At 37.7% G+C, this 144,179-nt stretch overlaps 3 protein-coding genes and 1 long non-coding RNA gene across 7 annotated transcripts; 3 read left to right on the plus strand and 1 right to left on the minus strand.

The window, feature by feature from the left end:
* Positions 1-634: 634 nt before the first annotated feature.
* On the plus strand, positions 635-78,667 carry LOC124188034 (sodium-coupled monocarboxylate transporter 1). Of its 3 annotated transcripts, none has more exons than XM_046580297.1 (6): positions 635-1,157; positions 72,003-72,374; positions 73,639-73,813; positions 75,384-75,538; positions 76,287-76,427; positions 76,618-78,667. In XM_046580297.1, the coding sequence occupies exons 2-6, from the start codon at positions 72,019-72,021 to the stop codon at positions 77,744-77,746; spliced, it is 1,956 nt and encodes a 651-aa protein (XP_046436253.1). In that variant the 5' UTR covers positions 635-1,157; positions 72,003-72,018; the 3' UTR covers positions 77,747-78,667. The 3 variants fall into 3 exon arrangements, with proteins under 3 accessions (XP_046436253.1, XP_046436256.1, XP_046436255.1); XM_046580300.1 differs by lacking the exon at positions 635-1,157 and adding an exon at positions 5,128-5,229; XM_046580299.1 differs by lacking the exon at positions 635-1,157 and adding an exon at positions 70,802-70,932.
* Positions 78,668-82,464: 3,797 nt separating this feature from the next.
* LOC124188040 lies at positions 82,465-84,577 on the minus strand. The gene is made up of 3 exons (XR_006872230.1): positions 83,882-84,577; positions 83,038-83,149; positions 82,465-82,662 (listed from the first exon to the last, which is right to left on the minus strand). It is a non-coding gene; the product is annotated as an uncharacterized LOC124188040 (long non-coding RNA).
* Positions 84,577-133,447, plus strand: LOC124188035 (putative aminopeptidase W07G4.4). Of its 2 annotated transcripts, XM_046580301.1 has the most exons (9): positions 84,577-84,751; positions 84,930-85,038; positions 106,065-106,346; positions 110,867-110,975; positions 124,521-124,668; positions 129,433-129,785; positions 131,062-131,340; positions 131,845-132,084; positions 132,178-133,447. In XM_046580301.1, the coding sequence occupies exons 2-9, from the start codon at positions 85,022-85,024 to the stop codon at positions 132,355-132,357; spliced, it is 1,608 nt and encodes a 535-aa protein (XP_046436257.1). In that variant the 5' UTR covers positions 84,577-84,751; positions 84,930-85,021; the 3' UTR covers positions 132,358-133,447. The 2 variants fall into 2 exon arrangements, with proteins under 2 accessions (XP_046436257.1, XP_046436258.1); XM_046580302.1 differs by lacking the exons at positions 84,577-84,751; positions 84,930-85,038 and adding an exon at positions 88,202-88,226.
* A 408-nt stretch (positions 133,448-133,855) lies between these two features.
* On the plus strand, positions 133,856-135,690 carry LOC124188038 (small proline-rich protein 2H-like). Its single transcript, XM_046580306.1, has 2 exons — positions 133,856-134,479; positions 134,564-135,690. The coding sequence occupies exons 1-2, from the start codon at positions 134,432-134,434 to the stop codon at positions 135,050-135,052; spliced, it is 537 nt and encodes a 178-aa protein (XP_046436262.1). The 5' UTR covers positions 133,856-134,431; the 3' UTR covers positions 135,053-135,690.
* The last annotated feature ends 8,489 nt before the right edge of the window (positions 135,691-144,179 follow it).

Here is a 144,179-nt window from a genome sequence, read left to right on the forward strand (position 1 = left end):
AAATGTATACAGAGAAGGGCACAAAATGTGCCAAAAAAAGAGAAAAATCGTTGCATAATGGTGCCAATCTAGAAATATTCGAAGTCGAAAATAGAAGTTTTGAGAATTTTTTGGGCATTTTCAGACCATATAAACAATCTTTTAGTTAATAATAAAAAAAAAAAAAAAAAAAAATGAGAAGTGTTGAATAAAAACAGTAAAAAATCAGTTCATCGTGGGTCCGATCTTGAAGTATTTGGAAAAGAAATAAAATTTCCGAGAATTTTGAAAAAAGGTTCTTTTTAAAATCATTCTCAGTACTTATAAATAATTGAACAGTTGAATAAGAAATCTGAAAAAATTGAGGATACAGTTTCAAAGTTGGGCCAATTATTGCGGATATATTTTCAAAGAAAATGAAAAATGGCGAGGGTGAGACTTTGGTTTGGTTCGCGTAGAATTCTGCATGTGCGAAGACCCGGTCAAGTATAGAATCGTGTTTGTACACAATAGCGATTGTGATTAGAGCGGGGAAGCCGCGCATGTGACCGCGTGTAAATGTGGAAGAAGGATGCCCGATGGTCACGTGTAAGTTTCGCGTGCGGCGTCGGTTTTTAAACGAATCGGCGTCACCGCGCAACGTCCAGTGTCTGATTCAAGATCGTCCGGTAGAGACGAGGAACGCGTGACTCTCGTGCTCGACTCCGAGTCGATGTCGTGGATTGGTTTATATCAGTGTTGAGGTCCCGCGCGAAGAGAAACGTCAAGAATCCGTTGCTCGGGATTCGAGGTTTTTTCAAACGTGCTTCGCGAGTGCAACGACGAGTGAAGTTAGGACCGTCTGCGATTGTCCGCGGCCCGTTGATCAACATTCAAATCTAATTATAAAACTTTGACGCACCGCGATCTTTGACCCCCTCAGTCTCACTCTCGTGTTGACGTTTAATCATTGCTCGAACAAACGTAAATTCAAACTCAACTCGGAGACGCTATCTGTAGACGGCACACCAACTTTGTACTCTCCTGCACCAACCGTCCGTCGGCCACAAGCGTTCTTATCTACTTAACAAACTTCAACATCGACTTTTGACTGCCTGCGTTTCCACGCTGCCGATTACGCCGCTCACGTTTTCAGAATCAGTGATCACTCGGGCCAACTCAACGTCGTACGCTTCTTGGTGAGTCTCGAAGCTTGTTCTCTAATCACTTAATAAATGGTTTTGTCAAGCAAACTTGGTGCGCGTACGAATCACATGCCCGCATACCGGTCTTACGGTGAAGTAAAGACTATCGAAACTGATTAGAATTAAATTGGACACGATTGGTTTAATTGGTGAGTAGAGAATTTAGTGGTGGATTATCGCGTTCAAGCTCGCCGTAACGACGAACGATCTTCGTTCGGAACTTCAAACTTTAAATATTTTTATGAAATATTTGTGCACGAAAGGCGATGGAAACTGACAGAAATTGACCGATTCAATCGGTGGATCCCGTCGTAATAACCAACGGAAAATATTCCCGAGTTTAAATTTCTTTCTTTCTGGTATGGAATTTGTCAATAGCACGCTATCATTCTGGACCAAGATAATTGTCAAATGCCAATCCGTGTTTATACTCCATAGACCCCAATGTCAGACGGTACGGGTACCCAATTATCCCACGAATGTTTCAAAGATATTTAAAGAACAGACTACGACAGAAAATTTAAACTATATACTCTGAAAATTATCGACGTTTCTTCAAACGTGATTTTCTGATTTCACAGAATTACGGTGCTGCACGTTGCAACGAATGCAATGACCTTTCATTCAAGGTAGTTCCCGGTCGAACATCTTGAGAAAACCGGATTGAATAACAAAAAAAAGACATACATAGTATCAGAACTGAAGAAAATGTCTGAACGATTTGCCTTGAACCTGCAAGCATACTTTGAAAATGAAGTAACAACTTTTGGTTAGTTTCTTCTAGGAGTATTCTGTACAAAAAAAGCGTCAACTTTTTAACAAGAATTTCGGATCACCTTGAAAACCTCCGTTCATAGGAATATGGTATTATCGTAATACCGAGACTGTCTCATCGAATATCAACATAATCGGTTCTGCATTTTCTATCGGGGATAATTAATGAAATTGATACACGAAATTTCTCGGTACGATCACACTAGTTCATTATATACACTCATTTGTACTCAATGCCTACGAATATTTGTACAGAATCCTGTGTGAATACACCTGGGTAACATATCTAACAAAAATCACACGCATAAGCAATGTTACAATTAGTTAACCATCGATACAACTGTTGACCGCAACGTCCGCATCAAAACAATTATACTATCCAACGCAACATTTTTTCCAAGTTTTAACTTTGGCCGACTTTGTAAGTCGAAGACAATTTGCACAGCGTATAAAGAAATTATTGCATCTGACGAAGCAACGACGACTCATAGTGCATTATTGTAAAAAAAAAAGCCGTTCCGCAACACCTTGAAAATTCTTAAACTCGAGCAACTGCAGCAGCAGCAGCAGCAATGCGTGGAGTCGAGAAATACCTAATGAGATAATTTCACAGACAGTCCATTTATTGTACGTAGGTGTGTCTCACCTTGTGCATAAATCTTGGAACAGTCACGGCTTCCCGATAAGCTTACAATTAGAGTATCAGGTAAACATCGGATAAATCTGAAGCGAAAAAAAAAAGGAGAGGATCGTATGGAAACTTTTGTAGATTAGCAACCCATCAGGACGAAGGTGAGTCGGCTGAGTGGTAGATAAGAAATTCCGAGTACAGCGCCTATCTCAATCCCGGAAATCTGAAGAGCGATGCCCTTTCCAGAACTGCAAGCTGTGTGCGAACGATCGAGAAACGTTGCGGTGTCGTGTGACGGTGTTCCTTGCACAAGTCGACGTCTTTCTCAAGGTCACGCAGTGCAACGAACCCTTCTCGCTTCCACGAACGACCGTTTCTTGGAGTCTGGTGAAAAGATGCGACGATCAAGTTGACGAAAATTGTCCAACGCCTATTTTTCCTTTCCGCATGACGTATGTTGTGTGCGTGGCACTAGGAGTCCCGTTATACTCACGTGTTCGACGTCAGCCATGACCGCAGGGCATGCTGTTGTGAACCAAGGATTTGAAGTTGGCTGAAGGCTTGAAAGAAATTTAATATTATTATACCTTTCACCTTACGTTTGCTTCAGTGCCGTTCAATTCACAGAACTGTGCGAGTTGACTTTACGTGACGAATTATAGTTGCCCCGGGGACACGTATTCGCGATGAGTGATCAGAGGTTTTAATTCATGGAAATCCAAACCATTCGATCGATATCTTAGCTAATTCAGAAGCTAACGTTATTTCAGCCGGGTTCGTAGGTTCAGATCGAGAATCAGGAGTGTAGTTACAATATTTCGAGTACTGGTCATTTGAAAGCCAATAAATTCGATATTCTTCGCATTGTCATTTTCTACCTGGATTGGAAACGAAAAACGTTGAAGGCTGAAAATATTGTGAAACCTGTTATACAAAGACTTAATTTCTCGAATCTGGTAAAGACGGGGAATTCCTCAGACGTAAATCGTGTACGGTGTGTAAAAAATTCATTCGGTTTATTCAGACGGCATAAATTATGACTCATTTATGCAATAACGAAGCAATACTATTTACAAAACGAAAAACTTAATAGCACCGATTCGCTTCCGACCACAGATAAAGGTATGAGAAGGTCTTTCGTCTCCGTCACATGGTTTTATATAGACAACGAAATTGCGTCAATGCTCAAAGTTTGAGCTGAGACTCGCAAAGCTTTGCCAAAAACGTTTCGTTGCATATCTTGAGACCAGGAAACGGTATCGCGACGTCGTACTTTGTTGTCCAAGAAAAGATAAACGGATGAAACTAAAAGGGTAATATTTCTCTAAAAACGTTACTACTGCTGAGGACCGGACGCATCGATTCTACAGTCAGCCAAAAAGGGTTCAGACGAAAGCCGATGAAACGGGTAACAGATTAGAATCGAATATCTGTCTATCAGGTTGAACTTTTATAAAATTCAACGACAGAAGTAACGCGAGCTTGAAATTTATCGAAACATATCAAGTACCCAGTCGACGACGTAGATTCTTCGAAAGGATGTCGTTCCACTGAAATTCGACCCGGTCAACTGCAGTTGCAATTTACAAGTTACAAAGGACCGCGTGACCGATGGATGCATCGGTAATCGAGCTTCGTCGACTTCGTCGAAGTCCGTATAACTCGGCACTAGGAGCCAGGTAGTTTGCAAGGCAAAGTAGAGCAGAGGCACGAAGTTGCACAGGCTGCAGCATGGTGTGAAGTGGAAGGCGTTAGGCGCGAACCGCTGCAATCGAGTCGTTTGACCACGCACGGGCAAGAAGCTCATTATACTGGCAAATTAATTCTATCGGCGAACTTTCCGCGTCGGTGTGACGGCACTGTAGCGTATTATTAGAATGTAGATCAGTATTATAACTGAAGTTGGTAGATCGGCGGTCCGACGAGAGCCTCGATAAGTCGGACATCAATTAGACGAGCTCTGAGAGTCACAGAGACCCGCTTTACTCACTTGCACGCATTCGTTGCGTGCTTCGATACTTGTACCAGGGAGGCTTCGGTCTCCTCGACGGATGACTAATAAAAAAAAAATAAAACGAAAAAAAAAAAACAACTACGGAGAAGAAATAAATACCCGATGATTACCGACACTCGGCGACTACGGTCCCTAAACTCGTGGAATGTTTGGCTTCGCTCTTGCTCTTCGGTGAGCTACGCCGTTATCTAGGCTATTTTAGTCCCGGCCAGCAACTACTGTTCACCCAGGTCAGTTGCAGCCTCACACTTGTTAGGCGTGTACACCATTTCCGTCGGGAAAAATGATATCCTCGTTTTCGTCGACAAGTGTATGTGGCTTTTCACTCGCGGTTTGTACCGTTCTAGATCCGTTCTGAGATGCTTTAAGATCAGGTTAATTTCAACGACGACTCGGTATTTGTCCGTTATGCACTCGAATGCTTGATACCTGCTAGGAAACTATTGGTCCCCGTCCAGTTGGCACATCGCTCATTTCTTTCGCGGTATAAAGCTCTCGACCTCGAGCACAAAAACTGCACCGCACAAGCTGTACGCATTTCGCAAGCTTGCTAAAACTGTCCCCCGCTCAAGTTTAAGGTCTAGTTAGTAAAATTCGTTTGAGATAGACATCTTTCATCTCGAAGAATATCGTCTGGAATGCGTTGAGTAAGTTTATTTGAGAAATTAACGATAGCAATTGTAATTTATCCATGACTGTGCAATTACCCAGAGGCGGTGGGAATATGAAGCTGAAGCTAGCGGTCAGATTAGCGGCTGAACGTGTTAAATTTTTTGGATGTAGAAAAATGCAGTTCAGTTTCATCCTCATAATTTTACGAAAGTATCGAGGGTTCGAGATATTTCACAAGATTTTAATTTTAAGACTTCACTACCTTATTCGAACGAACATTGAAACGTTTGGATGCTAATTCTGACTGCCAGCTTCAACGTCGTGGCGTAAACTAATTATTAATCAATAAATACCAACGGAACTAAACGAACGCATGCATCTTCTGTATCCATCAGTTTTTCATCCTTCCTTTCAGTCTGGGTTCGTTTAACGTATTTTCTTACTAGTTCTGCAAATTTTTCATGTACTCTTGAACTTGTGACGCAACTCTACGTGTGTGTGTGCTTTATTCGTGACGTACGAATATACATAATAAGTGTTTCTCTAATTTAATGTATTCGCGTAGCTGATGCAGTTATTAGGAATTACACGTGCTGTAAGTTTACATCACCGGATTCGTAATAACCCAATTCAGGAAGTAAGTAGTAAAAATTTAATTCGAAAGATTTTATGTTTCCTCAAAGCTGGTCGTCAAAGTTTTCCGTCGGAAAACAAAGCAATTATATGTGAATCGTGAAGGTCTAATCAGATCCTGTTTCATTCGGAAATCAAATACGAATTGCCGAAATTCCGGGAAATGATATCAAATGTGATAGTCGTTCTGAAACGACGAGAAACGTATCTTTGGAATGAAAACAACTTACGTTTAACTTAACGAGTATCACGATCACATGAAAATTCCATATTTTTGTGCCATCTTATCTGAGATTACTTTACAGGAAAATAATTTTCTCGTCATTCAGGAATACAACGAACTGCAATTATGGAAAATATCAAATACATGCGACATCTATTACAGCATTCACTGAGAGAAAAATTTGCACATATAGTTGAAAATCTGTATAGTTGAAATATTATAGTCGTGCCGATAATTTTCACGGTGAAATATACTCAAATTATCGTGTGGCGCACTATAAACGCAATATCAATTTTACCATAAACTTATAGTTGATGCAAGGACGTCAAAGGTACTATAATAATACTACAATGAACTATATTTTTGTTCTTAATGTTCACCATGTATGGACATTGATCAGAATTATTTTGGTATTGTGCCGTGAGCTTGGTTCTTTAGTCTTTGACAGTACAGAATATAGCGCAATCAACTAACTTATAATAAACTATTTACGGATAAGAATTTGGACCACCCGAGATGATTCATACAATTTTTGGCAGAGTTGAATGCACCATACATAGTTTGACTCGACTTAAATAGGGCTAACGCTAATACAGTAATTATTCAGACAAGATCATACGAACATAGTTTCAACAACTATACATACACTGTTGAAAATATTTGAAAATCCACGACACATTTACAGCACAAAAGTGTCGTTGAATTACAAATTTCGTGTTATAAAGTGAATTGCTAAGAATTCTCAATAAATGTGCATTCAAATTTTGTCATTTTGCTTAACTTAGTTGGAAATACGCAAAAGGGTGTTTGAATTTACGTCATTGTGCAGTAAATGCATTAGGTATATTTGTGAATTTCATTTACGATACTTGGAATTTACTAAACATTCTGCTGAATTCACTTGATAAATGGAATAATCTTATTAATCAGTTTTCAGTGACTGTACCAGTCATGCTTGAATGGACCGTACATTGTATTATGAATCAAAGTCTTAGATTCCCGTAAAGTAGTTTAGCGTAGTAGGTAGGGTGCCCGTCTTATAATCCGAACATTGCGAGTGAGAAAAGGGGTTCGAGGCCCCGGTTAGGAAAAAATAATGCGCCAGGTTTTAATCGATCCAAAATGCGTTTTCGACGGTTGTAGCTACTGATAAGTTGTGAAAATGGTGTCTGTGCTCACGAAAAATCATTGACATGAATTATCTACGATTTCCTGGTCTATTTTTTTCCATTCCACAGTTTTACTGTACATTTACGATGAAGCTACTCAACTCGCATAGTAAAGTTAACAAACTGCAATCTAAAATTTCTGTATTGAATTTCCAAATTATAAACCGAGTAACGATAAGTTTATCGCGTTTATCGCACTAGTGTTTAAATATGGTCACGTCTTCGTTGTTGTACCGTTAACCATACAACTTTTGTCATATGTAACGACAAGTTCATAGTTCGGAACAACATAACGCAATAAGTTCCATTAACTATAAATTCGTATTGTCCCCTGAGCACGCTATTTGTTACAGTAAAGTCAATCACATTTTTCTCTGAGTGTTGAATTTGTTGTAACACACGTGAAATTATACCACACGTTATATCAGCCGTAATTGACTGTACAGTGAGAAAAAATTTCAGTTGAGGTTACCGCTAAGTAATGGTCAACTATTTTCATTTTTTACCACAATCGAAAAATATTGTTCTAGGTACAAAATAAAAATTAGTTTTGTACCTGTTACCAAAAAGTCTGGTATTCGTTACTATTCTTTCTCGTTATGATCTGTTACTACATTTTCTTGTAACTGTTGCGAAAATTTAATGCTTGTGCAACAATAAATTGATATTAAATTCTTATTTAATTAAAAAAGTAGAGTAAACCGAAGAAACTGATTTTTCTTTGCAATAACCAAAAAAGGATCGACAATATCGCAAAACGGTTACGCGTACCTCGTTTTCCGTAATTTCAACAATACTCAAACAGTTTTTTCAACGATACCTGTTTTACTGAATTTTTCTAGTTACTATAACAAATGAAATTTTTCTCAGTGTACAATAATTTGAATCAAATGAAGAACTAGAATTCGCGGAACCGTATCAACTTCCTTTCCTTTTTCCTAACTTCTATAATTCTGGCTATCTCCATCGTTTCAATATCTCTCCACTCTCCTACTTCATTTTCGCCAATTTCGTTGTTCGCGTCTCTGCAAGTCAGCAAAGATTTTCTTTTTGTCCTTTATGCTGTAATTATTATCATTTGCTATTCACACCAAATAGCGAAGGTCGGAACAGGCGCAGTCACATACGAATTGTACACACACACACACACACACGGCTAGTTTCATAAATAGCGGACTGATATTCAAATGTGATTCAAATTTCCCGCCTAATGGCCTCGTTCGCGTTTCCGTTTCCGTTTCGCGCGTACAAAAGAACCACCGCGTGTCCGCCCGTCCTAGAAGGAGTTAATCTTTGCCGTTGCCGAACGCGGGTTATTTATGTCGTTGGACGCAAGATGTTCATACACTGCCAACGCGTCCCACTCTGCACGAAATCATTCTGGGCGCTGTTTTGGTACCGAGGAGGCAGGAACCGAGCCAAGTCGCCGAGAGAATATCAAAGTACAATCAATTGGTTCATATTCATCGTCGCTGGATTGTATTCGAGAGAGAATAATACCGGAAACGGAACCAAAAAGAGATGAAAATGGGGGGGAAAGAAAATGAACGAGCGAATCTCGATTTCAATTTCAAATGCTCAGTTATTCTGCTGCTCCCTATATTCCTTGCAGTGCTGTGAGATTAATCGATTAGTCAGCAGCTTCGATTAGTCGATTACTCGACGGTTTTTATTCACATGCCGATTGACGTGAAGAATTATTGTGAGGCAACTTCCATAAATCGATTGATCGAAACCGTCCATTGATTGATTACGCGAAAAAACTATTCACCGAAATCCTTGATTAATCGATCAATTCGAAAAACGATTATTCGAAAAACTCGATTAATGGTTTGAACGATTAATCGCACAGCACTAATTCCTTGACTCTAATATTTCGCAGAGGCGATATTTGCAATTGCGTGAATCGAACTATAGTAATATCGTTACAGTTCGTTTATCGTTTCCGACGATGGATTTTGTATATTACTCGTGAAATGTGATCTCGTAGGTATAACTTGAATCTGCGAGGCTAGTGATTCGCGTTTTCTTATTCTTACGGTCTCGAATTCTCTTAGGAAAATAATTGCAGTACGAAATTTTCGAGATTTTCTGATAAAGTTCAGCGCATTAATTGGCTACAATTGTAGAACCGCGTGGAATAGATTTCTGGAAAAGATCGTTCTTGTATACGAAGATAATATCAAACTGGTCACGTCTCAAGAAGTCGCTAAGTTCATGCTAAAAGTTTTTCGTAAGTAATATATATCCTCGCAAAATATTTCCTATAGAAATATTAAAAAACTTTAGGATAATAAATACTAAACTACTGGAAAGTAGTTTCCAACTACAAATTTTCACCTTACATATGATGGCAATATTTATTCTCTATAGTCGGGTGTTGTTCTGTCCCTGAAATCTTTTTCTCAAGAACAGATGGTTGAGAAAAGTTACATTGTGCAAATTTTTATTGAACATATGTCAAAACATTCGTCCGAAAGAATTTTCTTTTCCTCCGTAACAGCTGATGAGTAGTCATTTTCACGATATTTGTAATTTTTTCTAGCATCGAAGTAGATATGTAAGGGGGGTTCTGGCTCAATCTGCCTTACCGACCGAGTATATTCGAGTACTCGGTCGGTAAAGCAGATTGAGCCAGAACCCCCCTTACATATCTACTTATCGAGATGAACAGGATGAGAATATTTAACTTACCAACTTAGAATATCTCTACTTGAACGTCATCCTTGGGAAATTGTCTTTAGTTTTTCAGCTCTGCGTAATTTTGCGCGAACAATCTTGAAATATTCTCACACTATTTTATGAATAAAATAATCATATCCAAGTTCAGAGCCATTGAGCACGAACTAGCCGTGATATTACGCCCAGATTACTCAGATTTGAAACCAGTCGTGAACTTGAAATTAGAATACAAATTGCAGAGAGCAAAGATGTTAATAACTAAGTATCATGTAATTCACCGGCCATAACCGTGCTGTTTGAATAGGAGGGATATGAATGAATTTTTTGAGGCAAGATCGCGTGCTCTTGATTAGGGAAAAGCACCGTCATCTATAAGAATGCCACAATGCATTTTATAATAATCGCAACAAAGCACCTCGGTTCTCCTTTTGTTACCTTTTTTAATGCAAGATTTTCCACGATACCCATAACCCTTTTTCTCAGACGCTGCACAACGTCCTGTAGAATTTGTCTGCATCCTCGATTTTCGGTCTGACGACGTTTTCAACACTTCGCTTTTGCCAAACTTGAGTAACAATCGATACCGCAGTTTTTTACTTTACGCAAACCGAATCCAGTTGCCTGAAACACAAAGTGACGATGGAATGGATCAGCGAGTTGCAGGCCGATAAAAGCCATTTGTGATACAGTTTTAGACTCGTAGAAAGTGGACCATGCGCTGGAATTGCATATCGTGCAATTTTAGTAATAACTAGAAGCCAAGCTAACGAGTAATCAGATCATGCTAAAAGTTGTCCTGCAGATTTCGAAACCATAACTTGACCCGCGTAAATCGAACGTGGTGAATTTTAAAAGATAATTTTCACAATCGCAGCCGACTGATAATTTCAACGTTCGTTCGGACATTAAGTGGTGGTTCTACCTATAATTGCCAAGAATCAAAAGGTTACGTGGATAATTATACCGCAATAATGATAACCAGGAGACATCGTTCTTTAACCAATCATCACGTCACGAAGATTTGCATTTTTATTCCTTGGCTCGGGTGGTACAGAAAAGTCAAGGCTTGCTTTTGTGATAATTGAGAGTTCATTGAGCCGACGAATCGTTTAATTTCGTAGTCCGAAAATTTCAGATTTAAATTGAGTAGAAGTTTATATGCACAAGTCGATCGTGTATCCGACGCTATGTAATTGCTCCGTAAGATGATGTTGAAATTCGTGATTTTGAAATTTCCTTTCTCTCAGAGAGATGAATCGTCTTGTTTGAATCTAATTGAAGCGACCTTAATCGCGGTATTCACAAATTAGTTTGATCGTTTCACATTTTTACTCTTCCATTTTTCTTTCTCTTATTTTTTTCACTTCACGCCAAAATGATATAGATGCTTGAAACGCAGTTAACGTTTATAGGAGCAAATAAAATGTCAGATTTTCGGGCTTATACAACAGCATATATCTAGGGACGGTAAAAATAAATGGTGAAAAAGCCTATCTTTCAACGATTCGGGATGTACAAGGATTTCTATCAATAAGAATACTGACGCGTATCGCAAGGCAAGGATATGCGCTCATCCGCTCGCGTCTATCAGCCTTGAGCCTCTCCGCAAGGCGGTTGCAACTTGTGGGACGAGAAAAAAGAAAGTTTCGGGTCAGAATGATGCGGAGAAGATTTTTTGCGGTGAAAAATGTCGCAGGATAAACGCCGCATTAAATAACAAAGACGTGGGCAGGAAGGGGGGAATAAAAACAAACTCGGGACCTCTTGAGCTGCTTTTAACCCTTTTTAAAGTGTACGCAGATATAACGACAACGTGTAAATGGGGTATTTCCTGCTAATTCGACAAATTGTGACCCTACTTATTTCTTGTTTCGCTGGAACGTTTTCAATTGATAATGTAGGAATTCTCAAACGCTGTTATTTCTTTCTTTTGTTTGCGTGAAAATATCTTTGAGTTACGAACGTTCAAACCTTTTTATATGCGAACCTTTTTTATATTCTAAAAAAAATTTGCTGACATTTTGTTCTTTATTAGAATCGTCTAGCATCAGTTCCACGACGCAATGATGTTTTTCATATTTTTTCTCTGGTTTGAAAATAATGGATTATCAAAAATTAACGTTCAACGTTTTTAAATATTAGGTAGCATTTTTATACATTTTCAACTTCATAACGAGGCGGTTGAAATCTTTTTTTTTTTTTTTAACGCTTGCAAATCTTGAAGACGTACAAGTTAAAGTGTATCATATTATGATCGATGAAAATCGTGAAAGTGCCTGAAAAATTAATTTAATAAGTAATCAAATATATCACAAGGCTTCCAGCAAATATCCACGAGATAGCGAATGAGATTTTTGTGAATTCAATCAAAATCTTGATAACATGTTGACGTTACTTTTGAGTGATGAAATTCTTTGGAAATGTAATAAGAAATGATAAAGAGAATAATTCCACCTTGTGCACAATTTCAATGTGCCTTTCGTGGAGTGCAAAATGGTTGTGAATTTTTTTCAGAAATCATTGAATCGTTATACTTTGGTTTTCAACAATCCCTAAAAAATTTCATAAAAAAAAAAAGAAAAAAACATTTCATTATGGAACTCATCCTCAAATGATGAAAACAAAAACTTACCTTCGTAAGAGTTGTTCGAAAATTCAAAAAATGGTGGAACTCTGAGAAGGACTGAATGTACGTTTAACTCAAGAGTATTTACGTGAAAATAATTTTTTTTCAATAAATAACGGGTGTCAGAGACGTTTTGAAAAGTTTTAAGAATAATAAAAATGGCGGGGATCAAAATCGGACGATTTGGCAATGAATGCACCATATGTAGATGACATACACGTATCACGAGCGGAAAGGAATGGCATGGTTTGTCTTGAGAAACGGTTGTCGATTTATTTGTAAGAATTGCAAGAAAAATACGAACATTTTCTTTCTTTTTCTTTCTTTACTTCTCGAACTTTTTTTCTTACGATTTTCTTCTTCTCTTATTTTGCTTGTCTTTACAAGGTATTGTGAAACTATGCGACAAGAATCAACCATGATGAACAACTATTTTTACAACAGCGAAGCTATTTTTATTCACAGAATATCCGAATCTTTATGAATAATGTATCAATAACAATATTCGTAACTGTTCAGAATCATCTCCCACTGTAAATGTTGCTATAAACAATTGTGAAAATAGTGTCATTTCGGGGTGACAACTATAGGCTTTTTCTTATCAAACTTTTCCTTCTTTATTTCTATGCCTATTGAAAATCTGTTTAGTTCAAAACATGCAATATTCCGTCTTCTGCGAAACAAATTTTGAAAAATAAGTTATTGCCAAAAGGTTTATAATCGTTCAGGTAATTACTTTCGAAAGTAGAATTTCGACATGCACAAATAAAAAATCGCAATTAATTTTGATACGCTTTAAAGTCACCAATAAAAATGATTAACTTTCGAAAATACTATACAAATGTGACGTGACTACAAGTATAATCAAGGGGGTAGTCTTCTATCCCAATGATGGTTTTAGATGATTTTTTTTCATAGTAATAATTATTTAATAATTTCAAGTTTTTCACACATGAAAGAGAAGATTGTAAAGTAATACGGGATACTTTTTTTTCGTTTTTGATGGTACATCTTGCCGGTATGGCCGCCAAAAGTTACCCCTATTTGAATTTGGCTGACATTTTACAAAAAAAAGAAAAAACTGTTGCACCTATCAAGCTGAAATATTTATGACTTATTCTGCATATATGTATATATAGTTTTAGCCTGAAGTACCATCGAAATCATTTATTAATATTTAATCCATTATTTCACCAATTTAAGTTGACAAAAACAAATAGTAAATTTTAAAAGTCCATCATTTAAAATTTTTTTTTAAACGAACTTACATAATTCTGCTTCAGCCGATAGCAACAAGTGTATTTTTTAATAATCTCTGTTTTTTTCAAATACTTGAAAATTAAGATATCGTTTTAGCCAGATTTGAATAGGGATTTTTTTTCACCATCAAAAACTATCAAAAAAATATTCTCCGACACTTTTTAATTTCCTCTTCCATGTGTAAGAAATTTCAAATTATTAAATAAGTTTTACTATTGTAAAAAAATTATCGAAAAAAGTCATTGAGATTGGAGACTACCCCCTCAATTTCTAGCTCGATTATTTCATAACTTTTGGTAAAATATCAGGGTACAGTTCCTCTTTACAACGAACAGTCTGAAAATCTCGAGAAGCACAATTTACACATTAATATTTTTCTGAATAGCGGACAATATCTTTAGTCCCGAAGATGTCCGCTATTGGGAAGTTTTACTGTACTGCATTTCCTTTTCACTGGTCACGTCAACCTTTGTTTGCAAAATTTTTCTTCAATTCTCTTAGCGATTGAAAAAAATAATCCCGAAAATACAAATCGAGTAATATTTTTCTAAATCTTCCGCATCACGATAAGCTTGCAAAAACCGATGATCAGTTACGAAACAGGTCAGTTTAACATAAGTAAAATACTTTTCGGACGGATGTCTACCACACGAAAGGTTGGTCCGTGTGTATAATTCAGGAATCATTCCCAAATCGACATGCGTAACAAGACGTCAAATCGGTCTCGGACGCCAAGAACTTGGGCTGACAATATTGGAACACGTGTTATTTTGCCAGACTGCAACGTGTTCGGAGAATAAAATAATGACTCAATTCAATCGGCGCGGGGAGAAAGGAAGAGAGATGCATCTGGCCGTCTACTTTGCGATACGCATATAACGATGATGTGTCGAGTCGCAGGGCGTTTCGTCTGACGCAAGCTTGGATGGAGGGAAAGGAATTTCGGTCCATTCTGCTTGGGTCTGATCGATTGTTTCCACTTGATATTTAAGTAGAAATTTAATTTACCGCCGATCAATGGACGTCCTTCTCAAAATACAAGGCATCTCTGCGACGACGAGTAAATATTTTAATTAGAAAATGTGGGAAACTTGGTTTCACGGTGTTTCGAGAAACAGTCGTTGTAATATCATTCTTATGTAGTTAGCTGACTCACTGAATAAAATATTACTGTTTATTTGCACATCTGAAGTTCACCGGGGAACCTGCGTCTCACCTTGCAATGCATCCAGACCACGTTCGCCAATATTCGACGAAGAGACACTCACGATGCAATGCGACGTGATCAGCCACACGGCGGCACTAGTTTAAATACGCTTACACTAAGTAACGTGAGATAGGAACAGGTTGCACTTTTCGAAACGTCTCCTTTCACGAACAAATATAACGGTGGTTGATGAAGTTTGAGGCTTTGACGTAGAATGTATTGTTGCACCAGCATCAGATTGTAACAATAATTACTAGAAAATATAGTGCCGGAAACCATATTCAAAAAGAATATTAGATTTTTTAGTTACAGCTATAAAGCACACTTTCATTTTATACCTAAAACTGTATTTTTCGGATATGGTTGGATCTAATAGTATATTTTTTGAGCAGATAGCAAACTCGGTCTTGTCAGGCTGAGCGTAAGTTTGCAATACGAGTCGTAGGTGAGCCGAAGACGAATATTGCGAATACGCGAGGCGAAAAGATCGTTGACTCCTTGATGAACGCGATTCTTTGTACAGCAAAACTGTACAAGGCGTTTTTTCACGAAGCACGAAATTGAGGCTTTGGTCGCGTAATGTCGGATTTTTTCGCGACAGCGCATGCGCGTAGTGCGGAAAACACCACTTTTAACTCCTGGGGCTTAATAAAGTGGTATTTTCATTAGTTCGCGCATGCGTATTCGCAGACTCACTCAACCGTCATAAAAACGGATACTTTTGTGTACGGAAAACACGCATGAAAAGATGGGTAAAACATGCTCGCGTTATATAAAAATAGTTTAGCGCATAAAAATAGGTGTATAATAACTACAACTAGACATTTTTGAAAAATCAATTATCATTCCAACCTGCGATTCATTCGTTGTTGATTATCTGGGATTAAAAACTTCCCGGTACTCTGTTTTCAGAGAAGAAATGAAGTTATTGTAATCACACCGAAAACAGAAAGTTAAGTTTTTGCGAGATCTCGGCGTTTCAAGATCTACAGAATCATTTCCAACTATTTCAGGATGGATGTTTGTGTGCGTGTGTGCGTGTACGAGCAATTTTTGTGTGCGACGCTATCTCGAGAACGAATTACCAGATTTCAATAAATTTGCTCTCAATCGACGTGGCTTTCGATCGGTTCAGCAATTTTCGAATTATTTAAATGACAAAAGTCCGAAAAATAAAATGAAAATGATGATATCTTGAGAATGGATGAATGGATTTTATTGAAAATTGCAACGTTGGGTTTTTTGGGTAACTGATAACGAATACAAGGTCAGACTTCGAAAATTTGCAATGGTGAATCCGATATAGTGATTCAAAGTCAAAAAAATTGTTTTATTTTCATGTGATATGTTATCTGAGGGCTTTTAAATCCTTGATCATGAATCTGAATTTATACGAAATTCGAATTGGATGATAATATTTTTTTTCCGTGAACTTGGAACCTGCAGTGTAAAAACTGCGAGTTCAAGGACTGGCTAAAGAACCTAAAGCCGCTTGTTTTCAAACTGATTTGGATGCATTTTTTATCAAATCAACGAAGGATTCATTTTCGAAAATCTGGACTCATTCCCAACATTACGATAATTTGTAAGCCATTTCGAATTTCAACGGATGATAATCTGTCCGAAATAATCAGCTTTGGAAATTATGAGCTATACGATGCACATCAATTCGCTAAGCGATGTATAATGTACCTGTCATTTTTCCAATTGTACAAATAGAAAACCGGTACACAAATATGATGAATTATTAAATTGCAGTAACTGTAGTGTTTCGGAATAGAATTCATCTACTTGATTACGTTTTTCAGAATTCCCGAACCTCCACGATCTCATCTCAATTCTCAAATTTTGCCCCAAAGCCTTCAAACTTCTTCATATTAATAATTTTGAACACTTTAAAATCATTTTTTCTTCATTTTTATGTATCGATGTGAGGCATAAAAAAGTCTAAGACTTGGCAAATATTACTTGGTGCCTTAATAAACATTTAAGAGATTTTAGGGGAAAAAATTTAATCGTAATATACCAATTAAGAATTGTTCATAATTCGAATGAGAAAATTCAAGAGTTCTAACATTATTCATTCAATGCAAAAATGTATAAAATTTATACATACAAGTTCGTCTGAAAATTGTTTCAGGAGAATCTCGACATCTCGAAACGTGAAAATCCGAAAATGAAAATCGATACTTGACTTCTTATTTTCCGAGTGATATTATATTAACTATTTCGCAATACCGATGAATATCGATGTAACAAATAAGTTTTTCGGGCATTCAGATCTCCTCATTTCCACATGTGCTTATAAAATTGATCACCTTAGTGTAAATTACAGTATACATTTTTTATCATAGACTCGATTGACCTCTTCTTATTATAAGTAAGCCGATATTCTCTTTTGTTTTCTCAGGCATTCCACTAGTACGTAATATACTACAGCTATTCATTATGATATTTAATCCGAACGTCAGGTTAAGCGCAAAGTCTAATTTTGGCTTCTGGACCTGCAGTCTGAAAAAACTTAGATAAAAAAACGAAACACTTGACGCATCTGTATTTCTGTGTTCAGTTTTCTCAGGCTGTGACGGTATGGAGCACATTTACATGCAGTCCGACCTCTCAATAAGAACGCCCAGCCTACAAGAAAAGGAAGAGAGAGACAGAGTAGCCAGAGCGGGGGGGGGGGGGGGGGGGGTGCTGCTCGATTTCCCGAAAAAACTTGCTTTTGCGGACTTATCGAGAGAACGGACTGTGCTCTCAACTGACAATAAAAATGTGATACACGTTATACAAGGTACAACAAAGTATTAACGAGAGCCTTCTGCAAGAACACGAACCACATGCAGCGTTCTTGCAACGTCTCTACAGACTAGTTTTTCTTGTATTTTAATCAACTTGTCTATTAAGCGCAAAAACAAGTGATTACATCGATGTTTATCAGCATTTCAGGTAATTTTTTTTATTAAAATGTTTTCTGGTTTTATTTTCAATTCAGTTGCGTCATTGAAAAGACTCGTACAAGTACGAAGCATCTAGCAATTGTAGTTGTCTTTGGAAAAAAGAACATACGAATCGGTCTCTTCTGGTTTCTAACCTTTTGATCGACTTGACTGATATTGGATTCGCGACGAATTTCAAATATGTAATATTGGATTCGATCGTTTGTTTTTTCAATTCACTTATGTCATTGAAAAAACTCGTCCTAAGTACGAAGCATTCAGCAATTATAGTTATCTTCGGAAAAAAGATCGTTACAAATCTGTCTCTCCTGGCTTCTGACTTTTCGATTAACTCCACTAATATTGGATTCAATAATTGGGCCCTCGTAACGCGTATTGAACCGAAGTGGCCAACCTTAGCTTTATCACCATCAGTTCTACCCAGGATCTATAACTTAAGCCGAGTCAGCGACGATTGGCTTATCGAATGAAGATATGCGTTATCATAAATTGGTCCGAATCATATTCCGTACGATATCAATTGCCGATAGTTTTCCCGATTTATCGTTAGTACGTCGAGAGTCGTCGTCTCGACTCGATCGAGTCTCGTCACGTTAATCCACGAACTGTCCGTTTGCTCGTCCTTTTCGTCATCATGCCTGCAGCATTGTGAGTAGACAGATCGGTTCGGGCACGTGTTTTTATTGATGTTTAAAGACGAATGGGCGAAAACTGTTAAAAAATCTCGAACACTGTTGCTTGTACGAATAAAGGTGAACGTGTGGATGATTTCGGTTGAATGCAGATAACAAGAATCCGAGACAACGTTTCACGATCAGGACGTTCGACATGATTTAACTCTGCTGTTTGTCATCCGATTCTAATTTTTTTGGGTTCATTTTGTTCACCATAGAAACCTCGATAAATTGGGAAAAAAAAATTTTACAAGGAAGTTTTTATCAAGTGGATGAATGTATATTTAAGTAAGTGCGGTGGGACAGGTGTTCGCCAAAAATTCCGTTTGTACGTTATAACTCTGCTGTAATCCGAGATTTTTTGTAACATACATTTTATATTTTTTATGGGACCCTAAAACATTAGAATCTGATTAAAAATCGCATATACAAAATTTTTTTTTTTTTTTTTTTTTTTTATAGACGCTTCTTTTTTAAAGTTAGTTCGAAACTTTGCCAGAAAAAAACGATCATTGTATTAGAAGGTGATCCGGAAAAAATTTAACTTGGAGTATGTCGATAATTATTAGAATTTCGTGTATTTATTTTTAATTAATTTAAATTAAGAACATTTTATTCAAGTAGATATGAATTACGTTGGTAAACAACTTTTACAACACTGATACAATTGTTCGACTTGATTGAATAAGTTCAATATTTATTCGTAAGTAATCGATCATTTTCCATTCCATTATCAACCAAATTTTCCACCTCCAAAGGAACGACTTTGAATTAATGTACCTCTCCACTTTCAAACTGAACGTGCAATTCAATCAATGGTTGAAAAGGATGTTGATACTTCTCATACCACGTATAGTAATGAAATTCCAAAAATTCGTCAAATTTCATCTCATACAATTATAATTTGATTTTCTTCATCTATTTTTGTTATCTTACCAGTTATTGCTCTTTCACTCATGAACTGAAGATGCTTTTTTTTTATCAAATTTAGGTTGATCATTCAATTTTTCCAATTCTAATTATTCTTTGAATTTTGAAGGACATTGACTTTGAAATACGTTGTTACTCGGGCACTTTCAGAAACTTATACGTAACTCCTCATTCAGATTAGTACGTATTTGGTGGAGCTGTGTCGTTTGTAATGCGAAGAAAAGCACAATAATTCAAAATTTTTATCAAAATTTGGGTGGTTACAAAGAAATCGACTTTTTTTCGAATTTACACGTTTATTAGTTGTAGGAAGAGGGAATAAGACGGCTGTTATAATTTGAGCCCTCAATGTTAATATTTAGTGGTTCCTGAACGCAATTTTCCATTTTCCATTTAATTAACACGTGACAATAATTTTAATTACTTCTGAATTTTGTAGCTCAGTAACAAAGCAATGTACATAAATGTCCGAATAACGTTTTTGTAGGGAATTCAATGTTCTACAAAAAAAGGTGTTCATAATTTTTTGATAACTCAACTTTTTTCAAGTTATTCAACGTTAAAGTTGAAATCATGTAAAAATTTGCTCTTTTCAAGATCAGGAGTCGAAATACTAGACTTATAACAAGATGTTGTGGGTTTTTTTCTGTAAAGCATTTCAATCGCTATATAAAGTCATTCCACCAATTTTCAACCTAAGAAAATTTATTTTGTAACTCTTACAAGTAATAATACGTAAGAAATGTAGTTCCACTTTGAAAGCATCTATTTTTTCAGCTAAAGATGAATTTGTTTTATCGTTAGTTGAAAATTAATCAAATGACATGACTTTATAGCGACTGAGATGCTTTACAGAAAAAATTTCAAAATATTTTGTGATAATTCTGGTATATTCGCTGTTAATTTTACAAAAAGTACATTTTTACATAATTTCAACTTTGACTTTGAAGAACTTTCGAAAAGTTGAGAAATCAAAACATTGTAACAGACTTTTTGAGTAGAGCATTGACTTCCTACAAAAATATGTATCGGAAATTTATGTATGAACATACATTGCCCGGTTACCGCTTTACAAAATTCAGAAATAACTAAAATTATTGTCGCGTGTTGATTAAATAAAAAATGAAAAATTACGTTCAAAAACCACTAAATATTAACATTAAGGGCTAAAATTATAACAGGCGTTTTATTTCCTCTTCCTACAACTATTAAATGTGTGAATTTGAAAAGAAAAGGATCGATATTTTCAGACCACCATAATCAACATCCGTCAGTAATGAAATAATACATCGTGTCTGTACAAGTGCGGAAAGTAGGCGATTTCCGATGAGTGTAAAGTTTGCGGCATGAAAGCAGCAGGTGAGCGCTGTAATAACACAAGTCAGATATCGTCCATCCAAATGTGTGACACACACTATTTTTTACAATACCCATAAAGGAAAGTTCGATTTGAGAAGCATCGAAGGTCTCACTGACAGCGCATAAAATTAAGGTTGAGTAATTTAGGTTCAATGACACAGTGCGTAAAATGAGTTATTCGATAACGCGCATGTCCCAAAGAAGGCCCTCTAGTGTAAAATATAGCATTTCAATTGAGCGCATGCGCCAACGTTGTTTTCCCGCATTGTCCTGCAATGAAGCACTTTAAGCACGCATCGCATACTTTGAAAATCGAACTTCCCTAGCAGGTGTTGGAAAATAAATATTTCACAACTATGATAGTTTTGTCTGAGTTCAATGGCCGACGTCGCAGTAAACGTCGGCTCACGTTGAAACTACCTTTCGCGCACGAATTCAGGTCAAGAACACGAAGGTGCGTTCCATGTTTCGAAATAACGAAAGGTGAATGCTCATCAGTTCAATATAAAGTATCTCGTTTATCATACGTGGATTTCATTTAGAACTTGTAGCGATGGCTGCAATATATTTCTTCTCTGTTCAGTGAAAGATGTCATTATTGTTTTTCTTTTTTCATCCGAAAGTTTCTTCTTTTCAAATTAACTGTGACGTTGCCATTATTTATAAATCTTCTCACACAACAGATAGTATTTCACAAATATCGGGTGATTTCAAAGAATTTCAAATTCTTCATGTACGTTCCGAAGATTCGACCGGACGTGAGAAGATTTAACGCGTCTTCAATAACATGCGTATATGTCAAGTATTACATATTTTGAGATTGGAAAACTTGAGCCAAACGTTTTCAGAAACGTCAAATTTCAAAGAAATTTCATGTCATAATTCTTAACGGTCTCATTGAATTTCGAATATATCATGAGATTTCAAAAAATTTCATAATATTCCAGACCATTTCGGAAGAATTGACAAAATGTTAAATAATTACAAATATTCTTTTGACTGATGTATATCAGGAAGTTTCGAATGAAACAATTGACCTCTCCATTTTAGAGTACGTTATGTGTATAATACAATACATTTTTACTTATATTTTAATTTCCATTTGCGTGTGTATCAGCAAACAGACGACGCGTATCGACTCAACTTGGACAAGCCCCAAGGGGACAGTATAATTAATGTAAATTTTTCAACACGACGTGTATGAAACATTCCGACTGTGCCATAACCCGGTACACCGGTCGCTAATTTTACCGAAACATTAATGTGAATATTAATAAACAGATTTGTTTGGGTACATATGGTACACGCCTCATTGCCTCTAGCTATTTGAGAAATATCAAGTACCCTTCGTTTGAACACTCAAAAGTATGCGAAGATACATGGTTTATTCAGAGAGGATTTATGATCGTGTATTCATCGTGAAACGAAATTGACGAACACGCCATCTGTTCAGAGTCGATCCGAATCATAGTCACCTCAGACACTGACAACGGCTCGCTTCTCTCCTTTGGATTCCATAATAATATAACTACTCTTTTTGGACTTACAAATCCCACGAGAAATGTGCGACCAAGAGTGCCAATAAGGTTTATACTGACTCGAATTTTGTAAGTGTCCTCAAAAATTCGAAGAACCTACTTTTGTACAGGGTCAAGAAATAATTTCGGTTTTGGTGTTTATAGATGTGGCATGGCTTTACAATGACCCTTTTTTATTATTAATTTTATATTGGACCTATACTACTTTCAAGGATAGCCCACTGATTACAAAGGTCACCAAAAAAAAAAAAAATAATGACAAATAAGTCTTGAAGTTTTTGGTTGATAGTATAAGCAGCAGGTAGCAGCACCTTCAAATTAACAAAAAACTTTATCAGATAAAATTGTTCTTTCTTTTATTAATTGGAAAAAATCAAAATTCGACATTTAGAATCCAGACTCAAAATTCGTGTCGACCGGTGTTATTGGCTCATTTTAACATAAGTTTTGTATTCGCTTGGTCCGAAATTTTTACTCTGTTGAGAGGATATTGTGAATTGATGTCGAGTTGAAATTCTACGAGAAATTTCAACAGATACAAAAGAGTCGAAATGTAATTGAATAATATTGGTTTTGATGATTTTTCAGGGGAATCGCAAGGAAAAGTTGCAAAAATTGATCTAAATCCGTATTTCCATTTTAAAACATTTATCTTTTAAAAATATGTCCAAGAGTCAACAACTTCTCAATTTTTCCTAAATTTAGATGTTTTTTTTTCAATTCTCTGCAAGCCTCTCATATATTATGAAATTCATACATTGAATATTATATTTCGTCAGGAGTCTTTCAATATTATCCTCGTCAACACATTACTTCAGTTTTTCGGAGGATCTCTGAGTTTCTTGGTGATTTTACCGAACATTAAAATGACTCACAATTATTATACATAGATGCCTGCCTGCAAGATTCTTCAGTTTGAAAAATTTTAATTCACAAACAAACAATTTGCGTCGAGTTGCAAGAAGTAGTATGTCTGGAAAAAAGTTGTCTTAGAGTAAAAAAAAAAAAAAAAAAACAAGTTGAAGTATTTCAAACCGTGTACGAAATTATATTAAAAATTCTACCCACGTATCCCTACACATGGTTTTATTACGTCGGAACGAGGAAAGATGTATCCGAAAATTAATACGTTCCGCGTCAAAAAATATTGCACGTAATACAAGGTAGAGAAAAGACGTCTTTCAAATTTTGAAATATTTCATGTTTAATATTATCGAGGTGAAATGTGTCGGTAATCTATTTTAAAGGGTCGGAAAAGTATCGTGATTCATGAGCCTTATTTGATAACCTTATACACGATATCAAATAACCAGAATTGATCGTCTGGATGAAGGAAATATCGGTGAAACCACGGTAGGGTTCTACGTGGAATATATATTCACAGTTTGATGCAAGCGTCTGACATCCACCTCGCATATTATATTATGTCCAGAAAAAAAGCATTCGTTGGCTCAGAAAAAAGCGTGGAGAAACGTTTTCAACTCTATGTTGAGAATAGTTTATCAAGCTTAGACCGCAATCTTTACTCTTCCCTCAAGCAAAATAATCTGCGAACTCACGGTGTGAGAAACTATTTTTAAGAATGTTCTATCGTACCCAGTGTAGGAATTAATTCGAATGACGTCATTAAAGTTGTTCAACAGTTTTCAGACTTGATACGCATCGGACTTAGGATGAAACTATAAATGCAGCGATACGATTGAATATTGGAGCTGCTGCGAGAACGAGGATCGAAAGGTTGAACTCTTGTCTTTTGCAAATACATTCATACGATAGGACATATTAGACATTCAAGGAGATTCGAAACTATCACGTTGCATGTGTTCTGTCAATAACTCACTTAACTCGTCCACCTGAAAACGAAAATATTGACTCAAAATGCCTTTATTTATAAATGTAGCGACACGATTGAATATTGGAGCTGCTGCGAGAACGAGGATCGAAAGGTTGAACGCTTGTCTTTTGCAAATACATTCATACGATAGGATATATAAGATATTCAAGGAGATTCGAAACTATCACGTTGCATGTGTTCTGTCAATAACTCACTTAACTCGTCCACCTGAAAATGAAAATATTGACTCAAAATGCCTTTATTTGAGTAAAGAAAGAGTCTGTGGACGATTTTGACATATTTTGGACACGTTTCAAAGATTGACTTTCTTTCAAAATTTTCGTTTTTCTCCCAACTGAAAATGATTCTACAAAATGATTAGCGGAAATCAATTTGCCAATAAATTTTACCTCTATACAATATACTTGACAATTATTTAATATTCAGTACATCTCGAGAATATCGTAGAAAACGAAAATCAAGATTGTGCATTATGGTGTACGAAAAAGCGAATCGGTTAATTATTTGCATTTTTTGACACAACGCCTGTCTTTGTTAGCCAACTGACGGGTACGATCCGATATTCATTAACGATACACGTGTACATATTAGATACATATTTGTTCCTTTTCGTCATCAGTCCAAGTACATACGGAATATTTAGCGCAATAGTTGACTAAGTGATGTGTTAATCGTAAATAAACTTCCTTGACCTTTAGAACGAGGGATAATATTTGCGTTGCATTTTGCGTATGCTATTCTTGTCGTTAAACGTTCCGTGTGACTAAAAAAACTTGAAAAAAATAAAAGAAACGAAATCAACTATTTCAAGATGGAAGAGAGGGGAGGAAAACTACGTGTGGTCGAACGGTCACGTAAATTCGCCTTGTAATCGATCTTTCGACTCTTCTTTTTTCTACCAGTATCGTTTTCTGACGTCGTGTAATTTTTACAAATTCAATTTATATACCTAGAATCTATGTAGCAATCTGCCTGTGCGATGCGCTTTATCCGGTTTGCAGATAATTCTGTTCTACTTCCATATCTCCCCAAAAAGCACTTCCGGTCCGAAAACCTTTCAACAAGTACGTTAGAAGTGTGTTTATTACCTTGAAAAATATCTTCTCTGATCAGAAATGTATGCATATAATCACCCTATACAAATAAGAATCAAATCACATACTACTGAAAAGTACATGTCTTTTTTGTGTTTTATTCAAACTTAATTCTCATTCGAAGTTGGATAAGTTTAAAGTCAATCTGACCCCAGTGTGGTAGCAGTGTGGTTCCAGAGAGATGTGGACGCTGAGGGTCAAGTCTCCATCATGCTTTTATTGTGAATTATCAGACATGTACTTTGCAATATTATGCTATTTGAATATTTTGTTTTTTACGAGATTATTGTAGACATACATTTTTGAGAGTAATGGCCATATTTTTAATGTATTTGACGAAAGGTTTTTGCACAAGAGGTTCTTTTTGGGGGAATATCACTCTTTCTTGTACAAATTTATTTCTTGCTCGTTCTCATGTATAAACTACCTTTGGTAGAAATTTATAACTTCAAAATGCAGAGAATTATTTTGGAACAAAATCATGGCTATTTTCAGACAGTTTCATCGCAGCATCTAGTTGGTTCAAAGGTGCTATAAATCGTCAAACCAAGTTTACCCGATTGCATGGGCATAAACTTAAGCTTCGCAAGACTACTAGCTCTGCATCTAGCCTTATCCAGAGCTTCACTGTTCATGAAATAAATTTGAAGTAGTCTAATAATTATTCTTAATTTGCATATTTTTACTTACTTCTGAACTTATGAATATGAAACACATGAACGTAATTTCATTTCATCAACATCGAATTAAATTTTTTATTGAAGTTTATCGATCGAAACTCCAGGTAAATCTTGTTTGTGAATCATGCACTATGAAATAACATATCAATCTGACGAACTTTCACTTCGAAGCGACCAACATTTAATTACATGGAAATCAGCAGACATGAAACTTTGCTATTAAATTGGTATCACTATAATTTTGCCGAAAGACGCGTCTTCAAATTCTGAATAGGTAAAAGTTTTGAGTCTTCCTAAAGCGATATTATAAAACTACTTTTTATGCACCATAAAGTTGTAGGAAGAAATCTGTGGAGAAATTCTACGATGATGATTGAAGAGGCCACTCGCTTTCAAATCATCAACGATATTCACGAGTGATATCCCGGTGATTTCCAATATTGAAAAATAGTTTGAATTCCACTAGTCTTCGAGTGGTATTCACATGTAAAAAACTAGCTATCTGTGCGCACATCACAGCAATGCTACTGGAGTCGAAGCTTTCAGAGTCTAAATTATGGAAACAATGTTTTAATGTTCAGATCAGACAGGAAAAAGAGATTACGTAGGACAGAATACTATACATTTTTTACGCGCTTTCACTCGTAGTTATGACTCGAAGAATATATCAAACCATGAGTAGTGTTTAAGTAATAATCTGCCGATCTTATATCTTACATTGTGTCGCAAAAAAATTTCCAACCCCTATGATGATAAATGAATGAACAGAAACCGTACAAGAACAGACCTGAGACTAGCTTGCACAAAATATAATACAATCAACCTTGGAGACACCAAGACCAGCAAATACTTTCAGCTCCGGCGGAATCTTCGTTTGTATTAAAAAACTTTGCCACCATGTACGCATCAATTTTTGGCACGTTGTTTGAGGTCGCCTATTGGAAACCAATGCCGGTCATAATTTCGCGAAAACACTACTTATGCGAAGATACAAACAAGAATTACAGATAGATTGGGATCGCGTGTAAACACCACGGGCCAAACTACCATCGTGCCTCTGGGACGAGCTGGGAGAATTTATAAAAAATTCTAAATGCGACCGATCAGCTTCTCCTCAGGGCTATCGAGATTTCCGCCACGAAATAGAGTTCAAGACCTTCTACTTCATAGAAATCCCAGAGAATCCTTATACCACGGATCAAAAAGCGGGATCTTCTAAGGTTGACAACCGTATTTGCCACTAATTGCATATCTTTGGACACCAAAAAGTGTGTGTCACGTATGTAGTCTTGAGAATTGAAAGTCGATAAAAACGACCCGACAATTTTAGCAATGTTGGAAATCTTATAAGTGGTATATTTCGGTTCACCGTGCATCGATCGTATCGATTTAGAGCCCAACTTAAAGCTCTAAAGATCTGTAAGCGTGTGACACTTGTCAAGTGTCGAATTTCATCGTGAGAGGGAAGCGATGTCTGATAATATTTTTGTCGGGCAGGCCAAAAGCTTTTCATCGCGGTGAAAGATAGTGCGTCGGCTCCACTCGCGTTCATGTTTTTTTCAATGAACATGACGCGATTTATTAAGTAATCCCTCGTAATCACTCTATAAAATCCGAGTAATCACGAAACACTTGATCATTGGTTCAATTTTTACTCCGGTAAAACACTTTTCGGAGTTGACGCGTTTTGCTTGTTCAAATCTTGATCTTTGATCTCGTGACGTTGCCTGTCCGTTTCAGTGTGATTCTGGCACTTTTTACCAACCGTTTTACATATCGTCACATCTTTTTTTGCAATTTGCAAAACGCAGGTTCTGAGGGTGTTACGGAGGGTGTGCCGTGGAGGAAGATAGGGAGGGGGAAAAATGAAAATGGCCGGGGTTAGCAGGGGCTACTCTCCGTGATGAAAAGGAACGATTTCAACACAAAGAGAACAGCTTACCAAAAATGTACTCGTATTTATAGGGAGAAAAAAATGCATACATCTGGTTACTTTGTCGCCTCGAAATAAGGAAATTTCTTTTTCTTCGCCGCAGAGTAAATAATTGCATACATTATCCCTACGCGTCAAGGAAAATTGCCTGCACCATTACCAGCTGAAGGAAACAGGTGGTGCTTCTTTCACGGTTGGCCGTTGAATGGCATAAGCCGCAGTGCAACTAATGGTATAAAATGTAAATACAAGTAAACAGTTGCTTCTATGTGTGCCTTACGTAACTTCCGTCGTTTTGCGTATAATGTACGTAATAGCGTATCCGTCCTATAGATATACATACGTGTAAGGCGATTCTACTCCCAAAGTACATCAGCGGCAGGACTGATGGGTCAAATTTGTCAGCGACATTCTCAAATTATGTACGTAGGCAAACTAGAGACAAGAATTATTGTTAGAGTTGGTAGTGTTTTGTTTGGCAGCAACACTTTCCTTTTCTTTCAGACTTGAAAACTTCTTGTAAATAGAAAGAAAAACAAAAAGTATCCAGCTGGAAGGGTATCCCTTAAATTCACTTTTGAAAGGTCGCTCTTGGAACTCAAAGTCTTCCCATTTGAATATAATGAGCAAAATGTCATTTCTTTTTTTTTATTATTTTACTTGTTACGACTTGGCCGCCGCATTTAATGATACAGACTTGATCTCGAAAACGGTTTCTAGAAAATTTGATTTTCTACTGAAATGCCATGTGAATTTTTGCTGTACCGTCAATAGTTCAGTCATTAAAAACGGCTTAAAATGAATTTTTACTGTACAAAAAACTTTCGAGTCGAGTCTTATAACTTCCGAACCGTTTGGACCACGGCTTTTGGTCATTGAACACGTTCGCAGAAAATTAAATTCTCTACAAAATGCTTCCAGGATTAATTTCGTATAATTAAAGCCGGCTGAATGTTAACAAGTTAAAAAAAATTCCATCTTATTCGTACTATTTAATTTGAAAAACCACAAGTTCAGAGCGTGACCTATTCAAATTATATTTTTTCCAAACGAGAGGGAGGGATTACTGAAAAAACATTTTAATAATTTGATAACTATTTTTGTTCCCAACTCAACTATAATGTTCACTTTTTTGACTTGAAAATCGGGACGAAAATGGAATCTTATTCCCTCTTCACCTTTTACCGGGTGGGGGTCAAAATCCGAAATTTTCGAGATACCAATTTTAAAATATAAAGAATCAGTGTACTGAAATTGAAATTTCCGATAAATCACCTAGTAGAATAAATATTTTCCCGATAGTTGATATAATCGAACGATCTTTTATCCGTAAAAGTACTTTCAGAACAGTCGACATTCCGAAATAAAAGTACTGAAATTAAAAATTGCGAGAGGATAATAGCTGAAAAAAGAAAAAAATTATCTGTCGAAAGTCAAAGTTCAGAAGAAATAGAATCTCGATTTGCAAAATGCAGAAGGAACAGAATCCCGAACGGACGGGAATTCGGAATTTGTGAAACTCGTCTACAGATTATCTCATTGTATTAGACAATCGTCTGTGCCATCGGAGAACAAAAGGAAAAAAAGGAATAGGTGACATATTTTTAATAACATTTAAACAGCACATCTCCTTCCCCATATATTCAATATTTTTGCGTTCTCAATTTTTATTTTTCTACAAGACAATTTTTCGTATTTACGCTCTTCCTACGTTTTTAACCGTCGGTAACTTTACTTTCGGAATTTCGTCCGGTCGACTTTTTGATCTTTTGCACTTTTGTACGCCACCTCTCTTTCCCCTCATCCGTGGGAAAAAAATAGCACTTTTCTACCGCATTTGCGGAAAATATGACCTTACATTTCACGCAAAATATGTTTCCAGTTTTTTTGGTTTCCACCCCTTCTTTTCCATTTTGACGCACACCTGTCTGTGTTATTATACAATTTCAATTATATTATAGTTGTCTGACTGATAGATCGCACTTACAAATACATGGGAAACACTTCTAAGTCAATAATGTGACATTATGACCAGAGTTGAGTTGGAAATAAAGTTCTGTACGTAACGTAGGAATAAAAGTCGATTATTTCCTTGCTACGTAAGGTACTATTATACCTTCCTTAGAAGTAGATGAGTAGTTAATTCCTACAACTATGATATACTTCAGTTGTGAGAAAATTTTCATCATTCTTTAACTGGATTGTATTTTTTCCTCCACTTTGTGAATTGAAAAAATGAAATTGTTCCTTCGTATTGTATTTTCATGTATAAAATAACCAATCTAAAGGACGATTGGACCAGGGTGAAGAAAACCAAAAAAAAAATTTATTCCAGCGTGAAATTGCTTGTAACGTTACACTGCAGTAACGAGAAATTAATACGAAGCTATTTGAATCACTGCTACCTGTTCCCGACAGTCTGCAATTGTCTTTGATCACCGAACTGGTACATCAAATGAGTGCATGGTGGTTAATTTAAATTAAATTCATTTAACTGTATTGCTCAAGTTGCAATACCGTGCAGAGTGCGTATTTTCAATCAATATACCACCGGTAGGCTTTACTACGTTATGGTGTCGGTCGTTTCAGCCCAGTGTAGAAAATTACTTATCAGCGAATAACGAACGGTGGGATAAACGAAAACTGCTCTCCACCAAGGGCTTGACTTTAATTATGATCGTGAGCACTTTGAGATGCTCGACACTTCCGATTCTACTGTACAATTATTCAGGAAAGGCTTCACCGGCAGATACAAATGCCGTGTAAACGCCGAGGAGCAGGAAAGCCTTACGGAAATTGTACGTCATATCATCGTTCTCCGTTTCTCTACCAACCATTTAAATTCATTGCTGCAATTGTTCTCTCGTCTTGTCTGTGAACGGCAATTTAACGCGGGGCTATATTATAACGAGTTGCTGCTCTTTACAGAAATATTTCGCACGAATTTCGAGTTGTTCAGTCTGTCGGAGCTTGAATTTTGTTGAAAAAAAATGTCATTTTCTCCAAATTGTCTGAATTATTAGTTGAATAGAAATTTCAATCTTGGACAAATATTTCATGATTCTGTTACTCCTTTAAAAAAAAAAAAAAAAAAAATTAGTGAAACTACCAAATATAGCGACCGAAATGTTTCGTTGATTCAAATAAATGTGGTTTCACTGAATAACCTCAAATATTGTCCTCAACACTTTCGTTGAATCAAATTACATTTACTCTCATCAACTTTGGTGAAGTCAACAAATCCTTCGTTTGATCGAATAACTCAAAACATGAGAAGATGCGTCATCACTCCTCCAAGTAGTAAGTTATTAACTTCAAAGATCGCTCTTACTGGACTTTGCAATGTCAAATTTTCATATTTTCAAATCTAGAACTTTAACCACCGCCACTTTTGCAATTAAAATTTTCCGAGTAAGAATAATAAGATTTTTCCTTTCAAGCACAAATAACGGTCTTCGGTATTGAAGCTTATTCTTCGTAACCAGTTCCGGTGTTGTTAGTATTTGTCATTCGTCAATTCGTAAGTGACGAATCTTTCCAGCATGCGATATATTTCAAGAACTTTGATAAAATTTGATTGGTTTCTAGATTTGCAAACTCGTTTCAAGTTTCCATCGAATACGAGACCCGGTATGTTGTTATTGATTCTCACGCCCATCTGTTAACCGCCATTCGACTCTGCGTTTATGCGAAACTGAAACCAACCGGTAACATATAACTGATTTATTTCGAATGTAACCTCGGAAGTCCGCCTGTAATTTATACCTAAATCCTCTCATTCATATGCAGTTTCAAAGTACCTACTTTATTATACCTAATTTCAAGGCTTTCATTAGACTTTTTGAAATCTGGGCTTACGCAGACCAATTTCAATGGCTCCGTTGCAAACAGCCATTTACAACCTTTGGGCGAGGGTCGCAACAATAAATCAGTCCTCCTCAATCGCCTCCCGACCTCTGTTAACGGTACTTCAAACTTCGACAGAAGGATGATGGATGGTGAAACCAGACCTAATTCAATGTCCGTTCGGATAGTCGTAAACGCCGATGATAAAGTCCGGGTAGATGGGATTAATGTGGGAACTACGCTGCGTAAACTGCATCTTCGATTCAATTTGGTACATGACTCATCGTCAGTTTACAAATAACAATAATTTCAGATTCGTAAAGGTAAATTTTTCCTGTCTACATTTTGCGCAAATCACGAACACTAGTTTCAAATAAATACCTAGTTTCGGTTCACAATCAGTTATGTTGTACCATGTTAGACATTTTGATTTATGTAATATTTAACATGATTGACGTTTGAAAAATTTCACCGCATACTTCAGAGCTCCATTGGCTGATTTCTCGACATTGAACTTGAACTCAAATTACGTCATTTTTTCGATCGTTCGTCACATCCCACGGAATGGTTGTTCGGAATTACACGTCTCTGTGCTCTTACGTATCTTTGCGTCAAATTGAATGATTTTTACCTTCATTTGATTTTGTTTTTCTCAATCTCTCATCAGTGAGCACGTCCAAATATATCGTTTGTGTGATGTAAAACTCTGGCACAGTCTAACAAATTTATTTTTTACGTAGCAGACACACGTGTGAGTTACGCTTTGGTCGAGCAGGTTACACTTTTTATGCTCAAGATGTGAGAGGCGTCGAAATGACTTTGAAACACCACAATCAAGGCCGTACATATTGCGAATAAATACCGTATTCACATTTATGAGAAAACAGATGGACGGATGATTTTATAAAGTAATATGCAAAATTGTGTGACAGTGTTATTCAAGCTGTCGATCTTTTTTGTTCAAATGATATATAGACTTTTTTCGTGAAGATTGAGAAAATCAAATAATTGCAATCGAGCCGAGGATCGAATTGACATCTCAACTACAGATTATTTTAGTATGACTGTAATAAGACCGGTAACCAACGACTATTTAATTTAATTAGAACAAGTCTCAGAAAGCTTGAGTTTAATTCAATGTTGCAGATGATTTTAAAAACTTTATATAGTTGGACTCGGCAAAAGTTGAATTTATTTTCTTGTCGGCCTGTCAAGAGCTTAAAAAAGTAGAATTGAAACATTTTAAGCAAAACGTGATTAAACCAGTGTCCTATCTTATTGTCGCAAAAATTTGGTAACCGAAATTCAATGCCGAAAGCCCTACTTCGAACAATATTCGACAGATCATATTATACCAGGTTTTTTTTAATAATCTAAAAGCATACCGTTTATTCAAATTTGACGAATTGTAACTGATTTTAGTCTTGAAACGAATTCTCGATGAATCGCCTCGCATAGATTTTATATGATAACATAGAATCCTTACAAGTGGTAAACTCGTGATTCATTAAAAACTAACCAAACAACAAAATAAACTTTAAATCACTGGAATCAGAAGAACGTCAAGACTTTTTTGGATGAATAACATAATATATGTATAAAGTTATTGACAATTAAGTTTATTTTCGACTCAAATTAACAGTTTTTCAATTTTTCAACTCCAGCTGCATATCAAATTCATTTCGAACTGTTGAAGCTAATTGTAAGCGACTCAACCATTTACCGATTTAATTTCTGATATCATATCGACTTTTCGTACAAGAATTATGCATCAATCATCCGTCGCACAGGGACGCTCTTTATATTCTTTATCTATAAATATCGGAACGTACTTATACAGAATCGTTACTCGATTGCGGATAATGTAATGACCAACCCTCATTCGATAGATTGGTTATGCCAACCTACTCTGAGAATGCTTATACAAGTAACTGATCAGCAAAGTTACGTTCAATATCAATCGACTGCCAATCAGGAACGATGATTGTTCTAATTCGCCTTGATATCCAACGTCAGCACTTGCAATTCGAGTCTGAAGGTTTGATACTGATTCAAAAATCACAAGTATACCGATCGATCAACTGGTACTATCGAGGGATTTAACAACGGTCGATTATTCCATGTTATACAGCCACGATTTTTGTTATCCACCCTGAACAACACCATGGATTTTTATTACAACTTCTGGCCAGCCTGCAGCAGCATCAGAAAGTCGATGCTTGATCAGGTTACTTCGATATATTTGTAGCTCAGAAATTTCAATTCGTCTTTTGAAAAAACTGGCCGAACCTGGACAAACAGGATTTCAAGGTTGTACTACTTTTTTCATCGTCAATATAAGCAACAGATCTAGCATTGTTATTATCTTTTGATGAAAAATATATTTATCCTGAATATTATCGTTCTCCGAATATTTTTTGTCAAATTTTAATTCGTGTATCTACGTGTACTGGAGGATGATAGCAGGAAAGTTTAATAGGAAATAAATTTCTGCTCTTCGTATGTTCATAAAGCGTAAGAGTATGACGAAGTAATTAATTGTATATTTTCATTTTCAATGAAAACGGTAATTCCGATAATTATATGCAATTTAACTTTGCTATCTTTATTACTTATTATATATTTCAGCATATCTCGCATGCTTGAATTTTATTGCCAACGGGAAAAGAATTAAACGCATGACCAAATTATTTTTATCGGAATGGCTGAAATATGTATAAGAAAAAACAAAAAAAAAAACAATAAATAAATAAGAAAAAAAAAAAAACGGAAACGATGTCAAAATATTTCTTGTAATAAAAATCAGATGAAATGAGATTTCGTGTGTACGAGATTCCTTGAAGTTGCTATGAAATATGATCGAGTAATCGTCGCTACTTCCTACCGCATAAAGTACACATTTTTACTGATCGCAGCTATGCAAATGGAACTTAAATTTTTTGCCTATAAAATTCTGTAATTTATCGCAAAATGATCTCACTTACCAATCGTTTCATTTAATATTAATCACGTACCTGATAACGACCACAGCGCATATCCGAATATAAATTTGTAAATATTATAACTTGTTAGACTTGTCGGGTACTGATAATAATTGACGTCATGCTTTCATGCGTTTTGAGCCGCCACTTTCTTGTTTCTCATTTTTTATGTTGATCACTCGTTCCCGCCTTCCGCACGACAAATGGTCGGTCCTGCTTTGTTACGATTTCAAGTATTAGAGACAATTAGTATTTTAGTTAATAAATAAATAAAAAACGCCTCTTACGAAAAGTATCACGATTCAGATTTCTTCCGGAAAACTAGCATGTTATGGTTTACACCGCAAAATTTCGCGATAGTTTTTGCGGCAATAATTTAAACGCGCTAGTTCTCGTGGTGAAAGCCGAACATGATAGTTCTTGTAAAAAGCCGAAGCGTGCTGGCTTTCGTAAGAGATCTGAAACATGCTACTTTTCGTAAGAGACGTCGTTACGTCACTCAAGAAGCCAGACAGAGCATAAATATGCCTTTATGGTTTTTTCGCAAGCGCTTGTCGGATTTCTTCCTCCTTTGCGGTGTTGATTTCTTTTGACAGTGACAGCTGGCTGAATCCATCTCAAATCATGCAGGCTAATGGAGGTCATATTCCATAATTGATCGTAACTTAAGTATCTTCTTTCTTGCCCAAGATAAGCGGACACGTATATTTTATTATTACCCGGATAAATTTCTCTCGCCCGATAACGATTTTTTAAGATTTGAAGGTGAATGTGGGGCTTTCTGATATTCAACGTGTAATTTCCGCAAAATAACCGCCAATTTCGCAATGCTGGAGTTTTTCTGAAAATTTTTGTTTCGCACAAGTAGAATCTCATATTTCGTCGAATCAGATATCAAAATCCAAAAAATTTACAAAATCGCAAAAAATATAACAATTTGAAGATGAGAAAAAAAAATGTATTTTTTTCTGACATAGCCCAGTTTCGTGATCGCCGAAGATTCGGTATATTTTGGTAAAGAGAAGGTCTCCTCCGTTGAATATAACTCAATTCTTCATTTCCCTGTAGATGAGAATTACTGCAAAAATAATATAATATCAGTTTTTGGATTTCGTAAAGGAATGTTTTTGAGCAAACACGAGAAGCTTACATTGATTATCAAATTACAGAGAAAAGAATAACAACCAATGTTTCATTTTGCAGAATCGGAAAGAATAGTAGAATAAAATAATCTTATCGATCAGATTAGGCTTCTCGTGTTTGCTCAAAAATATTCCTTTGCAAAATTCAAAAACTGATATTATATTATTTTCGCAGGAATTCGCATCTGCAAGGAAATGCAGAAACGAGTTACATTCTATGCGAGAGGTCTTCTCGTTCCTTGTACTGTTCAAGAGCGTACCTAACCATGTAAGCACGGCTTCCAAATGAAAATAATTAAAGAACTCTGTATCTCGAAAAATAATAATAAATCAATATTGCCCTTCATAATTCACTATATAGTGTATGCTCCCTACCAACATATACTAAATTTTTAGAAAAATCGAAATTCTGCTTTTTCAGAAAAACGAAATTTATTTTTTTCATTCAAATCACTATACTTTTTGCAATTTTCTAAAGTTTTCCGATTTTGATACTTGATTCGACGGATCGTAAGACGCATTCCGAAACGAGGATTTTTTAAAAAAAGCTCAGAAATTGCAAGATTGGCGATTATTTTCCGGAAATGTCGACATTTATCTTAAAATCTTAAAAAAATCGTCATCGGCCGTGAAAAATTTATTTGGGTAATAATAAAATATACGTGTCCGCTTATTTTGGGCAAGGATAAACATACTTCAGTTACGAGCAATTATGGAATATGACCTCCGCTGGCCTGCATGGTTTGAGATGGATTCAGCCAGCTCACAACCTCGTATCCGTTACAGATTAACGGCCTTCTGTTATTCTTGTGGCTTGACTGTTCGTAACGGTTTTTCAACTTTCCTGATGTATTTACAATTACAGAAATTCACACGATTTTTCGAGATAATTCATGTATGTGATGTAAGTATCACGGTTTGCAAAAAAACTTGCTTTTTCTTTTTTTTGCTTCTCCTGATTATGTATGATTTTTTCTCGTTTCAATTACATTGTTAGCTTCTGACGAGTCAAGTAAGTGACAATTTTTTCATTTCGACGTAAAACACCGAGACTCTACATTCACGGATATTGTAAAATAAAAAATACGTTTATTAATTAATTTGTAAATTTCGCTTTGACGAACAGTTTGACATTATTCCTCACTGATGATATACTTTTAAAAATTATGAAAGAGAGGCGAAATATCGGAAAATAGAGTGCAGTTATCACCAGCAAAAATTCCCATCCTATTATTCTCTCTCTCTCTCTCTCTCTCTTTCTCTTTTTCACACTCTTTCTCTCTGTCTCTCTCTCTCTCTCTCTCTCGTCCTCCCTTCCGTCACACGCGACGAGACTTTAATTGGTCTGAATGGAATTACGGGCGTAACACAGTTCGGCACGTTTGCCTCCGAGGGATTGATTTGTTCGTCATTGACGTTTCGCGTCTTGCCTCGGCGGCGCATTTGACACCCCGTTAATTGCCATATCGCTAAAATCAACGCCAATTTCATCGGACCTAACCTTTTCTCGGTTAACCTGCATGCACGCCCATCCCTCTCATTGCCAAGGCTCTTCAGACCACGTGCTATTCGCGGTAATTCAATATCCCTTGATCATTTTCCGCTCCCGGTACACGAACGCGAAACGTTTCGTGGTTGAAAACTATGTACAGAAACGTGGCGACTGGAATTGCCTGCGAATGTGAAGTTGAATCGAAAATCTGCAGGGTGGAAATTTCGTTTGTTTTATTTATTCGTTACGCTCTAGCTACCAAACTCATTTTCATTTTCTACTCGGACCTTTATTTTACGCTTATGGTGATAAACGAAAATAGTCGAGGGGAAGTTTGAAGTCAAAATTTCTCTCGGTGTATAACAATGTAAAATTTACTGCCGTAGCGACGCGATGACTTGACTAAGACCAGAATTGCTTCATGTTTTAGTCGCTGTCAGTCATCTGTGCTAGATTATATTCATACCACGCCTGATTAGAAAATCGTTCATTGTAACCATCGTTACGAAACTGAAAGTCATTACATACATTCTTGTTCCTGGATATACGTATCGCGTTAAATAGAAACACTTTTCTCCAACCTCAATATACGATTACGGAAAAGTTAAATTCAGCTCATCAATCAAGCATTCAATGTTGATGTGCCTGTATTATACGATTTTTCAGTCTATCACATATCAGTCACGCAAACTTTTCCAAAATACATATGAACGAAGACAAATCCATAAATTCTTCACACAGCTGATCGCAAAATTTGAAATAATCGAAAGATTCGAAAATAAAATCGAAATTTGTAAGAATAATTGTGAAATTGCTAAGAAAATTTGAAAGTAATGCACATCTTAAATAAATCAGCACTTCGATTTCATTCCAGAGAAAAGTGCTGCGGTCATGTTTATTCAATGGTGTTCGAATTTTGTGTAATTTTTGGTATTTACTGATATTCTCGAGAGTTTTATGGGGCGCTTCGCTGCGCAAGTCGCGTGAATTTCCTTCTCGTTTATCTGTATTCCATAACGTCAGTGTTGCCGTAAAGTAACATAAATAATTGTACAGCCCTCAAAAAAAACCTTCGGGTCGTATGGTATGTGTTATTTCGGAAAACATACGTCCTTGTACGTTTTGAAATTCATGTCGCAAAAAAATTGCCTCAGGATATTTGATGCTAAATATTCACCGTTATTCAGCCATGGTATGAATTTTGAAGTGAAAAATTAAAAACTAATGCCTCGTGATAAATTTGCAACACACATGTATATAAGTTTATACCGACATGAATTATACAAAAAGAAATGCGATATTCCAAGCCAAATCGCAGGATTGCGATACTTTACCTTTATGCATACAGCAAGAACATGTTTATCAATACGCATATTTTTCTTAGAGGATTCTTTTTTGTTTTGTTTTAATTTAACCTCTGCCAGTCACATTTAATTTGAAAAATAATATTTAACTCTGGGATCTTAAAAAGTACGCTCCTTATACCAAATCACCTTACAATGTCACTCAATACATTAAGTAATAGCATCGTTTTGACGCAATTGTCATCAATGATTTGAAAAGTCTTGAATCGCAAGTTGTCGGGATATTTCGATATTGGGAGACAAAAAAAGATCCGGCTTAATTATAAGACTAAGCATGATTTAGAGAATGATATGGCGAAACGATTAAGTTTTAGAAATCGATTTATTATACGTACATGGATCCAGTATTGAATTCAGTAACGACGAGACGAACGTCTAGTAACAATGAAAGAAAATGTGGTCATTCGTATTTATTAAAAGTAATGTTACTATAAATTTTTTATCTCACCACAGAAATGTTTTAACCCATGCAAAAACAATTAACTGAATTCGATCATTTGATTTACAAATGAAGAATTGAATTCAATCAACCTTTGTCGATCAATTTTTGATCTTTGAATAGTAAAACTAAAAATGAAAATGAAAATTGTTAATTATATCTCGTGAAGCTTCGCCTGTATTTGCTCCTGAACTTGGTTGGCACTGTATTTTTATTTATTTTTTGAGTAAATAAGTAACTCTCAAACCCGATGGAGCACCACTTCCTGTCATGTTTCATTTAAAAAATACCAATGTGTAAAACGTACGGCAAAAAAAAAAAAAAAATTAGCACATCTGAAGAAATAGTCGACATAAACATTTTATACGTATCGAATTTTTTAACAGTTTTCTTAATTCTATGATTCAAGGTGAAGAAAAAAACATCCCTTCAATATTTTCAATATTTTCTTCCGTTTTCGAGTCAACTTTATTTGCAAAGTGATGAAAATTAATTGGCAAAAATTTTACATCATCGATCGAGGAAGAGCTGCAAGTAATCGCGACGAGCGTCTCATCTTTCAAACGCGAAGGCGTCGCGACGTCGTTCGAAGCCGGTCGACGACCTGAACGTGTCGCATTTGCCGTTCGCAATCGTTACTCGTGGAAAATCTTCGTCTCTTCTTCTGACGTGACCTAGGCTAATCTAGCCTAGTACAAGGATTGCACCAAGGAACGCATAAACTAGGGAAATAGTTGCTTAAAGATTAACCAAGAGGCGGATGAAGTGCGGCAAATATTTATTTGCAAACAACACGATTGTCACTCAATTGTTTTATCTATCCACTTCACCGCGTATTTCGTGCAAACAAGGAATAGAAATTACATCCACGGCTCATGTCTCGCAGAAGTAATTCATGAGCCTCCCTCTGGAAATTTCCGAAACCTACAACCAGCTGCGTAAGACTTACGATTCCATTTTCTTTTGCATGAATCTTTTCTCTCCCACTTCTTTTCGGGGAATAAAGACTTCGGTAATATATTTCCAACTATTATCAAGCAGAGAAAAGACTATTTGTCAAACTTGCGTAAAACTGAATCTGAATTTAAGACCTAGCGTAAGACAGATTTGCAAGTCACATAACTTGGTGTTCAAATATCATCTTTTTGTACATGTACATAAAAAGGTGTAAATCTTAACGTCCGTCTAAGAGAGAGACAAAAAACTACAAGAATTTAAAAATTAATATTTTTCATGCAAAATGCGAATGGCTTAGCAAATATCAACGTAGTATAGGTATTTCACAAGTAATATAAATACACGCGATGAAGAACGACTTGTGAATACAAATTTACATGTCAGATTTACTACTGCCGGTTGATTTGCAAATTGAATTTTTACGCAGTCATAGTCATAAAGAGGCTCGAATGGATGAAAATTTAAGAAATGATTACGGTCGATTTTTAAGCGTCTTTTTTTAATATACCACGTATCTTTACAACATCAACCACAACTCTAGTGAGATTTTTTGTCAATATTGTTATTGCCGGGTTCGTTGTATGACGAGGTGATGATACTTTTTGTTTCTTTGTTTTTTTGTTCTTTAATATAATTTTTGCAGAGCAGACATGTGAGGAAGAGGAAAATAAGCCGTTGAATTGACGTGTCAATAACTCGGGAATTCATTCTAATTCACCTGAGTTATTAAGAATTGAATGAATTAATGAAAAGCAACCGAGTAATAACTAAAATAATTTACATTGAGCGGAAAATAACTGCATTGATGAGAAATAACGAAGAAATAACTGATGTGATGTGATTATCGTGAGACAAAATTAATTTGCATTGGATGAATTAATTTGAATAACAGGAAATATTATAATTGAGTTGAAACGATTGAATATGAACTTGAATTCTAATAAACTGTGATAATTAGTGGGTACAAATTATTTGAATTGGATAAGTTGAGTTGAATTGAAAAAAATTGATTTGAATTGAATAAATTGAATTCGAAAAAACAGCGCATATGAAAATTGAATTGAAATAATCGAATCTGAACTTAAATTCGAACGAATGCTGTAGAAATCAATTTAAATTGTATTAAATGAAAATGAATTTAATTCAAAAAGTCAAGTTAAGTTGAGAAAAATTAATTTGTATAGGATGGATTAACTTGAAATAATCGGAAATATGAAAAGTGAATTGAAATAATGGAATATGAACTTAAATTGTATTGAATTGGTGTAAAAATTAATTTAAATTGTATGAATTCAAAAAACGAGCTGACAGTGAATTGAAAAAAAAAATTAATTTGAATTGGATAGATTAATTTGAAATAACAAGGAATGTGAAAATTGAATTGAAATAATCGAATATGAACTTAAATATGAATTAATCACTGCGAAAAATAATTTGAACTGAACGCATTGGCAAAATTAATTCTTATTAAAGGCATTAATTCAATTTAATTGAACCGAAACAAAAAATTATTGCGTCACTCGAATGTTGGGTATTATTCAGATTTATTATTATTGAAATTCACGATTTGTTCCAATTGCCATGCAATCGTACATGCTAAGTATGAGATGCAACCGAATGCGCGGAATTTTTTGCTGCAGATGCACACGTGCGTATATCGTGAAATATGGCGGAAAGAAAATAACGAGACGATGATGATAATAATAGGGTATAAATCGTTTCTCGCCACAATCAGCGAGGCACGTTAATGCGGTGCAATATTACACAGAAAATGAAAAGTGTGCAGCATCGTAATGCAGCCCAAGCAGCCTGACCCATTAAATCCATTAGACCAAGTGACGACTCGAGCATCCGTCAAGACGAATCCATGACATTTAACGACGCCATCGCAGTACTGCAAGGATATAAAATACTTACGACATCGTTCACTTTTTACTGGGCCATCAAACCATGCAATAATTGTTCGATTTCAATGGCTGAACGTTCCGCGCACTAAGTCTAAGTCCCTTAGACACTAACCAATACCATAGTGCGACACGAAGTACGAAACAATCTGTTCCGTCGTTGGAAAGCTCGTAACTCAATTAATCATTAAGGGGACCCGGTGGTCTAGCGCACGAAAATGACACCTATTTTCACGATTTTTTTTCTGCTATTAAAAATAAAAAAACGATGTTCTAACTTTTCGAGCTTATTACTACGTTTATTAATCATACAAAAAAATTTTTTTTTCCTTTTAAAAACAATATTCATTATTATAAAAATGCCGCTAAAGATGACCCTCTCGAAAAATCGGATCCGGACTGCGGAGGTGATTTCGAGACTTCTACTCATCAGAAACAAAAAATTCAAAGACATTCTTAATCAGAAAGAGTGCAGTTATGGTCGGAACTAGAACAAATCGAAAAAATTGAAAAATGACAAAATGGCGGGCGTTGAAAAAAAAAGTTCGTAAAATCGGGTTTTTTTCACTAGTTTTTTAGTGTAAACAATACGAAATTATTTAAATAAAATTATGATTCCAGTTCCGACGATAGCCATATATGTTGTGAACAACATATCCAAATTTCAAGTCATTCGGTTGAATAGTTTTTTTATGTCTATGCCGATGTCTCTTCAATTCATTATCTTATTATAAAAAACATATTTTTTCTAAGGTTTCACTTGTTTGACAGGTCTTATAATAGGTGTCATGTATCTTGAAATAAAAGAATAACAAATTGTACCTAGAGTGACTTCATCTGCGAATATGTCTAATTGTACAGATCTGCAACGAAATCCTCCTTCAAGTAAAATAGTATAGATACGAAGGTTTTAATGCGCCGAATCTATATCTGATTTCCATTTTTTTTTTTTTTTTTTTGTTACGTATATATTTCATGATACGATTTTTTCTTTTATTGTTCAAAATTCAGAGTTTGTTGTGTTTTGTTTTTGTGTTTACACTACTTTAATCTATTCAAATAGTATCTGTACAGACGAAACCAGTTCGAACTGATAAAAAAAGAAAGAAAGATATCGCCTAACGTTCTTTTTACACCAATCAACGCCCCTGCACAGTTTTTGTTTCGACTTCATATGACGCAGTACGAAAAGAAAGAAAACTACAAAATAACTAGAATTATACTAGTAGATATAATAATAGATTTTATGACAATTTAAATGTTCAAGCTTTTTGACTGTATAACTTTTTTATAAAGATTTTTGGTATCTTTAGTGTTTGGTTATAATTTGTTAGCAAAAATAGCGTTTTATTGATAAAAAAACATTCATGAAAAGTATACGTGGTACATCCTTTTCATCACTATATTTCGAGTCAAGAGCGTCAAATCTATTATAGTTGCACATAATAATAAATAGGTGAATAGAATCTTTTTTTGCAATCCAGTATTATTCGTTTAAACAAATTCTATAATGAAAATTCTATACCCAATATACATATATATATAACTAGGTTTTTGTTTCTTAAGGAACCTTGTTCTCTTAATTTTGTCAAAATTTCAATCAATCGGTCCAGGAAAACCGCTGAACCGATCGATCTACCGATTTAGAGTGACCTTTGGGGTACATTAGGCTGTAAAATTTTCTTCTAACCTGAGCTTTCCCCCCAATATTGACGAAGATACAGTCGATTATCCAAAAAAAGGCAAAATGGCATTTTTTTGCTCTTTTTTCACGTCAACGCTACAGGTGGAAAAAAATTTTTATTGACATCAACCTTGACAGATTTTTGTAGGAAATTTTCTGCAGAAAAAGAAACTGCCCTTCGGCTCGCTGTGCGACCAGTAGTTCCAGAGATATCGGCAGTTGAGTGAAAAAGGATCCTTTGGCATTCAAAATTCGATATCTCGAAGACAAATGGTCGTATCGAGGTTTAAAAAAAAGCATCTTAAAGCTGAATAAACAGGCTATGCGACCTATGTATTGGTTTAGCTCGGAAAAATTTTTCCATGCCCGTAGAGCGAAAAAAAAAATGTAAAAAATTTTGAAAATTTTTTCTTCGTGCTTTATCCAAGGATTGCATAGCTAATAGTGCTTCGAAAAATTTTTAACCAAAAAATTCAAAAACTAGAGTCTTCAAGCTTCAAAAGCTTTGTTTTTTTATTTCTTGCACGACCATTTTTCACTGAAATACAGCCTGTTGAAAATCACCAAAAAGTTGCGAAAATTTTGCTGTTCCCTTAATTTTTGCGAGAAGTATATATATATATTGTTTATTGAGATTGAGTTTGTTTCGCGCTCGGCCGATTGTGGCGCTGTAAGTTTCTCTGTGTTGCCAACATAACTGTCTAGTGTAAAAAATTAGCCGTCTCAGATTTATTGTCCCCAAGTATACGTAAATGAAACACAAAGGTACGAAAGTTGCACTTTTTTGTGCGGTACTATTAATAAGTTCGAGGACTAATTCTCGACAATGAGCGTTTGTAGTCAGAATTGGGAAATCGAGGTTCTGAGAAATGCCCGTGAAAGGCTCCATTGAGAGGTTGCACTGGATCGATATTCTGTCACTGTAAGTAAATTCACGTGATGTCACGAATCTGTATGGTTTCGTAAAAGGTTGCAACTGATCCTAACTGTTTTCGCATAACTTCAAATGATCTCAGCAATTAGCGCGTCTTTGTTACATTGTTTATTGTATTTTACAATCAGAATATCAGTATAGTTTCTTTTGCCACATTTCATCAGTGACTTGATCTAAAATTTTGCAAGTGAAAAAATACAATCGTTGGTTTTAATACCATCAAATTTAACTGCGTACATATTTCACTTTAAATTCCTCAATAATCGTACGCAAAAGTAAACAAGCCTTCCACAAATCAGACCGAAAGATTGCATATCTTGCCATACCACGAAGAAAAGTACTTTACAGAACGCGAGGATGTTTCACACGGTTTTTCATGCATGTTTTCCGTACACAAAGTACCCGTTTCTAACGACAGTCACGTCAGTCTGCGAATGCGCATGCGCGGAGTACTGAAAACGCACTTTTCAGTCCTAGGAGTTGCAAGTGGTTTCATTTGTACCGCGCGCATGCGCTGTCGCGAAGAAGTCTGATACTCCGTAACCTTAACCTCAATTTGGCAGTCCGTTAAAACACGCCAAACATACTCTTGCTGTACGAAGAATCGTGTGTAATTAGGTGGCAACGGTCTTTTCGCCTTGCGTATTTGTCTCGAGTTTTCCTCCTTGATACACAATATGCCATTCCAAACGGCGTTTCTTTGATTGTCCAAGTGCGTCTTAGAATCTCTTCTTTCTTTTTTCCCCAATCCCGTGTCAGCTGTACCTACTTCTCCTCACAGCAGCGAGTCGACACAGCCTGGTACGACCTCCAATGGAAGTGCCTGTACACACGCGCAGTATAATTTTCGCAAAAGAGATGAACGAGGCGCGTGTTCCAAAGAGATATGAGTCGATTATTATTAAATCGAACGATCCACTGTCAGATTGCCGGCGCACGTCTGTCGTTTCTCGATTCAATTCAATCCTTTTCCTGATCCTCCCCCGTCGTCGGGGTGGTTCGTACGTGCCGAATCGTTGAAACGCCGCGTTAAAACGTCAAGTAAATAAATCTTCGCTGCATTTCCGAGTATTTGTTATTTAATGTAAATAAAACAAGGATGTAGGTACCCTCGGATTGTTACAACTCCCGGTGAACGAGGCGTGCAATGCTAACGGACGTGTGAAACCTTCGCTTCCGGAGCGTGTCTAAAGGGCCTCCTGTTTATTATAGTATTCGCAGGAAAACCCTTGTTAATTCAAAATTTCGATGAATAATTGAATAACCAACCGGGAAATCAACACATGGTTCAAAAGTTTGCGCAGTGTGTTATATTTTATACCAACCACCCGGTTTGTATTTGCGCTTCTCGGGGAAAAAAAGCCACGGCTTGTAGTTCAGCCTGCTTCGCAGTTCAATGATTCGAGTAGGTAGAGGAGATTAATTTTACGATCGCTGTGCGCACCGGCAATGTCGATATAATACTAGATTATAAAATGAAGGTTGAAAATAAAAAAAATAAAACCAAATAAATAAATAGAAATTTTTAAAAAGTCGAGATTTTATAGCCTACGTAAAAACACTCCCAGCCAATATTGGAAACCAATTTATTCAACCTAGATCCAGACAATGATCCGTGACTGAATATAATTGACAGCAAAAGTCACGATTTAGAGTTGAAATCGATTCGAAACTCCGATTATACATTTACGGGGTAAAACCTGCACGAATATAATTTTTTCGTATATTTACTTACAATGGCAAATTATTTTGGAACTATTCTCGATCGTGCAAAAGAATCAATTACAATTATTCAAATTCGAACTCAAGAGAGAATTTATACCAAAAAGCTCTTTTGTCAAAATTTCTTACAACTAATTGTGTCAAAGTTACAGCTTGTCAATAGTTAAGTTACTTATAATTTGACCTTTTTTGAATATTACAGCGTAACTGCCGGTCTTATAAAAAAGTGTACATGAGTTTTTTTTGTAAAGCATACACTCGACTTTAAATAGATGATAACTGATAATTCAGTTTTGCAACAACGCAACACACACACACACACACACACGCACACACACGCACGCGTAACAAGACAGCTAGTTATTCTCGCATGTAATTCGCAGTGTAATTTATTCTTTGTCGGAAATTTACTTTTCATAAACATGAATCATTCGATGCATTATCACGGAGTAGTTGAATTACTTAAGCCGTGCATTCTTCCCAATTTCAGGATTCTCACAGTTAAATATTGACGATAAAACAAGGATCGAGTTCCATATGCAACATCGTTCGAATGCATGCCAAACAGCTGACACTCGGCAGCATCATTCTGTCGAGACTAAAATTGGAAAACACAATTAGAATCTGAGATTCGGTATATGAGGAAAAAAAAAAATTCTCAAACGGCAGTCTAATCTGATTATCGATGCCTGATCCAAGCGAGCGGTAAAGACTTGAATTTTTTTCGTGCCACACAAATTGACGATAAAAAATAGTCGGGATACTAGAAAATAAGAGAAGAAAAATCTGCGTGAGGATTGAAGCTGTTGGTTGATTTTTCAAACCCTTCGCAAAAAGCCCATTTTTACAAAATAACATTCATGAAATATCACTGCAATGTTTTTTTATGATCCCGGTTTTATCGAAAATGGAAAAAAAATAAGAAATGTGCATGCGTCCAATGCTTTTGAACCAGAACATTGAATGCGGAGTTAATTTATGCTGTCAATTTGCAGCATTGTTTCTACGCTGGTGGCTTAGGATATCATTGTTTCAGGAAACAATTATTTCAACAATAATATTAGCGCGTTTATGATGTATTATAATGTGTACCTGTATTATTGTATAAACTTCAGTACAGAGACTGATTGCCGGTTACGCAGCACGAAACGTTAGCCATAAAATGTATCGAACAATTTTCCGAGCTAGATATTGTAATTATTCACCTAATAATAATAAAAACTACAGTGATGCCAATTTGTTTTCAAGCAACTAATTGGCTGCTCTTCAGTTATTGAAAGCGTAAAAAAATTAACGAACCGTTTACAAAATTATAACCGCGCTAAAATCATCTCAAAATGGCTGTACCTTCATGTTCTAGGCTGTTATACAGAATTCATCTCACGCACGCTGCAGGGCGAAGATAATTGCGATCGCTACCAGGGAATCCCCGGTTAAATTAATTACTCTCGCGGCAATAAATTTCACGTTTCGATTGACGACCACCGGTTGCGTGCAGCCAAACGCCGGAGGGAGTCTTCTCACTGAATCCGGAATAACCCTTACAGGAAATCCAGACGACGCGATGTGTCTATATTGGGTTAACCACCCAATTCTTTCGCGAGTTCTGAAACAACTATTTGAAATAATAACATGCACAACAAGCAATCCGATGCAATTTGATTTATTTTTACGCCGAAAATATTTGACACGTTTCCTCCTTTGAAGACAGACCAATGCACATCATTTCTTTAAAATATCACTATTTCAGGTAAATATAATAGTTGATTGACGTTTCGTGGTTGAAAAAAAAAAAATAAATAAAAAAATTGCGCCTGACAAACAAACGAAAAACGCAATCACGTGTCAGAAAAATAATTTGCTTTAGCTACTTCTCAGTTTTATTGAACAATCGTGTCAATTTACATTGCCAATCAGGTAAAGTTGTTTCGAATTTCGAACAGGTGTTTCACCGTATTCATTTAACATATTCGATTCGTTGTCAGTTGACTAAACATCAGCTGCGTGGAAAATTTTTTTCTCTCCGTAACTTCATACGAAATACTAAATGGAACGTACCTGTGTATATTAATATTTCGTAATGATATACAGGCGCTGAAATGAGCCCTGCGTAAGCATATTTTCAAGCGAGATCCATGTCCGGCAAACAAAGTACATACTAAGCGAATTCGTAACAGAAAGAAAAAAAAAAAAAAAATTGAATTTAAAGAAAAAAAAGTTAATCAACAACGTATTCGTTATACAAGTATAATTATAGATGTGTGTATAGCTGTAGTAAGGTATTTATAATTTCTATAAGTGTAATTAATCAAAGCAGCCGCTGTCACATTTTGAGCCTTGACTTGTATGGATCACGACCCGTTAGTTATTAATTTTTAGAAAGCGATCTTCGGATAGGAAGTTACACAACGTAATCACTAAACCTGATTGTATGCATAGAGAACTGAACGAACTTAATGTATTCATACATGACTAATCGGATCCTGTTTTCATCACCATAGTGATTTCCATCGTCTCTATTTTACGTAACAAGTTAATTCCTGTCGGATGAGGTCGAATGAGTTGATAATATTTGCGTAAACTCAAACGATTATTCACGTGGCACTCTATCCAAAATTCACATGTTTTATTCCTCGACATTTACAACTACACTAGTTGTTTCTCATATCGTTTTATCAGCGCCAATGAAATCGTACATATCTCTTCGTTTTGCGTTTTGATGGCTATCTTTGATTTTTACTTTGTTTTGAAGCAGGTTGAAATCCTCGTGATAAGTAGTTTATGTTTCTCGACATTGTTGTGGAAGCCAAATGTTTTTTCGCTTTTCACGTAGTTGGGTTTGTTAAATAGTTTTGGTGGTTATACGGTAAAAAATGTCTAATCAGGAAGTTGGATAGTTTTTGTTGATTCGAAAAATTTATTGAGACTGCAGACCTTCCGGCAGTTGATTTAAGGAGGGTTATAGAGTTTTTTGAAAATGTGAAAGGTGAAGGTGATTTAGGTGCGCTGATTGGTTATGAAAAATATCTACCGAACGGCCTGGACCTCTGTCGATTCCGAATCGGATAAGCTTTGCCACAAAAATTTGCAGTTTTCACTTCAGTTTCCGTAATTTTACGTATGCCAATTGAGAAACTTAGCATTACTCGTGATTGTTATTCAACGAATTATTCAAGCTGTTTAAAGCTCGCTGAGGATTGTACAATGATAACGAAATCGATTTTAAATGAGTCTATTTCTTGGGAACCAATAACGAGGAAAATTGGGAAGATTTGCTCACCACTCTTAATTCGTCATTACACTAAATTAGAAAATATTTTATCAACTACATAGTAGATATGGCTATCAATAACCTATATACAACATTCACGAACTACACAGAACTTCTAATCGGTTTAATGCAATACAAGTTTGTATCTGTACGTAAAAAATATTTATCTCACGCGTGAGTTTTTGAATTACTTATCACGTGATTAAATATTGTTACATCTGATCGTTATGCGTCATAAACACCTGGATATTGTAACAATAATAATAAAGTTTCAATGATCATTCACAAAAAAAATTACAATATCATTTTTAAATTCTCAATAATTTCTGTGACGAAACGGAATAATTTTTTTCCTCGGTCGAAGAAACGCGATATTTTAATTTAACAGCAATTTTTCCAAGAATCGAAACAACGATGCAATGATGAAATATGTACATCAACGATCACGCATGTCTTATCGATTCAACGAATTCTTTCTCTCAGTGTAAAAAAACCCAGAATGTAATTAGACGTGTGGATTTTGCATTCACCTCGGGGCCTTCGATGACGAGGTCTAGAAACAGCGTGATGGTTTTATCACACGAATGAGACCGCGCACTTTGAAGCGAAGTGATTTTCTGAGAAGTGAAAGCCTTGATGTAAAGTTAGACACATGCACGCCCATTACTCGATTCGTTAGTAACGAGCTACAAAAGAATTATGTGCCGATATGAGTGTTGGGCACCACTAATTGCATTTTGTATTCATTTAGAAATAGTTACTGATATCAACTGTAATTTGTGTGTCATTCAAATTTATATTTGTTTTTTTATCTTTCTATTTCACTAAAAAATACAATATGACAGTTACAAATTTTTCCAATTATGGTGGATATGCTTCAATTAATTTTAAATGCATTTGTACGCATCTAGATATCGTACGAGTGAATCAATTCATCGAGAAAACGTCAAATAAGAATATTGCAATCCTATCGTTTATTACCGATGGGTGGAAAGTTTGAACAGTTTACCCTCTGCGAACACCGGCTGCCTACTGTTCGCAAGAGAACAACTTGAGAATGCACATTCTCAGGACTTGCTGGTTACTGATCAACTGTCAAAATGTTCCGAAACATTTGCAGCTGATCGTTAGGACGATAGCTGTCATAGAGCGAAGACACCCGAGGCGACGACGTCCCCTGAAGCGATATACCGTAAATGGAATGTGTCTGTTCCAAACTGGAAGTTACACATAAGTTTGTTGCGCTTCGGTTGAACATGAGATAGAAGTATGGTTAGCTTCAAACAATTGGATAAGCCTTCTCTCTAGGTCAGTTTGTACGCGTTGAGCCCTTGTTAGCTTCTGAATAAAAAGTAGGAGGCCCGAGTCCGGTTTCTTATCGCGAACGAACGAAAAATCCCCAACGTGTTTGAGACTGGCTTTTGGCGTGTAGAATGGCGCGCGTTTGCCTTTTTCTGTGTGTCTGGTTAACCGGTGGAAGGCTCCCCAGGCTTTGTCCAATCAACCCGAATAAATTTGTCCCTAACTCATACGTGCTCAGACGTAATCTGTTTTCAACTTTAATTCCGAATAATTAGGAACAGTCTACGGTGTTCTATCGGTCACGTAACTCTCCCCTCGCTTCTTTTCTGCTTTTTATGAGGTTTAACCGGTTTTAATAACCGCAGAGAAGAAGCGATCGTTTTCAAGATTGGTGTAACGTATGTCAATCAATAAAGCAACAGAATTTTTGTTGCGCTTGCCTTAGAGGGCTAAAAGTCACAGTATTTACTCATCAACTTCGTTTCTACGTCGTAAAATTTACTCATTTATTTAGAGGGTGCATTTATCAACTTCATTGACCCTAAGAGCTCACGAGCTATACGATGGTTACTTCGATGGCTGTATTTGTCATATGAATTTCGACTTATGGAATATAAATGTCGTTACTATTGATATAGTTAGGGTAAAACGATTGTTTCACGATGGCGTGTTGATCAGCTTCTCAAATAAAGATAACGTTTTACGAAATCTGGTGGCTATATACTCGACCAAAAATCAGTTACACATAACTTACCGAATTCCGAAGTACAAGAAATTTCAACGAGCCAGCACAAACAATCTCGAAGCCATATCAGAAAGGACGAAAGTCTGGAGTTGGGTGGAGCTTGAATAGTCGATAAATTACAATGAAAATGTAGCCCTTGGATACCGGATCAGCTCCTCAGCTCAAGTGCTGGTGAAAGGTTTCAATTTTGAACACTTAAGATCGATGATAGTGCTCAGCTGATCCTTCAAGTACGCCTCATGGCGGCATCGGGAGAAAAGCCTGATCTCAGCCAACTTTGAACAGTTACCACAACGGAACTGTCGAAGTTTTCAGGCGAAATCAAAATTAGGGAAATTGTTTCAATCCTTAAAAATAAAATAAGGTAGTAAAGTACGTGTATTCACAAAAATTTGAAACAAACAGAGTTGAAGAACTGAAAAAAATATGACTCTGTATCACTGAACAGATGGTGACACAAATCGCAATCTCTTATTTTAAATTCAAAGATTTCAATCCAAAATCTTACCTGAGTCATCTAGGCCCGCAGTGTGGTTTCAGGCTCGAGGTATTTAATATAGTTGTGGGAAGGCCTTATTATTTGAGATGAAAATGACCGTTACAGGTACTTTGATGTCCAGCTTCTTTTCATGTTCAATAAGTTTGCTCAAATTCTTTTAAATTGAATATAAGGATGTTGGTATCAAAAACGCGATGAGTTATTTCTACCTCAACGTTGAGTTTACGGTTCTATTGTTTTTTTTTGTCCGCAGGTTATGTAACTCGGATTTCCGGGCGCGTTGTTCCTTTGTTAGTTCCAACAAGACTGTGGCCTGTAACAGTACTCCTTTACTGTTTTATGCTTTCACTATTTTGTTCTCGTCTGTGAAAAATGACACTGCCAGTGATCCATTCGCCTGCAGTGATCTTACGGCAGAGAACGCGAATTGGCGGGAAAAGGCATCGAACGTGAGGGCGCAACGAAAGACGCCAACAATCAAAAATATTCGCAGTACCCTGAGCTGCTCTTTCCCTGCTTTGGATCTACCCTCTCCCCAAGATCATCGCTCTACTATGTTCACGCTGGTTCTCAACTTTAATTAAAAGTTAAATTTATTCCCCTTCCTCGTACAATCGCCATTATCACATCAGCCTCACTTCAACTCCAAGGTTAATGTTACTCCCTACTCTTGGTTCAATTTGTCCTCAACTTTTTCAATACTTTCAATCAACTCTCCATCAAAATGATCGTCTACGATATGTACCGCACATACATCTACAATTCGTTTTGAACGTTATTCTAGGACTGGAAAAACACTTCATTTTATTTCGATTTCCCAATGACGTTAACCACGAATGGTAGGCCGTTTTCAGCTCAGCCTTAACAAAATACGAAATCGAATAACGATGCGACTTGGATAATTCTTCAGCGTGTAGCAAAAATAGTAAAGAAAAAGTCAAATGACTTGCGGTCCACATTTGGTACACGACTACTATGCCAACTATAATACGAACCGTACAATGTCGATGATATAAACCTAATATTTTAAATCATTATTTTATTGTTTGTCATGCAGGTCATTTTCAGAAACCAATAATGCTTACCTGGAAAATTGTTCCTAGATTGGTTCACGTTAAGGGGATGACCTGGTCGATTTCAACGTTGACGTATATATCTTAAAATATCAAACTCTACGTATTTCAAACGTGAAAAAGGGCTCAACAACCCCATTCTATACACAATTCTCAACAAAACATGTGGTATGAATTCTACGGAATTTGTTATTGCGATTTCTTATAATCCATGCCATTTCTTTATTTCGCCGTTAAATCAAAATGCATCGGAGTGTTTTTGTTCAGAATTGTGTATAGAATGAGATTGTAAAGCCCTTTTTCACGTTCGAGATACGTGGAATTCGATATTTGGGTATACATACGACAAAATCGAATTCGACCGGGGCACCCCCTTAACCGGAGTTTTGTTTCGACTATAAATAATTTACCCTACCTTGCAAGGAATCGTTCGACATATTCAGTAAAAATAGTATAATCCTAAGTAATGCTTTTGGAATCGATGTATGAGAGGTTCCTTATATCACGATACTTATAAGAAAAAGCAAGCGAGGCCGAAAAGAGTCGACTCTCAGATTTTGAGACTAATATGAAACTTGATAAACAATGTAGATGTGTGATTGTACGTGACAAAGATAATGGCACAAATGCATGTCGGTTTTTAAGGAAGGAACATGGCTGAAGAGTGGTTACGAATTAATTCATCCTTGAACAACCGGATGGTCTTCTTACGTGTTGCACGTGTTAATTAAACCAAACGGGTGAAACCACTGATGAGAAATGATAAAAAACAGACGGAAAAAAAATATTTATGTGCTCAAACTGAACACACATTTCACTTGCCATGTTTGGTGGAGTCAATAGATTTTTTCCTTTATTTGAACTAACGATGAGTGTTAGTCAGTTTAGCCTTCTCTTTCAATTTACGTCTGTAAATTTTCCACTCAAATCGAACTCTTCTCAGAAATCGATTGAATTTCAATAATTGGATAGAGAAATTTGCTAAGCTTGGATGAATTTTCGTAGTCCTAAATGCAAACATGCCGCCTTCGCGAGTGTGAATAATCAGGCCATGACGCAAGTCATTCTCACATACTGTTTAGACTGGAGTATCGTTATTTTTCGATAATTATGATAACAACCGCATCATGTTTTGCACGCAATATATTCAATGTGAGATCAGAAGTCACGCGGCACGATAACTTAGCCGTGTGCACTTTATCAAACGTTGCCGTGGTTCAAACTTAAACAATAATTAGGGTGAAGAAGCGTCGATACCAAGATTTGATAACGGATGTTTTTTCATTTTCTTCAAACCATTGAGCCTTTTAGCAAAGTTTAGTATGACCTATTAAGAAATTAAACACACTTTGAACCTGATTATATACAATTTTACGCCAGTCGTACAAAGAACTAACTTGAGAGTGAATATGAAACAAGAAATTTGAACAATGCTGCTATAACCATGCGAATAAGTAATTTCTATTCGATGAAACTCTTCAAGAGTCATTTTAAGATGTTCGCATCTACCATAATTTGATTTTGCATGCACGTAGCGACGTGCGTAGGTCAGAGGAAGCTCCGTATGAATTCATTTTACAATAAAAGTTTTTCCCTCGACTTTCGATGCGTAATGTAAAAGCCGAGTTCTAAACCAGATTTCAGTCCGACTTAGCCTAACTCAACTTCCGTAAACTTTTCGCCCATCAAACTTGGGCGCTTTGAACTTATCTAGCCATAGTCGGTGACCTAAGGCACCTTGACATTTCACCACCGTGACCCTCGTTCCAGATGAGGATTATGCCTCCGGGTGTGAGACTCGCATAATTTCTTATTTACTCTTGTTGCTTATGTATACAAAGTCTAACCATTTTAGATATTAATTTTTCCATCCGGAATCGTCTGTCCGGCTCTGATAAACCAAAAGCCTTGACTTTTGGAACACTGTCCTAATTTCCGTTGAGGATTAAACATTTGAACTGGAAATTTATTATTTATCACGAGAGGTAGACGACTTCGGGGATTTCTTAGTACAAAGATACCGACGTTCTTACGGGCTTTATAATTGCAGCACAATCAATCGTTACTTTGGATTGACTGTAAAAAATACTTGTTGTTGTGCGGACTAACGATAAAAATTATCCTTGAAAGAATTACACTTGTATTAAATTATAAGTTTCGTACTTTTTCGAACAATCATCTACTTCTTCTTTTCTTGTACTTTTTTGTTTTACGGCGACAATTTGGAAATGAAATGTGCTACGGAATTCAATCGAAGCTCTAACAATAAATGTAATTCAATTAAAGTTCCGACTGCATGTCGACGATATTATCTTTGGAATTACTATTTAATGTCAGTTTTGTGCTCAAGCCGTCTATTTGTCAAGGTGAAGTGTTTTTTTTTTTTTTGGTTTTTTATCGAATTTTGATTGTTCTCGCTGATTTTCTTCAAACGAAAACAGTTTTGTAGAATGTATTGTAGAATTTTTTTATAGGCCAAATCCAAACTCTGATCTACAACAGTCTGTGTTATCTTAATACTTTTGAATATCGATGACCGAGCGATTTAAAAAACTGTACTTTTCCTTAAGTAGTAAGGGACCATGTTTACAATGAAACACAAACTTTAATCGACGTCAGTGCAGCACATATTTACATGACATCACGTTTTGCACAGTGTACCTTTCAAGCTCAGCTGCCCCCACCAAAAAAGTACACCATGCTGCTGGCAATGTGGCAAAACAGAGTAATTAAAATAATAATACTTGTATTTCTAACATAAGATACTGTTTATTCAGTGGGAACTACCTTATGTGCAAAGCATATTACAGTTTACATTATGAGAAAACCAGCTGGATTCGAATGCTTTGCCGTTTGTTTGCATTCAACAAGGTCAGGCCGAACAAGAAACCTGAGTTTTCGTCGGTCACGACCACCTGTTCTGTTTGTTGACTCGCTTTTGTCCATAACACATGTTTTATCAAGAATCGGTATTCTGGTTCAGAGGAGTCACATATCAGGATTAAAATCAGCTCGACGTCTTTTGAATTCCAATTCTTACTCGGAAGAATCTTTTTATGCTCTTGCTAAACATTTTCGATCTGACAATCATTAGAGACTCTGTAAGTAATAATGATCTTCAATTAAGTGTTACTCAAATTCTGGTGAAGATTGATTGTAACATTAACTGACGATATAATACTTGATTCACAAGTAATACTTCGAATATTTGAAATGTTGTCATTTGAAAATTGTTCGTCAGTGATTGAGAATACAAGAATTAAATTATCCAAAACTCATCCGCGGTTACTAACAGGAAAAAGGTCGAAAATACGCTACAGTACAAAAATAATTTTGCAACGAATCCTTTCAATAGTCAAAAGTTCTTCTCAGAAGCGCAAGGCCAGTAAAAAAAAAAAAAATAAAAATGACGGCTCAAATCTGAGATAGTGGGGTTAAAATGGTACGATTCCACATAGAATGCTCGAGATACATACGAGAGCACGTGATAAAAGGTTCTGACAAGTTGAAACAAACAATTTTTTCTCCGATCGTGACGTTGTTTTTACCAAAAAATACCGAGTAGAAATCAGCAATAATATAACCATTCGTAATAACATCTTTGGCCAAGCGAGGAGGCATAAAGCATGCGATTTCCATATATTGGGATGTATTTTATCAACCGATTAATGTCGTTGTTATTATTTACTATTCATAAACACGTGATATCAGCTGTAACTCATGTGAGACATATTCAAAGTGCTAGACAGCCTCTTGAGATAACAATACACGCGTGTGAGGATGTTTGTTAGTGGATTTTTATGCTTGCTATACTCGCAGCCAGAGCGCCAGATGCTTTCTGAATAAACGAGAACCGTTCTCTGTGTTACTGTAATTAATTGATGGATCGTCGGCGTCATCTCTGAATCATTCGAAATACGTAACAGTAATTTTCTCATTTCATTTGCCGATTACTTTTGAGTTGCTTGGATTTTACGATTCCTTTTTTTTTTTTCTTTTTTAAACAATCGTGGGTAAACATGAATTCATGCAACAATGTGTGTTCCCTGCGACGTTGAATGCGGTAATTATGCCTTCCACAATCGTTCTCTCTGAAACTACTATTAGGTTGAAATTAGTAGCGTTACTGTAACAACGCATGTTTAGGAAAAACCGTTGCTTTGCACTTTTAGAATTGTAAATCATGATAAAGAAAATATAGGCATATTTTAAAAAGCCTAGTCCTTGAAAGTCATTCTCAAATTGCACAGTAATGATTTTTCCTTGATGTTTCGCGACGTTAACGTTACAAACTTCGGCCTGGTTTGATTCGACGAATTGTCAATTCCAGGCGATTATTTTTATTACAAAAGACAACTGATTCGTTTGAACTTTAATTAGAAAAAAGGTGAAAAAGAGAAATGAAAACAAATTTATTCCGGGTTTCGAAAACATAGCCTTCGGATGCATTTCATAATTTTCACACACAATCGAAATATTTCTGTGATTGATCTATCATTATACAAGTATTACGAAGCATTTTGTAAATGGTTCAAAATGGTTAATGGAAGTTTTTTATTCCAAGGCAATGAATACAGCTTCGTACTGTTTCTTGGAATAACATGTACAATTATTCGTTGTTGTGGAAAAATTTGCTGCTGTAACTACTCTAATAACAAGAATGGAGATTACAGCGTCAATTGCTGAACAATTACCTACAGTTTTCTGAACTATCGTATCCTCATCCTGAACGTACAAGTTGTTGGATATAATGACTACATGAGTGATGATATGGATTTTATTTGTGAATTTAAACGGAAGCGATGTCCCTCAACTTGGCATAAAATGAAGAAGTACTTCATTGATATTGAAGTTTGAAAGTAAAGATGTAAGGTATACTTACAATTACATATGATCTTTTTACAACAGATCAGATAGTCGCTGTGGAAAAATAATTTCCACTGAAAGGTTTACGTACTTGATTTAGATCATTGATTATAAATTACACTATAAAAATTTAATGAACTTAAAATTACATAACCCATCATGCGTGGCGCAGAAGCATAAAAAAAATTATAACGCTATGCGATTTTGTTGAAAATTTGTTTTTCAAAAACTACAAGGATCTTTAACTGCAGAACCGAATGTGATCTTATATCTTCAAAATTATCAAGACCAATAAAAATTTAGAAAGACGTGTAATTTTGACGATACCTAAAATCTTACTTCTTTAAAAAAAAATTCGATGACGTAAAACAGACAATTTGAAATAGACCTAGAAATTGAATATTATACGTCATACTGACAAGCAAGATATCGCAGGTCGATCTCTCCGATTTGATTTCTTTTGCAACATATTATAGTAGACTAAAAAGTAGGTGACACATATTTTTTACATTTGCCATCAAACACTTTAAGGGTGTTAAACCACCCTCCAAAGCAAGACATGTCAAGTAACGATTTGGCAGTTTTTTGTTTTAAATTGAGAAAATTACATGTTTAATTTCTCGTTATGAAAAAAATTATCCAATTGAATTGGTTAAAAAATATTATGTTCTTGTGGGTAAGACCGCCAAATTACCCTTCGACCTGCCTTACTTCGGAGAATGGTTTCACCCCTTCAAAGTGTTTAATGGCAGATAAAAAAAAATATATGTCGCTTAGTTTTTGTTCAACCATAACATGTTACAAAAAAATTTAAATCAGAGAGATTGTCCTGGAATACCTTCGTTGCGGGGGTGAAGCTATCGATAATCAACAGCACCTGCAGAATTCACCGTAATGATGATCTTGTATGAAGAATGGCTTTTCCCCAACTTATTGACCCGGAAGAACTTACTATTCAAACTACAGTTGCGACGGCTGTTGTCAGAATTTCCCTTAACTACGCAACCGTAAGCAATAGACGCACACACAGACATCCTGCAAAGATAGTTATTCGTATCCGATGCTGTAGGTGGGTTCTAATACCAAGTTCACGGTGTATCAATTAACGGCATCTCAGGGTCAGGGACGAAACCGATCTCCGCTCCTTTATCTATGGATCCTGCGTACCTCGGCCACCCGGCTCTCCACGAGCTCTCCTCATTCAATCTCCCACCTAATCTACCGAGCTCAATTCCGCCCCGTCTTCAGTTTCCTAAACCTCGCAAATGCTTGGTAGAATTATTGAATTCGCCATGGCTGTGTAGTGGTAGAGGAGACTTTGATATCTTGGTGGGACACTTGTCGATATTTTACTACGAAATGAAAGGTTTCCAATTCCTAACACTTTCAAATGAAAGTTGTATTAAGTCAAAGAGCAGCCTTTGTACAGCAAATCACGATGACATTCATTTGTTCAGACGTGATATTATTATAACGGAATTTTATAACTTTGTCTAGAAATTGCACCAAGCCACAACAGCCTCGTTTACCTTGAAACGCACACGTTAAAATAGGATTCAATATCAGTCCTGTGCTGCAAGCCGTTGAATCTTCAAAAATGTCATAAAGATTATGCATTAACACCGCGCTGAATTATTTCGAAAATCAATGTACCGGACATCTACTGAATCAAAGCAGACGCACTCACCTTTTCTGCAATACGAATTAATAATCTATATAAAAAACAATTCCCTTTTATGCGTGAGAACAGTGTCCGAAGGTATAAAATGCTCGTCATGAGTCAAAAGTTACTAGAGGGTGCAATTTAGTAAACGCAAGGTGTGCATATTTATAGGGTATATTTATATTTCACAAAAATTTTGCCTCATACTTACATGTGACTCATGCTATGAATAAATGGTCGAAAAAGTTGTTCATTAACCAGTGAAAGATCAAAAGCTAAATCCTAATATAAACGTTGGGCCTTTTTAGAAAAATGCCTTCAGGAATGAATCAAATTCTGTCATTGTCATTCCATGTATGCATCATACCTTGAAAGAGGCATGCCAAGTTTCACGTGATAATTAAATTTTGTTCCTGGATTTTCAATACCATTATGTAGCAGTTGCCAACCCTTTACCTGTAATTACGCAAAGACAGGAATGTTGAATAGCACACTTATAGTTTGACGTCAAGAGCACAGATAATATTCACTGATTATATCTTGGTCGGAAAGTTTCATTAACTTTTGACTGCTATACCGGGGTCCGATTGATACCACCCTATTTTATCTGTAGTTTGGAGATATGTTAATGTGTAAATTATTTTGTTTTTTATGCATACTCGATTACCATTTGTACTTGGATAAGTTTAGGGTCAGTATTACCCCAGTGTGGCAGCAGTGTGATTACAGAGACATGTGGAAGCTAAGGGTTAAGTTTCAATCATGCTTTTATTGCGAATTAACGGACATGTACTTGGCAGTAGTTTGTGATTTGAATCTTTTTTGGTGAAGGATAAAAACATATTTCGTATGTACTTGGAGAAAAGTTTTTGAACCAGAGTTGCTGTTCGGGGAGATTTACTCTTAAAACAAAATACATACTGAAAATTCGTCCGAAACACGTGTATTGTAACAGGGAAATTTGTCCGGTTGTCGGTACGGGTTAGAGTTGGTTTAAAAATCTGGAAAATTAGGCAATTGGTTTTGAATTATTTCAAAAATATTTGAGGGATATGCGTTGAAAAATTGACTGAATTGAAAAAATCTTTCATTGCCACAGACGTAACTGAAATATTGAAGATTCACGTATGCATAAATCATCTTGAGCAATCTCTAGAGTTTTTGACATTTCGTCTGAACAAGCTGGGGAATCAATCCATCGCGAATTTCTGAAGTTCTGGAACTGACGAAAATTAAATAACATCATGGACCCCAATAATGCTGTGAAGTTGAAAGAAACGCTCGTCGACTTTTCTTCCAAACATATTTAAAAAAGAATATCTTAAGTACTATTGATAGGAATAACATGTATGTATAATATATTACATGTTTCTAATACTAAGTAAATTTTTTTTTTTTTTTTGAACAAATCTTTTATTACATAATTTTTGAATCAATCTTGTCAATGCTTCCTGAATTTGATTCTCTTTCAGGGAAGTATCTTTTGCATGGGTATTGTGTACATTTATACGAGAATATGTATTATATGTATTTGGTCGGTTTTATACTTTGTTTTTTCTACTTACGTACTCTTCGAAAATTTAGTTTTTAATCTCAGAACGAAGCCTCGTGAAACCGTAACTCGGTTGTAAAATTCTAAGAGGTGCTTTATCAGGTTTGAATTTTTGAAATGCTAAACGAAATATCTCGAAAACTATACAAGTTAGGAAGCTGTTTTTGATTTCGTTTTGTAGATAGTTAAATTTTCTCTAAAATGGGTCGTGGATACTACGTGATATTATGTGTATCAGCCTAGAACATGGGTCAAAAATTTACAAGATAACAAGCATCTTCCTTTACTTTTCGATGGAGAATTTGATGCCCCTTCAGATGCTGATGAAGAAATATACTCTTCCATTTAAAAAAACCAAGTTGACCTTCATCTGACCTCGGCAGGTCCATTTACGGAAAATCCGACACTCTCATTTTCTTTCCCCTTTTGAACCTCGCAACTTTTGTCTGCAAAATTTTTCACTTACACTTTTGGTTTTCGAGTTATTTGATTGGATTGATTAAAATGAGACACCATGTATATGAGAGAGAAGCCACGATTAATTGACCAAATCTCAAAAATTTTCATCGGCAGCATATACTAAAGTATATAAATCATACAACATTACCTGTCGGTTGTCACTTCGTGAGTTTCGGCTACGGCAGAATTTTCGTTTTTATTGAAAAACTTTGTTACCATACCCACATCATTTTTTTATATATTATTTAAGGTTGCCATTTGGAAACCAATGTCCATAATAATCGCCATAACAATCAGCTTGGTATTCCATTCACAACAGGGCTATTCAGATTTTCGCCACCATAGAGTGCTCACGTTCACATAAACTTCGTACGGGCCGAGCGATTTTTTATGTCATTCTAATACTCGTACAAATCGCTTATACCATCGGTCAAGTACAGCGATATGGACAACCGTATGTATCACTCATTCTATATCTATATATACTACATGTATACATAAAGCGTACACCATATGTACCATGATCCGAAAGTTGTAGGAAATTTTTAGTGAACTGCCGATTTTAACGGTCTTGGAAATATTACAACTATGGTATATTTCGGCTCTCCACACTGAGTAAAACTTAATTTGTTATAGTAACTAGAAAAATTCAGTAAAACAGGTATCGTCAAAAAAAAAAAAACTATTTGAATATTGTTGGAATTACGAAAAACGAGGTACACGTAACCATTTTGCGCTGTTGTCGATACTTTTTTGGCAATTGAAACGCGAAATCAGTTTGTTCGGTTTACTGTACTTTTTTAATCAAACAGTTAAACAAGGCTTTAACGTCAACAACGTAAATTTTCGCAACAGTTGCAAGAAAATATAGTAACAGTGATCGTAATGAGAAAGAATAGCAACGGACACTAGACTTTCTGATAACAGCTACAAAACTAATTTTCATTTCGTACCTAGAACTATGTTTTTCGATCGTGGTAAAAAATGAAAATAGTTAAGGACTGAGCGGTAATCGGAAGTAAAAATTTCTCTCCGTGCATGGTTACAACTCTGAATGAGGGACTTGTTTCAGCGTTCACTGTGGTCAAGGTAAAACAGTATTCCCTGCTTCTATACAGCTGATGTGTCGTGTCCTGAACAAACAGAATTTCGAGACAACCCTGATATGAAAGAGACGGGAATTGCGAAGCGCGAAGGCGTTTATCGCTACGGTGCAATAAGCACGTGCTCGCCGTCGAAGATTTTTCATACGAAGCACGTGGTGCAGCTGTAGGCCGATAAGATTACGCGAAACACATGTGTGCGTGTATTTGATTATCGCTAATGTGCGTCATGCGTTAAAACGGTTTTCCGACGTTAAGTGAGAAACAAACATTAGCATTGATCCTGCGGTAAGATCGTTCACCGTAAAACCAATGTAAACAACGAATTAGCATCGCCTTATCATTACCGAGTTATTATGCATGTTTCCCGTGCATCTGCAGGCGACGAGACAGAATTTTACAGATACTGTTACAAACATTTTTACAAACGAGACTTACGTCAGGGCAAAATCTAGTTGTGAATACACACACTCGGCCAGCTTGTATTGTTTCAATACGTTCGACTGTATGGAAATATAAGAAATCGCAAACACGTTGAAAAAATTTAATGTCGCAGTTGTACAAATTGCAGTTCATTTGTGGCAATGAAATAAGCGCAACGTATACATACCTTTAAGTATATTGTACATTTGCTAATGTATTAGCGATTTTATATTTTTTTCTTGCGCAATGCCAGCTGATTGTAAGGAAAAAAATACACGAACATGAAATTTTCGGCTTGCAATATACTTAATAGTCACAACGTTTTTCTATTTTTTACGCTTAAAAATTATAAATTATTAGTGAATAGAAACAAAATTTACATTCTTACATAAAGTGTACTTTGAATTTGGAAATTTTGACTAATAAATGTCGAATAAGCGTTTCGATTGTTCAAGCTACTCGAGGAAGTTCTTGAACATGAAAAATATTTTTTCATCTACATTTTTCAATGTAAGACAAAATAACTGTAGTCCAGTGTAGCAATTCCCGGGGAATTTAAGGAAATTTAACGTCAGTATATCTAACAGATATTCGTAATTGAAGAAAGAAATAGCTTATAATTACAGCAGATCCAATAAACTTGATTTAACAATCATCAGAAACGTACTATTTTCTTGAGAATCTTTTGCCAAATGTTTTCCATCTTTCTTTCCTCATAAACCCTTCTGTCCAAGATCCGCGAGAAGATCGGATCAAATAGCCGCGGGCTCCTCCCCTCTAATCACGAGAATCCCCTGGAATTGGTTTATACTGAGCTTACGACTGCCTTATGGTGAATCCAGTGGTGTTGTGCTCTGCGAAATTTGTCTCTCCGAGTCGCAGAACTTTCTCGGTCTTTTTTCACTCACCGTCTTAACCACGAATAGTGTACTTTGGCTCAATAAGTTATTTTGCAGCCGCAATATCTGCGGACCAATTCCCAAGGTCTTAATCTTGGAACAAGAGAAAGACGGGTGTAGAAGAAATTACAAGTCGCCTTGTCGCAAAAAGACGGAGAGAAATTTGGCGACAATGGCGTAAACGTCATGAATAATTTTTCCAAGCTTTATAATGTATTCGTCTCACAGTTCAGCTAATTTGAATGAAATCACAAGTCCGACAGATCAAAGCACATGACCAATGTGATTTGGTAGTTTGCGCACCAGATTCCTATGGGAAAAAAAATCTGCAGATGACTGAAAATTAAACATTCGCAGGAACTTACATTCTAGTTTTTTCGTCGATGTCAATGTTCGCCAGTTAATCCTTGGAACTCTCCTAGTTTCCGTAGCGCGGCAGTGTCATTCATATTTGATCTCTCATACTTGGCAATTTTAACAGTATGATTTGTAGCCCTGTAGATTTTGCAAAACCTAGCTATAAAATTCTTCCTCACCGACCTTAGCAGCACTTCCCGAGATGGGCATTGGGCTATTTTTTGAACAGATCCTAATTGAAAATAGCCCGATTGTCGCTGATACTTCCACTATACGATGAAATTAATTACGACTTGGGTGTTAGTGTCTTTTTATTCTTGAAGAAGGGGTCAACCATACTCGATGTCATGTGAAACCATTTGAATCTACTCACGTGCATCCAAGCAGCCAATTGAAGATAAAAGAAGTCATGCGCATTCATTTGGAATCGTACATAAAGCTCGTCTCGTCAATTGAAGTATTGGTTTATTAGTCTTCCGAATGCATGAAGTAACTCGAAGCCTAGTCCAGCGCATAAAGTTCTTCTGTACTGAAAATTGCACTGTCTACAAGTCGTATGTTTTTTTTTTAATACATGAACGTATGCGAAGCGTGTTTATTGATCAATTTCATAATCTAACACCGAAAATTTGAGTAGCAATCGATATGACTTGTTGTGTTGAAACTATTTTTGCTCTAATGATGTAAAATTCAATAGGTAGGTATACTGAAGTGACATAATCCTATGTCTTGCGATCTTGCATACATGTACGTATAGTTGTGCTTGAAAAGTCGATTAAGGAATGACTACAAGAATAGTGTTTCGTTAGGAGATTATACCCTGTGCAAACAACTAAGTTTCTGGGTAAGCCCGTCTTTCAAATAGCTGACAATAGCCGCAAGAGAGGAATCACCGCCGGATAATTACCACTCGTTATTCATAAAGGTTGTAATCATGCGGCCAGACTATGATCAAAGGCATCGTTAGATACCTTTGTAATTTACTCGATCAGTGGTGATTTTCTCGCACGGTATCTAAGAGAGAAAGGTGATTAATCTTTTGCTAAGAAACAAGTCAAGATCTTGCTCTAGCAATAGCGCTAACGTTGTATACGCGTATGTATGGATTGACGATCGGCTTAACTGAAAGGTGAGAATTGTTGAGATTGTCATCGGCTTATAACTTGCGTTACGTTAAATCGAGAAGTACATTCGATCGGATTCTCTGTGAAACGGACAACGGAATTTTTCTCGTCCGAGCCAAACCTCATTCAATTTAACCTTACCCGATATAATATCAATTGGTATAACCGAATCACCTTGCGCGAAATGGGTTGGAACATCGATTGCTGGACAATCGATGCAGATGCTGCCGTGTTCTGCTTCGGATTTCACGTGTAACCATATACATTTGTGCAGTGGACAGTTCTGTCGTTTCAGATTTCATTGATTGGACTTTGATTACCTGCACGTAAACCAGTACCGGCAGACAACGAGGCGAGCTGAAGAGAGAGAGAGAGAGAGAGAGAGAGAGAGAGGGAGAGAGCCGGCGTTGCCATTGTCGGGTACCTAGATTTTGGCTGTAAAATTTATGGTCGTCGTTGGCATTACCGAACGAACAATTCGCTCACGGATGTCGGGACAGGGATCCGAACGGCAACGGTTCAGGATTGTTGAAAAACACTATACATGTATTATGAATATAGGTGATATGTATAGGTATATGTATAAGGGTATGTGATGTATCATATAGATATACATATACATGTATGAGACGGTGAAATCGTTGGCGTTGAGTAAACGCCGCTGCAGTTCTGTGTGTGCGCAACCTCGAAATTCGTTTATCGAATCGGATTTTAAACTGCATTGAATTATTCCTTTCGATTGATTCCATTCCGCATGAGAGTTCCCGCCGATGTGTGAGAAGAGATTTTTGAACGGGGGCCAAATATTTTAGATTTATTTTAACGGCTACGAATACAGAAGTGTTTCAGTAACAGTAGTGCCGATTTTCAGCCACCAAATCGATCTACTTTCAATCATCATCGATAATATTTAAGTAGATCGGCATTAGGATTTTATCTATCAAATTTATGTGCACAGAGTTAATCATAACGATGGAAGGTATGGTAAAATTTTCTTGTAAAATCGAACGATTTAATCGTACCGAGACGTGTTTAGATAACCTCTTTTTACGAGGCTATCTCTGGAATACTCTGCTAAATGAAGTGTAATTAATTCACTTATCTTGCAACACCATATGACAAACATGCGACTGCTTGGCTATCACGTGCTCTTCGAAAACACTCGCTTTGCCTTCATACATGCGGCTCTCTTCATCTCTTGGATTAGCCTACGATCGGAATGTTGTGGCAAAAATGTTCATCTTGCTCATCGCGAATCTTTAGAGGATTGAGGTGATCTATCGATGTTATTTTTTAGTATTTTATGCTTATTCTTGGCATGTGTTCAAAGGTATAAAAACGGTATCTGTACACGACAAGCGTGTGGCATTGCTTTAAGATCCCGAAGCTTCTCAAAAGGATACCGAGTTCTCGCTGCGAGATCGCAACGCCCTAAGGATGGAACATAATCTAAAACATGTTCATCCGTGTTACGACAAGATCAACAAAAATGTTTTCTTTTTTCTTATTACGCAGTGTTCTTAAGCTAAGTTTATTGGCTGCACTGCCAGGGTATATAGTTGAAGAGAAGACAAATGTGTAAAGGAATAAAAACCATCAGGAGCACCATGATTATTTTGTACCATGTACTTCGTTACTATCGATTTTATTTTATTTGTTGTTATGAAACTCCGGATTTGTTTCAATCGTTTTACTATTTACTCATAATTTTAAAAAAATTTCTTACACGGAAAGTGTGAGAGTTTCGAATCAAGGATTCTGTTGAAACTTTTAAGCGTGCTTCTTTGGCCCAAAATATAGAGCTTCTGGTCTGTAGTTCTATCCATTCCACATCTCTTCATTACAGTGAAAACTTATTAAATTAGCAATTCGATGAGCCAAATGCCGTTATATGTAATAAACGAAACCTATCGTGTATTTTCGCCTTGAATATTAACTTTCGTTGCCCTCTATTTTAGTTTTGATTACAGGCTCTCATATATTCAATTGTGAACGAATATATTATCATTTCAGAAGCATATTGAAGTTTGAAATGCAAATTTTCGACAACCTGATTCATTGTGAATTGAGCAAAAAAAAAGCCCAATGGGTGGAACTGAGCATCAGAAGTTCCACATTTTGGCCAAAAAAGAACCCTTGGAATTTCAGAAAAATCCTTGATTCGGAAGTCTGATACTCTCCTTGTAATCGTAATTTGTGTTAACGAATATTAAAAAAACGGTTGCTTGTGTACACAACATTCGAGCAACAAACAGGGGCATTTTTAACGGTTGTATACGATGCAATGGTGAGATTGTTTAATTCACGATTCACTGACATGTATTTGACAAATCAGCGATAGATGCATTTTACGTAATCACTGATGAAATTCAGAATTTACTGTCGATATACCAAACTCAGAGAAAACACCTAATCCAATAATATATTACCTGCGCTACCTTCGTCATAAACTCGACTACTTTGTGCTTATAAAAACTAAACAATATTAGGGCTTTTGACGGATTTATGACATGTATACGTACAGGGATTTCTTGACTCGTGTGTGTATCGAACCGTGCATTTATAACATCGCAGTGACGTCACAGAAAATAGTTTTCCCTCGGCAAGTCTCGCTATTTTCTCAAGTAAGTGACGTACGAACAACGTTGAATTCATTTCACACAGCAAAAGTGCAAAAGATGAAGTTTGGTAGCCCTGTGCAGATTAACGGGACACATAGCTCAGTTAAATTTTTTTTGAGAATAAATTAAAAATAAACGATAGTTTTTTTTTTTAGTTTCCGTCGAAAATCAGTCTTATTTGCTTTGAGCCTAAATAGTTACAATATGTGAAACTAGTGCAATTATTATAATAATATTTCAAACACATCTATTTTTTTGAAAAGCTCTTTTCGAATGAACAAAATCAGTTTACAAATAAAACAGGACTGTAGATTTCTGTACACTCTGAAGGGAAATTAAAAATTTTGTTCAGTGTTTTTAAAAAAATCCGTAACATTGGAAGTATGCTTCGACTTAGTGTATGCTATACATTTGTACAACATTTTCACAGTGGTACATTAAACATAATCAATTCATAATATTGTCTAGACTCGGCGTCAGTAACGGTTCCCCATAACGAACTGTAAACCACCAATATCCTCAATTCAGTAAACTCTGAAAGTAATATCAACGGTTAATTCAACACTCGCGTAACGTGTTTTTCGTATGCGATGGCCGGACCTGTACGATCGAAGAAACAAACTCACGTGCACATCATCTTGCAGAGGTCAATTAATTTTTTACCTCGGGGATAAAGCAGAGAGTAAAAAGTAACACAGACTCATTACATGTACAAATTGTAATCTTATCCTTGTATATTGTGCTGCCATTAATTCATTGGACCACAAACGCACTCGATTCAATCAACCCACAATTTCAGTGAACAGCTGCTCACTATTTGGTCGATTATGATTGTTGCCGCTGGCAATATAAGCGGGAATGAAAACTACTCTTGGTGCTCAAGATGCGAAGACACGATACGTCCTGCATGCACGTGTGTAGGATCTGCGCTCGCTAAGTAGCAAGCTAACTTAGCCGAAGATGCCCCAGGGGAACTTCGAGCATATATTGGGGTGAAAGGTGGCGGAGGATGACAGCGTTTGAAGATACGACGCGGAGAGAAGGGGCACCCCTTTGAGATTCTACCCTTCACATCAGAATTCGTATGCAGCATGCGTGGAAATCTTCTCAGAAGATACTTCCAGGAGAATGGAAGCTCTTCGTGTCAAAGAGCACCAAGTCCCCGTAAAGAGTTCCAGCTTTTCTCGCTGAGCACGTGACTTGAGAAACAGACCTCTTGGTCGAGATAAATTTTTCAGTTATCACCTTGGCTAAGTTGAACAGTGTCCTCTGCTCAGTCTACTCAATACTATCACCATTGGAAAGTATCAGTAATTTTCACATGAAATATCTGAACCAATTCATCTCTAGTTCGATTGGTCAGTTCTTGCGCGTTTCAACTTCCCGGAAACGAAAATCGGTCTGGCCTTGGAGGACTTGATTTGATCAGAAGCTATTCCACATTTCTGAACCTATGGGTTACCGAACTTTAGCATCCCCATAAGCATTGCGTAATCCATGGCGTTCGACGGCTAATCTTAATCCAGGTTGAGCACAATATTACCAAATTCCTATTGCCACTACTTCAAAATACGTTGGCATTGGAGAGAAGGGAACACCGGGCATGATTGGGTACTTTAATAAAACGAGTCAAACCCCATGTGATGAGCTTTACCTTCAATATTCGTTGTGATGGGTCCATTGGTCAACTAACATTTGCACACTCATCCAATGAATATCTGAGCTATGCGCACGCAAGCCATCACAAAATTGTCGTGGCACTTGGATCGACCAGCGAATCAATGTCTTCTTGAAACCATGCCTGCGGATGCGGAGAGAAGTTCCCAAATCCATAAGAAATTGGAATCTTCTGCTTCGAAACGCGTGAACTTTTAGAGGCAATTGCTGATATGACATTTTCAACAGTGTAAAACTTATCCCTAACTTGATAATGGTGAGGATTGGCTTGGTGGATCGTTTGTTGCAAAAAACTACTCAAGCAGAGTCGAAAGAAGACGCGCATCGATCTTCTCGAGTCGCACAGTTGTACACTCGCAACTATAGTGGAATTTTCCTTTGGAATGTTTAATGAGAAGAAAAACAGCGTTGAATGCTTGGGACTGGTGCTTCATAAATTTGCTAAAAATGTTGAAAATGTCGAAAAACGTGGATGCTTTATCGCAAGAAAAAATTGTGAATAATTAGGAGCATGAATTTTTTTCCGTTCCCCTTCCACTCGATCGAAGGGCCCAAGGATTATACCACATCGCTTGTACAGTGGAGATGACGAACAATTAAGATAAGGAGTCGCGAGAGCAGCATAATGATATAAAAAGAGCAACGAACATGTGTGGAGCCAGTTCGTGACGGCTCTTCGATCGAGTGGCATTACAATTTACAACATTGAATCACCAGCCCACTATATCCAAGTTTCACCCAGTCTCACTTCAGATCGCCAGACCCAATAATCACCACATTTTCGTAGAAAATTATTTGTCGCTGATAACCCAACAGGTCAGTGATCATATATCATTGTGATTTGGACAGAATCTTATTCGACATATACCTAGTGTGGATATTTTTTCATGTTTTCTCGCCTTTCGCTCCCACGTACAATTTTTAATAACTGTGGGAATTTAGATATTTCCACATACGAAATCTGAGTACAACTCAAATTTTTTTACTGCCTCGATTTTCTGTTCAAAGAATCCTTTGTCTCTACATATGTATCCCATAAGCATTCGTGAAAAATAGATTGTCACGTATTTTTTTTTTGGTATATATTTCAAAATTTAATATGGTTTTCCATAAATATTGCAGTATTTTAAGTAATTGCACTGATTTGATACCATCAGTAACACCCAAGTCTGTGATTGTTTAATGAAAATTTTTACACACTGTTTTTCCATGTACTCTCGTGATTTTTAGAGATGAACAAATCCACGAAAAAAAAAATGTTTTTGCTTTAAATTATCGCTTGAAGCTGAAAAAAATCATCAGTATTGCAATGATCCAACTACTTTTTTTATTTTCTTGGAACTGAAATGTCCTTAAAGTTTCATCGTTAGCATTTGATTTCCGTTGAGCTCCCTTGGTGTTTGAACTTGGCAAAAATTTATTCGATTCAACAGGCAAGTGATTAGTGGGCACCGCTGTTACATGACCACAGAAGCACGTGCCTTTCATCATGAATTAGATTGTAAAGAAAATTGCTATTCAAAAGTTACAAAAGTACCTTCTGGGATCTTTCGTGCGATCAGCCCAAGAAAGCTTCGTAAGTGATTACAAACTTCAAGCTGGTACTAAATTTTACCAAGAAATCATTCGTGATAATATACGAAACGATTTGCATCTTGGTTCAAAGAATATCTGCTTTCCATGGCTCCATTGCATTAATAGAGCCAACAATCTCTCAACTCCAGATATTATTTCTTGCCATTGTTGTCCGCACGGAATATCGTGTACCACCAACTTTGCCGTTTCTGCACTCTGTAGTCTGTTAAAATCTGTTGAAAAAATTGGAAGACACCCTGAACGAATGTTTGATAAGAACGTATCATTATCCCCATTTGTTCTGTTTTCAGAAAAGAGATCCCAGAGATGGCGATGGAAGCATCAGCAATGGTAGTGGACTACCTGGTCTTCGCCGTCTGTATTATTGCCTCCTTCCTCATACCCTTGTGGGGAAGATTCCGTGCAAAAAAGAAGGAAACGAAGGCTGACTACGTGTTTGCGACTGGAACTGTCTCCATGGCAGCCATGATGTTGTCCATAGCAAGAGGAACACTCGGAGTCCGCTCCTTTCTCGGATATCCTTCCGAGCTCTACTACCGAGGCAGCGCGATGTGGGAGACTCTTTACGGAATGGTGCTGGCATATCCCATTGTCTGTTTCATTTTTGTACCAGTTTACTACAATCTTGGAATCACTTCGGTGTACCAGTACTTGGATATGAGGTAAACCGCAGTCACTTCCTCCATTGCGATGCGACGAACAACGATAACATTTTATCAACACTGAGCACTGACGGCTGCTGATCATCATCAGCTGGCAGCATTGTCAAGTTACATGATTACACAATTAGTGCATGTGTAGGGTCTTTACAACGTATCATATCCAGTCTGGACCGTGACGAAAAAAATGGGATTCATTAATTCTTGCCAAATTGATGCGTTCAAAGCTAGCTCAAATCTCCAACACAACTTAGATTGCATTATGTCTATTTACAATTTCAACGCATTCAAATTTAGCACTAAAGATGTGACTATAGGCAATACTTTATAGACATAAAGTAACAGGTAGTTGAAATTCGGTTTTCACCAGACATCGAAATAAATCCAGCAAAGCCACACTGATTGCATGAGAAATTTATAGTTCACATTACCGAATAGTCATTAAATGTTTTCATTTTTCACGATGGCTAAAAAAATTATAGTTTTGGGTATCAACTGACAATTAGTTTTGTGTTGTGACTTGAAAATTTGTTGTGCTCTATTTATTTTTGATAACGGTTACTAGTACTATATTTTCTCGTTACTATTCGATTTTGGTGTATTTGATGTTGGTGTAAAAATAGATTAATATTAATGCCTTGACCAGCTGAAAAAATCTATTGAATTAATTGTGAGCAAACAAATTTAACGTTGCAATAAGCAGAAAATGTGAAATCGGTAGCTACAATTACACTAATTTGTTACATGTACCATATTTTCTTGTGAATTCAACAATATTCAAACCATTACAGTCATAATACCCATTTATCCAGAATTTTCCAGTAGCGATATGTAAAGAAATTTTCGTCAGTGTAAATATTAAAGCCAAATAGTAAACAAAGTATTTGAATTTGGAAACCTAGGCAAGTAAGAAGTATTCTAGTTGAAAGACGTAATATTAGAGCAGATGTATTTCTACAGCTGACAGACAGTATTATTCTGAATATATTAGCTCACCCATTTTGTCTGGTGTATCGTCACCTACGCAATCACCTGACAGATGTTCACATACTTTATGAATGAGTTAACTGAATCGACATTAATTAAATGATGAGGAACTATGTGCGTAATTTGAAACACAAAGATCCATATAACCTTGTCTATACGATTGTTTGAACCGAAATAAGCCACCAACATTTACCGAACAACCAAATTCATCACCGATCATGCTGCCTTCGTCATTTCACGTACATGATGCAGTTATTTTAACTGATGCTTACCCTTGCAGGTTCAATTCTAAAACTGTGCGCTGTCTCGCCAGCTTCTCCTACGTCATTCGTAGTCTACTGAACTTGGCAGTGACTGTGTTCACTCCGTGTGTAGCCCTGAAGACGGTCATCGGACTTCCTTATTGGGCCAGCATAATTGCCATCACGATGATCGCTGTTGTGTTCACTGTCATGGTAATATTGAAATATCGATTGCATTCTACAGTACCGATTCGGTTGCATGTATAACAGATTTTTACATAACATCGTGTCAGGGTTGAAGTGTTACCCACTTAGTAATAACGCACGTAAAATGCCTGCACTTCGTGTCAACACCGTAGAATAATATTCTTCACTCGCGGTTTTCGTGCAGAATATCTCACTGTCAGAATTAAAATATACGAATCCTGAGTCATAGGATGGATTCTGCAGCTTCAGGGCTAAAACTGATTAAGGACTTTGTTGTTCATCGTCACGTCGTTGAAATAGACGTAGGTAAACGGTGCTGAAAATTCATAGAAATTAATATTCATATCATGAGTAATTGGTTCCACGCGTTTCAGCCTGTAATGCCTACCGTGATTATGCACACATGTAGCGATTCTAAGTACTAGGCAAACACCGCTAATCAAATTGATCCGTGCGAAAACACGACAAGATTCATGTTTTAATTACTCAAGAATCAGTGCCTAACACTTGTAACGATTACCTTTTGAGTGTACAAGCCTTAACTCCGGATTCGTTGCATACATTTCTCGTAAGATGGAGGGTGATAATTACTCGAGTACCATCGGTAGCTATCTTATCTCTTATTATATGCACGATAAACTCAACATTGTCTCTGAGAAAAGAGCATGGATTCCACCGTCACGAAGGAAACGATGTGAGGACGATTCATTCAAGGGAGTATGTAGTAGATAAAGGTGAAAATTTCAAGTCACGTACACGACACAAATGTATGTTCTGATCGTTAAATGCAGAACGGGTGACTCAAGCACCGGTAGATACGGAGTGAGATCTTTAATGAAAGTTAAAAGGAAAACGAAGAATGCGAAAAGGCGGGGAATAGTCGAGGGTAGACGATAGCGTAGATAGGTACGTAGGTACTAGCGGCAAGACTGTTCGAAGAGACTTCATTTTATGACGAATCGAGCTGCGGTTCCCAACTATATATACGCTAACGTGTAAAAACTATCTAACCAGTTGCACGGTTCGAAGAACATTTCGATCCAGTTGGTATGAGTTTTCGCCCGTTTGTCGAATCTGGATTACACGTGTAATATTCATTCGTCTGGAAGAACCAATTAAATTCAAACCTCGTTGATTTGCACGCGAATGATAATTCTGTCGATATTTTTATTTTTTTTATTTTTTTTTATCTTTGATATCTTCAGGCTCAAAACCGGTTTATTTACCAGGAAATCATACGGAAATTACGAAAAACTATTAAACTGGCATTGTACAATTTAGTTCTACATGAACACAACTACAACATTACGTTCTTACCCATGTAAATATTATTCGAATTACGCGATACAGTCTAGACTTAACAACACCCCTGATGCGTGATATGGTAATATAGTGTCAAAAACTGTTCGAGAGTCAACGTGATATTCAAAGTGTAACGCTGCGAGTATATTTTGCCGATGGTAGGAAATAAACATTGTTAAGATTTAGGAAAATAGACCATGGAAAATGTTCTTCAGTATAAACATTAGGACGCCAGTCAGTCGAAGCCCGAATAACCAACTCTTTTGCATTTCAGGGTGGGCTAAAGGCTGCCATTTTGAGTGACGTCATTCAGGGGCTAACGATGATTGGCATCTGCCTTGCTATGATAATGCAAGGTGTCTTCGAAGTGGGTGGAGTTGGCGCTGTACTGAATATTACCGCCGAAAGAGGACGTCTTGATTTCTTCGAGTAAGTTTTCTGTCTCTCACCCTTGCATACATCAGAATAAAATTTGATACATTACAAGATTCATTCGGATATGCAACATGGGGCCTCATTTCAATATTGACAAATACCTAATTCCAACAATAAATGAAACTAGCCAGCTGTATAGATACTTTCAATACAGTTCACTCCAACATTTTGAATATACCTCCAGTACAAACAAAGTAAATTCAACACCACACATTTCTTAGTCTCAGAATCAGCCATCAAACTTTCCGCCCTTCATGTGGAATGTTTCACTATCGAATAAAGGCTTCCAGCTTATATTTACTCTTGACTTGATCATAGTCCTGTGACGATAAAACGACAAATGAAGTTCTTATATGTCGCATGGTGTGAAATAGCGAAGCATTCCGTTTGGCTGAATTGTTGGGCCCTTTGCATGCACCGTTGAGTTTGCTGTTCGTCCTCTAGTAAATAGCCAGTTATTTTAAACTATTAATTTCGTGAACAGTTTTCTTGGAATATCTTATTACTGAGTTGAATCGTCCACTGTGTTTTGGATTCATGCCAAACAATGGAAATTCCTTATGTTCTCGATAATTACAAAGTTCGTAAGAGTAGTTATACAGAAAATTGTCATACACCTCAAGCTGTACGACTTAGACTTGTAGATACTGCACGGGGTTTATCGACGCATTGAGACTGTATAGTATTTAATATTGTGCACCCCACGGTAAGATTCTAATGTTTTTTTCTTCGTCCATTCCAGCTTCAATCTAGACCCTACTGTACGTGTGGCTACGGTTTCAGCTGTGGTAGGACAGCTATTCATGAGTCTATCGATTTTCGGATGCCAGCAGAACTTCGTCCAGAGATATTGCAGCATGAGTAGCAAGAGAAAAGTGACCAAGTAAGTGCATTCGCCTCTCACTAGTACCAATTTCCGGAAATTACAAACCCTTTCGTGGTAATTTACACTAGGTGGTAAAAACTTCTGGTCCAAATATTGAGGCAACTACTTGTAGTGGTCGATGCAGTTCGTCCGGATTGAATTTTAACTTGTCATTTGAGAAGCTAATTTATTCGTAATTTTGTTTTAGAACAATGATGGCGAACATTCCGGTGATAACGGTACTCTTTTCCTTGTCCTGGGTAGTTGGAATGGTTATCTTTGCGAGCTACGCGGACTGCGACCCGCTGACACGCGGCTACATATCAAAATTCGACGAAATCTTGCCTTTTTATGTCGAAGACAAGTTCGTATACCTTCCGGGTCTCCTAGGACTCGTCATGGCGACATTGTTCAATAGTGCCCTTAGCCTGGCGGTATCGAACCTCAATTCTCTGGCAACAGTCACCTGGGAAGATTTCTTCAGCCAGATACCCGCACTGAGCAACCTCAAAGACACCCAGCAGTTGAACATCATTAAATTCTTGAGCATACTCTACGGCTTCGTGATCATGGGCGTCAGTTTCCTTGTGGGAATGCTTTCAGGCGTGATCGAATCGTCGATGCTGATGACATCGGCGACCTCCGGGCCATTGCTAGGAGTTTTCATCCTCGCTATGTTGGTCCCTTGTGCTAACTGGAAGGGTGCCGCAGCCGGAATGATCTCCAGCCACATGATCACGCTCTGGATAACTTTCGGTAGTCTGACAGTCAGCAAGACGGTCGAGACGCTTCCGCTTTCTGACGCGGGATGCCACAACAACAGCTTCTCCGATCACATCATGAGGCCTGGTGCCATTTTGGATCTTATTCCACAAGAAATCAGCACTACGTCCGCCACGACTACCGTCGCAACGATCAGTGAATTCGCATCAGAACCGTTGGATGGGTTAACTTACTTGTACAGCATAACCTACATGTACTACGCCTTCATCGGTAGCTTCATTACGGTGTTTGTTGGAACAGTCGTGAGCCTTCTTACCGCCGACGACGAAGCCGACAGGTACGAGGAGCACTTGCTTCATCCCCTGGCGGTGAAATTCTCGAGAATGCTTCCTGGCCGAAAGAGGCTTTATGCCAGCACCTCGAGGCTTGGAGGCTGCAGTCAGGCGACGTCCAACGAAGCGGTGCAGGAACCAAGGGGAAAACTGGGACCCAACGAGTCGCTCGATGCCAACGGAAGGCCCGAACTGGACGGTAGTTACGTTAAAAAATTGAATGCCCTCAAGAGTTTATCCTTAGACGTGACAAACGAAGTATCAAAGAGCACAAAGCTGTAGAGTTGAGAGTCTGACAGTACAGGGGTGCTTTACGCTTCTTCGACCCGCTTTGAATGGACGTGAGACAAACAGGTCTTTGTATCAAAAAATAAACCGGCAATTACTGAAAACTCATATCCTGCATACCTGCGTTGGAGAATCGTTATCAAAAAGTTACGCGATTTCAACTGCCTACGGAGAGGTGACTTGACAATAGAGTAAAGAATAACGATTATGATTTCCCTAAAAGTGAATTTCGAACGTGAGGCAAGCGAAGAATCAAATGAGTGAATGGACACGAATGATTTTCGTTCGTAAACTGACTTTAACGACTTAAGTAACCACTGTGTACGAGCGCACTGTGTATTGTTTCGTAACAAATTAGTATTACATGTCGATAGGTTTCGCAAAATATTGTGACGGACAATTGTGTGAAAGTGCTCAAGGCCTTAAACGATGTGTAAAAACAATGAACAATGCAAAAGGCATGTCGATCGATCAAAAGACGAGAAAGTGTGAAAAGTTATGTACGGTTGCGACTGACCATAGTGAGCGATCAACGCATGATTGACTATCTGGCCTGCGAACACTTGTAAATAATTTGGAAAACTAGACTAGAATTATGTTAGTAGTATTAATGATGTGCGGCTAGTATGTTCAATTTCACACATTCGCAAGAGTGCAATATGGTCAGTGCTTTTTTTATAGTTAGGCACACAAAGACCAACAATTTCAATCCAGCAATGAAAAAAAATGAGTTTACCTCTAAGCCCAGATCAATATAGTGGCGATGAAAATCATGCTGTTGTTCCACTGGCTACATTGTCGGTATGATGGTTTAAGTTGCTGTGTTTGACTTTTAAACGCCATCAATCATGTACAAATGGGTAATATTCTGTAAATAAATTTCTATCTTTCATTTAATAAAAACTAAACGGTTAATTATTATCGCCTCAAGTTCTCTCGCACGACATACACGCGACTACATTATCACATTGTTATTAAATTACATACTTTCATAAAGTCTTCGTATGACTTTCACACTAATGGCGTTACATTATCGCCATATCACTTTTCACGCGTTATCACGGTGAGAGGCGTTGCCTCTAATCACGACCGGGTTCCATCGTCACTGACCGTTGTTCTCTTGAGCTACGAGTCACTGCTGCTCATTGCCTTTTGTTTTCACGACGTCCAATGACAACTTATACACATGGCTCATCAGCTGATGAGTTACGCACGCGCCACGTACCGAAAGAAAAAACACAACGATTTCCACAAGCCCTGCGGGTAACTTGGAAAATTTCGCTACATATTTTCAACTTTCACCGGATTTTGACGCTTGGGATCCCTTTCGCTTTAATGCCTGTCGTGGCAACGCTTTGACGTACCCGGAGTAATTCGTTGTCACCTCTGCGTCTTCCTACATCGCTCAACGTGTAAGCGAGTTGTATTCCTCTCTTCTCTCTTCTTCGAGAGAGACACGTCAGTATCGGAGGTTCGTTAACTCCCACACTTCGCGAAGGTGAAAGAGGAAATTTATTTTTCAAACATGTCAGCGTAATATATCTTTTCCGTGACGTTATTTCATACGTTTTTTCCCCCGATTCCAAGTTCGCGTACCTGACGCGGACTACGTTACTCGTTATACACAGACGCACGTAGGCATGAGCCGGAGTTTTTTAGTACTCGCGTTACGAGCCTCTCTGGTATTATCTTAACACCCGTGACGAATCGCTTCAGCAACCCTCAAATCAGAACAATTCAAATGCTCCAGCCTCTGATTGCGAGGGGAAAAGTTAACACCCGTCATGAGTTAAATGCCCGCGTACCGGACTCGAGCTTTACCGTGTGACGTTTTCCGACGACATTTACGAGCGATTCGGAGTTGTTACCGACTAGTTCATGGATTTATACATAGGTTTATACATATATTATTCATTCTCTTCGATGCAAATGCGCAACGGCGTGCATGATTTATTCCCAAGCGCATTATCCGTCCTCCCGCGGTGCCTCGCAGGTCGTTTGTTACAATTTTATTGTTGTTATTTTTTCAATCTTTTTTCAACGACAACTCAATTTCATCGGGTTCTTCATAACGTGATTTATTGCTAGCTTATATACAGACTCTGGGTGTGTGTTTGAGCAAATACACGAAAAAACGAATCAGCGAGAAAAGTACACGATGCTTTACTCGATGGCGAAGAAATGTATTGTGAATAAAAACGAAAGACGTACGCGTACATCGTGATACTTCCAAATCAGAGCAAAACCACCCGCGAACGAAGATGATGGGAACGTCTGGTTTCGACGAGGTGGCGCGGGGAATAAGAGAGCTAGGCAAGGGATAGGATTTTCAGTTCGCCGAAGATTCTGGGGATAGACAGATACTGCCCGAAAGGTGTGAAGCGAGAGCGTACAAAAGAGCGAGAAAGGGAGTGAAGGAGGAATTTTTTCACTGATATACAACCACGCGTATAAGACCGTGCGAAGGGTTCGCGAAAAGATTTTCTCTCCATTTACGGTCAGATAAAAAGCCATAATACCGTTATGCCTACGCGTACTCGGGATAGAAGCTGTCGATCCGAAAAATAGAGCTAAAGAAGTTTTGCCAACAGTAGTCGGTTGTGACGGCATCGACGTGACGCGATGGATAATATCTGATTTGAATAGCGAGGACTTGCAAAGAAGGGAGGTGCAAAAATGCCATACAAACCCAGCTAGTACGGAACTCCCGCCCTCTTAGAATACGGAAGAAGATTCAAGATCACCCACTCAGATCGTAAGCCCTTCTTCCAAGGATCGATCGACGATACGGTTTCAATATTCAAATAGGTATCTTGAAATTTCAAATTTCATCGATAATATAAGAATTCCAATTTATTTTCAACAATTTACCTTGTCTTTATTCGTCTCAATATCCATAATATCATAATCTTATTCTCAAGCAGCTTGGAGTAGACGTTGCCATAATCACTTCGACTTGAATCTGTAACACTTGGGAAACTCCGGAGAAATTACTCAATAATTCTCCGTAAATAAGAACGCTTTCAAATCCTTATTATGCTGGTTGGATTGCCAAAATTTCATAACTTCGAATGTTGGCTGACTTGATAAAATGTTAACAGGAATCTCACCGGATATCTGCGTGCCCAAAGAAAAATATATGATATTCGCGTCGATTGCATGTTCTGAATTCGCTTTCGTGTCTTCGAAGTAAAGTGAACACGGGCTCGTTTTTCTCGTTTATACTAAACGCACCTGATCTTTCAGTCGAGATTTGCATTTTGATACTGCATAAGCCTACGCGGCGAGAAAGATAGACTAGATTTTACTGAGAACCGCAGGAAAAGAGGAAACACATCAAGGTTTTTGGTCAAAAATACCCATTTAAACTACATTTTTTATTATAAATGTAGCAGATTTTAGTCACCGTAGAGTGATTTTCACCGTTTTTGGAGTAAATTCTGCATTTTACGAAGTAAATTTGACCGAAAAACCTGATGTATCCATCTTTTTCTGCAGCTTTAAGTAGAATCTGCTCTTTTATTCTCTCAATATGTCACAAAATTTTCCAATCAATAGATATAATTGGATGTTGTTACAGTCTAAATATAACAGTAAGAGGATAGAATTGAGTGACAGTGAAACCTACCAAACTGTTCACTGAGATGGATGACAACGATATAGCTATGGAATGACAAAAAATGTTACAAAAAAATAATACATCAGAAAGAAGGGATTGTGTTAAGAACCAAAAAAAAATGGATCCCAAATTTAATGACTAAAGGCTTCAGCCAAAGAAGAAACAGACGGTTGGTACTTATTAGGCAATGTAAGTAACGATATCGAAAAGTGACGGTCGGAATGGAATGAGATAAACTTAAAAGAGGATACTCAAAAAGGCAAAGGGAAAGGAAGGGGAAGGGGGAGCCTTGTGGATAAAATGTAGTGATGCCACAGGTCGGAAAAACGTAAAACTGCTCCATAAAGTTAAATATTGGTGGAAAAATGGTTCGAGAATGTGGAATCAACTAAACTGTCTAGATGACAAAGAACCAAGGACCAAAGGACCAAGAATCAAAACAAAAACCAACAATAAGGGTAGAAAAAAACACTACTTAATAGTCTAAGTAGAGAGCAGAGATAGTTAGAAGCATGAAGATCGGAGGCCGAAAGCACGCGGTAAATTTTGAATACATGAAAGTCAAACAGGTACAACAAGACTATAGTTAGAACTGTAAGGTAAATGTAGAAGAAACTACAGGAGTAGCTTTTTGACCAGAACCTCTGCAGCGAATTGCTATAAGAAATAAAGAGAGATCCTGTAAGTGAACATGCATCATTTCGGAGTGTCTTCACTCTGTGGTCTTTGATTATGAAACCCATACCGATCAGACTTTTGATTAGATAGGGTGAAAATAATCAACAGAGAACCCTCGTGGGTGAAACGCCCAACCTATAAAATACAATCCTTGAAAAACTTCAAATAAATGAGATTCCACTTCGATTTATGAATAAACAATTTTACATCCGATGGCAAAATATAGTTTCAAACTTTTTGCCGTATGCAATACTATCGGAGATTACAATGAAAGTCTGTGAACCCGTTCTAAGTGATGGAATATACCAAAAATGATAGAAGTATTTATAACAAAAAGGTTCGTATTACGTTATATTATAGTTGCGTCTTTCTCTTAAGGGGGGAAACCGGTTTATGAGGTCGAAATTTTGCTGTTTTTCATGATTTTTTTAACCAGGAAGGAATAATCACAAAATGTTTAAACTTGGAGGATATTTTACTTATGTTTTCAAGTACACTTTGAAATTTTTTCAAATGATTTCCGCCGGAAATAGTGGAGTTACCGCGTGCAGTCCATGGGCGATTGCCATTCGAGCATTTGGCTTGCGTACATCCCTGACGTCGCAATTTTTATCTGTAATCATTAGGATTTTTTTTTTCATCAAAAACATATTTTCTAAGAATATGAACCTAATTTTGATCAAACAAATTGAAAATTGCATGTTTTTGAGGTGTTTGAACACAATGTCATGTTTTTGTACTATATTTTTTCATCTTTCTTGCATAAAAACATATATTTTTAATAACAATATAATCCCCGAATTAGGCTCGTATCACGTGGAATTGAACAAAGAATATCTACACCAAATTTCAGAACGATTGATCGATAAATTTTTGAGCTAGAATGTACGCAAGTCGAAAAAAAGTCGTTTCCAGAAAAACGCGTTTGAAATAAAATGTAGCGAAAACGAGAAATTCAAGGCAGTAATTAATTATAAAAAATGCTCACCGGTTAATCAGCTATTCCAGCACCATATAGCAATCCCTCTTCTTGCTCATATGCGTTATTCTATTATTGAATAGCACAGCGGTATTGAGGCAGGTAGCTGGAAAAGAAGGGCCTGGGCGACCGCTCCGTTATAATTACCGTGCGCTTCTTCTCAGAACCGACGGGCGGTCACTTAAGTGCTCATTGCATTCGAACTAATGGGAATTTTGCTTTGATATTTTGACCACATATTCTTCAATAGTTATACTAATGATTCATGCAATAAAGAAAAGACGATTTTTCGATCGGTCTAAACTGGGTTCCCCCCTTAACCAATCTGGTCATCGTATACAAATATCGTCCGAAGTCATTATACGATATTGCTTAAAAGGAGGCGTATTAAAGATTCTCACGCCTTGGAAGCTCACCAAGTCTTAGAAAATGATTGTACTTGCCCGTAATTTCTCAATGGATTTGACAGACCGAGTCAAAAACCATTTTTTTTTTATTAACTACAACCTGCACAGTATGGAAAATTTTGCAACTTGTGGCTGCACTCTCTTACAAATTGACATAGTTTCTCAATGAATGTCAACCGTATTACCACGTTTAATTTTGTTGTTTCCTTTTTTATCTGTCTGTCTTTTCCATCATAAAAGTCCAAGAAATGCTTGCGGTTCTCGTATCTCTTACCCATGACTCATGTCTAAAGAATTTTGTCTACAGATTATTGAGCTGAAGATTCGAACCTGAGGTAGCGCTTTATTCAACAAGAAAACCGCACGTTACGCAGCTTCGGTTAGTTTCTAATTATTTCCAAAAATCTCAAATCTTTACGTAGGTATGTATAAAAGATTGAACTTACTACAACTCACGATGCTTTTAGTTCATTAATCACCAGCCATCGATCATTGAAGTTATGCCGATCTATCAGACGGAATGAAATTTTTTTTCGCATCATTACTCATCTTCCATCAAATTTTGAATTGATCCTTGTTCAGGTTTTCAATTTTCATTAGAATCCATATCTTCCCCCGGCTCGCTATGAAATTGGCTCATTTACCGTTTCCCTTTAGAATTTCGATAAAAATTGATGAGCATTTTTGGGAAGGTGACGTAGCCACCACGCCGGCTGAAAAGCAGTTCGCGAAACGGACACACACACACACATACACACACATACCATCGATGTAATTAATTAAGGTAATTCTATCGGGCTTCCGCGGAACCCTATATGGCCCGCGTTTCTGCAGGATATCTGGAAAATTTTCCCCACGCGCAATATCAGGATGATAGATTAATACGAAGCGTAATTACAGGCGGACCCAACGCCGTGACGGAGGTCGTGTTATCGTCGGCATGGCAGGGCAACACGCGTTCCCCGTTACGTTGCGTTATCGTATCCGGGCAGCAGTGCGGTTAACGCTTCGCACCGTTCGACCCGACAAAGTTCCAAGCATTCGGCTCACGATCAGCCTCTCCGTTCGTATTACCAAACATTCCTGAACGCGTCCGAAAGCAGCTCTTGTGTTTTCTCTCGACGACGCCGCGACGCGACGAGTGGAATCGGCTCTTGTGCCCTTGGTTCGAGAACGCCGCGACGCCGAGTTGCCGAGTTTGCGCCGTGAGCGCCGCGTCGCGTCGCCTGCATCGCGTCATCGCTTTGCGTTCCCTGACGCAGGTTCCGTAGCGCCACAAACGGCCGTTTAGGTCGGCAGTTTCCACCGTTGCTAAGGTACCGGGAACCAACAAAATCATTGTTTTTAGACCGCAGCCTCGCGAGCCGGACTTCTTCGTCTTTGTTCCGTTGAATTGACGCGAGAATAAATTTGTCACAATACCGAAATGGTCTAGCGAAAGCCACGTGTGCTGTCTCATATTTTTTTTACTCTTTACTTGGATTTTTATACTAGTTTTTTACACCCGCCGTAAGCCGCGGCGGCTCCGAATCACCTGTCAGCAATTTTCTCTGTGCCGGCAACTCAGACAACGGAACCCCATCGTCATGGCAGTCGAATCAAGGTGAGTGTTTTGGCTATTCTCTAGTTGGTTGCAGATACTGTACACTATTTATCGCGGATTGATGTGTCTTTTTACCGTGGCGTATTGAACGGCTCCTTAACGGTACGGATTTGACACGTATGTCTGATAAAATGGGACATATCACCTTGTGCGGTTTTCACGATTTTTCTCCAATTTATCGACGTTCCTCCCTGCTTATAAAAGTGCTGAGATTACTAGAAATCTCTCTCTCTCTCTCTCTCTACAAAATCTTGTAAATAATATTATTAGATATCAATATTACGATACTAAATTGGCAAGATTTTTCACGAATACTGACATTACGAAATGCAATGTAATTTATTCTTAGTTGAATGATATTCATTCACTTATTACCAGAGACGTTTTATTATAGAGAGAGAAAGTGAAAATTTATTATCAGTAATTCTTTAATCCTTCGAAATAGTTTAGCTCAGACCTGAAAAACTTTATTCGACGCACAGAATCTGCTCATTATTGCTACGCGGTAGTAGATGATTTCATAAACTCAGTGAAACTTTGTTCAATCTGACGATATTGTTTAGTACTTTGCGTCAATAATCAGCAGTTTCATTGAATCTAAAATTGTTTTTTAGGTCGAATAAAAGAAAATAATTTCTAATTTCTTAAAAACTAAATCAAGTCACGCTTACAGATGATTTCAACAACATTTATTACAGAGTGTGCATATCGATATCTGAATTACATACAAGTAACCGCAGTGTTAGGTGGTCTAAATTTCCTTAAACAGTTATCTCTCTCATTTTGAATTTCCTTCGCCATTCATGATTATATGATGTACCATCAGAAAATTCAAGCTCACGCACGTATTCAGTAATTTGAATTGCTATTGACAGAGAATTAACGAACCAAAATTATTGAGAATCGTTGCTTATCTGCCGACTATAGATAAATTCATCAAACGGTGACCGACAAGGGCTGACCAATGGATAACCCAGGTCTGAATTAATATATATTCACCTGATAACTGCGGTTTCGCAGCAGTAAGATTCAAGATAATGTCCTGATATGTTTGACCTCTGTAACGTTGTTGTAACGATGCACTTTGAAGAAAATGATTATACTCAGATTGTGCATAATCAACTATTCCAAAGTCACTTCAAAGTTATAAGTAATAAGAAATAGTAAGATTTTTTCAGATGTTTTGTTATATTAACGTTACTGATATCAACTTTGTGTTTTCTGTGGATATGAAACGATGAGGAAATTTTATAATAATTGATAGAATCTCCATGTAGCACAAAATTTTATACCGAATCTGGGACTCTTTGAAATTCGAACCCGAGTTCGATTCCAAATTCCTCTCGAAATCCCAAACATAGGACCAATTGAACGCGATACCAATTTCATCAAATTGCAGCAAAGGTTTTGTACAATCACGTTCCCATACTCGATAATGATGAAGTTGAACTTTTTAGTGCTAATACAACGAAACAATCACAAATAACAGATATTTCACAATTTTGAAATTGGTTTGTTCTGGCTGGAAAATGAATACGTGGATTGTGCTCCATTCAAACCCTTGTTCACTGTTTACTTCCAATCTGACGTTGTAAAGCTTTGCAATAGTAAAGTAATAGCAACTGTTAAATATTTTTCATTCGGTATTTCGTTAAATCAAATAACTGGGTTCAACTTAGATTAAATAATTGGTACATAATATACATATATTACATATGTATGTACATAAATGTCAAGCTGTGGTAAATTCACCGGTGAATCAATGCCTGAAGAAAAGCGTTCACTGAATGAACGGCCATGTAACATAAATATGCATAGGCATACTTTTTTTTTGTAATTCGTATAGTTATTGGTTACCACCGAATCACTGACGCAGTAACCGTATAGCAGGAGCAATTGCAATATTTCTCGTTAAAGTCTGTGGAATCGTCGTGAAATCTCTTTTTATTCGTCTCAATACCAAAAACTTTTCCCTAAATTGATTAATTCTACGAATGAAGCAAACCGTCTTCCTCAATAAATATCACATGGTTTCTTCAGAAACAAAAGATGTACGAATAGAAATATTCGATGACACGACACTCCCTCAGGTCGAAGCATGTACGCAGTATACGTACGCTGGATACATTTTATTTCAACTGGACTGCTCGGATATCTGAGGTAATATTGGTTTCATAGTGGAATATTTGTGACAAAAGTGTTAGAGCTTATAGGAGAAGATCAAATAATGCTACCAATAACTTTCTTGCTGTGAATCCAGTAAGAAGCAGTTGAGATTGTCTCAAATTTCTCTATGCCAAACTTGTTGGCTTTATGAGATAAGATTCGAGTTGACTGTCAAATGAATCGAAAAAGACGAAATTTTGCAATTAGCTTCAGACTCCCCAGTGATAGTACTTTTGAGTCCAAAGTGGTTTTAAACGTGGTTTAGTGATAGAGGGAAGCAGAGGGGAGACATTTATTTTCGTAATAGGCAATGCGAAATAATAAATTTGGTGATTTGAATTCCTCTATTGCACTATAATCCACAATGATTAGTGATCAGAATCAAGTTTCGTATATTTCACATGTAAAATGTTTTGGTTCATGAAGAAAGTACTGTTCGTGCATATGGCTCGTCTTGCAAAATTGGTGGAAATGAAAGGTCACCAAACCTTATTAAAAAAAATGTCAATAATTCATAGTTTCAAATTATCCAAGTTCTACAAAATTTTGAGTCATGAATTATGAGCGTGAAATAAATTGAAAATTATGACCTTATTTCTTTGCTCGAGATTAGATCAAATCTAGTGTGCATCCTCTTCGAATCCAAAACTGCTGCAAGTTCTGAGACATTGAAGCTGATTACGAAATATGTTTACAATCGGATTTATCTGTTTTTCATCTATCAATAAAAACAATGAGCTTCTTATCAAAAAATTAAAGGTGACCTTGATCCCTCCCAAGTACGATCACCAAGGAGTGTGTTGGTAACGCCATCTCACGTCCCACTCGGAACCCCATAAGTTTGATCTGAAACATTTTTCTGTGAAACTTATTTCTCCTGACGTACTTGACCGTACCACTTCGAGTCTGAAACCGTGTACACACAACGGGCTTTCGAGTGAGACCATCGCAAATTGCTCAAACTGGCTTTCATCTCATCGGCAAACTGTAGCGAGGAGAGATATGGCCTGTGTACCCGCATGGTAGGCGTATAGAATGCGGTAGCGCGAAGGAATGTTGAAACGCTGTGCAAGAATCGATACGATTCTTTTCAAGCTAGTGAACAATTCGAGCGAACTGTTGAACAGCCGATGAAAAGCGTTCTCAGTCACGGAATAGCGCTGACAAAGTTACGAGCATAAGTGTATCGTAGTTGCGGCCACCCAATATACCTATTGATTAACAAGGGGAGTAAAGCCGGTTTCCCTTATATACCCGGATACGACGATGTGCCTCAAGCCTTGGACCACAATCTGGCATTGAGAACCCACTGACGGGTGTTGAAGTACAGTTACCAAACACTGGTATATGTAATAACACATTTAGGAGTACTGTATCGTGTCAAAAGTGCGGAAATTGTGTGATTTCTGAAACGATATTTTTTGCAACATTTGTCAGAGAAAGTTTGATTTGAGAAGCAAGGATGTTGCCACTAATATTGCGTAAAATTAGGGTTGGATATTTACGTTCGAAAGTACAACGCGTAAAAGTGAGTTTTTTGAAAGTGCGCATGTGTTAAAGAGACCCCTAATGTGTAAAGTAGGAACAGCATTTTAATCATGCGCCTGCGCCAACATTGTTTTACCGCACTTTTCGATAATGGGGCATTTTAAACACGCTCCACAGGCTTCGAAAATCAAACTTTCCAAGCAGGTGTTGGAAGAATATCATTCTGGATTGAAGTCGTGACCCTATAGTTCAGATCTTTCAGAAATACTTAGTCAACTGCTGTGTCTAACTCATCAAGGTCGTTATACAAAAATGTGTGATGATACCAATACCAATTTAATTATCGTAGCAATCTTGTTAACAAAAACGCTTCGTATAAAGTGTTTAAATTGCCAACTCGTAAGTGCTTTAGGAACAACACATTATTTCAAGCAATAGTATAGGTACTGGCTTCTAGAACGATTGGAAATGCTCGTCAATCTGTTCAGGATACGTATAGGATCTATAGTGGGTATTAATTACTTTGAAACTCGGAAACTATTAGTAGAGTCTTAACAAATTATACCCCGTGGCAGAAAGTTTAATTAAATTTCACAGCTCAGCATTACTTGCTTTATACATAACATGACGAAATCCTCTCTGTCATAAAGACATGGACACTGAAGGTGAAAATTTTGTTTTGACAAACGAATGATTGCAAGCAATTTCCACATATCTATATATATGAAAACGAACATCTGTCCGTTTGTCCCATATGCGTTCCTATAACCTTCATTCGATTGCGATGAGACTTTGGTGAGTTGTTGTGCGCAAGCCCACGAAGGTCTCTGAGTTATAAAACCTAATTTTTTTGTGTTTGTCCGGTTAGAAATGAATGTTTCTTTGTTTGTCCTGTATGCGTTCCTTTGCCATTACGAAGGTATATGAATTGGTATAACGATTTCACTGTAGGTGGCGCGCGACTCGTTTCAACGAATTAACGTATTTCATGTAGTTTACAAAACAACGGAACCGGTTGTGATTATTTTTTTTTTTTTTTAATGTGAATAGCTACAACGTCTGACCAGGTCTTAGGCTGTATTTCTTGACAACCAGATCGACAGTTTTCGAGAAGTAACGATATTTGTAAGCCAAGTAAGAACGGGATCACAGACTTGAGCGACCACTTACCAAATTCTTATAGATAGAGGTAAGCTTCGGTTTGGTTCTAGGTGATGTCAGATATTATGAGTCTTTATTCAAATATTCTTAACTGTGAGTAAGATTTTTTTCTCTGAACAGAATTTTCATTTTATCATATTAAATTTTAATTTGGCAGCTAGTTCCTCAATAAAGCACGATGTACGTGTTATGGTTCATTTGCAATAAACAATCTGATTGCAACCAAACATGAAAACTCTGATGGCAAAATTTTTAAAATGGTTCCAAATCTGCAGTGTGTGATCGGGTGCAAGTATTGAAAACTTGTCGGCTCTCCGCCTCTTATAGCATGCAAACAAAAGTAGTACGATTTAACAAATTCACGATCTCAATAATATGATTAAATTGAAATAACATCATGTCAGTTGAATTTTGATTCATATTAAATGAATGAAGTGCCCAATCAAATGTATTAAAGGCATGTCAGTATTATTCCTGAAGCATGTCCGATGCTGCAGGATGCAGGAGGAAAAAAATTTAAAGATGTTTATAATATCCACGTAGATAACTGCATCACTTGAAACATTGTACCTTGATTCATAATAATAATGATGTTTTATGTAAATCAATCCAAGACTTGAAGCACATCCATGGCTATGATGCCAGAACTAGCCGCCAATGGGAAAGAATAGCTGAAGACGCAGAATTCTGCTGAGGAAAAATTCAATCGTATCTGAAAGTAGTAAATTGTGTTCTAGTCAATGTTTAAATGCCGAAAGCGCAAAATTTTAATTCATTTATTCGAGTAGGTGCTAGAACGAAATCGTTACGTCCGAAAACTTTTGATGAAGCGGTTGTTTGGTATCAGTATCTGATAGCTTGAGCATCATTTCATGACTGTCTGTGAGGGAAAAACCATACGAATGTATTATACTGTGATGAAGTAACAAGTGTTCCCGATACTTTGTTTGCGTCACACCTGTGTTCGTGATTTAAGTTCTATCCATGTAGTAGTTGTCTGGCATAAGACAGCGAATGTAATTAAGCAAGCATCGATATTTCATCCGTAACACACCCACTAACCAAAATCTCTAGGAGTCGTGATTCAAGTCCGCATGTGTGATCTGCAGTTGACACTTTCTGTTACCTCATCTACAAATATTAGTATCCGTGTGACAAGCCTTTGACTGATGGGCCAAAATGTGTTGGCTAACCATAAGGGTCATTTCATGATTTGTGCCCCCCCCCCCCCCCCCTTACTCACCTCCTCCGTTGTTGTGACGTGACTCATTCGGTAATTTGCAATTTAGAACTTGATTGAAACAGCACTCCTAATATTATCGTTATTTTTTATTATTTTCAAATAAAGTAACAATTTGTACGATCTCCGACAATACATAGGTACTCAAAATGAGTAGAAAAAAATTGTCTATGCTTATACTGTTCTTGGCTGAAAAAAAAAAAAAATGAATCATCTTGTGTTCATAGACTTTGAAACCGTTCCTTTACGTTATTCATTACCAACACAGTAACCACTTCGTTATGTTTTTGAATGGCAATGAGAAAATTAGAAGTCTCACACTTTTTCGTCCAACCATGGAGAATCGTCGACATTGTTTATCAAGCAAGGTCTTGTACAATTTGTTTATTTTCAATGACAAATACATAACAGAACTAAAAAACAAAATGACTGTCAAGGTGCGGAAATAAGCTTCGAGTGAAGGCGTTACGGTCATTCGATGCACGAATAATCCGGGCGGAAATAATACAAATAATGTTAAACTTCAATATAACATACTTATATAGCGATTATTTAGCCCGTGACCATACTCAGTTATATCAATATTTTATATTAGATGTGACGTCATGAAACTTGAGGCCCCCACCTTATCCCCTCGTCACGTCTTGTCAGACTTTGAACCTCCCCCCCTATCCGAGATTGGAGCGTCAAAAATCATTTTTTTCCGAGAGCGGCGTCTCTTCTGTGTATTTTGGCCGTTCAATTTTTAAAGAATTCGAAAAATTACGAATTTGGCAGCCGAACTCGACTTCTGTGGAATCCAGATGCCGCACCAGGTGCATTGATAAGCTAAAACAACCAGTAGAAGACTGAATTAGATAAAAAATCGTAGCACAATAGAGGATGGTGGAGAATGCTACACTAGAAACTTCGTGTTATAGCGCAGGAATCTTTTAATCGAGACGATTTCTTGAAAACGACATCTTCGTTATGAGCGTCATTTTCAGTCTGTGCACGAAAGTAGCCGCAAAAACTTCACTTTCTTAATTATCAATTCGATTTCTAGTCAGAAAAATCGATGTTTTTACGAAAATGGTGGAGCTTTATTTATTTTTTTTCTCTCTGAACATGGCCCGAATAATACTAGTCCTAGAAGCATTCCAGTAAGACTTGACTGACAATGAAATCGGTCCTGTAGAATTTAGGGTATCGCTACAAAAGGAAACATATGTGAAAAAAATTGCCCAACCTTTTACCCCACATCCTGTCAATATTATTAATTTTATATGATTAAAAAAATTTGTTTTATACTATTCAAACCATTAATGAATACTGTGCAAAAAGGAAATTTATTTACTGGCATCCATTTGTTCCTAACAGGTTCTCGAAAAAATTGCATTTTCGGCTGTTTCTACGCTCTAGTCCCCTTAACGGATGACCCCTAAGGCAGTCGACTTTATTGATAGACTTTTGGTATCCACGTCCGTCCATCACGATGTCCCTATCGATTGAGTTGGGCCATCTATGATGCTGTAGGCACGACTGCATCGTCTGCTGAAATTTTTAGGAATTGACACCTACATGCGTTGATTAGTTGTGAGATGGAAGCATAATATATGTGACAGGTTCAGGAAGCAGAATCAAAATGAATATTTTTGATGCTGGAATTAGCTTACGCGACATAATTGAACGGCCAAACAGCGCGGGGTCTCAGCCTTGGGTTCATAATCGAAGAATCGAGCAATGCCAGGTTGTATACTGTAATCTCTGATAAGCCCGACCAGCAGCATGAGCACCTGTGTAGTAATTGTTACAGAACGCTCTTATGCTGACAGATCTCATCTCTTACACAAGGACGTCAACAATAATTATTGTCCGAGCTTGATCCCACTCACCATTGATCCTGCACGTTGTTACTAATTCCATGCCTGCTTTCGCACTGCTTCTGCAATCCTCGAGCCCATCGAAACCTTCGCATACTATGAATATTTAAGGACATCCTCGGCTCAGGATGATGCTATCAGGGTTACGCGCCTGAAATGGGATCCCTTATGATGCAGCTTAGGGAAAACTAACATCGGAGCTTTCAAATCCATAATGTTCTTCACGGCTTTGATAATCAATGAATGCATGAAGGATATTATGAAACAGACAAGAAAGTTACGAGGCGAACCACGCGCCCAATTAATAGTGCCGATAATCGGTCGCGTTGTTTTATTCTGTACAAAGAATACGGGGCAAGGTTGAAAAATAAAACAGTACGTCCGAATCGGAACAGAAATGAGGCAAGAATTTCCTTGCGGGCAAATATTTCTGACTTCATAGTTTACAGTTTTAAGAAATCGGCAAATTCAAGCTTGTTTCGGTAGATACATGATTTGCGAGAGGGAGGAATGAAGTGTTTTATTGAAGGATAAATACTGTAGTTTGGGATAAAAAAAAAAAAAAAAACTTTTCAAGAATGACCACGTTGTGTCAGTGGAAGATATCATTGATGACCCTTTTCAAAAAATAGAACAAAATGTTCCCAGCTATAAGTCTTCCAATTTTTTGAGGCGTCTTAATGACGATATTCATTTGAATATCAGATTCAGTTTCACTTCCATTACGGCAAAATGACAATGTGTTAATCGGTTCTAGGGATTTTTTGGCATCATTAACGCGAGGATTAGACTCATAACCCATACCATTTTTTTCAACATACATTATAGTTTCATTCATGACTGCAGTCAACGTTATCGAATTTCGAATGTTAAACAGTTTTATCATACCGAAACTAGGTTATTACCAATTTCGGTATTGTTTTCATTCGACATATTTGTCACGACTCGCAATCCTCATTTTTTTTGCTACTTTTCACTTTTTAAGTCTGTTGTTATTGGCCAAAGACACGCTCATTTCTTTTATGCACCGTCCAGAAAAATCATTCCAAAGTATATTTCGTTGTTAACATCACTTGATTTTTTCTCTTCCTTGTAACGAGCTGCATAGATGAGAGTGTCTCGGGTAGATTTCCAAACCACTTTATCCATCGCACCATGTGAAAAGAATTTTTCTCGCTGGTCACAAATAGAGCACTTTTATAAAGGCATAATTTATTTCAATTGGCATGCGTCGTGAGCATAAAAACATTCACCAGCTCACCTTTTGTTGAGAACATAGTCCATCGTAGGGAATGTGTGAAGAATTAACCAATAACGGTAGCAGAATCCAGGGAATGTCCTTATTTCACAAATTGGCTTTTTATGAAGATACCGAAAGTATTCCACAAATAGAAAACAACCAATCCGCATGCGGCAAAGGTATTTGCAAATAACTAGCGTACATGTAAAAGCTGCGCTTGCAGCTGATCGTAAGACGCAATTGCTGCCTGACTTGTCAAGTGTCTCTCTGTCTATATGCTTCACCATCGCAAAAGCGTCTTTTGAACGACAAGATAAGTCGAGTGGAGTACATGAAATCCCTTCAGTTTCCATCGAAAAGCACGAAAGGTGTGCACAGATTGTAAGACCTGGCGATCTGAATTACACTCGGAACGACCGCAAGCGTGTTCGTCACTTCGGTTTCACATTGCGTGTACAAAAGATAGAATTCAAGAGATGACAGGAACTCGCAACTATATTACCTCGTATTGGAAGTTGTAGCTTTTGCCTTGTTACATTAGAAGATTACTGTTCCTTAATCTTTTATTATGAGACTTGCTGGAACTCTCGGAAATTGGGAAGAATCTCAAGCTCTTCCAAAACAAAGCTAGAAAACTTTTCAACAATTATCATTGAACCATGTGCGTATCAGTTTGGTCCTCAATGCCATTTGCTGGTCATAGGTCTCAGCTAACAATAAGATCCTCTTATCTTCATTTATCTAATGAACAACTTTACTCTCGACAGAATTATAATCATTTGATTGTTAGACAAAGTGGATTCGTAGAACGAAACATGGTCGGACAAAATAGTAGGCAATCATGATTGGAATGTAATAGCACTGATTAGAGGAAATGGAGCTCGTAGACAGTACATAGAATGCCTTTGAATGGTATAAGATACCTAATTTATTGTTCGTGCATTAGTTGTATAAAAGTGACGTGTATGGCATAATCAGTTCCAACTGGTCGAAACGTTTTCCGTTTTTGCAAGTGTATTGGATTAGTGCTGTAGCAGATTATTATTATTATCATTATTGTTATTCATTATTAAATGAACTGACTCATGCATCCACTCTTGTCAACGATCACTCGAAACTGACGATCTTCAAGCAAGTCTGTGCATCACAGGTCTAACCGATATGTATTTGCGAATTTGCGTCATTGAACAATCGCAACGGGTCTGTGACGCAGGACTAATAATAGATTTTAATGGCTCTCTATAGAACTTGGGCATGTGGAAAGTTGGGCTGCGGAAATGGGATTCACTTTTGGTACATCTCTTCCTCCTGATCTCTATCCTTCCTTGGCACCGATTTTTTTCAGTGGTTCGAGGGGAGAGAGCTATATGTGCCACTAGATAGTCGTTGTTCGAGATCATTGATACCCTCCGTCTCGGTTTTCGCTCGTTGAACAACACGTCAGATAAGACGTTCCTCGTCTTTTCAAGTACTCCTTCCATCTGCCTATCAGCCCTTCTGCAGATATCTTTTTTCTGGTTTTGTATTTCCCTCTGACGCTCACTCCCTTTCTTTCTCCCTAAAGACGGTCTCCGTACCTCATAACTCTTCTGATGGAGTGAAATCTTTTTCGCTCCTCTTTTTTACGTCCTTGGAAATGCGATCCAGGCTGTGTGAAACTGGGTATATTGTCGGCCATGGTAAAACTCCGATATCAACGAATCATCCGCTACAAACGCACTCGTGCTCAGGAGGAATCCTTCAGATCTGAGCTTCGGGACGCGATAAGGTCGTTATCTCGATGGCATGGTACGTATATAGCAACTTCGTCCAAGCGATGTACCTACACGAATGAATAATTCATTTTCACCGAGGGGGTTCCATTCAGTTTCGTTTCGTCCCGTCTACATCATTTCAGTCACTAAGTTGAAATTTGCCGGTATTCTCGCTTGTTCGGTTCTTTGCAATTCATCGGATTAAGTCGACCTCCGTACGTATCTCGTACTCAAGAAACGCACAGAATCCGTGCGGTATAGAAAACCCACGCATGTACGTTGTTTGGTAAACCATGGTTTTGCACTCTCTTCGTGCGTTCACTCTCCCCCTCTCACCTCACTCGCCATCGCTTTCTGTTTAACGCATCGAGCGTTACAAGCTCCGAGCTTGTAACCCAAATAAGGAGAGGCCACCTCTCCCTTTAATTACCTTATATCAAATCAGCTTTGTTTGCCAGCAGGTATTACGTTGCATGGATAAAAAGCATGGATCGGTTGAAAGAACGATAATGCCGTGAAATTTTTTTTACTGCATTTAATCGATAATGTTACGCTTTAGCTTATTTTGCAAGACACCAATAATCGTTTTCAATCAGAACTACAATGCGATTCAGCATAATTATTCATCATACGGATATAAGAATATACCGAAGTGATCAGCTAGGTACTGGAAACCACTATTTGTGACTGGTAAACGAATCTGGCTATTATGGGTGCAATGCAAGACCTCATTTTAAAACATGTGGCCATAATTGTTGTGCGAAGTTGCAACGGACATGGAGTGGGCATATTTCAATGCAAATATAATTACCAACAAACATTTGCCCGGTGTATTATCGATGTTAATTTGTACAACCGACCACAGAACATACTAAATATAGCAATGAAGTTTGCCTGTTCTATAAAAGCTGGGGTAAAGCACAGCGCAGTGCATTTCCGATCAGGGTGCAGGCGGTGTATTCGCGGATTGAATCCGGTTGATGTGCCGCCTCTCCGTTTCCGCGTTGGGGTCTCAGGATTCCTCTTAGTCAAGTGACGGAGCGATGCAGCGGCTTTGCCACTCCGCGGAAACCATCTCGTCAAGTCGATCTTGGATGGAAGTTGGAAGAGACAAATGGTGGGTGGGTGGTTGGTTGGATGGAATCGAAGGAGTGCCATGGGGTCGGAGCACGAGGGTGGGTAAGGGGCGCAGAGGGATTGTAAGCGAAGTAGGCAACATCGGAGCCCGGGAGAGAGAACGTCGGTCGAATTTTATTGAACTAAACTCAAAGGCAAACTGAGCTAGCTGGCCATTCGTCAGTTCCACAACTGTCCGTGGGGAGCCATTACGGTAATCGGAGAGAGAAATGGCAGCCCAGGCGAAAAGTGGCGATAGGAGACGAGAGAGGTGAGGAGCGCCGCTGCGAGGGAAGAGAAAAGGTGAGGGCCGCCGGAGGATTACCATAAGGGTTTAAATCTATGTTGACGTTCAGACTCGCGCGAGCACCACGCTGCGTCTCTTGTGTTTAATGAATTCTCCTCCAAGCTGCGAGCTCGTCTACAGCCTCGCGAATTCCCCCGGAGCCGTCTGAGCCTATGCCACTCACAAATAGTTACGGTGATTTAGAGGAAGCCAGATTAACCGAAACGGAAGATTGAACGATACTCTTACTTCAAAATGCATGCGACGGACAGTGAAGCGGGTCTTTGGGAATGGTGGGTACACATCGCGTGCCATGTATCTCAATCCATCTATAAATTTGATGTTTCAAACAACGGTACGCACACTTTATCACCGGCAAGTATGGCATGATTGAAAGCTGTGAGAGAACATCGAGCCGCTCGAGGTATACATACATCATCCCGGTGGGTATAAGTTATACACCTCCCACTCGTTCTTGTTCAACGACCAATTCACGGTAATATCGTGAACGTAAACATGTCTTATCCACTCCTCGCTACAGGGAACAGCTGTGCCAACCTGCTTTCAAATGATTTCTTCTCGATTGCATGTACTGCGGCATTCGCGCGTGTCTATACACCTACGTCATTGACGTACGTAAGCTTTTTTTCATCGTATCATACGAGATTCATTCGAACTGATGGAAATGCGCAGATTCAATGATACATTCGAGAAACGTGCGCGGTATTTTACTCAGGGTATAAGTTTAAATTGAATAGGAAGGAACAACACGCGATCATTTAGCTGTTCAGAGTGCCCAGGTTGTACAGGGAAGCACGGTTGCTATTTCTGTTCAACGAGTTTCTACGTTTCATTCTTAAGTATAAGTTAGTTCGATGATGGCTACCACAGTTCGCTGAAAAGTAAAACGAACCATTAAAACAATGTGAGCAATAAATCTGAAATTCTCTCGGCACTAATCGTTTAGCTGTGTGAAAAAAAGATAAATAATACGTGATCAGCTTGCATGAACACGTTGAATCTTAACGTGAACGCCACAAATTGGAAAACAGAGTTTTTTACGAAATTTTACTCGGTTTCCAATTACACGTTATCCAAAATACGTATCTATAGCGAAATCTGTAATGTCAAACATGCAAATACAAGGAAATGATGAAGTTTAAGAGGACCTCACTATATAGCTATAAATAATTCATTTACCCCCACACAAAGCTTGCACCAGGTACTTTAGGGTGGAATCTACCAGCAAAATTTCACTGCATAAATTAGAAACCACCAAAATAACAATCCCGAAAAATTCGTTTTCCCAAATATGTAAATGAATACCAGCAAAATTACCTTTACGTGCAAAAAATATAAAAATCAATCCTTATTGCCAAGTACGTAACTTAGTTATCCGTGAAATCAGATAATCAACGGGAACAATAAACAATTAGGGACGAAATGAAAAATTCAAAGCCAGTAGTATTTGACGGGTCTTTATAGTAAATGAAGAATGATCCTCGCAGTGCCCAAGATAAATGAACGCGTCCTTGGAGCGAGCAAATCTGACAGTACGCCACCCTCGGGGCCTCTCAGAAAGTTCACTTGATTTGCAATTTTTGCAAATTTTCTGCTCGCTGCCCCACGAATAATCTTAGGCTTCGGAATCATTAGCTATGCGTCTAACCTTATCAAACCAAATTAGTGTAGTCTATAATGATAATGACTGATTTGTAAGGTTTTCCAGTATCCAAGAATTTTCCGTAGTGTTGTAACTAGACAGTAATAGTTATTTTCTGGTAATTTTCCACTTGTTCAAAGCGTTATGGGAAAATCAATTATACTTAGTATGGCGTACCTTGTAATTTCGTCATTTTCCTCGTCGCTATGTTCCATACATTGAGCACTCAGTGCTGCGTGCCTCGCCTCATGTACCTGAAGTTTTGTTCGATCGAGCTTAATTGCAAAGTTTCAAGCTAGCCAAGTTCCAATAATTCTTCAAATATTTATCCGGGAATCTCAGTATCTTGGTTGGAACTTCATGTACATCTTGCTTCTCGAGACGTTCACCTTTAACCATGCTTTTGATGTGAAAATAGAATAACATAAGACGCGGCATTATGTATTTCACACATATTTTCACTCACGGTTACAGCTCGACGAATATATCCAGACCACGATTGTTGTTAAAATATTGATTCAAATAAAAATTTGTAACCCTCATGATAAACTAACGAACAGAAATTGGAGGAATAACTTTGCTGAACGTACAACTTTTTAGTTTTCAATCAGTTAGCACAGGTCTCAAGTTTGCAAATTGGCATATTTTTGCCAATTCAATATCAATAAAACTCCTAGACGTGTTTACTATTTATACACATAAATCATACATCTCGAAAATATTGAATTTCAAGGGAAAAATGCCGACACTCTAAAGCTTAACATAACCGTTTTTCTTAAGTTCTGTCATCGTCCCATCGCATAATATATAATTAGTGACAGAAAATAAAAATACATATCACGAAGCATGCTGTTCTTTACTACACACATTTTCTTATGCCAATCTAGAAGGATAGATTTATTAGACAAATAAATTTTTTCATGCCTGCCTCATGAGCAAGTCTCCTTTCATGTAAGAAGGAACTGATTAATTTTTCACATGCACGTTTCAGATCGCGTTTTTTTATTGATTATTATGATTATTCCAAAAACTTAGCTTTAATAACCTTAAGAGTGGAGGCTTCGTTGTTTGAGAAAACAAAGCGACTAGTTACGATTTGTGCATCACATTATTTATGCATTGTAGATACGAATCGGTTTACATGCTACTTATTTGTTGATCATTATTTCTTATATTCACAAAATTTTCAAAATTATCTCTGATTTTTTTTCCTTCAATTCTGTTTTTTCTTTTTTTTTTTTCTTTCAATGTACTTGGCGCGAGACGCTAGTGAGTATCTTGAACAAGTTATGAACATTAAATATAACACTAAGTATTGTGATTTTTTTCACAACAATCTGGTTCTAGTAAATCGATTCGATGACTTCCAAATTTTTTTTACGCAACAACAGAATAATATTTCATTAAAATTACATTCGATCTACCTCAGGTGCAGTTTTTAAATACTGAAAGCGGGTTAAATGCTTCATTTCGTTTTGCGTGAAAGCAAAAAAAATTGTATAGACAATTTCAAACCATCAATTGCTGAAAATTGAAAATGCTTCTAAGATAATGTTAGAAAATATTTAGATTCCAATCTTGGAAATTTTAGGATATAATGCATTTTTCCAAAATGAAACAAGTATCAAAAAGATTCCACTTTTCTTACACTTATTCATCTAATTATTTCTGAAGAAGCATGACCAGAAAAGCATTTCGTACGATGTCTTGATTGGGATTTTGAATACTTTTTTGTTTTAATTAAAACCGAAGAAAATAGAATACGTTTCTTGTGATTTGCCGGCGTGGATCTTCCCCTTAACCATTTGACTGGTAATGGAACGTATGTGTACAGAAAAAAGTGCACAACGGGTAATTAATGCATGATATATGTACATTTTTAATAAGTCTGATATTCCTCAATAAATTTAGAAGAAAATTGGTACACTACCGTTCTGGGGGTCGCTAAATTCATATTTGAAAGCAGAATTAAAAACTCAATATCAGGGATCAAAAATGGCGGCTTAAAATGCCGGTAATTACGACTAGGCTTCAGCACCCTTATACCAAAAAGTCAAGAGTGGAATAAGTCTTTTGAAACTGGTTACTCGGGGGTTTTGGGATCGCTGATGATGAATCATCCGTTATGAAGATTGAAGAATTGCAAAATGGAGGACTCGAAATGCCGACGACGATACTTAAAACTTTTGTAAAATTAGGCGGCTAGTCTAAAAACCATCACTCGGATGTTTCTTGGGTCGCTGACTACGAATACAAAATTGAAATATAGAAGAACAAAATAATCATAAAGTAATAAAAACTCAGCTATAGTCTTCATAAAACTGGATACCTAAATCTATAATTTAAGCTAAAACTAGCCAACTAACCAGTTTTCTCATTAATGCCGGCCTGATGCAAATATACGGTAAACTAAGGAGTAAAGTAAATCCATGACTAGTCTCTTGACATGTTGGGAATCATTTTTCACCCTCAGGGGAGCGGAGGTTCCTAAAAATGACTTTTGCAATGGAATCGGCGACTCCAAAAACTCCAACAAGTATACCAAATTTCTAATTTGAATATAACAACAAATTTCATAATAAACCTGAAAATCGATCCCAACGCACCCCTATTTTCGCCTTCAGGGGGTGGCAAATTAAAAAAAAAAAACTGTTTTGAAATGAAATTAGGGATCCAAGAAATCCCTGGGTACCTGCTAATTTTAGCGTAATTTGGTCGGTTGTGTGCGGCTATCAGTTTTGGCACGAAAACTGGAATAACTCGTACCTACCAGTCAGCCGGTTAATTGTCCAACTTTATTTCAGTACTTGCTCAATATCAATCAATAACCCTGAAAAACTGCCCGGAGATAATACACTGACAACAGACAAAAAAGTGAGAAAAAAGTTTATTCACTGTCAACAAACGTATATTTGGATATTGCGAAATAAATGATTCGTTGTTATTGTCAAATTTGAGTTGAGCCAAATATGAAATAATAACAAATTTCTATCGATCGTTATTTGGCTTGACTTAAATTTGATAATAATAAAAAAAAAAAAACAACATTTATTTCGCCGTATCCAAATATCATTTTGTTAACGGTAAATAAATTCTTAAGTTCCGTAAAAGAAAATTACAGCTAAGACGACTCATGATTTACGAATGAATCAAACATCCGGAAATGTGTAAAATTTTGATGCTACCAAAACATTCATCATGACACGCCGTTTTTCATATAATTCCATTTATTTATCGCCGGAAGCCGAATTCTTTCTACGTCTGGGTTTCATAACGACGTCCGCTCCCAGGATGTCGTATTCGTCAGAAATGAAAAGACTGGAGTGGAAGCTCCAGAGTACGAAGGAAGGAGGTCCTTCCGTTGATGCTTGGGAGATTCTTTGGATAGAGCATAATTGATCCCTTCTTAACCCAACCTGTCCGCGGCTGTCGGAACTGAGGACCGACTCAGCTCGGCTCCATAAGTTTCAACCTCGTCCTGGCGTCCCGACGTCGACCGTTCGTCCTCTCGCACTTCCCTCTTCCCTCTTCCCTCTTCCCGTCATCCCTTATACACCGCCACCAGTCGCCCGTCACACAGAAAACTTTCTGATTGCTTCTCAGTCGTCCTAATGGCTTACGCCTCGCCCCTCCGTCCTCTTTCAATCCCCAATTCCCTATCTAAAAGATATTATCGAAGAAAATTAATGAGATTCTTTCAAATTGAGGTAGAGCGCGGAAGAGTGGAAAAGCATACGAACATCGTCGTAATCACGCGACACGTGATTCGTCTCTGTGACATATCGTCAGGATTATGCCTCGCCACAGAGACAGCGAAGTCAACTGACCAGTTTTTGAGGAGAGATATTCACACGAGAAATCGGTTGAAAATTAATGGATCTCGGGCTTTCCTTTAACATCTGTAATCAAGTGCAGATCGCCGATAATTTCCAAGTGATTCCCAAGTAAACACTCACTCGCCTGTTTTATTTTCGTTTCCAACGTCAAAACTGTGATTCTGTATCTAATGATTGGAATGATTTTTTGCATGAACATGCTGAGTTATTCAAAATTCATGATGATACCGCCATAGTCGACAATGATTATCATCGGATAGAAAGTAGGTTTGAGTAAAATTATTGTTTCAAGTGGTAATGGACATTGATCGTTAATGTCACCCTTGTTCTTCATGCTTTTAGCTTTTTTCCTGTTTCTAGTGACCGCCAAATATTCAGCAATCGGTATTGATATGATCGGTTTGCGTGTCAGTCGATTTCACGATCAGTTTTCGAGGAAATCCTCCAATTGTCGTATTTTGAATGGTGATGCGTGTTGCTGAAAATTGATTGATAAAAAATTGCAGTCCCCTGTGGTTCTTCATCTATTAACAGCTGCTCAAAAATTTATACACATTTACGCAATGACATGATAGATCGCGTAAACTCCGTTTCAAATTATACGTTTCGACTGCGTAAACTGCATTTATGTTATGCTGAATAAAATTGATGGTTTTGACATTTGAACCTTGAAAGATATTAAAAATGAAAACAGTTGACGAGCAACTGGTTCAATCAGGCAGTAATTGCGAGACAGCTTTCATCGTTTATTTTTTTTTCTTAACTTTAACCGATATTTGATGTTGGATGAAAGGTCACAAACAGTACGTGTCTGATACCCCTAAACTTTTCAACCTCTGTACCCAAGTCCAGGTCATTGTTACAGTGTAGATAATCGCAATCAGCTTGCCTGCCACTGGATACATCGATGAACAACATCGATGGTATATTCAGCCGTCTGTTTGTGAGATTTGGTCTTGTGCAAGTTCAGGAGTCTGTGTCGAGTTATAGGGGGTTTCATATTTCCGTGGATGATTTCAGAATGGTTGGCAGAATGGATCACGCTTTCCATTCCCATGTTGACATCGTACCAAAAGACCCTTGTATCGATACTTGAGTGGCAGATTCCTCGAATAACTAGATACTGAAACAAATGCTCCTGCGTATTCGGGATTTACCCGTAATCACCTCTAGGCTACATTTTGTCCACTATCCTACAGTGTCATTTATTCTATGAATGACAGTATGAAAAGAGTGTCATTTTCATTTTATTCGTTTCCATCATTCCCTTTCACTGTCAATCCCAAATCAATTTTATTGTCATGAAGTTGAGCTAGTGGCCAAAGTTAGCAGCCAAACTTTTTAAGCTTTTTGGAATTAGAAAGATGCAATTCAGTTTTATCCTCATAATTTTACAGAAGTATTGGAGATTGAAAGTGTTTCACAAAATTTTGATTCCCAACTTCACTACTTTATTCGAACAAAAATTAGAGACGTCTGGCTGCTAGCTTCGGACTCGTTTATTGTCAGTCAATTGTAAATGGAGAACAATTGTGGAAAACGATGACGTATCTCTTCAGTTTCACGGAGGAAATTTCATCCGTATCTGCGAAGCTCGTTGAAATGTGAATCATAACATTGAAAACTGAATTTTCGAAATTTTCATACATTGGACGTCGTTGAAGTAGAACTTGTGTCCGAAGTGGCGAAAAAAAAAAAAATTTTCCAACGTGGTTGCCAGAAGTAACGTTAAGAGGCACACGTAGTGTGAAATTTTCAAAAAATCGATTTTTTTTTTCATATTTCGATAGGTTATACCTTTAAAAATAACATACTAAAATTTTAAATCGATATCTTAAATAGTTTTTGAGTTACAGCTATTTAAAAGAATAGCCGCTCGGCAGTTAGATAGTTGCATTGGCTACGGGACATACCTGAGCTATTGTTCGGAGTCTACCGTCTTCTCCAACCTTTGCAAATAGGATTCCGGTTTCTATTGTGAGCCTCCAGGTATATTTTTCGTTTACGTCACATATTTTCGGAGCCAGATACATTTAGTCTTATTGTGACCGTTGTATCGAGTACTTCGTAAGCGCGTTTTATTTAAACGCGTTTTTCTTGAAACAGCATTTTTCGAATTTGCTGGAGTGATTACTCGGAGACAAATGATCCGATCGCTATCAAATTTTTTTTGCATCTTCTCTATATAGTTCTCCATACGATGAACCTCCAGTTTTTTGATCTGATCAAAAATCGGATTTTGGTAGGCCAAAAACGACCAAAATTTTGGGTAAAATTTAACTTTTTTTTCAACATGCCGCCATTTCGTCAATTTTTGATTTTTTTGTTCGCCCGAGGGTCATCGTACAGACAATATGTTTTCGTTTAACGAGAATTTTTTTTTTCAAGTTTTATCAATGGAGAAGGCTGCAATCACTCCAGCAGTGGAGGACCTTTTTTTTTTGGCGCCGCCGGAGATCGCGTGTCATTTAAAAAATGTTTAATATATTATTCCAAAAATTTTACTGTGTATTCTCAAAACATCTATAAATATACCCTCAAAATTTTGAAACGATTGATTCACTAGTTTTTTTTTTTTTTAATTCCCAAAAATTGCCTTTTTTAGGCTGTCACACTAGGTGTGCCCCTTAACGAAATCTGCTGTCTCATCAAAATGATTGATAGTTGTGGCTCTCTAGTTCTACTCCTGCAGGTTGTCAGACTGGACAATGCTCAGAGAGAAAGAAAAATTGGTGAATTACGGGTGCATTATGGGTACGGATAATGTCCCGAGAGAAATACGGACGTTTGTAGCCAGCCAAACGTTGATGGGATGAAGGAAAAAGGGGTGCAGTGGGAGAGAGTGAGAGAGAGAGAGAGGGGGAGGGGGGTTAAATCCCGCAGTCTTTCCACTTCGCTCAGAATCGATCATAACTTACGCGAACCAACGCGTTGGAAACTCGAAAAAATATCCAAGTACCTATAGGTATAAAGAAACGAAGAAAAGCTAATGGCTTCTGTTTTAAAGGTGTTATAAAGTTTCGAGAACCTCATTTTCGATGGTAGGTTACTTTACGCTGTATGTATATACATACATATACAGTATAGTATATATACACACACACACACACACGTATATACAAACTTCCAATTTTCGAGCCGGTTCAGCCTGGGCAAAGTTTCTTCTTAATTTAATATAAAATTAAACTTACGCCGTTTCCGTCGACTGTTTCAGATGGATGCCCTGTCAGCTAAAGATCGAGGTAAATCTCTGCAGCTGCGACTACGACGGCATCATCCTAGTCTCAGGAAGCGCCCCGGGCTTCGACGAGCCGGAGCCCTTCAAGACTGTTCTCTACTGTGCTGCCCAGATCGACTCAGCCCTGGGGATTATCGGTGCCGTACTGCCAATCAACCTTCCAGCGAAAAGGCTGATCTACAGTCCGACGGGTCCACTCAATATGGACTACCATGACGTACGAAGTTTCGCCGAGGCTGCTACCGAGGGGGTAAAAAGGTTTGTGAAAAGTCTGGAACTCTTAATCACGTCGCTCATATGTGAGACTGTCTTTGTCAACTCTGTCACTTTTTCGACTAACAACATCTCATGCAAACTGCAAAGTCGAGATAACCTTTCGTAATTTCTTCTGGAGTTTTGAACTCAACCGTTTTGGTGAGGAAACCATTGAGAATAATGTACAGAATACAATAGTACAGCTTTCTGTGAACTTATGAATCTAATTTCGGGTTTGTTTTCATCGCTATAATCGTGCTGTTTTCCAACGAAAATCGGCTAAAGATTTGTTTTTTCACAGAATACAATACCTTCAATTTTGATTTAAAAAAAACTGACCCTACGTTTGCGAAAAATTGTGCAGAAGTGATGAAAAGATTTTTAGGGCTTGGGTGGAAGAATTGACCTAGTTGACCATAAGATTACGATTTTAGCACCGGTAAATAATGAAAGCCGCTGTACAAGTAGTCAAACTATTGGCGCCACTTCACTTGGTACATTGTGAATATACGCAAACTGGGAAGGTGGATAGGTAGTTAGTTGTATAAATGTAGGCATGTTAACTATCCTCAACTCTCAACATCCTTCACAAAGTTTCGCGAGAGGTGATTGATTACTGGCGAACTATGCTGACCACTTTAGACGCTCCATGCCCACCGTATCCACACAGCAAATACCCTCCCTTGTTCGTCTGTATTGTGTATATAGAGGAAGGTGCGGAGTGAACTGAAGGTATAAGCGATGTTTCATTTTATCTTCCGCAAGAATTGATGGATTCTCAAAGTTACGCAAAGAGTACGTCGTACTGTTACACAAATTACAGATGCATAGCACGATATTCTTGCTACAGCTACAACAATATGGATCAAAGATGTCAGAAGACAGGTACATCCAGGTTCGTGAAACCAGTGTCGAGTCGTATCACAAATCATTGCCAATGCAATCATGCAGGAGTAGTTGGTCAAAATTATACGCGAGGTTGAAGTTATAATAAGACATTATTTAAATTACGGTTCACCGAATTTCAGATAGTCCTAATGTTGCAAATTCACGATCTGATAACTACCCATTATTATATTGACTTCACGAAGTTGAACTCATGAATCGATTGATTATTTTGCGCTGAATATTATCTATCACCTTTGACAGTTGATTTTTGCCAGTACTTCGTCTCTTTTTCAAATTTTTTCAAGGTTTGATTTATACTCGTACTAAAGCTTCTCTCACTTCCTTTATATATTTTCAGCATGAAAATAAAATTCAGAGTTGTTGTCAATTTATCGCTTGACAAATTGACTAAGGGGTCAACTTCACTCTTTAGCTATTCACTCTTATTCCAGTTGATAAACATCCCGCGAAACGATCAAGAATCCTGTTGGTTTGACCAATTTTAATTAAACTGAGCCACAACACTAAAACAGTCAGAAGACGAAACTTAGGATCAACATCAATCTCGAATCTCTTTCAACAACTTATTTGAAAATTGAGTACACAAGTTTCCTTCATCCTACATTTTTTTTCTAATATAATGCACATTAATTTTTGTTGACACAAAACTATTTTCTCTGAAGTTTCATAAGCGTATTTTGGTTACGTGTTTGAAGTGGACGAGTATGGTTAGCTTCGGTGTGCGGGGTAAAAACAGATTCAGTCACGTCGTAATAATTGGCGACTGAATCATTACGACGGACTGATAACGAAAAATGAGTGACATGAATTCGAAAACGGTTAGAATTTCGAGCACAAATTTCAATTGCTTGATGTAGTCATCGTGAAATTACAATTTTTCAGACAAGCTACTCTGGCTTTCAAGTCAATTATGTTTTAATTGTCAAGGATCGTGCTTACTTTGATTCTGGTCGAAAAATTTAAAAATATACTACCAAAAATCGCACGTTTCTGGAACTCCAAGATTAAACTCCAACTTGAACGCCATTTCTTCTTTTCGTTTAACATGAGGCAGCGTACCTCAAAAATGAAGGGTTGCGGCAACAGTTGGGATCGATTTAAAGTCTTCCCTCCACTCTGTTTGACTTCTATTTTTTCACGATATTAAACTTTTTGATAGTGAATAAATCGGAAATCTCGCATGTTGGTTCTCAGATGTATAACGATCATAATTGCAGATAAGACATGCGTCCTTATTGGTCAAACTTTTTTATTTCATGTTTCAAATATTAGGTACAGTTTTCAAAAAAAGTATAAGTATCGACGTATACAACAGATTTGAAGATTATTCAAATTGGATGTTTGTTCTACACTACAATTTTCCATCGCAAGTAATTCTATGTCACGGGTAAGTGTGTAAGACCATTAAAATTTCGCAAAACCAACAACTTAGCGTAAAGAACTCGGGACTTTAGGTATAATGTCCAGGGTGGCCACCAATTTTTGGGAAAAAAATTACATGACATCTCTAAGTTTCCCAGGATCTAAAACCTAGTTTTTCCTGACATTTTCCCAATTCTAGTAAGTTACTGAAATCTTAATCATTCAGCGTATTAACTCTATATTCGATTCAAATTCAATTCGAATCTAAGAAAAATATAATCTACAAAAGAGTTAGTTTAAGCCAATTCGTTTTCTCGACGAAAAAAAGTAAACTTGTTACCTCAAAAAATCGTTTCTAATTCCCATGATAGGAAACTGATATTTTCAGTTTTCCATGACCAAATTAGAAATCCCCTGACATTTCCAGGTTTTCCAGGTGTGTGGCCATTCCGAAAGTCATCAGACAAACAAAGTGGGGTAGATAATCTTGCTTCATACACCACCTTAATCTGTCTCACCTAATGGCGGATATTTCTTAGGATAGGATCTAGTCGTATTTATATTTCAACGACGTTTCCCAGCTCGGACTGCAGCGGGCTAATAAATATGCCAGGAACGCTTCGCCGTTCAAGTCGACTCCCCCATATAGTTTCGTTCTAACTACCTCCTTATCATTCCCGGTATATAGGCATATATGTACATCTATATGTGTATGTACTTTCCATCCCCCGCGCTCCCTGGTCCATCTCCACGAGGAAGCCGAGCTGCAGGAAAGACGGAAAGCGGAAGACAAGAGATAGCGAGTGGAGTCGTATCTTCTTCGGCATGTGCATGTGCCAGCTCACCTGTATCTAGACGTGGAATCGCGTACCTACCTTGGTCGAGTGGGGGTGACTCGGAACGACACGAAGCTTAAACTTGAAGATCTTCTCCAGTTCCATAAATTATCAAACCTGAATCCTTGCGGGAGCCAAGCGCCCGACAGCCGCTGCTCCTGGCATGGCATATTATGTATTATACATATACAGTATACGTATACTTCGTACCAACGAAGATATCGTCGTATTCTTTGGATTTTATTACACGGACTCCCGTCTCACTCGCCTGTAATCGTACGCCGGCTCTCGCAGTCCAGTCAAAATGGGTCTTAATTAAAAATATTCGCGAAATGGCTGCATTTTTGCGTTTTTCTCAAGCCTCCAGTACTCAAATCTCAAGTCACTTTTGAATTGCTCGGTCGGCGTTCCGAGAAAACCACAAAATTTCAAGTTCTTTGCGTTTTTCTCAAAAACTGCAATCTATAGATGAAAAATGACTTGACCATCGTATAGAGCTGACAATTTTGCATCGAATTATGTCCTCATATGTCAGAAACGGAGTCGAATTGACAGATTAAAAAAAAAAAAATTATTTCATAAAAATTCCCCAGATGCCGTCGATAAGTAGAATTTCTTTTTTCTTAATTTATTAATCCGACTCCGTTTCCGACAATGCGAGGACATAATTTGACGTAAAATTTTCCGCTCTGCACGACAGTCAAGTCATTTTTCATTAACCGGTAACAATTTCTGAGGAAAATGCAAAAAACGTCAACTTTTACTGTATTCTCGCAAGGCCGTCTATGCAGCTCAAAAATGACTTCAGGTTTGTGTTTCTGAGGGTCGAAAACCTTTATACACCAAAATGCAGCCATATTCCAATATTTTTAATTCAGACCGATTTTGACTGGACGAACAGCCTCAGCGGCGAATTCTTCCTCTTGATCCACGAATTACGAACAATTTTTATCGCGCAGCTTTTACCCATCGGCTGCAACACGCCAGTCCTTTTTTTACATTTTTGGCGAGTATGGGGTCAAAAAGTAGAATGGCTGTGTAATAAAAGGGTCTCAATATATTGGAACTTTCCAAGACGTGAAAATGATTTCATAGAATTTCTAAACGTGTAAAGTCGAAGTATAGCAAAGTCAGAATATATAAAGTTATAGTACAGAAAATGAAAATTCTGATGACGCTATGTTTTGGGTCGATAAATTCTCATTCTTCGCTTTTTATACTTCGATTATTCTAGAGCATCGACATTCATACAATACGTTGCATTTCTCTATTTTGACATACTGTGATAGATTTTCGACTGTTTGAAGAATTTGAACCCTTTTGTTGTTTGGTGATTCTACTTTTTGACCACTACCCGATTTCCGCCCTTTATAGATCTTTTTTTCTTTACTTTTTTCAACTGTATTCTTTCCACAGAGCGCTGAAAGCTGGCGTCCGATGTCCCCTTCTTGTATTGCTCCCGGATATCCGATTCGACAACGTGGAACTTGTCACGCTTCTCGGAGCCTTGGAAGGCCTCTACGTGGTAAGCGATAAACTTTTTTATTTCCGACTCTCTTTGTATTTTGCGTGTATTTATCAAATTCTGAGAAAATATCTGCCACATTGCCGTCAAGATTTCACATCTTCGATACTTGAATTTGGTCATCATGCCGGACCTTACCATTTCCGGATCGTGAAAATTCCCATTCTTCATTTCTTTACAACAACTATGTCAGCATCCACATATTTTAAATTTGCAGAGAAATTTCAGGAAATCTTCACAAATCGAAAATTATTAGGTATTTATGTATGGATACAAACGGGGACGCGGGTTATGAATAATTCACAGGTTCTTATTCCCTGTATACTAATAAAGACGCGATAATTTTGAATATATATTATGTATGACGTCTAATACAGTCAAATGCCCAAGATAACGTGATGGAAAAAAATGTCTCCACAACAGGGTTTGGCACATTGTACGAAAATTGTTGAAGGGAAAGACAGCTTTTTTAACTCTACAATACTGCATTTTATCATTCATGTCTCTGACAAGAAACATCAGTTTGGTGTCCTATTCCGCTTGCGTTGCAGCTCATTTATGTTGTAGAACATTGAAAATCAAATGACACACTTTTTATCTTCTTCATCGGCGGAAAAACGTTTTAAAGGGATGAAAATGGCTCTCAAAGATATGCATCCAATGCGGTGGTTTCTTACTTTTGGAAATGTTTCTATTGATTAATGAAACACTTCAGCGTTGATTTCATTCAAATACATCAAACGTATCAAGAAAGCAACCCGTTGGACGCTCATTTTTGGAAGTTGTTTTTCCCCTTTGAACCATGTTTTCGCCGATAAAAAAATACGCGACTTCTAGTTTTCAATATTCTACAACTTACATGAGCTGCGACGAGTTCGAAGAGTTCCTCGTTAGTGTGCCACGAAAAAAAATTGGACGCATTTGTTGAGAAAACGAGAGACTTTTACCTGCTTAACACTACATGCAGGCCGACCGTTCTTTTCTTTACAAATGTGCGGTCATGTGATAGTTCCAACATAAAGCTTTGCAATCTGCTAAAAAGGAGAACATCCATTGTAGCTTACGATTAGGCAAAGAATGGACTGTTCTAGTTATTTGAAACTTGGCAACCTGTCAGGTCTTAACAGCAAACACAGGTTACCAAAACTAAAAATCATTAAACGAGTCGGATTTAGGAAAGTGAAAAATCACCATTTATACACTGAGAGAAATTTTTACTTCCGGTTACCGATCCGTCCTTAACTATTTTCATTTTTTTACCACAATCGAAAAATATAGTTCTAGGTAGAAAATGAAAATTAGTTTTCTAGCTGTTACCGGAAAGTCTAGTATCCGTTACTATTCTTTCTCATTACGATCACTGTTTCAATACTTATACAGCAATCAATTGACGTTCAAGCCTTATGTTACTAAAAAAGTACAGTAAACCTAACAAACTGATTTTGCGTTGCAATTACCAAAAAAGGATCGACAATAGCGCAAAATGGTTACGTGTACTCGTTTTTCGTAATACCAACAATATTCGAACAGTTTTTTTAACGATACCTGTTTTACTGAATTTTATTAAAAATGAAATTTTTCCCAGCGTAGTATTATTGGAATCAAACACCACCTGTTTAGTCAGTCTATAAATTGTGAATCTGTTATTCCGTAGTAAAAATAACAATCGCGTTTCACTCGTATAACGAAAGCTGGAAACGTTTGTATAATATAATAGGTTCTACGTCACAGGTTTGGCGTGCTATTGCCTTTTGCAGAAATGAAAATAAACTTCGCAATTTGTACCACCCGTGGCGGTGCTTGCTTCGCGAGTAAACCGTCAACGGTGTGCGGCGGCGATTTCTCCGGCTCGTATTTGCGCTATAAATCGTAATTATATATAGAACCGAGTTCGCGGGATTAGCTTAAGCTCGAACTTGAGCGGCAAACGCTTGCAAACCTTCGACATTAATAAGCTAGGGGATTTCCCGTGTACTTTGTACACGATATACATACCTATTGGGGCAGCTTTAGGCATTCGGGTCTATTTGGACGTACGTGACTTTAATTCGAGCTGATCTATTGAGGTTAAACAGCGAGACTGTTTATGATTTTGTATTTTACCAAGGTTAGCCGAGAAGCGATCGTTATTGTTCGTTTCACTTTCAGATTTTCGTACATCGAGTATTTTGTAGAATTATTTCAATCGTGAGCTTTCAAAAATGCAAACATTGGCAATACTGAAATTATACGCAAAGACTTATCGTTAGATATCGTATATGCTTCATTTCAAATCGCTTCCAAATTGGTAAAAACCTATAGTCGGAGAGCTGATGACGAATTTGAGTGAGGTATTTTAGATACTTTAAAATTTAAAAAAAGGTACTATATCAATGTCAGTGAATCTGGAATTGAGGGTCGGGAAGGACGTTTGCGGTTATGCGCAGCATATAACTTTTTTGTCACACTCATTTAAAATCTTTATACATGTCACATAGTTATTGGAAACCGTCCTATTCGTCCGGCTTCTTGTACACATTTTCAATATTAATTAATAAATCTGCTGTAAGAATTCCAGAGTGCCTAAAGTACATCTTTTGTCTATATTAATAAAACAAATTCGGGGCCGTTCGGTCATAGTTGAAAACCGTCCAAATAGTCTGGGATTTTCGATTCTGGATTCCTTAAAGGCTAGATTATGAAATTAAAAAAATTCCAGAAAGCCTAAATCAGATTTTTTGTAATTCTTTTTTTTTAATGTCGTAAGATGCACAGCAGATAAGTAACCGCAAACACCTTTTCTTACTCTCGATTTCAGATTCAATAAGAATGATATGGTAATGTTTCGTACAATTTCAAATTGCCTGAAATACCTTCCCCAAATTCGTTATCAGCTCTTGGAATACTATTAAATTCATTCGAATTCACTCTACCAGGGGTCAAATTATTTTTTCAGATGATTTAAATACTTGAATTAGTAATGTATGCTGAGTGCACAATAATGCTATTTGCATCACGTTGAATAAAATTATACACCCCATTCGATATTTTCATGACTAAATTATGAAATGTTTGAAAATCAGTGAATCCCTCTAATTCGAAAAATGATGAAATTATTCTCTCAGAACGGGGGTTAAATTTCATAAAAATTTGTTGCTGTACCATGTTTCCTCATATTATTATCGTATTCGGATGTTGTAAATAAGTCTATCTTATGTCAATAACTTCTATATCATTCGTTTGTTGGAAAATAAAAGAAAAGTAACTACACGAACTTGACTATTGTTCTGCAACGATTGAATCGCAACAAATATTAAAATATGATAATCAAATTCAACGACAAGATAAAGACTCCGTTTTGTGAATAAAAAATGACTAAAAATGATTTCATTTTACACGGAAATGATTTTTATTTCACAAAATGTTGTACATGTATTTGTTATATCAAAGTTACGAACTTCAACGTCGTTATTTTTTGTGATAAATTCGAAATACGGTTTATTTTATTTTTTTTTCTTTGAGATAACCGACCTATATCTTTAATCATTTCAGCGGTAGCTTACTTGATTTGTTCTATTTGATTACGTATTTTTCGCAAAACGTTGACATTTCTTCAAAATTATATCCTGTCACGATAAGTTGACAAGCATCAATCTTCTGAAATCCGTTCAACCTTGTATCGAACAAGAAATATAACGAGCGAGAGATTGGATTCCATGATACGAAATCAATTTATTCAATCCTAACTGTTTTGAATTAATTTAATAATAATCGCGTTGAGCGATCACTGCTACCGTATACCGTGAGCTTCTGATTCAATCAAATCATGTGATAATCCTTGTCACAATGTCTTAAAATTTTCTTAAACAATTTTCCGTCCCTTTTCGCGTCAAAGTTGAGTGAGATAAAATACCCTCCGAAGTGCATCGCGGTGAATGAGGGAAGGCGACGGTGGTTTGCGTCGACTATTGCGGTGGTCCACTTTGCGCCTGACGTGCAGATCCGACAGCGCGCGTTTTCGTATCGATTTTATATGATAATAGACGCGCTTCGACTTAAGTCCTGGATATTTGCTCGCGGGAAATGGGAAACGCCGAGCTTTGCGTCAAACGTATATGTACGTACATACGTACGTAGGAATACATACATATACCATATATATGTATATACGTATATAATACGGGATTCGCGATGTCTGTTGCACTGGTAATTTGATTTCGTCAACGATATAACTCACCCGTATATCTGACTGTACATCTCCTGGATGTACGGCGTAAAAAGTGGAGGAGATATAGATGGAAAAAAAAAAAAAATAGTAGAAAAATTCATTCAATAGCAGCACTTTGACTTTACCATGGAGAAACCTGTGCTCTGACAGCTTAATAAGTCCTGGCAGCATTTTTGCAAACGTAACCGACGTCGCAGAAATCTGTACTATGCAGGTGTATACGATGTTGGTATCGCAATTTCAAATCTCGAATCATTATAAGCGTATTTAGCATAATTGAGAATTAGCCTTTTAATTGGAGAGTGGAAAATATAATACCCAATAATCATCTATTTTTACTCGCAAAATTCGTCATCGCCTTCAATTTGAGTTGACGGAACATAACTATATACCCCACGAATGAGCTGTTTTGCCATTTTAATGGATTGATCATTTTTCGAGACCTCTAAACTTTCTGAGAAATGACTTTGACTGAGGAATCTTTCTTTGGACGAGATGATAATATGTATAAATTTTTGCTCACAGAACGTATTTTTGAGGGCAACGAACACATTTTTAATCTACCTGACGAAAGATTTTTGCACCGCAAGTGCTTTTGGGGGAGATATCAATCCTTTTTGTATAAATTTATTGCTTACTCGTTCTCATGTATAAAGTAATTTTGGTAGATATTAATAACTTCGAACTGTAGAGAATTGTTTTGGAAGAAAATCATGGTTATTTTAACACGGTTTCATAGCAGCATCTAATTGATTCGAAGGTACTATGAATTGTCAAACCGTAAACTTGAGCTTCGCAAGACTACTAGCTCTACGTCTAGCCTTATCGAAAGCTCCATTCTTCATCGAACCAATTTAAAGCAGTCTCATAATCATCATACATAGTATTAGAGTTCGAAACCATATTTTGGATATTCGGATGTTCGGATGTTCTGAAAGTGACGTCACCCAAAATTTTTTCTCTCTTGACGTCATCGATCTATACTAATTGTCGACGACGAAAATCAGATGGCCGAATTCCTCAGTCGGGAAACAACCGCGCAGTAGAGAGGACGTACGAGAATCGCGCTCCGCAGATTTCGGATACCAGGTTCTCTACCTCCTGGATCTCGCGCTCCAGGTCAGCTACCTGGTGAAACGCGACTTCCGGGACGAGCGCACCGCAGTTTCCGCGCTCCAGGTCCGCATGAAGATGTTCGACATGTTGCTGATTTCCAAGTAATTTTCAGTATCAAAGTACATCTCGATGTTCAGTTATTTCCAACTAATTCCTCGAGTAAATGGGCCATCGATGTTGGTGTCTTGATCCTGCATTCGGTCGTTCAAGTTTGCTAAACTAGCTGTCCTTGCGCAACGCACACCAATTCCGATTCAGTTGAAGCTTTTAGTGTTTTAAATTTAGAAAGAATGTTCCAATGTTCGAGATCGACAGAAAAATAGATTACGTATGTTACGGAGTAGATTGCGTAGGCTCCGATCAGCGGTAATCGGAGCTTACTCCACGCCCAGCCAAGGTATTATTTGGCTATTGTAGGGTCCGTTCACGTCAACTATGCACTCGCGTGCTACTACTCCCAATGCAGGAAGTGAATGGAATAGAAAGGGATCGGTATTAAGGGAAGGTAAACGATTTAAGGTATATGATTGTTTATTAGTGGTCAATGCAACGGAGTAGGTCAAGGGAAAAAGGTATGGTCTTGGTTTAGAGGGATAGGTGTCTTGCTTGAGCGCTAGGATGGATCTTCTGGGTTTTGCGGGATGTAGGAGGCAAGCTAGCCGCGAGTTACAGAAGAATCTGCTGACTCGCGAACGATAAGAGTAGACTACAGAGCGTAAGGTAACTAAGAGTGTGGGAAAGGAAAATGAAGTCTGGAGGACGTAACACGTAAAACAGAGCACTATATAATTCATACATGTTTTCAGTCTACGTTATGATCCGAAAGATATATATCACACAATGAATAGCGTTCAAGTAACCCTTATAGCTTGCATTGTGTAGCACAAAAATTTCCAACCCCTATGAAGAAAGAGGAATGAACAGAAGCCGAACCGAACAGACTTAGGACCAGCTCACACGGAATACAATACAATCAATTTTTCGGGGCAACAAGGCCGAAAAAGGAGACACCAAGAACAGCAAATACTTGTGCGGCAACTCATTTGTCATACAGAATGGCTAACATCGTTTGAATCATGTGTCATGCAGTTGACGGATTGTTTACAAAATGCGTTTTTCAATGAGAACCCAGTCTTCTGTATATTCCAACCCTTGTTCTTCGCTTTTTGCCAGTATCAGCTGACTTCTATAGGTGCCGTATCTACGCTTCGTCGGTGAACCCACATGAGAGAGGCAATAGCATGCTTGCATCCACCTGTCACACAAGATACTAAATTGATGATACTTGACGTATATTTTATACTAAAACCTTTTGCCTTGTATACATATACCAGCTGACATCGCACCCTCGCGACATTCTGCTGATTTTGTTGACTCTTGGCCTTTGTCCGCCATCGATGTTAAGACGTACGATTTGCTACGCTCTTTGTGCTCTGGACTGATTTCAGTGACGTACTTTCTCGTGCAAACCTGATTATATAGAAGGTAACAATACCTGTAATGTTATGTATGAGGAAAATGTAGATCCTCATTGATATTCGCAAATAAATATTATTTGTACACTCGCCTGGGTATAAAGCAGTACAAAGAAACCACAATTAATGAAACACACTGAGGTAGACGTTCATTATGAGGTTATAATGCACTTTCGAGAACTTGACGTAAAATATTGAAAATTTTAATGAATTACACATGTGTATGAAAGAGAATCCACAATTTGTCGACCAAGCCTCATTCGTTTAAACCAACGTGATATAATGACGCAACCAGCATGACATGACTCACCTGCCTGCTTTACTCCACGTCTTTCAGCTCTGGCGAAATCTTTAAAACTTTATCACCATACCCACGTGAAGTTTTGGCATATTGTTTGAGGTTGTCTTTTGGAAACCACTGTCGGTCATAATTTTTCAAAAACATTACTGATACGAAGATACGAAGGAAAATTATAGAACGTTTTGTATCGCGCGTCAACAGCATGGGTCATACGGCCATCGTGTCTCTGGCATAAGCTACGGGAATTTATGGGGAATTGATAAGTCAAGCCATTTGCGAGAAAAAAATTCGAAAATTTTCAGATTTCTTTCACGTGTTATTTAAATGGAAAATGGTCAAATAAAACAGGCACCACTAAATATCAATATTAGGAGCTTATGTTTGGTTTAAATGTTCTATTTGAAATGCTCTACCGAAATTTTGACGCGCAGTTGAAAAAAAAAGTTCTCGAGTCATGTATAAAAATGTCGATGAAATAAATAACTACAACCAATTTCGAAAAACTAAGCTTATTCCTAAGGTCGCTGACATCAAATTTTGAAGACTAATCATATATTAAGGGCAGCAAAACCACTGTTGATGAGCGTTATGATTGTAAATGTCAATGTTAAATCAACTACTTGAAAAAAGGAAAATTCATTTAGGTATCCTCGTAAGAAATATTCTTCTAGATGAAATTAGCTATCATAGAATAAAATGGAATGTACCAGATTTTTGATTGCTTTAAAGCGATTTGAAATATTTCTATTCATAATGCCAGTATCTGATATTCATGTACTTTTGGGAAGATCATTCTATCTTGAGAATATGACAATCTTGTTGTAAAATAATTGAATCCTGTAGATTTTTAACCAACCAACATACTTCAATACCACACCATAGCTGTGTTTGTTTGAATGATACTCATTCTTCTAACCGTCAGTTGAATACGGAATATAAGAATAGAAATCCAGTTGAAGTGGACTATTCTCAAAGGTGCAATTGCAAGTTCTTTCCCATTCCTTTTCCTCCCACTGGGATTTCACCCAAATTGCTGGTGCCAAGATAAACCTGTTCCCTAGTGTTCTACCACGCTTTGGTACAGTGAAGTCATTCAAACGGCGATTGTATGAAAAAATATATCTGAATCTAGATTTCACCAACGTTCCTTAAAGCTAAGGATAAATTTATTATGACACGTAGTAAACAGTAATCAACAACCTGAAGCTTGTGAGTTTTATGCACATGTCTTTATCAGCTGATAATAAATTTATTCAAGTATCTTTACAATAATTTTTGACGAACTAAAATTATAATTACATCGGCAATATCAGAGCTTGCGGAAAAAATCGAATTATTCTTGACTAGATTTTGAAAAGTACACACTTTGAGAACGATGTCCATTCCTCTTTTGGTCAATATTGTTACGCGCAGTTCTGTAAACTGAGTCCTTCACCCCAGTGACGAGAAGTGATGCTTTGTTAAACCTACAAAGCGTGACTTAGGGCTCGAAGGGCGATGATCCGTAGACAAGCTTGGTTATAACTTAGTTTAAGCTATCGATAAAGCCTTTGTGAGTTTTGGCTTGGTTCCGCGATGATCCGTTGTATTATTTATGGATTATCATATTTTCTGTCTCTTTCAATCCTGCTGTAAATAAATTTCACGCAACTCAGGCTAATCTTTTCCATTAATCAAATTAAACTTTCAAGCAGTCGAATTTTCGGATTGCATCGTTGCTCTCAAAAAAAATTTCAGTTTTTACAGTCAAAGTATGCGTTACTTGAGTGAATCTTAGGATCAATATGCAATCTGCCAAACCCTTGAATCGGAGCAGCCAAAAAATTGAGTCGGACAATTTAACTCACAAAACAAATATATTTTAGTCCCTGTAGGAAAAACGTTGTCAACCTCAATCGGAAAGATTCTGAAAAATCAGACTTTCACAGTAATACCATTTTGTAATGATTACAAACCGGTCGGTTAGTTTTGTAATTAATAAAATTATCGTTATAACGCAATTAATCCTACATGAATCAAATACAGCCATAAATAACTATGGCAAAGGGATCATATGCCACTGATAATGGGAAACTTATTCGACGGTATTTGACCGTGACTGATTTGATTGTGCTAATTTTACTAGATTGGGGGGGGGTCATAAGCTCCGTGACGTCACATGTAACGTAAACTAATAATACAACTGAATTCGGCTACGGGTGAAATGATTGTTATATGTGTAAATACGTTATTTATTAAATTTTATTTGTTTGCATTTCCACTTTTTAATATTCATACACTGAAAGCCTGATACCGCCTTCATTCGATATTAACTTTCTCTCCTTGATGGTCAGTTTGTTTAAGTTCTGTTATTTATTTTCCATTAAAAATACACAAATTATACAAGACTCTTGCTTGATAAACAATCATGACGAATATGGTTTGACGAACACGATCTTGACACTTCCCATTTGCCCGTCGTCATCCAAACATAAAAGCATGGTTTGAAAGTCTATAGACACAGAATGATTAATTTTTTTCCCGTCAAAAACAATATAAGAATATAAATTTTTTTCTATCGATTTTGAGTACCTACCTGTCTATTGTCTGAGGCCGTAGAAATTGTTACTTTATTTCTAAGTTATAAATTAAAAATTGTCAAATGAGTGACGTCGCAATAAGAGAGGTGGGAGGGACTGGAGGTCACACGAGTGTCATTATTTGTGACAAAGACGAGAGCGGGCAAAACCCATGAAATTAGTTTTAAATTATAGAAATGACGTATTAAATTGTGCACTACTACGAGGAAGGCGTCTTCTCGTAGAGTGTTTCATATTCTCGGCCTTTTCCCCCGCCTAACACCCGAATTTAGGTGATCGTGTGACGTAAAGTTTAGCGCGCACTTTTGAAATTACATATAATCTTCACGATACGTCAACGTCAAAATCGAGCCGGACACCCCCTTAAAGCTTCGTCGTGATCCCGATCGAAAGCTGGTGAACCTGTTCTCAATTATCAGCTCCTCCCATGTTGCAACGTTCCGCTTTCCCCTAATTGTGAGAAACACAAGGTGGAATTTACCCCCGTAATGCAGACGACTGGGGTAATATTTGCCGGAGATACTGCCCCGGTCATGCGAAGGGCTGCTGTGCTGTAGCCTCGAGCGAAATACGAGGACAGAGTGAAATAGACCTGGGTGCCTGGAATTAGTTGGCAAATATCCTAATCCGGACGGGAGGGATTTCGAGTCGTACGAAATATATAAATACCAAGGCTGAACTTGTCCTCGGTGATAAAAGTGCCTCTCCCTGGTAAATTCCAAGCGTTTCGAATATTTACCTTATCTCCGTGTACCGACGGAAATCGCGGAGACTGACGGATGTCTTTTTTCATCCCATCCCAGCCTAGTTCCAAGGAAGCGCGAAAATAATTATCCTAACTTAGCCTGAGGCGAAATTCAATTTGCTTTCCTCTTTCTACCCGGTTATCTCTCTCCTTTTGTCAATTTTGAAACCTAATTCACCTGCACGGAGCGCCGTGTCGTGACGGCATTTCACGAACCTAAATAACCTTTCCCTCTAGCACTGTCATCTGACGTTTCTTAAGAACAACAGGAATGACAATGCACCGATGCTCTTTCTGTTAATATTCTTCAAGTACTGGCGTAAGATGATCGAGATAAAATATTCTATCTACTCCCGTAAACATTGACTTGATACTCACATTCGTAGCTCTGAAATCGCCATTCATTAATAATCAAGTTCACGTGGATTTATCTTATTAATTTTTACTCTCAAATGTTATATTCTGAATTGTCATTATTTATACATACATGATTTTTGAAGGATTTTTTATCAATCCGTTTTTAGTAGAATAGAATTTTGTAGCTGTAAGCGTCTCTCTGAACAGAAAAAGAAATCGAGTCAAATATGTTTTCCTTTGCTGTAATGTCAATCTATTGTCGATTAATTTCCTTGATCTTGAATTCTCGTACTGTAATTAGCTTCAATTCACAAAGTCGTTCCCTCTATTATGAAAGAAGACTCCAATTAATGAAAATAAGTAACACATGATGTATATTGAAGTGGAAGGCTTGATTAGAGTCTTGCCGCATGGTTAAGGGGAGATTCCAGTGAAACTGCGAAGTCCGGCATTTTTTGAATGAAAATTGATATGCTTCCAGCTACTCGTTCTTGGGCCTTCAATACCATAAAAAACCATCTAAAAACAGAAAAAATGTTTTTGCTAATACGTGTTTCGGTTTTTGATAGATTCCAGACTTCCCACTAATATTTCTTTTGAGCAAAGTGTCGGGCTGTCACATAAATTATTTTTAAGATTCCTAGTATCCATACGACGAATGCCCAGGATTGCTTTTATTCTTTCATGGCCTCAAATCCGGACAAATAACTTAAATCCCATATTTTGCCGTTTCTCTTGCGATGTTTGTTCGAGAAATAGGATTCGGAGCAAAATTTATCAAGGCCGAGTATTTTTGGGAAAGATCATGAGAAGCCGCCAAATAATCGGAAAAACTTACAAATCCTTGGTTTGGCGGGAATAACACAAGCATCGCGTGAGAAAGGGCACAATATAGGTTTGAATTTTTTCCTTTAGATTCGGGACTATATGAAAATAACAGCAATCCTAGTCATTATCGTATGCAGGTTAAAAATTCTAAAAACAAATCGATCTAACAGCCCGCCGTCTTCCTCAAAAGAAATAAGAGCGGGTAGTCTGGAACCTATCAAAGACCAAAACAAGCGTTGCGAAGAATATTTTTTTTGACCGACCCCTTTGAAAACTCGTAATTTCATGCATGTAAAACAGGTGCGAAGTAACGCGTATCAAGCCAATTCGGTCGGACAAAAAGTATCGTGTGAATTCAATTAAACGCCTCTTTCCCGCCCTTGATACACAATGTAATATTTCGGTTTTTCGTGGGTTTCAAGGCTCGAAGACAAGTATTTTTATGAGCATTGAGTTTTACTGAAACATGCAGGACTTCGCAATTTCACCGGAGGCTCCCCATAACGGAGGAGACCCAGTTGGAACGTCCAAGAAAAGGGTTTTTTTCCGAATTTTTTTTTTTGCCAAACGACAAAATGATTTATAACAACAGTTTTCCCATATGAAATACATATATTTAAAGTACACATTACAATTTTTTCAAAGAAAAATATTTAAAAATGAGCCGGTCGGAGGTAATGGGCGAAACGTCTGCAAATAAAAAGGGTGTTGCAGTAATCACTCTCGCGCTACAATGAATCATCTGAATCCAGCAAAGAAGGGGGGGATCTTTAGTTAACGATATAATGCTCTGGATGAATGAAGGGTTTTGAAAAATTTTAATTTTTCACAAAATGGCGGACGTTGAAAGTCAAAAGTGTTTTTTGACCAAAATTTCACTCACATTTTTAGCTGTGGAAAAAAAAAAACTGTCTAAAAAAAAAATCCTTCGTTCATCCGGAGGACAACTATGTATAGAATAAGACAAATTTCAAACCAATCGGTATAGCCGTTTTCGAGTTACAATGATCACTGACTTTGAAAACATGGTTTCGAGAAAAACGCGCTTAAAGTTTCGCCTACGATTTGCATGCAGATAAAAAAATTATTTTGTAACTTACATTGAATCGTCTATTCCTGGAGCATATACTGCACCTTCCTCCGCTTAGTTAGCTGCACCTGCAGCAATTTTTCGTTGACGACGAGCCACCCTTGCCTCTCGAGTATTTTCGAGGGAGCGCCGGTTAGCTTTGTCAGATACGGCGCCCTTCAAAGTTATATATCTTGGTGAATAACGGTCCGATTTGCCAGTAATTGGTCGGAAAATACTCTTGAAATATTGTACTTTTAGAAAGTGGAAAAAACAATGGATTTTTTCAAAATTCTAACTGGGTCTCCCCCCTTAAGTCAAATTGAAATTTATTTGTAATACAAATGAAAAAGATTGGGATAAAAAAAATAAAGAAAAAAATTTCAACTTATTCTCGGCACAATTCTCAAAGATGACTAATTATCAATCAAATTTTTACGGATGCGTCAGAGCAAGTATAAACTACCACTTCAAACCAAATCTTTAATATTGCTTATTCATTATCTGTAATTTTTTTGCTCGTGGTCCCGTTAAATTCATTTGTCTTCATAGCATCAGGTAACTATTCTAATCCCAAATCTTACAATTGATCTTGGAAGATTTTCATCATAATGAAGTTAGTAACGTTACCGTAACGATTCATCCTGAGAAAAAACTATTATTTCGCGTTTTTGGAATTGTCTGAAATTCAGTAAACTGTAATCAAACAAAAGACGCTCATGTTTCAAAATCCTAGTTCTTTAAATATCATTGTAAAACTACGAAAATATTGTTGTTCCCCAACTGTTTCGGTACAATAACAATATTACAAGATCCCAGTAATTTAATTATCTTGTCTAATAAATGTTTTGAAATTTTCATATTATAGCCGTTGGAGGTACGAGAAATATGCCCTGATAGGTGCTACAAGGCGTGTCAGTTGGCCGTTTGGAGTCCAATATGCAGTAAAAAGCTCCAGGGTATCGTCAAGTTGGCGTCTGCATTGGAGAGCGGAAGATACGTTGCAAGAGATATCGGTAAGTGCCGACACGCTGTAGCTGGATGCATGCATCGCGCATCATCGACCTTCCTCCTTCTGACCCTTCTTCCCGTGTCCTCCTATTTCCCAGGGAAGTTTTCCTCAAACCGAGCGGGTACCTTTACGAAGAGGGTCTGGCCACCGCATGTCATCTTCCTGATTCACTGTGCAATTTTTGATCAAATCGGCGCGTAATTTGAATCACTCGTACCATCTGAAGTCACTTTTAACCGTTCCTTCGCCTGCTTTCTTGACTTTACAGTACGTATCGAATGATTATTTATGATTTCATTCGCCAATTTGTCAGCTATTAATCCGCGAATGGAAACTTTTAAGGTAGTAATGTGTGCTTGGAGTGAGGTGTTCGCTAGGGAAGTTCTAACCTTTAACCCATGACGTACGGTTCACACCATGATTTCACTTGTTTACTTGTAACAGTCGCATTTAATTTATCATAATGAAGAGTTGAATTAGAATATACACAACAACGATCGACCTAGAGTACAATATTTGTAAAAACCGATTTATTTATGAAATTAAGAGGTTGTTTCAAGAATGTAACGAGACTCAAATTACTGTCCTCATTACTCTAAGGTAAAAGTACATGTATTTTCTCATAAAAAACATATTGAGCTATAGTTTGGGTCTGTGATTTGTGCAACAGACTTGTTTAATTTCCACAATTGGATAAATTGATCATAATGTGTCAGCTTTTTCCATTTGAAATAACCGCCATTCCGATCAAACATGGCGTCGAATTATCTAGACTGTTGGGAAGTTAGGACGGCCTCCTCCTCCTCCTCCTCTTCGTCCTCCTTCCTCTCAGCCCTCGACAACGCGATTCTAGTTTACTGGTCACTAAAACACTACGTGACTGGGGTGGCATTCCTCGGCTGACGACCATCCACCGGATGAACGAACCACGGGGAGTTTGTAACGTGGCACGATTCCGCGCCACCAGAAGCATCCTCGGCACAAAAGAGGGCGTTATCTGTCCTTCGACCCTCCAGCCCCGTTATCCATCCCTTTGGCCTCCTGTCTTCACCGGGTGATACAACCAAGCAAAAAGCTAGTTTTCCCTTACTCCTTAATTGAGTGTGGCGAACAATGGCGCTAGTCCGCACTTCGCAGCTCTTCTTCTTCTTCTTTCGCCCTGCAAGGTCCTCTGACTCTGCAGGGGCCTCGAGTCACTCGCCCGGAAAGCCACAAGCCCGGTCATCAATCTACCCCGAAACATAATTGTTTCTCCCCTCCCGAGTGCCTCTAGAGTGTTGTTTATTTTATCGTGACGTTCCTAAATTTCTTTCGTCGAATCCCCTGCATGAGCCTCTCAACCGTATTGAGACCAGCCAACCTTGTCGAAAAACAACACTTTGTGATCAGACTTGAGGGAACTGAGTTTACTTACGAGAACTAATAGTCATACTGTGTGAGGTAAATGGTTGAGATCCACTGTGTCGCAGGGTGCCGTCAAGCATTAGCTTGGAAGTATTTTACTTCAAGTTTTCAGAATTACTGCTACTGTTTTAACTTGAAAGAAGTTTTCTTTCAACGTAATCTTTATTCCAAATTGCTCCTTCACTGACACTTTTAACAACAATTCTTATCTAAAGAGTTTAGTAAACACAATAATGAAAAAAGGCTCGCCAAGTGATATGTTTTCTTAAATATTTACGAACAGACAGAGCCAAATAATGAACCAAATGAAAAGTTTAATCTCACGTCAATTTCTAAAAATAGTGAAAGAATTTTTCAAACGCATCAATAAAATTGTGGTACCGCCGTTGAAATAATAAACACCATCTCACAGCGTTAAAAATATCAGTTCCGCAAAGTGAACAAGTTGCTGCTATTCAAAATATTCCGGGCACAGAATGTCAAAAATCTTATGCTGGTCCATTCTCACAGTACCGTGTACAAACAAATACAGTATTCGATGTTAGGATGTTAACAAGTTCGCCGTGTATAAACATTTCTCAACCAAAGGACACAAATTCATTGTTAGCAACATCATAATAATTGAAAGGGAGAGCATACAACAGAAGAAACAGATATGTAAAGCAAAGTGAATATCGATATAAATCATAACTGTGTGAACTAGAGGACTAACATCTGTTCCTAAAAAAATTAGAATAATTCTACGCTGAGCTCCCTCCCCCTGCCCCCCACAAGACTACAATAACACAAAAACTAGTGCCAGTTTAATATAAAGTGAATTTTTAGTCTCGTATTACACCTTAAGTTTTTATAGCTGCTTCACATTTCTTGCACAAAATTTTAAAGGTTAACATCGTTGACATTGCCTGAAAATTTAGAAATAATAGTCTTGAAGGGATTTCAGGCATTTTTTCTGACTTTGTCGTGACATTTTCAAAGTTTGCATCTTCATACCAGCGAATTAAACATGAGTTTACTAGATTACTCCTGTGAAACTGATAAAAATATTTATTTTAACACATTTATTCTGAGAAAAGTATCTCTTCATATTTACATGAATATGAAAAAATCGTAATGTGATACGTAATAACGGAGTTAATATTCTGAATCAGCAAACCAAAGTCTATATGCATCATGCGTGCACAAGTATTTAGTAAACTTTTTCATCGCAGACCTGTGTAATCAATGCCTCGATATCACATCGAACTTTCGAAGCAACATGCTGTTCCATAAGGAGGAAAGAGTTGATTTACTGTTAACAAAAGTATATTTGGATATGACGAAATAAATGTTTTGTTATTACTATCAAATTTCAGTTGAACCAAAAAATGATCGATAGAAATTTTGTTAATACTTAGCAAATCGTATTTGGTTTCACTAAAATTTTATAATAATAATGAAGCATTTGTTTCGTCATATTCAAATATACGTTTGTTAACAGTAAATAAACTGTCCTCTGAGTCCACCAAAATTTTGACTAAATATAAATTGATATCGTTTAAAGTTAGGGTAATGTCACTATCACAGGTAAATTTAATGATTTCTCTCCCTAAAAAACGGGTTTCAAATACCAAAAAACGGGGAAAAAAAATGTGGCGTTTGACTCACACATCCGTATGGAACTAATTAGAATATATAGGGTCTCCCATGCCATCTTAACGAGGTCAACCTCGCCAATTTTAATTCGGTTGAAACTAGCACTCTGAATGTTTCATTCTGATCCTAATGTTATCACTTTGATGGCGTATTTCGTTGAATATAGGTAATGCGGGCATTGAAATTTAACATAGCACACTTTGTACCAATATCGCGGCGACTAAACCTTCTTATCGTCTGAAATACAATAAAATTGTAAAAGCGTTTCTTTGCGTACTCAGAACAGGAACCATGTGCTTCCTTTTAATGGAAGTTTGTATTTGAGTCCTCAAACAGTTTCTTTCATTGGTATTTCTATCGTATCAATGAATGTTGGTTGATTTACGTAAATATTGACAATTTCTATCGACACGCCGTCACGGTAACTGGTTTAAACTATAAGCAGCCAAAGCAGGGATTGGTACCATTAAAAATGTTTCTTTCGTCCGAGAAGTCGTTATAAAAATCAACCCTGGTTTCCATTCTACTCATAGAGCGTCATGGATTTGCTACACTACATTACACCCAGTGTTTCTTTATTCCATTTTCAGAGATGAAATCGCAGAGTAGCTACATGGATTTGTTTCAATGGGTACTGGTGCAGTCTGCTGCACCCCAATTGAAAACTCTGTAAGCCGTCTGTAATTATACTTCCTGAAATCTACCCGGGTTTACTCTTGTTTCGTCAGTTCCATTATTTTTAATGTACGTTTAAAAATACACTCCGCAAGTTACTCCAAAGAATTTTTCACAAAAATCTGAAGGATTCTCGACCGTTCTACGGAGAAATATATTGTATATAATATTATGTGGACGGGTAAATCTCATTGTTAAATCACGAATATTTTACTCGTATTTTGGTAACGATAAAGCAAAAGTTGTTTACAAAACGTAGTTTAGAACTGCACAACTCACAAAATCCAGCTAAATTTTTCGGAATGGCTGGATCAGGTTGTCAATATCAAACCAAAACACGTAATGACTGGGAGTCACATCGTACAAGCCCTTAAGCGGATATGCCAACTTTGAAATGGAAATTTTAATGGCACACGTTTTCCCATAAGCAATGTCGTGGAAAAGAAACTAACGTTTCACTACACAATAGGCACAGCGATTTTTTACTCAAAGGTAAAATCAATAATCCACAGGTCCGCGGTCACAGCCACCCGTCAATGCTTGGTCAACAACCCTTGCTTGTCCAGCTTTAAAATGGTTTACGATATACGATTAATTCGTAAAGAGAAATAAATTGAACTTGACGATTCAAATTCTTTTCATCGGACAAGATGATTTGTTCCGATACCTGTCCTTCATACAATTTCCATGTCTTTGCATGATGATACGAGAATGACAGTGCAGTGTAAAATTCATTCGAAGTTGAAACCCACAACTAACGCAGTAGAGAATGAACACGTGATAAAGCTACTACAGCGAATCTTTTTCCAAAATCTGTTTACAAAAGGCAGCACTAAGCGTTCCATAGAACAATCACCAATTATCTATTGCAAATCTGTTATTATATCTTATACCAGATTCCTTGGAAATGTATTATAAATACGATATAGTAACATCAAAAGTGACGTATTCTTCTCAATAAATTTCCTTGCGGCTGTTGGTTATTCTCGCAGTATGTGTTGTCTGCATCTGAATGGAATATTTGAGAACAATTTACATATTCTGAATCCTGCAGGTGGCGCAGATCCGGAGCGCATGGCACCGCCGAGGGTGGAGGAATACATAGCCGAGCTCTTCTGCGGGTCCAACGTATCAGTCCAAGTAATATGCGACCAGGATACCCTGCTTCGGGAATATCCTCTGTTTGCATGTGTGAACAGAGCAGCTTCGGTGATCCCCAGACACGCTGGCAGAATCGTATTCCTGACCTACGAGCCACCGAATCCCGCCTGTGTCTTGGAGACGCTTCTGCTCGTCGGCAAGGGGGTCACCTACGACACCGGAGGAACGGACATCAAATTCGGCGGTTCGATGTCTGGCATGTCAAGAGATAAATGCGGAGCAGCTGCATGTGCCGGTTTTATGCAGGTTCGTCGCTTTGTTTTCGTTACATTTACGTATTGTTTACAGGCAGCACAATATTGATAGCCTTGGTGCTGCACCCCTTGTTATGTGTGGTCTTGTCGTAGAAGTTAGTACGTGGAACGCTACTTTGATATGACTGCTAGCTTCGACAATCTGATAGTGCAACATTTGCATTCTCATCGCTGTAATATACTGTAACTCACACACGTGCAATGTCGGTTAGAATTGGGTACTTCTATACGCATATCTGCATGCGATAAATCCAGTTCTTAGTCACCTTGCTCTTGAAATGAAAAGTATCTTTGTCATGGGGATCGTGATCCAAACACTTGCCTCCTACTGCAGCGAGATCGTTCTGCAACATGAGACAGTGCAATAGAATCAGATTTCTGTTGTTTCCACCATTATAAATCAATTCTCATGGACCTCTGAACTGTAACACATTACACGGATGTACAAGTAAGGTACAAAGACTGGATATTTACAGTAGAAAAATACGAGTATAAAACCTTTCTCTCGCATCCTGATTTGACGGTTGATTCAACAATCGTGATAAAATTGGCATTTCTACTCAACTTTGATTAATGTAAAGCAAGTTACAAGTATAACTAGTACGCTCATAAACATGAGACAGTGCAATAGAATCAGATTTCTGTTGTTTCCACCATTATAAATCAATTCTTATGGACCTCTGAACTGTAACACATTACACGGATGTACAAGTAAAGTACAAAGACTGGATATTTACAGTAGAAAAATACGAGTATAAAACCTTTCTCTCGCATCCTGATTTGACGGTTGATTCAACAATCGTGATAAAATTGGCATTTCTACTCAACTTTGATTAATGTAAAGCAAGTTACAAGTATAACTAGTACGCTCATAAACCGTCGATTGAATATTGATTACTCAACGGAGCTGGAAGTGTAACGAAAAAGGATCGTCACCGTATGCATGATACTGACAAATAAGCAGTGTTCAATCTTGTTGAATTACTCTCAAGTCCTTGTGCTCGTTAAAGCGCTAGACGAGATTCAATCGAAAGTAATTAACCGAAAACAAGTCGTTTAATTTAATCTAGAGAAATACTCAGCTAGTGAAGAAATTTTGCGTCTTACTGGCTTTTAGTGACTATGAACTAACTCAGTAATTTATTTGCAAATTACTAATCATAAAATACTTCTGTCAGATGCTCATCGTAAGTGTGGCACACACCACGGCTTGGATCGTCAAGACAAAAAACTAACCAGAGAATCAATTCTTCCTTTATTATATGTAGGTTGTAAATCTGCTCCAACCACCGACGGTAAAAGTCGTCGCTGCACTTTGCGTCGTCAGGAATAGTGTCGGTGAAAATTCCTACGTAGCTGATGAGGTCGTCACCGCAAAATCCGGAGTAAGAGTTCGCGTAGGAAACACAGATGCTGAAGGGCGCATGGCAATGGCTGACGCACTCTGCCACATTAAAGAAATGGCTCTGTGTTCCGTCAATCCTCACATTCTCACCGTTGCTACCCTCACCGGACACGCAGTTCTATCGGCAGGGAAAGGATACTCGGTACATCAAACATAGTTCACTTTTTTCTTCCGTTTCTATTTTTTCTCTTTCATCCTTCTTTCTGCGGAGCCTCAGATTGATTCTGAGCCATTCAAGGCTACCGATGACGTCTGTTTCCCATTTTAAACAAGTAGCAGAGCACGAAACCGGTGATCTCGAATGTGTCAGAATCAATACAAGGGTATCTATTTCTAATATAGCTGACTGAGTTAGACGATTCACACGAAGCATTGTTCATGAGAAAGTGATCACTACTTTAGGATCAAATTTTCTAAGGCATGCAGTATTGATAGAAGTATACACGGTTCGATCAAATTTACCTCTTCAATATACAACTCATTCTCAGTGTACCTGTGGTGCGAGTCGAACACAAATTTATTGTAATCATTGATGAATGGGAGTTTGAAATAACGCATGAATTATCTCTTTTCTATGAAATTTTTTAATTCAGAATACTACGTCGTCAGTTGATTTATTTCAGTCTGTTTTTTCGATACCGTACAGATCGCCATGGATAACGCCGTTGCAAGGCTGGTCAGCAATGCTGAAAAGTTACAGGCATCAGGTGATACAATGGGGGATCCGTTCGAGATATCACGGTTTCGAAGAGAAGACTTCCAGTTTCACGAGGGACGAGCGGAGGGTGATGATGTCCTCCAGGCCGAAAATAAGCCAAGCGTAAAACTCGAAAGAGGCCACCAGGGCCCAGGTGCCTTCTTGATTATGACCTCCGGGTTGGACAAGGTGAGACCATGCGTAATTGATTTCATTTTACTAGTATTGTTAATCACGAAGTCATCGTTCTTAAATGGAATGCAATTTCGCGTTGGCTTTTAGCACGGAACTGCGTCGGAAAAACCGCTGAAGTATACTCACCTAGATGTTGCTGCGAGTGCAGGTGACCTCCCCAGCCATCCGACTGGTGCTCCGATATTGGCACTGGCTAAAAAATTCTTGCTCAATTCTCCGGAAGATGAGTCAGACAACGAAGTTGACCTAAAGAGTCCTGAGAAATAATACGATCAAACTAGACTACTTTTTTTTTGTTCTTTTGCAGAGATTCCATCAAAAGTTCGAAGAGCCTGGTGTACATTTTTATTGATGGAAATCGAGTACCTTAATCATGTCCTTCCGTATCTTTCCAAATCCCTAGTTTGATTCTTCAAATCTTCGCCCCTGCCTTAGTGCCGTTAATTATTTCACACCGGCCTCTATATCATCTATTTTATTTACGTTATTCATTTCAGCTGGATCGTTTGCATCATCCATTCTCGGAAAAGATATACCGTACGTAACGAACTCCCTAAACCATCCTGATTCCAGACCCACCACAGTCTACATCCACCCTACTAATGCTCCCCTTCCATTTCCTTTCATTCTCCGGTCACGTGATCAGTGTGTTCACGTGCCCATAGAAGCTCATGCATTTTACAAAATCTCGCGTAGTCGTTCGCAGGAAATGTATATTTCATGGCAATCGCAATTACCAGATTTCCAATCCGACGAGCACGTGACCCATACAGTGTGTGCTTTCCTGGGATCAAGATTTATGTGGGTTTTACTATCTGTTGTCCAATTTGGAGATACATTTTATGTCAGATTTATTTATCAGGCGTTTCACCAATTATCAGCTCAGGTTCAGACGGAAGAAAATATATTTCTTTCAGCTTGACAGTTCGATGTACTTTTCCAGAGTGATTTTACTTCGCATCTTTGTGTAACTCTGGCTAACTAAGTGTATGAAGCTGATTGCATGTTCATGATTGTTGGAACGCCTTGCGGTACATGTACTGTATAATTTTTCCTTCAGGTAAATACTTGTATTACCCTAAAATACATCAAAGGGGCTAATTCTACTGGACTCTGCTACATCTTGTTAGTGAGGAAATTCGTTGTGTCAATAATATGGATTTATCAAAATCTGATTGTTCATTAAATTTAAGAACATAGTGACTTAATTTCTTGCACTGTTAATAGTTTGTTTAGAACATTTACCAGAGAATTTATTGTTCTTTAAAATAATTTTTTATTTTTTTGAGGTGACTTTACTTATTACCATAATTGATTTAGATATTGAGATTAAATTTTTATAAACGGGATATCACGATGCAGCGTAGATTTTTTTTATCCACGTCCTTTTTCCGTTACTGCAGGGTGGTGAATGGGTATTACCGAATTGAAAAGTTTTGCACGAATGAAAATATAAGAATCGAGAGTAGATGTGAAAACTTTGAGTGGTTGACTAAATTAAAATTCTGAAAGTTCATAAGTTTACCGCGCATTCGCGATTTTCGCGGATGAGGAGCGGAATTTTAAATTTCATGCGACGCGTCAAATTTCACTCAATTAATTCATTGCACGAATTCTTTTTTCTTCTTTTGAATGTGACCAAAGTAATGGACTTTCACTTTGGCGTTTTTATATTATCGTTGAGTCAGATTCATTAAGTATTCATTAAGAGTACTCTGAGTATTGTGAATGTATTTGTGCTCGCAATTACATTAATTTTTTAATAATGATACTCACAAACCATTCGAAATCCTTTATAGGCATGTAAATCGTAACATATAAACTATCACGAAAGTAACTTCCAACTTTAACAAGAATCGATGAACTTTGTTCGGAGTTAACCCTTTGCTTGCCACACTTCTGTAGAATTACGGACCTCTCAAACTGGGGTGCCTCACACACCAGCGAAGAAACTACTATAAAAAATAATTTGGTCACAATTTTTAATTGAAATTTTCTTCCGAACATAACGAAATCTTACTTCAAAGTATGATGTAGTTAATACCGTCAAACATTAAATATAAGTACACTAAATACAAAATGCAATAGAAAAAAAATTAGCTAAATGTCTTTTTCAACAAAAAAAAAAAAAAATACATTTTTTTTTATTTTTGAATATCAAGGGCTTATATCTTAGCCGACGATGAGCCGTTTGGGTATCTAAAATTTAGGGGAAAAAAGCTTCGGGTGGTCTTACGTTCCTACGTAGCAAGTAAGAGTTAAAACGGGAAAGTCGATAAAGTCTCAAAATACAGTTCCTGCATGAGTTGACGTTGTGGAAAGTAGTTAGAAAATTACTTCCATGGCGAGAACATTAGGAGGGTATATAACCGAAAATCCCTTTCAGCCGGTAATAAGCGATCAAACCGATAACACAACTTTCCCTGTTACAATTCTGACGCGTGCACAAGTTAATAAGTGAAAATATTTCTAGCATGGTGCCTGCAGCTGCTCCCCCCTGAAATATACCCACATCGACGTTGCTCCCCACATCCCGAGGCCACACGACCTTCCCTACAGCGGCAATCCGGTCCTGGCACTTGCCTACTGCTACCTTATCCAAGGCAAATGCCTGACTATCAGAAACGATCTACCCTTCGAGATGCAGTACGTGTGCGAAGCCGACTGCAAACCAGTCTGCATCCCCCCTTGCCAGCCGTACGCCGTACCCTGTGATCCTTGCTGCGCCCCCAATCCGCCTCCCGCTCAATGCTCCCAACCCGAGGACGGGGATCGATCTCCGCAGCATCCCTATGATTCCGGCTGTCCGGCACCCTGTCAACCCTGTGATCCCTGCTGTCAGGTACTTCCTACCCAGCCTCCAGGTTCAGGAGACCAGTGTCCAACTGCCGAACAGAATTGCGTTATGGAACCTACGTGCAAGCCGAACGTCAAGCGGAATGGTCTTAACTCTTACGCTTAGAGGAACTTCGTATAGCTGTCTATTGCGGTTTGAGAAAACGAAATGGAATTATAAAAATTCTAATAAGTCAGAATAAAGGATGAACATTTATTCGAAAGCAATTTTTCAGTTGGTGCACGTGTTTAATTGTATTCGAAGGGTATTCAGCTCCGCAGGTAAGTAGAGCGGCCAGCTAGTGATCGGTTGTTGGTAGGACAGTCCGCGATTCATGCGGATTTCTAGTGATACAAACTCGGATACCCCTAGATAAATTTTTGTGACCAATTTTCGGCGGGCAAGTGGACTCAGGTGGGTCTGGCAGCGAAGGAGGGTTCTGCTCTATCGACTCTACCAGACGAGCTCGCACCGACATTCGTAGCAGCCGAAGTAGTGTCGGTATGGAAGCTTGAGATAGAGTTGGTACAAAGTGAGCACGTAAGATTACTTGTCGACTGCGACTTAGAAATGTCGATCAGCTCGATCATCGACGTGAAAAAACGCCTAATCCCGTCCACCGCCAACCGCCTCCGACGACCACCGCCAACCACCGCAACAACCGCCGAGCACCGCCAACAACCTTCGACCTCTTTGTCCCCTGCTCCTCCATGTATTCCAAACATTGATATTCACAATTATTCCAACAACTTTTCATTTGCTCTCTCGATATTGGATTTTCGTAGGCATAGAGTCGAAACGCTGTTTTAGCTAGTCGCAAGTGAAGTATCTACGTTGGGTAGAGAAGCTGAATAGTTTTTCGAAAAGTGTTCGGATGGAAAAAAATTCAGATCATCTGTAATACATCACGGATGCGCTAATTTTGATTAAGATGAAATGGATTCTCCGTACATGAGACAGTATTTAACGCAACGTAGTGATTTAAAGACCTAAGAAGGTGAAAGGAAGAGAAGGAACGAGGCTTCTTAACACTTCGAGTGTATTTTAACATACATTTTGAAGGTACGAGAAAAATTTTTCATCATCCAACTGTCGCAGAACGGCAGCGTTATCAGCTGACCCGTTAACTGAAGGATATATATTTAGTCACAGGCTGACCATCGAAGGGCCTAGCCGCTTGAGTCTGGAATCGGCAGAAAAGATAAAGTGTGTATTTCTTGTATGAAATGTGAAAACTAAAATCATTATACATCATATCATATTATCATACATCATCATACATCATACATCATACATCATACATCATACATCATCATACATAGTATCAAAGTGCGAAACCAAAGTTTGGATGTCGGATGTTCAGAAAGTGACGTCACGAATTTAAAATCAGCTAGCCGAATTCCTCAGTCTGGAAACAACCGCGCAGTAGAGCGGACGGATGAGAGTCGCGCTCCGCAAATTTCGAGTACCGGATTCTCAACCTCCCGGATCCCGCGCTTCGGGTCCGCTACGTATTTCGAGTACCGGGTTCTCAACCTCCCCGATCCCGCACTTCGGGTCCGCTACGCGGTGAAACTCGACTTCCAGGATAAGCGCTCCGTGGTTCCTGGTTCATGTTTACAATAAATTATTTCAATTCGTTTTTCGCGCAACCCCAGATTCGGTAGCTGTCAGTCCGCTAACAAAATTTCTCGACTTCCAGGATAAGCGCTCCGTGGTTCCGGGTTCATGTTTACAATAAATTATTTCAATTCGTTTTTCACGCACGCCCAAATTCGGTAGCTGTCAGTCCACTAACAAAATTTCTCGACTTCCAGGATAAGCGCTCCGTGGTTCCTGGTTCATGTTTACAATAAATTATTTCAATTCGTTTTTCGCGCAACCCCAGATTCGGTAGCTGTCAGTCCGCTAACAAAATTTCTCAACTTCCAGGATAAGTGCTCCGTGGTTCCTGGTTCATGTTTACAATAAATTATTTCAATTCGTTTTTCACGCACGCCCAAATTCGGTAGCTGTCAGTCCACTAACAAAATTTCTCGACTTCCAGGATAAGCGCTCCGTGGTTCCTGGTTCATGTTTACAATAAATTATTTCAATTCGTTTTTCGCGCAACCCCAAATTCGGTAGCTGTCAGTCCGCTAATAAAATTTCTCGACTTCTAGGATGAGCGCTCCGTGGTTCCTGGTTCATGTTCGCAATAAATTATTTCAATTCGTTTTTCGCGCAACCCCAAATTCGGTAGCTGTCAGTCCGCTAATAAAATTTCTCGACTTCTAGGATAAGCGCTCCGTGGTTCCTGGTTCATGTTTACAATAAATTATTTCAATTCGTTTTTCGCGCAACCCCAAATTCGGTAGCTGTCAGTCCGCTAATAAAATTTCTCGACTTCCAGGATAAGCGCTCCGTGGTTCCTGGTTCACGTTTACAATAAATTATTTCAATTCGTTTTTCGCGCAACCCCAAATTCAGTAGCTGTCATTGCGCTAATAAAATTTCTCGACTTCCAGGATAAGCGCTCCGTGGTTCCTGGTTCACGTTTACAATAAATTATTTCAATTCGTTTTTCGCGCAACCCCAAATTCAGTAGCTGTCATTGCGCTGATAAAATTTCTCGACTTCCAGGATAAGCGCTCCGTGGTTCCTGGTTCACGTTTACAATAAATTATTTCAATTCGTTTTTCGCGCAACCCCAAATTCAGTAGCTGTCACTGCGCTAATAAAATTTCTCGACTTCCAGGATAAGCGCTCCGTGGTTCCTGGTTCATGTTTACAATAAATTATTTCAATTCGTTTTTCGCGCAAGCCGAAATTCAGTAGCTGTCAGTACGCTAATAAAATTTCTATAACTTTATAATCTTCTCATAATCTTTTTGGTAAAATATGTCGATAAAAAAATTACATTAAACCTCACACATTATCTTTGATTTGTTCTCATGCTGAAAATATTTATTAGTATTCGAGGTATGACTCGAGGTGGTTGGCGGTGGTCGTTGGGGGTGGTTAGGGGTGGTTGCGGGTAATCAAGGTGATTCCGGAGAAGGGAGACGGTGATTTGTGCTCGGTGAGTTTAACGTTTTTATAATATTCGATGGCAATTGTAATTATATTTCATCTAATCTTTTTCAAACTTGTCATCTTTACAGTAAATTATTTCAATTCATTCTTCGCGCAAGTACAAATTCAGTAGCTATAAATGCGCTAGTGAAATTTATTCTACTATCAATTAATTAATTGATTATATTAATTCTTACACAATATTTTTGATGTGTTCTTATACTAAAAATCTTTCTTATTATGGCAGGTATACCCGTGGTGGTTATCGGTGGTTGTTGGAGATAATTGGCGGTGGTTGAAGGTGTTCAGAGTTGGACGAGGAGGTGAAGGTGGACGAGGATTTGTGCTCTGTGAGTAAAAAACTTTTATAATATTTGATGGCAATTGTAATTATATTTTATCTTAAATATATCAAACTATTCATGTTTACATTAAATTATTTGAATTCATTTTTCGCGCAAGCACATATTCAGTAGCTATGAATAAGCTTATACAATTGATTATATTATTGAATAATTGATTAATTATATTAATCCTCATACAATATTTTTGATGTGTTCCTATACTGAAAATATTTACATTGAATTATCTCAATTCATTTTTCGCGCAAGCACATATTCAGTAGCTATGAATAAGCTTATACAATTTATTATATTATTATATAATCAATTACTTATATTAATCCTTACACGATATTTTTGATGCGTTCTCATACTGAAAATATTTATTACTATTCCAGGTATAACCCGAGGTGGTTGGTGGTGGTCGGAGGTGGACGAGGTGGACCAGGAGGAGGACGAGGACCAGGAGGAGGACGAGGTGGACGAGGTGGACGAGGAGGAGGCGGGGTGGGTCGTGGGAGAGGAGGGGCGGGGGAGGGAAGGGGCAGAGGTGGGCGGGGAAGGGGGAGAGGTGGGCAGGGAGGGGAAGGGAAGGGAAGGGGTGTGGGAGGGGGACGGAAGAGGGCGGGGGAATGGAAGGGTGGGAGGGCGGTTGGGAGGGAGGGAGGGAGGGAGGGAAGGGAGGGTGGGTGGTCGGGCGGGCGGGCGCGAGAGGGGGGGGGGTGGGTACTGCTCTATTAACTCTAACGGGCTCGCATCAACATCCGTCCTCTACTCTCTCCCGCCCACCAGCCCGCCCTCCCACCCTCCCTCCCCCTCCCGGCCCTTCCCCGCCACCCACCCTCCCCTCCCCTCCCCGCCCCTTCCCTTCCCTTCCCGTCCCTTTCCCCTCCCCGCCCACCTCTCCCCCTTCCCTGCCCCTCCCCCCCCCCTCCTCTGAGGAGAGGAGAGGTCCTCTCCACGACCCACCCCGCCTCCTCCTCGTCCACCTCGTCGTCCTCCTCGTCCACCTGGTCCTCCCCCTCGTCCGGCTCGTCCTTCTCCTCGTCCACCTCCGACCACCTCGGGTAATACCTGGAATAGTAATTAATATTTTTAGTATAGGAACACATCAAAAATATTGTGTAAGAATTAATGTAATTAATCAATTAATTAATAATATAATAAATTGTACAAGATACATCAAAAATATTATGTAAGAATTAATGTAATTAAGCAATTAATTGTTAATATAATAAATTGTACAAGATTATTCATAGCTACTGAATATGTGCTTGCACGAAAAATGAATTGAAATAATTTATTGCAAACATGACAAGTTTGTAATATTTCAGATGAAATATAATTACAATTGCCATCAAATATTATAAAAGTGTTTTACTCACCCAGCACAAATCCTCGTCCTCCTCGTCCTCCTCCTCGTCCACCTCCGACCACCTCCAACCACCTTAGGTTATACCTTGAATAGTAATAAATATTTTTAGTATAAGAACACATCGAAAATATTGTGTGAGGATTATTATAATTGAGTAATTGATTAAATAATTAATTAATAATATAATAAATTGTATAAGATAATTCATAGCTACTAAATATGTGCTTGCACGAAACATGAATTGAAATAATTTATTGTAAACGTGACAAGTTTTTAATATTTCAGATAAAATATAATTACAATTGCCATGAAATATTATAAAAGTGTGTTACTCACTGAGCACAAATCCTCGTCCCCCTCCTCCTGAATCACCGAGATTACCCGCAACCACCCCTAACTACCTCCAACGAAAACCGCCAACCACCTCGAGTTATACCTCGAATACTAATGAATATTTTCAGCGTGAGAACTAACCAAAAATAATGTGTAAAGTTTGATATAATTTTTTTATCGACATATTTTACCAAAAAGGTTATGAGAAGATTGTCAAGTTATAAAAATTTTATTAGCGCACCGACAGCTACTGAATTTGGGCGTGCGCGAAAAACGAATTGAAATAATTTATTGTAAACATGAACCAGGAACCACGGAGCGCTTATCCTGGAAGTCGAGAAATTTTATTAGCGGACTGACAGCTACTGAATATGGGCTTGCGCGAAAAACGAATTAAAATAATTTATTGTAAACATGAACCAGGAACCACGGAGCGCTTATCCTGGAAGTCGAGAAATTCAATTGGCGGACTGACAGCTACTGAATTTCGGCTTGCGCGAAAAACGATTTGAAATAATTTATTGTAAACATGAACCAGGAACCACGGAGCGCTTATCCTGGAAGTCGAGAAATTTTATTAGCGGACTGACAGCTACCGAATTTGGGGTTGCGCGAAAAACGAATTGAAATAATTTATTGTAAACATAAACCAGGAACCACGGAGCGTTTATCCTGGAAGTCGAGAAATTTTGTTAGCGGACTGACAGCTACCGAATTTGGGGTTGCGCGAAAAACGAATTGAAATAATTTATTGTGAACATGAACCAGGAACCACGGAGCGCTTATCCTGGAAGTCGAGAAATTTTATTAGCGGACTGACAGCTACCGAATTTGGGGTTGCGCGAAAAACGAATTGAAATAATTTATTGTAAACATGAACTAGGAACTACGGAGCGCTTATCCTGGAAGTCGAGAAATTCAATTGGCGGACTGACAGCTACTGAATTTCGGCTTGCGCGAAAAACGATTTGAAATAATTTATTGTAAACATGAACCAGGAACCACGGAGCGCTTATCCTGGAAGTCGAGAAATTCAATTGGCGGACTGACAGCTACTGAATTTCGGCTTGCGCGAACAACGAATTGAAATAATTTATTGTAAACATGAACCAGGAACCACGGAGCGCTTATCCTGGAAGTCGAGAAATTTTATTAGCGGACTGACAGCTACCGAATTTGGGGTTGCGCGAAAAACGAATTGAAATAATTTATTGTAAACATGAACCAGGAACCACGGAGCGCTTATCCTGGAAGTCGAGAAATTTTATTAGCGGACTGACAGCTACCGAATTTGGGGTTGCGCGAAAAACGAATTGAAATAATTTATTGTAAACATGAACCAGGAACCGGAACCACGGAGCGCTTATCCTGGAAGTCGAGAAATTTTATTAGCGGACTGACAGCTACCGAATTTGGGGTTGCGCGAAAAACGAATTGAAATAATATATTGTAAACATGAACCAGGAACCACGGAGCGCTTATCCTGGAGGTCGAGAAATTTTATTAGCGGACTGACAGCTACCGAATATGGGCTTGCGCGAAAAACGAATTGAAATGATTTATTGTAAACATGAACCAGGAACCACGGAGCGCTTATCCTGGAAGTCGAGTTTCACCGCGTAGCGGACCCGAAGCGCGGGATCGGGGAGGTTGAGAACCCGGTACTCGAAATACGTAGCGGACCCGAAGCGCGGGATCCGGGAGGTTGAGAACCCGGTACTCGAAATTTGCGGAGCGCGACTCTCATCCGTCCGCTCTACTGCGCGGTTGTTTCCAGACTGAGGAATTCGGCTAGCTGATTTTAAATTGGTGACGTCACTTTCTGAACATCCGACATCCAAACTTTGGTTGCGAACTTTGATACTATGTATGATGATGTATGATGTATGATGTATGATGTATGATGCACGATTATATGATATGATGTATAATGATTTCAGTTTTCACATTTCATACAAGAAATAGGCACTTTATCTTTCCTGCCTATTCCTGACTCAAGCGGCTAAGCCCTTCGATGTTCAGTCGTTGACTAAAGATATATTCTTCAGTGAACGGGTCGGCTGATAACGCTGCCGTTCTGCGACAGTTGGATGATGAAAAATTTTGCTCGTATCTTTCAAATGTGTGTTAAAATACACTCGAAGTGTTAGGAAGCTTCGTTCTTTTTCTCTCTATTACCTTTTTAGGTCTTTAAATCACTACGCAGCGTTAAATACTGTCTCATATACGAAGCAATGATTTCGTCTCGTTCAAAATTAGCGCATCCGTGATGTATTACAGTTACTCTGAATTTTTTTCCATCCGAATACTTTACGAAAAACAATTCTGCTTCTCCACCCAACGCAGATACTTCACTTGCGACCAGCTAAAACAGCGTTTCGATTCTATGCCTATGAAAATTCAAGATCAAGAGAGCAAATGAAAAGTTGTTGGTATAATTTTGAATATTAGTGTTATGTGATACATCGAGCGCGTGTCGAATAGAATCCCATTTCGAAATGAATAATTCTTCTCTTTTCAAATCATAGCTAATCTAGTAATATAGGTAAATAGGATGGTTGGAGGTGTTCGGTAATGGTAGGAGGTGGTCGGCGCTGGTAGAAGGTGATAGGGGGTGGTCGAAAGTGGCCATTGATGGTCGGAGGTGGCAGGGGGAGGTAGGAGGTGTTCGAAAATGGTAGGACATTTCAAAAGTTAAAGTCGACGATGATCCAGTGCATCAATTTTATCGTTACAGATTTTCGTTTTCCACGAGGCATACAGTATCCAACAACGATAATGCAGTCCTTAAAATTCGTCATTCATCTTTGTCTGGAAAGCTAATTCGCAAGGCGTGGTATTCTAGATATGTCGAAACTACGCTAGCGGCACGTGTTTGCATTATTAGAAAAATACCCGTACTCTACATACACTCTTTCTAATTTTTTGCTACATTTGGTTTAATCCCCACGCTTCCACAGCACGAATAGTCGGAAATGTTTTCGATTATCCATAATAAAATAAAAGAAGTAACAAAGCTTAAATTTATTGTTAATTCTCTAATGAATACATCAAACTGCGGTCGAATTCATTTATTATTTGCACATGACCTCTGTACATTTGATAAATTATTCCTAAATACATTGAAACATATGTATTTGTGATGAAATATCATGCAATAGGCTGTGTAAACTATGAACTATAATTTCTATCAAATAGCTGCTTTTATGTCAACAGGGCTTTGAGACTCAGTTAAGTTGGATCTCGATTTTTGTCATCGTATGTAGGACATTGGGTTACAAGAACAAATGCGAATTACGAAGAACTCCGTATTAGAGATAAGGATATTTTAGTTCAAGTATACCTATACACAGAATCTGTATGTGAAAATACTAAAACCTCCGTGTTTATTGTAAAAATCTTGTTTTAAACATGTGTATATATGTATATACACATACATAAGTATACATTGTAACGTGGCATTTTTGATGCCTGTTACAAGGGGCTCCTTGAACCCTGGGCGGAACCAAAAATTTCGGAATTTCCGAAATTGAGTCGCGAAGTTTTTGGAAAAGAGCGCCAGGACTAGAGTCACGCATCCGAAACTACGAGAGGGGACACTTTAGCGACCAGCGTAAGATATTTCAGTTTTTTTTGTTTTTTTTATTTTTCGAGCTACAACGGCATCAGGCAAGAAGTCGACACCGAATTCGAGGAAAGTGCGAAGTGGCGGACTAGAGACAATTGCGAAGGAAGGATGTCGAGGCTGCGGAGGGGGAGCCGACGCAGATCCCCGCATCGCGGGAATCCAAGGTGGACGCGATTCCCACTGGCGGCCGGCGCGCCGCAGCCTCTTCCTCTTCACCCCGCCAACAATTGACCGGCGAACTTGCGACGGACCGACTAGCGACGAGGGAACACCACGCTCACCGCCAAGACGTCATGGAGCTGCGCGGAGGACGAGATTGCGAGCTAGCTTTAAGTTCTGCGCAGCGATGCTATCGAAGGTGCGCGTCGAGTTGCGCGATCGACGAAATCGATGACGGATCGATTATTGCGTATTCTTGGGGGTATGACGTCACGTGTGGAATGGCGTATCGAGATCCGTGTTGCGGCAGGTGGTAGGTTTTTGAAACCACTCTAGTTCTGGCGGTCGTGATTAGTAGTCACG

Source organism: Neodiprion fabricii, chromosome 1 (genome assembly GCF_021155785.1).
Source record: "Neodiprion fabricii isolate iyNeoFabr1 chromosome 1, iyNeoFabr1.1, whole genome shotgun sequence".
NCBI classification, from domain to species: Eukaryota; Metazoa; Arthropoda; class Insecta; order Hymenoptera; family Diprionidae; genus Neodiprion; species Neodiprion fabricii.

What these genes read in the sequence shown, in the direction of transcription:
- LOC124188035 (XM_046580301.1), top strand. An exon ending in CCTTGGAAGGCCTCTACGTG is followed by an intron (nt 110,976 to 124,520) that starts GTAAGCGATAAA and finishes TTCATATTATAG; the next exon opens with CCGTTGGAGGTACGAGAAAT. An exon ending in CATGTGCCGGTTTTATGCAG is followed by an intron (nt 129,786 to 131,061) that starts GTTCGTCGCTTT and finishes TATTATATGTAG; the next exon opens with GTTGTAAATCTGCTCCAACC.
- LOC124188038 (XM_046580306.1), top strand. Translation starts at nt 134,432, where the DNA reads ATGGCGAGAACATTAGGAGGGTATATAACCGAAAATCCCTTTCAGCCG. An exon ending in CCGAAAATCCCTTTCAGCCG is followed by an intron (nt 134,480 to 134,563) that starts GTAATAAGCGAT and finishes AAATATTTCTAG; the next exon opens with CATGGTGCCTGCAGCTGCTC.
- LOC124188034 (XM_046580297.1), top strand. Translation starts at nt 72,019, where the DNA reads ATGGCGATGGAAGCATCAGCAATGGTAGTGGACTACCTGGTCTTCGCC. An exon ending in TACCAGTACTTGGATATGAG is followed by an intron (nt 72,375 to 73,638) that starts GTAAACCGCAGT and finishes TTACCCTTGCAG; the next exon opens with GTTCAATTCTAAAACTGTGC. An exon ending in GGACGTCTTGATTTCTTCGA is followed by an intron (nt 75,539 to 76,286) that starts GTAAGTTTTCTG and finishes CGTCCATTCCAG; the next exon opens with CTTCAATCTAGACCCTACTG.